This window comes from Oncorhynchus keta, chromosome 12, assembly GCF_023373465.1.
Source record: "Oncorhynchus keta strain PuntledgeMale-10-30-2019 chromosome 12, Oket_V2, whole genome shotgun sequence".
NCBI classification, from domain to species: domain Eukaryota; kingdom Metazoa; phylum Chordata; class Actinopteri; order Salmoniformes; family Salmonidae; genus Oncorhynchus; species Oncorhynchus keta.
Window position 1 is genome coordinate 27517227 of NC_068432.1, and position 143551 is coordinate 27660777.

Sequence of the window (143551 nt, forward strand, 5' to 3'; positions counted from 1 at the left end):
TATATTTTATATATGAGATTCTTCAAAGCAGCCACCATTTGCCTTGATGACAGCTTTGCACACTCTTGACATTCTCTCAACCAGCTTCACCTTGAATGCTTTTCCAGCTGTCTTGAAGGAGTTCCCACATATGCTGAGCACTTGTTGGCTGTTTTTCCTTCACTCTGCAGTCCAACTCATCCCAAACCATCTTAATTGGGTTGAGGTTGGGTGATTGTGGAGAACATGTCATCTGATGCAGCACTCCATCACTCTCTTTCTTGGTCAAATAGCCCTTACACAGCCTGGATGTCAAGGTGTGGGTGTAGCTGGTGCATTGGAAGTCAGGCGCAGGAGAGCAGAGATGAGTGGACAAGGCACTTTACTGAGGCAATGTATGAATAGAACGCAATGGGTCACAAAAGAAATGCCCTCAGAACAAGTGAGGCAGCACTAAGTACAAATAACAAAGTACAAAGCACAGGCTGTCAAAAAGCACGGGTGTAAAATATAACACAATGCAAACCAGCCGGAAGAGTGCCAACCTGACAATAAACAATTACACACACAGACATGGGGGGAACAGAGGGTTAAATACACGACAAGTAATGAGGGAAATGTAAACCAGGTGTGTGGGAAAACAAGACAAAACAAATGGAAAATAAAAGGTGGATTGGCGATGGCTAGAAGACCGGTGACGTCGACCGCCGAACACCGCCCGAACAAGGAGAGGAACCGACTTCGGCGGAAGTCGTGACAGTACCCCCTCTTGACGCACGGCTCCAGCAGCGCGCCGTCACCGGCCCCGGGGACGACCCGGAGGGCGAGGTGCAAGGCGATCCGGACGGAGACGGTGGAACTCCCGCAGCATTGAAGGTTCCAACATGTCCTCCACCGGAACTCAGAATCTCAGGACCCAGCTTCCGGGAGGGCAGGTTTCAGGTCGAGAGCCAGACCCGGTCCCCCGGTGCAAACACCGGGGCCTCTCTCCGGTGACGGTCTGCGCTAGCTTTCTGGCGCAGCACGGCGTGCTGAAGGTGTACATGAGCGGCGTCCCATGTCTCCTCTGCGCGCTGGAACCAGTCGTCCACCACAGGAGCCTCGATCTAACGCTGATGCCAAGGAGCCAGAACCGGATGATACCCTAGTACACACTGGAAGGGGGAAAGGTTAGTGGAGGAGTGGCGGAGTGGCGGAGCGAGTTCTGGGCCATCTCTGCCCAGGGCACGAACACCCCCCCTCCAGCCGGTCCTGGCAATAAGATCTCAGAAACCTATCCACATCCTGGTTAACTCTCTCCACCTGCCTGTTACTCTCAGGGTGAAAACCCGAGGTGAGGCTGATTGAGACACCCAGACGTTTCATGAACGCCCTCCAGACCCTCGACGTGAACTGGAGACCTCGAACAGACACTATGTCCTCAGGTACCCCGTAGTGCCGGAAGTTACGTTATTATATACAGATCTCTGGTGTAAATGGGAAAGTGGGTTTCCAGGGTTAGAGTAGTGCAGAAGTTGTCATATGCTGAGTCAGTGAAGAAAGTAGAGGAAGATGGGTCAAGGTGGGGTAACCTGAGAGGAGTGGTGTGAGTAGTAGATCTGTACCAGTACAGAGGGATAGGCCAACAAGTGATATGTTTCCGTAAGATTGGATTTTTAGCAATGGTTATCAACTGTACTGCTGGGATGGAATGTAAGTTACAGAAAATTGAGGTTGTAGTGGCAGCTGCAGAGAGGTATTTGGATGTGCGAGACTTGACATCAGAAGTTACAGGGTGTGTTAAGTGGTGGTGTCCCATCCTTTCAGGTCGTTGGCCTGAAGTAGGACTAAATACATTTAAATAGTGGAGTAGGGTGATGTTTTTTTGTGAGTGTAGTGTTAGATGGTAGGGTATTTGTAAAAAAAAAAAAATACGCAAAGTATAAGGGAGTTGTACTCCAGTCTAGTAGGTTGCGGTAACGAAACAATTATTGGATGCCAACCGCCGTTAAACCTCATCGAAGAAGAAATAAGAAGGCGCACATCACAGAAGAAGCGAACGAGACCAAAAAGACAACATGAGAACAAGCTGACATAAACGCTCATAACGAAAAATACAAAAAAAATAGATTATGTAATACATGCATTTCGAATATCGCGCATAAACTTACATGTGAAATAATCGATTTAATTCGATATATCGCCCAGCCCTATGGATAGGGTCTAGTCGCGAAAGTGCAGACACGAAACATCGGAACCATTTTGAGAATTGTAAACATTCGTCATTCATGCTTGGCAGTGCTCGTTTTAGCTCAATGGCAGTGGTGGGCTACAAGCTAGTTAACCGAATAATTATAGAAAGACAGTAAAATAAAGACACATTTAAAATCAAATACTTTTTTTGTATTATGAAAGTATCAGCATGGATGCAAAGCAAAAGCTTAAAACGTGCTTGCTTATTATAGAGATAATCATTTAGAGCGAGCCAAGTTACTTCCCACGGAATTTTCACTTTGACCGACCTTTCTTTTTCTTTCCACGACAATCAGTTGAAGTTGTTATGATGTTGGCGTGTCAACGATTTGTGAGTGTTGTGAGGAACTCAAGGACACTATCACGACATGTCACTACTTGGTCTCCGGTTGGAGCAGCATTCAATGCCCAGCAGAGGAAAGTTGATTTGTTTCAGAAGAACGTGGTAAGTCAGCTAACGTTAGCGGTTTGTTTGCGGACCGCCATAATACCAGAGAAGAAGTTAACTAGCTGTATAAAATCCCAACCTATATTAAATGTCCTCATTGTCAAAATCACCCATAATTGTGTTCACTCGAAAAATACTTGCTCTTTTATAAATGTGTAATTTGGGGTTGTTGTAATGATCAGCCTCGAAAACGAAGAGTTGGCCACACAGACTTTTGACATGGCATTGTACGTGCTATATTTGCACAGGGATTATTCGGGGTTCCAGGGTTGAGTACTCCGGCTGGTTTCGAGGTGGCTCAGCAACGAGCGCTCAGGGAAACAGAACAGTTGGTAGAAACAGCCTGCAATAACCCACCAGGCGCCCTGACCGTGGAGACCTTCGATCAACTTTCTGACAGCCTTTGCAAAGTGGCAGATTTGGTAATGGCTCACAGTCACACTCAGAGATCATTGGCATCGTTGTTGTCAAGCCAAACTCCTCCCTGTTGAATATGATACACCCTTGATGTTGTATTTCTTTTCTTGCAGGCAGATTTTGTCAAAGTTGGCCATCCAGACCCTGCCTTTCGGGATGCTGCTGAGAAGGCATGCATAAACATTGGCACAGTAGTAGAAAGGTATGAACCCTCTTCCGTAGTTTCTCTAGTAAAGTATTACATGATGTCAAGTAAAACACTTTTTTAATACATTCTTTCTTTGATGTTTTCTCTTTTTTGCCCTGATAGGCTGAACACTAATGTTGAACTGTGTAGGAGTCTCAAGAACCTACTAGATAACAAAGAGGTTCTGGATTCTTTGGACCCAGATACAAGGCATGTACAATCATCTTCCTGTTTGTATGATGAGTAGCAGTGCATTTTGTCTTTTGCCTGACGACTCAAACTGAATTCTTCCGCTGCTCAATGTTTGCTACATATTTCATTGCAGAGTAGAAACTAATGTCCGTGGGCGTAGTGTTTGGCTGGAGCAAGGAGGTTGGGTAGACAGGCAATCTTGTTTTATTGATATTTCACAACACATTTTGCAGGAGAGTAGCAGAACTGTTCATGTTTGATTTTGAGATCAGTGGCATTCATCTGGATGAATCAAAGGTTAGTGATGTGATATAAATGACATTACTAGCCTATCACTTATACTTCATGGAATATATTTTTAAATCAATAATTGTCATGTACACATTGATTATTAGCCTACTACGCCACATCCTAAGGGAAGTATAACCACAATGTGAGCTTAACCTAAACAGCACCTCTGTTTCAATGTATGAATCTTTTTCCCAGAGAGGGAAGGCGGTGAGCCTCAATGTCAACCTGCTGGATCTGAACAATGAATTTCTAAATGGCACCCACCTGCCCAATAGGATAGAGAAGATGGCCCTGCCAGAACACATCCGACACTGCTTCTCCATAGACGGCAACTCCATCCAGATTGGAGGTCTCCATGCAGATTCTCCTGATGAACTGGTGTGTGTGTGTGTGTGTGTGTGAGCGTGTGCGCGCAACCCAGAGGTTTATCTCTATACATAATTAGTGGTCTTCCAGCTACTGTCCCATGGTAGGATATGGTATTGGGCATGTTTGTTTGCTGTGCAGTAGCCTAGAGATATTATATGCTTGTCCTTTTCTCTTAGGTGCGGGAGGCTGCTTATAAAATCTTTCTCTTCCCGAATTCAAGTCTGCTGCTTTGTCTGGATGACCTGTTGACTTGTAGGAATGAGCTAGCCAAATTAGTGGGCTATGAATCTTTTGCACACAGGGCTTTAAATGGAACTATGGCCAAGACTCCAGGTAAAGTACTCTGGCTGTTTACCTAATTTCTTTGTGCTCTGCTGCTTGGAAGAAATATTTAATTGATTTTATGATTCTTCGAACAGAGAAGTGTGTACTATGCTGTGTTGACCAGTGTGTTTAGTATGTTTTTGTTTTGTAGAGACTGTCATGAAATTCCTTGAATTGCTGACAGACAAACTCTCGGACAGGTATGGTAGGAGTCAGAGAGCCAGACACTGGCATGAACACTGTACAACACATCAATGTTTTGCCCATCTCAAACATACTGTAAGAGTAGCAGATGCTCACACAATGTCCCTATTCCTCAATCCAGAACTGCCAAAGATTTTAACCTGATGAGGGATATGAAGATGAAAATGAACTCAAGAAGCACCGTGAGTCATCTTATAAATGCGTATAAGTAGCTCTCATGGTTCTGACATCCATGTGTAGGAGATCATGACAATCTTTCTGCTGTTTGATGTTTCAATGTTAAAAAAAAAAATCCAAGGTACTCATGCCATGGGACCACTCCTACTTCAGCAGCGCTGTGCGGGCAGAGAGGTAAGATACCTATACAAAGGTATACAGTACTGTAAACCTATGTGTATATTCTAAGTGGAAATAATATAACTTGTCAACAAGGAATCGTTGGGAATCTCCTAAAGAAACTATGGAAAGGTTGACGGGAGTACCTGAGCTTTATTTTCTACTAAAAGGCCTCTAGAGGGGGCTTGTGTATTGCTTAACATTATTTGGGAAACAGTCTGTAATAACATAGCCTTACAAGTGTATGTTTGTGTGTGCAGGTATAAGATCGATCCCAGCCTGTACAGTCCTTACTTCTCCTTAGGGGCCTGCATGGAGGGCCTCAACATGCTGTTCAGCCAGCTGCTGGGAGTCTCCTTCCGGAATGAACAGCCCATGGCAGGAGAGGTGTGGAGTGAAGAAGTCCGCAAGTTGGTGAGAGAACAGTCTCTGTCTGTATGACACTCAACACCAGTTTCTGGGGGCTCCTTTGAGTGAACCAGCAGAAAATGTAATAGTTGCTGCTTGGCTTTTTGTCATTTTAAGGTCCATCGTTTCTTTTGGGGATGGATTTTATTTTAAGCAGTCCTAAATGTCAGTTGGTTCTCTTAACAGGCTGTTGTCCATGAGACCGAGGGTCTTCTGGGATACATCTACTGTGACTTCTTCCAAAGGCCTGACAAACCACACCAGGTAAGACAAGCTGCTGCAGAAATACTGCCTAAATCCTCTGCGAAAGTAAGATACTAATGCTGATCATATCAAGGCTTTCTCTGTGCTCCCAGGATTGCCACTTCACCATCCAAGGGGGGCGTCTTAAGAAGGATGGGGAATACCAACATCCTGTGGTGGTGCTGATGCTGAGCCTGCCCCCTCCCACACGTAGCACCCCAACACTGCTCAACCCCGGCATGATGGAGAACCTGTTCCACGAGATGGGCCACGCCATGCATTCCATGCTGGGACGCACGCGTTACCAACATGTCACAGGTAACCTGAGTCCAGGCCAGAGCCTACTGCTTTAGGAGGGATTTCCCCTGTCTCTCATTATTGCATTGCATATGTTCCGCATTTGCTTAGCAGACACATTTATTTGCTTAGCAGACACATTTAGTGAACTACCATATGATTAATAGGCCTACAGTCTTGTGTTTGTAAGACCTACGATACAGTGCTAGCATGGCATGCTATCGCAAAACATTTTACGACATAGTACAGTTGGTAAACAATCTCTTTTGTGAGAGACTCATCTTCTGACTGGTCTTTTCCAGGAACTAGATGCTCCACTGACTTTGCTGAAGTCCCCTCCATCCTCATGGAGTTCTTTGCCACAGACTATCGGGTGGTAAATCAGTTTGCACGGCACTATCAGACCGGACAGGTGGGCAGCACAAGTTCATACCTGTCCTCTGTAACTTTCCCTCACACACAACACAGTCATTCTTAAGATTATGTCATCTATATGGACTAGCAGTAGTTCTTGAGCTGTTTGTTTACTGCTGTAGTCCACAGATACAGTGGTGTCCTAAGCTGTCCTATCAGACTGTCTGTTATAATAACATAGACTTTGCCCCTTTGGTATGATAATAGTTCTGAGACGCATCACTAGCTCTGCATCAGCTCTGAACCAAATGCTCTCGGCTGCACTTGAACACACGTGGGTTTTGTGTGAAGTCTTTTGTCATGATTTTGAATTGGACTGAAAGTCTGTTGATTAGACAGACTACAAACAGTCAAGCTAATAGCAAACTATTTATTTAGCCAAATACTGAAGATAGCAGAGGTTCACCACACAGAAGACTCGATAGATGGGTGTGTTTTGTTTTTCTCAGAAATATTTTGTTCTATTTCAGCCCCTGCCCAAGAGCATGGTCTCTCGCCTTTGTGAATCCAAGAGAATCTGTGGGGCTGCCGACACTCAGCTTCAGGTATAGCCACAGTGGCAGTTTGTGTCTTTTCAGTACTTACTAAATAAAATTATTGGCGTGTTTATTTTTTCACAGGTTTTTTATGCTGCTTTGGATCAAGTGTATCATGGCAAGCCACAAAATCGGTCAACGACAGACATTCTAAAAAAGATGCAAGAGAAATTCTATGGACTACCTTACGTTCCAAATACTGTAAGTGCCTGATATCTTAGTGAGTCTCATAGTACTGAAACTGTGGACGATGTACTGATCTGTGAATGTCAGATCCTTGGGGGTAAATAGTAATTAGACTATTCTCTCTACCGGATATAAACCATCCGGTTTGTACCCCCCTTACTGTGTGAGAGAGAATTTATATCCACAGAGAAACATAAAACAGAATAGAACAACCCACAGGCTATTTCTTCTCAACTGTAATTTGGACAATGATATTCTCCCTGAATTGGCTTACCACCACAGCTAACCAATATCTACTCCGTGAGTCCATTTTCTATTACATTAGTTTGTTGCCAAATAGCAGAGCTCAGTTTTTCCCTGGGGTATGATAAAAGTAGTTTCCCAAATGTGAAAAGACCAATTTATGTCGGAATGAAAAATTATGCTGTACTTCTGACAGTTTCTGATACTTTTTTTATTTACAGTTGCAAAATGTGGTATTTTAATTTCAGGTGCAATTTAAGTTAGTGCCTGGCCATACAAACCAAACTGCATTTGTTAACTGCAGTGATCATATGGAGCTACTTTCACCCCGGTCTTAGTTTAGAACATGTTTGGAACTGTGACACTCAGCAAGTCTTTTGATAGGTCCTTATCTGTCATTGACTGTGAGAAGCAAAGGGGAGGGTTCCCACTGGATTTGGATTATAACAAGTCACCACACAGACAGCCGGGCTCTTATCATTAAAATAAGACTGCGTAGGAGTTAGAAACAACTGGCCAGAGAGAGAGAATACACAGAAGCAGCATCATTCCGATAGATACTGCACGTCTCACTTATGTTCTGTAGCCAATTTAGTCATCTTCTATAAGGTGGGTGGAACGTAGGAGAGAGGTTTTAAAAAATATTTTCAGATTGACGATGTTGCTTGAATACAAAATATTCAATCGAAAATATGGAAGTGTCTTTCAGTGCTGGGGTTAATTCCACAAATGCAATTCAAATTAAATACCCTCTCTGTAAATTCCATTTAATTCCATTTAAATTCCAGTCCAGTTTTTGAATAAAGAGGTAATTCAATTTCTCTCAATTTCAATGTTATATAAATTCCAATAATACAATTCCCAATCCAACATTATCCCCAACAATTCAACAAATTCAAATTGAATTAAATTCCCTCAGGCTTTCAGGCTGATCATGTCACTGTTCAGACAGCCTAGCTATACTGGAAATATATAAATACAAGTTGAAATGATTTAAAACAAATCCTGCAGCCTATTTTTTATACTAACTACATGAATTCCATTCACTGGAATTTAATTGGAATTCAATATTTGAACATTTCCCAAAGATAAAAACAGCATTAATTCCAAAACTTGAAGATTGTTGAAATTCGAATTGAAGTCAACGTAAATTCTCTACTTAATGTGTGAATTCAAGAACTGAATTGGAATTTCAAATTAAATTGGAATTGACCCCAACCCTGGTGTCTTTAGATAAAGATGGGTAACTGGTATTCTTGTCCCTAGGCCTGGCAGCTGAGATTCAGCCACCTCATTGGGTACGGTGCTAAGTACTACTCATACCTCATGTCGCGTGCCATAGCCTCCATGGTGTGGAGGCAGTGCTTTCAAAAAGACCCCTTCAACAGGTGAGAGAAACACACCTGACCTGACCCCTGACCTGACCCACCTGACCCATGTTGTAAGTTATTTCAAAAGTTATTTAGTCTGCCATGTGAAGTCTCTGTTTGAATTTTTTTATTTCACCTTTATTTAACCAGGTTGGCCAGTTGAGAACAAGTACTCATCTATAACTGCGACCTGGCCAAGATAAAGCAAAGCAGTGCGACACAAACAACACAGTTACACGTGGCATAAACAAACGTGCAGTCAGTAACACAATAAAAATAAATTATATACAGTGTATGCAAATGTAGTAAGATGAGGGAGGTAAGGCAATAAATAGGCCATGGTGGCGAAATAATGACATTTTATCAATTAAACACTGGAGTGATAGATGTGCATTAGATGAATGTGCAGAGATACTGGGGTACAATTAATTGTACAGTTCATTCCAGTAATTGGCAGCAGAGAACTGGAACAGGGGAGTTGGCTTTGGGGATGACCAGTGAAATATACCTGCAAGAGCGTGTGCTACGGGTGGGTGCTGCTATGATGACCAGTGATCTGAGATAAGGCAGGGCTTTACTTACTTACTTTTACTTTACTTTACTACTTTACCTGTGTTTGGCGTCTAATATGAAGCGAGGGCCAGCCAACAAGAGCATACAGGTTGCAGTGGTGGGTAGTAGAGTGGGGCAACAAAAGTATTTAGTCAGCCACCAATTGTGCAAGTTCTCCCACTTAAAAAGATGAGAGACCTGTCATTTTCATCATAGGTACACTTAACTATGACAGACAAAATGAGAAGAAAAAAAATCCAGAAAATCACATTGTAGGATTTTTAATGAATTAATTTGCAAATTATGGTGGAAAATAAGTATTTGGTCAACAACAAAAGTTTATCTCAATACTTTGTTATATACCCTTTGTTGGCAATGACAGTGGTCAAACGTTTTCTGTAAGTCTTCACAAGGTTTTCACACACTGTTGCTCGTATTTTGGCCCATTCCTCCTTGCAGATCTCCTCTAGAGCAGTGATGTTTTGGGGCTGTTGCTGGGCAACATGGACTTTCAACTCCCTCCAAAGATTTTCTATGGAGTTGAGATCTGGAGACTCCAGGACCTTGAAATGCTTCTTACGAAGCCACTCCTTCGTTGCCCCGGTGGTGTGTTTGGGATCATTGTCATGCTGAAAGACCCAGCCACGTTTCATCTTCAATGCCCTTGCTGATGGAAGGAGATTTTCACTCAAAATCTCACGATACATGGCCCCATTCATTCTTTCCTTTACATGGATCAGTCATACTGGTCTCTTTGCAGAAGAACAGCCCCAAAGCATGATGTTTCCACCCCCATGCTTCACAGTAGGTATGGTGTTCTTTGGATGCAACTCAGCATTCTTTGTCCTCCAAACACGACGAGTTGAGTTTTTACCAAAAAGTAATATTTTGGTTTCATCTGACCATATGACATTCTTCCAATCTTCTTCTGGATCATCCAAATGCTCTCTAGCAAACTTCAGACGGGCCTGGACATGTACTGGCTTAAGCAGGGGGACACGTCTGGCACTGCAGAATTTGAGTCCCTGGCGGCGTAGTGTGTTACTGATGGTTGGCTTTGTTACTTTGGTCCCAGCTCTCTGCAGGTCATTCACTAGGTCCCCCCGTGTGGTTCTGGGATTTTTGCTCACCGTTATTGTGATAATTTTGACCCCACGGGGTGAGATCTTGCGTGGAGCCCCAGATCGAGGGAGATTATCAGTGGTCTTGTATGTCTTCCATTTCCTAATAATTGCTCCCACAGTTGGTTTCTTCAAACCAAGCTGCTTACCTATTGCAGATTCAGTCTTCCCAGCCTGGTGCAGGTCTACAATTTTGTTTCTGGTGTACTTTCACAGCTCTTTGGTCTTGGCCATAGTGGCGTTTGGACTGTGACTGTTTGAGGTTGTGGACAGGTGTCTTTTTATACTGATAACAAGTTCAAACAGGTGCCATTAATACAGGTAACGAGTGGAGGACAGAGGAGCCCCTTAAAGAAGAAGTTACAGGTCTGTGAGAGCCAGAAATCTTGCTTGTTTGTAGGTGACCAAATACTTATTTTCCACCATAATTTGCAAATAAATTCATTAAAAATCATACAATGTGATTTTCTGGATTTTTTTTTCTCTCATTTTGTTTGTCATAGTTGAAGTGTACCTATGATGAAAATCTTTTGAAGTGGGAGAACATGCACAATTGGTGGCTGACTAAATATTTTTTTGCCCCACTGTACATGGGGCTTTGGTGACAAAAGGGATGGCACTGTGATAGACTACATCCAATTTGCTGAGTAGAGTGTCGGAGGCTATTTTGTAAATTACATCGTCGAAGATCGGTAAGATACCCTAGTAAAACTGGCTATGTTTGGCAGCATGAGTGAAGGAGGCTTTGTTGCGAGATAGGAAGCCGATTCTAGATTTAATTTTGGATTGGATTTGCTTAATGTGAGTCTGGAAGGAGAGTTTACAGTCTAACCAGACACCTAGGTAGTTGTCCACATATTCTAAGTCAGAACCGTCCAGAGTAGTGATGCTAGACGGGCGGGCGGGCTACGGGCAGCGATCGGTTGAAGAGCATGCATTTAGTTTTACTTGCATTTAAGAGCAGTTGGAGGCCACGGAAGGAGTGTTGTATGGCATTGAAGCTCGTCTGGAGTTTTGTTAACACAGTGTCCAAAGAAGAGCCAGAAGTATACAGAATGGTGTCGTCTGCATAGAGGTGGATCAGAGAATCACCAGCAGCAAGAGCGACATCATTGATGTATACAGAGAAAAGAGTCGGCCCGAGATTTGAACCCTGTGGCACCCCCATAGACTTCCAGAGGTCCGGACAACAGGCCATACGATTTGACACACTGAACTCTATCTGAGAAGTAGTTGCGAGGCAGTCATTTTAGAAACCAAGGCTGTTGGGTCTGCCGATAAGAATGCGGTGATTGACAGAGTTGAAAGCCTTGGCCAGGTCGATGAAGCCGGCTGCACAGTATTGTCTTTTATTGATGGTGGTTATGATATCATTTAGGACCTTGAGCGTGGCTGTGGTGCGCACATGACCAGCTAGGAAACCAGATTGCATAGTGGAGAAGGTACGGTGGGATTTGAAATGGTCAGTGATCTGTTTAATTTGGCTTTCGAAGATTTTACTTTAGGTGGATTCACTCACACTAGTCTGAACATGACAGTGACAAAGAAAATGACCACACACCCACATCACAGATGTCACTGTGACATCAGGGGATTTGTGTTTAGAAATTGAGTATTGTTTTGCCTGGGGTGTTATGTTTTTCTCAGAGCTTTTTTTTTTCTTTCTGCTCTTTGTGTCTCTGTCATGGGGGCTTGTAGAGTGGCAGACTACAGTCAGTGGCAGTGAAAGTACAGCTCAACCCACAGGAAAACCAAGCCAGTACAGTATTCAGACATATCCTTATCTGTCTGACATAAACCCCAATCCTACCTCTCTGCCTCTCTCTCTCTGCCTATTCACCCCCTTCGTTTAATGTCCCCACACAGGGACATGGGAGAGCGATATCGAAGGGAGATGCTAGCTCATGGAGGTAGTAAGGAGCCCATGCTTATGGTGCAAGGTAAGGAGCTCACACTGTCACTATTTTTCTTGGCCGCTACCTTCCTCCCTTTCTTTAGGGTTCTTGCACTATTTTTCTCCTATTAGTTCCTTCCCCAGGTCACCACTCCTGTATGTATAGTACAGTGCCTTCAGAAAGTATTCACAACCCTTGACCACTTTTTTTTGTGTTATAACCTGAATTTGAAATTGATTAAATGTTTTTTTTATTGTCACTGGCCAACAACACACACTATCCCATAATGTCAGTGGAATTATGCCTTTCAAAATGGTAATAAATCAATAAAAAATCTGACATGTCTTGAGTCAGAGTATTCAACCCTTTAATTATGTCAAGCATAAATAACTTCAGGAGTAAAAATGTGCTTAACAAGTCACATAATAAGTTGCATTCAATAATAGTACTTAACATGATATTTGAATGACTACCTCATGTCTATACCCACACATACAATTATCTGTAAGGTTCCTCAGTCGAACACTGAATTTCAAACATGGACCAAAGACCAGGGAGGTTTTCTAATGCCTCGCGAAGGATAACTATTGGTTGTTGGGTAAAAAATAAAAAAAAGCAGACATTGAATATCCCTTTGAACATGAAGTTATTAATTACACTTTTGATGGTGTATCAAAACACCCAGTCACTACAAAGATACTCAATTACCAAAGAGGAAGGAAACTGATCAGGGATTTCACCATGATGACAATGTTGACTTTAAAACAGTTACAGAGTTTAATGGCTGTGACAAGAGAACTGAGGATGGATGAACTTTATAGTTACTCCACAATACTAATCTAATTGACAGAGTGAAAAGAAGGAAGCTTGAAGATAAATACAAATATTCCAAAACATGCATCCTTTTTGCAACAAGACAATAAAGTAATTCTGCAAGAAAATGTGGCAAAGCAACTACATTTTTGTCCTGAATAAAAAGTGTTATGTTTGGGGAAAATCCAATACAAGGCATTACTGAGTACCACTTACCCTTTTTTTTAGCATAGTGGTGCCTGCATCATGTTATGGGTATGCTTGTAATCGTTAAGGACTGGGGAGTTGTTCAGGATAAAAAAGAAACGGAATAGAGCTAAGCACAGGCAAAATCCTAGAGGATTCAGTCTGCTTTCTACCAGACACTGGTAGATAAAATCACCTTTCAGCAAGACGATAACCTAAAACACAAGGCCTAATCTACATGAGTTGATTACCAAGAAGACAGTGAATGTTCCTGAGTAGCTGAGTTAGTTTTGACTTAAATCTACTTGGAAAAACTATGGCAAGACCTGAAACTGTTTGTCTTGCTATGATCAACAACCAATTAGACAGAGCTTCAAGAATGTTTGGTAAGTTTTGCACAATCCAGGTGTGGATAGCTCTTAGAGACTGAGCCAGAAAGACTCACAGCCACGATCACTGCCAAAGGTGCTTCTATAATGTATTGACACAGGTGTGAATACTTATGTAAATTAAATATTTCTTTATTTAATTTTCAATAAATTTGCTAACTTTTCTAAAAATATGTTTTCACTTTGTCATTGTGGGGTATTGTGTGTCGATAGGTGAGAGAGAAAAAAATATTAAATCCATTTTGGTTTCAGGCTGTAAAACAACCAAAATGTGGAATAAGTCAAGGGAGTAGAATACTTTCTGAAGGCACTGTATATTATCAACTTATATCATTTTGGCAAAGCCATCAATGCATAGTTTGTTTTGCAAGTGTATATGCCTGAGGCACGGGCTTTGGCTACTTCAAACTCTTAATTATAGCTGTGTGATGATGGCAGTTGCTTTGCTTTTCCCTGATGCCTCCCAGGTTATCCTGAAACCACCATAAATCTCAAGACGGGAAGCTTTATCTGTGTGTTTAAAGGAAAGATTCACCCATTCCCCAGGAATAGATCGAATCAAATGTTATTTGTCACATACGCCGAATACAACAGGTGTAGACAGTGAAATGCTTACTTTCAAGCCATTAACCAACAATGCAGTTTTAAGAAAATACAACGACAAAAAAACGTAAGAGAATAACAAATGATTGAAGAGCAGCAGTAAATAACAATAGCGGGGCTATATACAGGGGGCACCAGTGTTGAGGTAATATGTACGTGTAGGTGGAGTTATTAGTGACTATGCCTAGATAATCTTTATTTATTTAACTAGGCAAGTCAGTTAAGAACAAATTCTTATTTTCAATGACGGCCTAGGAACAGTGGATTCTGCCTGTTCAGGGGCAGAACGACAGATTTGTACCTTGTCAGCTCGGGGATTTGAACTTGCAACCTTTCGGTTACTAGTCCAACGCTCTAACCACGAGGCTACCCTGCCGCCCCCAGAACACTGGGGGGGGGCAGGCAATGCATAGATAATAACAGAGTAGCAGCAGTGTATGGGGGGGGGCAATGCATTTAGTCTGGGTAGACATTTTATTAGCTTTTCAGGAGTCTTATGGCTCTGGGTAGAAGATATTTAGGAGCCTCTTGGACCTAGACTTGGTGCTCCAGTATTGCTTTCTGTGCGGTAGCAGAGAGAACAGTCTATGGCTAGGGTGGCTGAAGTCTTTGGCGATATTTAGGGCCTTTCTCTGGCGCTTGGTCCCGGTGATGTACTGGGCCGTACGCACTACCCCCTGTAGTGCATTGCGTTTCGGAGGCCGAGCAGTTGCCATACCAGGCAGTGATGCAACCCGTCAGGATGCTCTCGATGGTGCAGCTGTAATACCTTTTGAGGATCCGAGACCCATGCCAAATCTTTTCTGTCTCCAGAGGGAGGTGTTTAGTCCCAGAGTCCTTATCTTATTGATGAGCTTTGAGGGTACCATGGTGTTGAACGCTGAGCTGTAGTCAATGAATAGCGTTCTCAGATAGGTCTTCCTTTTGTCCAGGTGGGAAAGGGCAGTGTGGAGTGCAATAGATATTGCATGATCTGTTGGTGCTGTATGCAAATTGGGATAATGGTTTTGATGTGAGCCATTACCAGCCTTTCAAAGCATTTCATGGCTACAGACGTGTGTGCTACGGGTCGGTAGTCATTTAGGCAGGTTACCTTAGTGTTCTTAGGCACAGGGACTATGGTGGTCTGCTTGAAACATGTTGGTATTACAGACTCCGACAGGGAGAGGTTGAAGAGAGAGCTTTGTACGTGTCTCTGTGTGTGGGGTAAAGGTGGTCTGGAGTGTTTTCCCCTCTGGTTGCACGTTTAACATGCTGAATAATGGGGATCTAGGCCTGGTCGGGTTTCTGTATTATATCCCTCCCACCTGACTCATTGAAGAACTCTTTGTCCAGTTTGAGGTGAGCAATCGCAGTTCTGATATCCAGAAGCTCTTTTCGGTCATAAGAGATGGTAGCAGCACATTATGTACAAAACAAGTTACGAACAACGCGAAAATATATATTTTTAAATAGTATGGTTGGATATTAAGAGCCGATAAGATGGCAGCCTTCCCCTCCGGTGCCATCATGGAACATTGCTCAGAAATGCACAAAAACGATAATGTTCAAAATGGGTGGATATTTCCTTTAATTTGCACACTTAATTCAAAGCCCTATTTATGGTGATACTTTGGAAACTCTCCAGATAGATTTTTACATCCATTTAGCAAATGTTGAAACTAGATGTTATTCCATCCACACACACCCAAAAAGCTAAACCCACTCTCAACATTCCCTGGAGTCACTCAGAATTTTGGCACTGGCTCTTGTTTTTCATAGTCACAGTTGAAAGATGGGCTGAAGTTCATGATTTGTCGGTATTTGAAGAAGATCAAATACATTAATCAATGGCATTACTCTCCCATAGGGCCAAAGTGAGTTGTATATGGCTTTCATTTTCTATTGCTGTGTTAACTCGATCAGGCTCTGAGAGGTGACCTGCATCTCTGGTAATTAACCTCTTAGTAGCTGTCAACATGACATGAGTACAGCCAAAGCTGAGTTGTTACAATACAGAACCAGCACAGATAATCAGCGGTGTATTACAGGCCAATTTGACATGGACCTGGTTGGCTCTAGTTTAATTTCTGTACATATGAATGAACTCAAACACAATGAATCCGGGTTAAAACAATATCAATATTTTCTTTCCCTCAGACAAGTTTCAAATTTGTCATTGAAGTCCTTTATCTAAATCTGTTCCCCTCTCTCCTGGCCTCTTCCATGGTTTGCAGGCATGCTTCAGAGATCCCCTACCCTTGAAGAATTAGTGGACGCTCTAGTAGCTGACCTGGACACAGACTCAGTAACCTGCCGTGATGATTCCTTATGAGCAGATTGTACTTTTGTTTTTTACCTACTGTGAATTATCACGGGAAATTAGGGGCAGGGCCCCTCCCCACTTACCTCATCCTACGCTTAGCGATGTTGAATTTCAAAATTGATATTACTCTGCAGTGGCCTGATGAGTATGAGGGAATGAAAATATGAAGTGTGTGTAATATTGTATTTGACTTGTGATGCATCCTTGTCTCATTGAACCCATAACATCCATGTTGCCAGTGCCAGCCCTATATTGTCTACTATTTTTTTTTTTTGTCATCTGAACAACTAGTGTTCTCTTACTTGGCTATTAATCTCTAGCTACAGGTTTCAGCTATTGAATGAATCACTCTTGAATGCTCTTTTTTTGTGAGATAGACCGCCAGCAGCCTGATTAGTGAAACAAGTGAAAGAGCTGTGGGCCTGTCATTGTTTTGACAGAGAATAAGGGGACGGAGGATGTCTGAAGGACTGCAGATAAATGACAGACTCACTAAAGCAATTACAGCTCCGTGCTGGCCTCTGGAAGAGCTCTGCTGTATTCTCTGGTTTTCCTTCATACTAACGAACACCATTAAAATAATGCTTGACACCCTGCTCGTAACGGCTTCATAACAAAGTATTGAAAAACGGGTACCATCCAACATTTTGAGATGTTTTATTATTTGTTAAACCATTTTTTTCTAAGCAATTGAACTACTATAAAATACAATAGCTCAGAATTTTTTGCTCATCTTTATCAAGGGTGCCAATAATTTGATGAGACTGTAAATTACAAGCTTTTTATAATGTATACATTGTACATATTAACATTTTTTTAAATCCAAGAGAATTAGTTCAATTTAAACTTGCACTATATCAGACATTGGCCCACACATATTTGGTAATGGCAATAACAGAAGCAGAAAATACAAGTTTGAATGGCTTTGAAACCAGAAAGTCACATTTCTGTCAGCAGTTGCAATGTCTTTCACATAACCACAAGTCTGTTATGACAGTCAACATATCAAAGGTTATCCTCATGAAGAAATGGTCTCTGCTTTCAGGCCTACTCAGTACAGTTTAGTGAATCCCAGATCTTTAGTTTAATACAGCATGGGTCCACGTCTTCTCATCAGACACTTCCACATCAGTTTGGTAGAGGTCATGGTTCAGCTCACTGGGCAGTGTGTTCTCTAGTGGTCTTCTCTGTGAGTCCCAGGCAGGATATGTGGCCATACCATTGCTGTTCTCCATGCTGCAAGGTTCCTCAGAGAACTGATAAGGGAAAAGCTTCACTTGACCTTAGGACAGGAAAATGCAGTTTTAGAGATGTTGATGGGACATGTCAAGTGCAGCAATTCAAGTTATGCACTCTTCTCAAATGTGGATTTGGCGCCATGTGCATATTGGTAAAGAATGACATGAAAAGGTTATTTGCAAGCCCAGGCTAACAGAACAACATACCACAAGTTATGCCTGTGCCATTGTAGCAATTTGAGGAGATTTGATGTAGCTGATGGACCTGAATATTCTCAAAGCTGGGGAACTTTGCATCATGGCAGCTACCACCTTGGCATGGCTCTGATTAGTGCAAAAACAAGTGTTTATATCAATACATATTTGGCATGGTATAAATACAGCATATCTGCATTAAACATTGTTTGACATGATTACAATCTTAGTCGACACGAGGGATGAGTGAGAATCTGTGATTCAGGCAGGGTTACCATGAGGTTTCTTCTCCAGCTGTCTTTTGCAGTAGATGGCACAGAAAAGCATTAGGGCCAGTAGGACAGAAGTCAGAGCGATGCAGATGACTACAGCCAGGACAGTGTCCCTGGAGCTTGCCACAACAGACGAAAGGGGCACCAGGTTCACCCTGCTACTGCCTACACAGTAAACATGCATAAACACACACGCATGTGCACAAATATCACTACAGCTGTTTATCCTTGGGTGCAATACAGCACACCCACAAACATGCATTTAATTATAGAACAGTTCTTACCTGGGAATATTGAAGTCATGTTAAAAGGAACCACCAACTTTCATATGTTCTCATGTTCTGAGCAAGGAACTCAAACGTTAGCTTTTTTACATGGCACATATTTCACTTTTACTTCTCCAACACTGTTTTTGCATTATTTAAACCAAATTGAAGATGATTTATTTGAGTCTAAATAGTTTTTTATTGATGTATTATATTATGTTAAACTAAGTGTTCATTCAGTATTGTTGTAATTGTCATTATTACAAAGAAAAAATACATTTTTTTAAAGATCGGCATCGGCATTTTTTGGCCCTCCAATAAGCGGTATCGGCGTTGAAAAATCATAATCGGTCGACCTCTAGTTGTTATGACACCCACTTTCTCAAAGTATTTTTAAGTGTGGGATAATTCAGATTTGTAATTGAGTGTGGGTGCAGTGTGTGTTGGCATGTGTATATTAGGTTTTCAGTAAGGCAGTGAATGCTATCTCATATGTCCTCTTTGGTAGTGGCTTCTCAAATCCAAAGACAGCACATTGAGTCTGGTTGTCTTTGTGTCTCCCCAAATCTTTCCTGCTTTTCAGTTCAGATAAGAGGACAATCCACTGAAACAAATTTACATGCTGATCTTATCATAACACTGTTCTGTGCCAAAACCCTTTGGTTTGATAACCGAACATACCCCTGGGGCATCACCAAACTGAACCACCAGAACAGAGATGTCTAAAAGGTGTCAGGAAATCAAAAACAAGCACCTATTAATTTTTTTCAAGCCTATTTTCTCAAAAAAGTGATTGGAAGTACAAACTACGGTAAGATCCTTCAGTTGGAAGGATATGCAATAACTTACTTGTGCTGGTCTACACTTTGTTTTAGTTTTATAAAAGTCACTATGAATGAAATGCTGCTCCATCACAACTGGAGGCATGTAGTGAGAGGTGGGGAGAAGACACTTGGAGAGCACTGTCACTCTGGGACACATGAACCTATTTGTCTCATAAGAATTTCACATTTCAACTACAATGGACTTCAGATGGACTTCAAATAAGTTTTTGTAATTTCAAAATCATCTAAATATGCCTTTTATGGTATCAAAGTGTGCTTCAATACCAAGAGTATTTTTCCATACCTAACATCTTACAGTAGGTTGTAACATCTGGGAAATGTGTTCTTATTTCAACCCCATTTGACTGCCAAGTTAAACACAAGAGAGAGACGGAAGTTCTACAGCCAGCTAGCTCACACTCCACTACAAAATAGTGGTGGGCATGATTTGATCTTCCAAGAATTTCATTTGAGGCTGGTACATAGTGGATATGTGTGTGCAAACAATCCCAGAAAGATGGTTCAACAGAGACATCAGTAAAGCACATTTCACATGTTCCCTGGAAATATTTTCTTAAATTATTCTAAAAGTGGTACAGTAACATTAAGCGTGCTTATAGTACATGGACTGAAGCCCAATCTTGCCTATGGGGAAAATAAAATGTTATTTGTCACATGCACTGAATATAACAGCCGTAGACTTTTCCCGTGAAATGCTTACTTATGAGCCCTTTCCCAACAGTGCAGTTAAAAAGTAAGAAAAAAATAATTAGTAAATAATAAGAAATAAAAGGAAATAGTAACATAAAATAATAACGAGGCTATATACAAGGAATACCGCTACCGAGTCAATGTGCAGGACTGCGATTACTCACCATGGACTGGCAGAATCCTTTTTTTCCCTTTAACTAGTCTGACGAGGCCGACGCAAACTATACACTGTTTTCTCTGGTACAGGCCCAGATCCCTGTGATTTGCATGGAGAGGAGGCAGAGAAAAAGGGGCCGGAGGGCAGGCTGCCTTCTGAGAATTCATGGGCGATCGAATAAACCCCCACTTCCTTCCATTCTGCAAGCAAACGTGCAATCTTTGGACAATAAAATAGATGACCTACACGGAAGATTAAACTACCAACAGGACATTAAAAATTGTAATATCTTATGCTTCACGGAAACGTGGCTGAACAACCACACTATCAACATGCAGCTGGCTGGTTATATGCTGCACCGGCTGGATAGAACAGCGGCGTCTGGTATTTTTGTAAATAACAGCTGGTGCACGATATCTAAGGAAGTCTCGAGCTATTGTGAGATAGTGTATCATGATAAACTGTAGACCACACAACCTACCAAGAGAGTTTTCATCTGTGTGTTTCGTAGTTGTTTACATACCACCACAGTCAGAGGTTGGCACTAAGACAGCATTGAATGAGCTGTATTCCGCCATAAGCAAACAAGAAAACGCTCACCCAGAGCTCGCCCTTGATGGGGGCTGCCCCAAATGTTTGATGTATTATAATAAAATAATTTATATTTTTATGTTGTATTAATAGAAGGAGAGGGGCTATGGGACCCCTCCTCCTCTACATTTAAAGGCCATAGACTACAGACTAACAATATATATATTCATTGTAAGGTTTTAGAATTGTTCCAATCTTTTCTAAGTCTCTGCCTCTTATAAAGAAACGGGGTCTGTGAAAAAGCATTTCAAAGATAAACAAAGAGCCATGCAGGGGACTAGAAGAGATAAGAGGCTAATCAGACATACCTCTATAAATCAACTTGGGGGAGTGGACATTTACTGCTGAGGCCTTAGAAAACACTGGAACTATTGTATGCATGGGCTTGGTCTGAGGAGTAGCAGGTAATGACGTATGCAGTGACATCACAGGGGGTTGACTACAAGCATGATAAAAGTAACTTGGACTTTTCCTATGGGGCAGAACTCATGAGAGACATTAGTTGTATGTGTGATGTTTGATCTTTGACTTCTGTCTACAGCTGTATTTTGATTCAAATTGTTATGATTTATAAGTGCACATTTTGAGTGTTCCTTATATGTTAAGTAAATAAAATGGAGCACAGAAAAACAGAACCAACACCCTCCATTTGACAGATCTGACCATAATTCTATCTTCCTGCTTACAAGCAAAAATTAAAGCAGGAAGCACCAGTGACTAGATCAATAAAAAAGTTGAAGTCAGATGAAGCAGATGCTAAGCAACAGGACTGTTTTGCTAGCACAGACTGGAATATGTTCCGGGATTCCTCCGGTGGCATTGAGGAGTACACCACATCAGTCATTGGCTTCATCAGTAAGTGCATTGATGACGTCAGTCGTAGCAGAATCAGAATTAGTTAGGTAACATTGATAAATAAGATGTTTTATCTACTTTCATAAATATGCTTATGTGGGTAAAGTCACTTTGGTCCCAGAGAGGGGAGAGGTCAGACTTGTCTTTATATGTGAACGTTTCTTTTAAACCATGTGAAGGGATGATTGAGGGGGAACCAATTATCTCTTGGCTCCACAATGTCTGTGCTAGTCACTCCCTACTTTTCCCATTTGGGGGAAGAGTATGGCAGTGTCTGGAACCATTGTGTGTCCCCTCTGATGTTGCCCGTATCTTGACCTAGAGGCTCACTCTCCTCTGTGAGCTTGTCCAGGAGGGATTGTATTTGAGATGGGAGTATCTGGAATTGACAATTGATATATGCCATTGGATGAGGTAATGTTTTGGCACTATGTTGTACCAAGAACAAGATAAGAACTTTGTTTAGGAGACCAAACTGAACGATAATTTATAGCTAATGCTGTCTGGATATGGGATACTCCTCTCAAGTAAAAGTCTTCCTTTATGCAGTTTTCCTAAGACCTGTGGTTCGTCATTGTGAGTTGGGAGGGGTGGATCTTTGCTATAAAAGATCTCAGTTGCCATTTTGTAAGCACTCTCAGAATTCATTTATAGACACTGAATTGATCTGAGAGTCAAAGGGCTATGGGGAAGCTCATATTATTAAAATATTAAGTTTAAAGTATAACTCTGACTTGTGTGTGGTTTGTAAACTCTCCTTTCACTTAGTAATACAGGAAATTACCATGACATGTCGTACCTACAGTGACCGTGATGTCAAGCAAAGAGGCACTGAGTTTGAAGGTAGGTCGTGAAATACATCCACAGGTACACCTCCAATTGACTCAAATTATGTCAATTAGCCCATCAGAAGACTCAGTTTCACCAGCTCTGTCAGGAGGAATGGGCCAAAATTCACCCAACTTATTGTGGGAAGCTTGTGGAAGGCTACCCGAAACGTTTGACCCAAGTGAAACAATTTAAAGGCAATGCTACCAAATATGAGTGTATGTAAACTTCTGACCCACTGGGAATGTGATGGAAGAAATAAAAGTTTAAATAAATCACTCTACTATTATTCTGACATTTCACATTCTTAAAATAAAGTGGTGATCCTAACTGACCTAAGACAGGGACTTTTTACTGGTATTAAATGTCAGGAATTGTGAAAAACTGAGTTTAAATGTATTTGGCTAATGTGTATGTAAACGTCCGACTTCAACTGTATGTAAAAATGCTGTTCATTGGCTACAGCTCAGCATTCAACACCATGGTACCCTCCAAACTCATCATTAAGCTTGAGACCCAGGGTCTCGACCCCGCCATGTGCAACTGGGTCCTGGACTTCCTGAAGGGCCCAGGTGTTGAAGGTAGGAAACAACATCTCCACTCCGCTGATCCTCAACACTGGGGCCCCACAAGGGTGTGTTCTCAGCACCCTCCTGTACTCCCTGTTCACCCACAACTACGTGGCCATGCACACCTCCATCCATGCACGCCTCCAACTAAATAAAGTTTGCAGATGACACAACAGTGGTAGGCTTATTTACCAACAATGACGAGACAGCCTACAGGGAGGAGGTGAGGGCCCACGGAGTATGGTGTCAGGAAAATAACCTCTCACTCAATGTCAGAAAAACAAAAGAGATGATTGTGGACTTCAGGAAACAGCAAAGGGAGCACCCCCCCTATCCACATTGACGGGACAGCAGTGGAAAAGGTGTAAAGTTTTAAGTTCCTTGGTGTACATATCACCGACAAACTGAAATGGTCCACGCACACAGACAGTGTGGTGAAGAAGGCGCAACATCACCTCTTCAACCTCAGGAGGCTGAAGAAATTTGGCTTGTCACCAAAAACACGCACTAACTTTTACAGGTGCACAATTGAGAGCATCCTGTCGGGCTGTATCACCGCCTGGAATGGCAACTGCACCGCCCACAACCGCAAGGCTCTCCAGAGGGTAGTGCAGTCTGCACAACGCATCACAGGGGGCAAACTACCTGCCCTCCAGGAAACCTACAACATCCGATGTCATTGGAAGGCAAAACATATCATCAAGGACAATAACCACCCGAGCCACTGCCTGTTCACCCCGCTTCCATCCAGAAGGCGAGGTCAGTACAGGTGCATCAAAGCTGGGACAGAGAGATTGAAACTACAGCTTCTATCTCAAGGCCATCAGATTGTTAAACAGCCACCACAAGCACAGAGAGGCGGCTGCCTACCTACAGACTTGATATCATTGGCCACTTTACGAAATGGAACACTAGCCACTTTAATAATGCCACTTCAAGAATGTTTACATATCTCGCATTACTCATTTCATATGTATATAAAGAATACTGTGTCCTTCACTATCCATTCTTTACTATCTATTGCATCTCAGCCACTCTGTCACTGCTCATCCATATATTTTATACTGATATTTTCTCATCCCATTCCTTTACTAGATTGTGTGTATTAGGTTTTGTTGTGGAATTTTTTCAGATATTAGGTTTTGTAGTGAAATTGTTAGATATTACCTGTAAGATACTGCTGCACTGTTGGAACCAGAAGCATAAGCATTTCGCTACACTTGCAATAACATCTGCTAACCATGTGTATGTGACTAATACAATTTGTGTCTGTGTGAGTGTGGCATCAATATGCATGTATGTGAGAGTCTGTAGTGTGTGTGTGAGTGTGCATAGATCATTTGTATTGATGAAAAGGCCTACTCACAGAGAGGCTCATAGGCATGAGGAGGGTCTCCACAGGGTACACAGTCCATGTCCTGAAACCCACTCAGCTTGGTTTTCCTATAGAACCTGTAATACAACAACAGCATGTGATGGAAAATGGAGACACTTCGGAGATAATGGGGAGGATGAGACAGCAGCTGTCCTCACCCGGGCAGACAGTCTCCACACACAGCGTTTCCTGTGGTGGTGCAGTTGGCTCTATGGAGGCGGCTGGTGTGGGCACATGATAGACATGGCTTGCATTTCTGCCCTCCTGCTTCCTCTTTGTAGCGCCCCGGTCTGCAGGGTGCACAGCGAGCACCCACCCCATAGCCAAAACCACATTCCTGAGGGGTTTAACACACACACAGGAGACCCAGTTGATGGTGAGGAGGTGCGGTGGGGGTTGGGAGAAGGAACAGCAAGCAGAGGTCGCTGACAGTGGTTGAGAGAGAAACAGACAACTTGCATAGTAACATTGGTGTAACATGTTTCAAATGTCAACAAAGTATGTAACAGGAAATACATAACATTTTAGTCATTTAGCAGATGCTCTTATCCAGAGCAATTGGGGTTAAGTGCCTTGCTCAGGTTCAGATTGACACATTTTTCACCTAGTCGGCTCAGGGTTTCGAACCAGCGACTTGTATTATTTTATAGGGGAACCTTTCTTACTGGCCCAAAGCTCTTAACCGCTAGTCTACTTGCGGCGCGCAGATTAATTATATTCTTACAACGGCATGACTGGTTGTATCAATAATTTTGACAGGAGGGAATACGTTTGATAGACTACTCACCGTGGATAACTCCTGCCCAGATCCACACTGTCTGCAGGCGACACAGTCCCCGGCTTCATCCCTGTACTCCTGCTCCCTGCATTCTCTATTCTCCACTACAGTTCCATGAACCTGACCAAGAGCATCACTCACAGACTTCAGATACACTACAACAAATGAAAAACTACATCCGTAAATGAAAAACTTTATGCCTTACCATATAGCACAAAATAACCACCTCCAGTAAAAGCGACAGCATCTTCTTTAGCTTCCACTCCATGTTAACTATTTTGTCTTAAAATGTCTGCCAATACCTGGATGGGTAATCAATGAGCTAATATAATACTATTATACCACCCACGCTCATAATAATGCGATTAAACGGTCCATCTTCTGATACAGTACGTCCAATGTTAATTGACATAAGAAGCTAATAAGTACAGTAATATAAGTAGATATCTGGCGGACATGACATATGATGCTACCATAGGCAAGATAAGGCAACAGCGTTTATTCCATAACAGGTTCCTAGAAAATACCGCGCCCCACTCCTAAATACCCAGTCAGAAGTGTAGTTCGCAGACACGGCTATTGGGTAGGCTACTTTTTCAACAAATACTGTTGCCGCCTGCCAGATACTAGCGCATCAAGCTCCCCCTGAACATTATTAACAATCTTCAATCACATATGTACACTGCACGTTCAAAATATCAACCTGTCTTCAGAGCAATGGGTAGGATTTGGAAAATGCATTTGTTTCCCTCCGTTTAGTATGATATATTACCCTACAATAGGTTACGTTATGGATGGAATAGCGGTCGTACAATATCATATAGGACGTATAGTATCATACATGTTATCCGGTTGTACAGCATCATAACCAACATATGTTTACTGTGAAAGGGATGAAAATATCCACAAATATAATTAATGAAACTATTCCCAGACAAAACAGGTAACATAGTTGGTGCCACTAGAATAGAACACCTTGCATGTACATCTTTTAGATATGAAGCTGTGAAAAAAAACTATTAAAATATACAAATGTTGTTTTATTAAAAGTTCTGAACTTTCATATTTTTCTAATATGCACTTTGCATAATTTTCAGGCAAGACATGACTGACTGCACAATGATGATGATGTATGTATAAAGATGATCCCAGGTAAATACAAAATCTCAAGATAATAAATAGAGTGTGGTCTTTTAACAATTGTGACTGTTGTCATGGCAGGTGGAGGTGTGACCAGCTTTGGACAGGTACAGTCTTCCATCAGGACACACACACACTTCATACAACTGCTCCCCAGGACTCCCTTTCTCTCCTTCTCCACTCAGAGGTAACCTGGGCAGCTGCACCCTCTCAGCATCCAGAATCAACTGCAGAAAGAGAGGAAAGTAATATGATGCTATATTCATTATTTGTTTGAGCACATGAACCATAAGACATTCATTTAGTTTTTGCTAACAATAAGAAATATATTTGGAAACATGACAGTGTCCTTATTCCAATGCAAATGAATTAAGTATTGCAATCAGGACACTGAAGTAAAAAGTGTTGCCATGTGTGCTATCCTAGATTTAGTGGTGCCTCTTACCACTCCGTCCATAGAGAGTAGAGAGATGTCCATGCTGGACACGGCCTGGCCGCTGCCGGACACTGCTTTGATGTGGACTCCCTTTGGAGCATCCAGGTGGAGGGACCGGGTGGGGGCCTCTAGCCTGAACACACAGAAAGACAGAGTATACGGTAAAGAATATTAGATAAGAAAATGGACACAAATGGTGCATGCTTTACACTTAGAAGGCTGAATTGGACTTGAATTAAGCCTATAGGTGGCAGAAAATCCACACATTACCAGTTTAGCACATTTATTCAGTCTACATTCAAATGTATTTAGTCATGTTATCAATTCGAATACAGAACATATTTGAATTTCATTTGTTGGAAATCGGCAGAGACTGAAAGAACTGTGGACAAATTCACTGGCCGTTTTCACCGAGCAATATGAGCCAATGACATGAATATTTATGCACACCATCTCCAAGCTGTTGCTATGAGACCCCTTGATCCATCCAAATCAGAAATTAGCTTAATACCTCTTATCTTAATTAAACATGTAAATTGGATTTACATATTTCCACAAAAGCATCTTTACATCGACAGTAAAGCCCCTAAATACATAAGTCCCAATTTATAGGTCTGCCCACTCATGTACACAAAAGAGGAGGTCTCTACTCCCACCCACTGGCAGTACATGGAGTGTGTGGCATTAGGATTACGATTCGCTAAGGCAGGACACTTTGTATGCTGAGGGAGAGAGAGTGAGCAGAGCGCTGTGCATTCTGAGGGCCACACACTGGGGAAACCAAGATGGCGGGAGAGATAACAACGGCACAGGAAACACACGCTGCTCCTAACCCCAGAGCAGGGGACTGTTGTGCCTGTTACGTCTGTGCTGCAGCCTGCACTCCACCACTGCGGACACTGCTGTTGATGGGACATTTATATTGAAGAGAGAAGATGTCTGGGAAATGTTGCCCTGCTGTGTGATACATATGGTGACTGCAAGACAACAAATTATGTTTCATCGTTATGTTGTTTACCGAAGGTGGGATTATTTCTGTCACAGGAAATGGAGACAAAATTATCAAAACTCTAATTTAACAATAGAAGAAAAGCAAAGGCTTCTCTCCCCTATGATCAGATAAAAACTGCCATTAGGTGTCAACATTTTAAAGTTACCTCAAGTCCATGGAATGCTCTGCCCTGACCAGGGATGTCTCTATGGAATGTTCACACTGAGCACCATCAGACCCTGTAGAACACAAATGTAGGAGCACTGCCCTGTTTAGATTATATTCTTATAATAACATCATGTGAATCAGTATGCAGATATTGTATGTATTACCATATCCCTGACAGTTACAGTATATCAGACAAAACTAACAAAGGATGTTTCATGATTAAACAAAGTTGGACTGTCTCTCTGAATAGTGTGAAATGCCCACATACCTGTAATGGTTAGCTTATCCGCTCCAACAACTACCTGTTCTGTACCAGCAGAAAATAACAATTTCCCAGTGCTTGTCATCACCTCAAAATGTTGTCCTACGCTTTCCATGGATTGTGGACCTAAATACAAATAATAAATTATATTACCAAAGTGATTAAAACACAGTAGGCATTTAATTAACACTTAAGTAAATGGATGCACACAGTGGGTTGAGTTCAAATGTTACAAACACATCTACCCACACAGCAATAACTGTGTGTGGAGAGTGTTTTGATTCAGCAGAACAGCTATTTGCTATCTCCACGTACACATACAGTAGGAAGTGGGAGATGTGAGTTAACCCCAATATTTAAAAACACTTAGATTCTGAAATGAAAGGTGCTTCATAAATGGGATCCATTGAGTTGCCTAATGAGGGTCATTACCGAAACACATTTATATTTTACTCAAGTTTACATACACTTAGGTTGGAGTCATTAAAACTTGTTTTTCAACCACTCCAGAAATGACTTGTTAACAAACTATAGTTTTGGCAAGTCGGTTAGGACATCTACTTTGTGCATGACACAAGTCATTTTTCCAACAATTGTTTACAGACAGATTATTTCACTGTATCACAATTCCAGTGGGTGAGAAGTTTACATACACTAAGTTGACTGTGCCTTTAAACAGCTTGGAACATTCCAGAAAATGATGTCATGGCTTTAGAAGCTTCTGATAGGCGAATTGACATCATTTGAGTCAATTGGAGGTGTACCTGTGGATGTATTTCAAGGCCTACCTTCACACTCAGTGCCTCTTTGCTTGACATCATGGCAAAATCAAAAGAAAATCAGCCAAGAACTCAGAAAACAAATGCTCCCAATGCTGACTGTATGTGCTCCCAAATACTGACTGAGTGCATGTTAACTTCTGACCCACTGGGAATGTGATGAAAGAAATAAAAGTTTAAATAAATCGTTCTCTCTACTATTTTGACATTTCACATTGTTAAAATAAAGTGGTGATCCTAACTGACCTAAGAAATGGAATTTTGGCCTCCCGGGTGGCGCAGTGGTTAAGGGCGCTGTACTGCAGCGCCAGCTGTGCCATCAGAGTCCCTGGGTTCGCGCCCAGGCTCTGTCGTAACCGGCCGCGACCGGGACGTCTGTGGGACGACGCACAATTGGCCTAGCATCGTCCGGATTAGGGAGGGCTTAGTCGGTAGGGATGTCCTTGTCTCATCGCGCACCAGCGACTCCTGTGGCGGGCCGGGCGCAGTGCGCGCTAACCAAGGTTGCCAGGTGCGGCTGGCTTCCGGGTTGGATGCGCGCTGTGTTAAGAAGCAGTACGGCTGGTTGGGTTGTGTATCGGAGGACGCATGACTTTCAACCTTCGTCTCTCCCGAGCCCGTACGGGAGTTGTAGCGATGAGACAAGATAGTAGCTACTACAACAATTGGATACCACGAAAAAGGGGTAAAATTCAAAACAACAAAAAAGGGAATTTTTACTAGGATTAAATGTCAGGAATTGTGAAAAACTGAGTTTAAATGTATTTGGCTAAGGCGTTGTCACGAATATTACCGAAGGTGACTCCCCTTCTTGTTCGGGTGGCGCTCGGCGGTCGTCGTCGCCGGTCTACTAGCTATCACCGATCCGTTGTTCTGTGTTCCTTTGTTTTTGTCTGATTGGTAGCACCTGTTTCTTGTTTGGTTGTTAGGGTAGGGTTATATATAGTTTGTTCAGCCCGCTTCTGTTTTGTGCGGGCTTGTTCGTCTGTTCTTTGTTTGAGTGTATTTTGGGTTTTGGGTTTCACGCTGTCCGTTTATATTTCTGTTAATTTGTTTTCCTACTTTTGTTCATGTTATTTATCCGGGACATTAAAGCGTGTTTTTTCCCCACATCTTTTGCTCTCTGCGCCTGACTCCACACCTCCTCACTCATCTGCCATAACAGAAGCCCGCACCACGATATGGAGTCAGCAGGAGCAGCGACCACTCCTCTTCCCACTATGGAGGAGAGAGTCCTTCATCACACGTCCATCCTCCATCGCCTAGGATCAGCGATGGATCAAATGATGGAGAGGATGGATCATTGGGAGAGGAATGTTCTCCCTACTACCCCACCGACCCTCCCACCAGCAACTCTACCATCTCCCCCATCTGGATCCGGTTCCAGCGCTCTGCGCATTACGCCTCCGAGGGAGTACGATGGAGCAGCGACGGGGTGCCAGGGATTCCTGCTTCAACTAGACCTCTACCTGGCCACCGTTCGGCCGGCTCCCTCGGACGAGGATAGAGTGTGGGTCCTCATCACATGCCTTACGGGTAGAGCCCTGGAGTGGGCTAATGCGGTCTGGAACGGGCCCGACTCAGCGAAGGACAATTACCCGGAATGAGAGATTGTTCCATCTCAGACAGGGGACGAGGAGCGCGCAGGACTTCGCGCTGGAGTTCCGGACCTTGGCCGCTGGAGCAGGGTGGAACGACAGGGCCCTGATAGACCATTACAGATGTAGCCTGAGAGAGGACGTCCGCAGGGAGCTGGCCTGTCGGGACACTACACTTAGCCTGGATGGACTGATAGACCTGTCGATCCGGTTGGACCATCTGCTAGCTGCTCGCGGACGTTCTAAAAGGGTCCTGTCAGTTCTACCTCCTGACCCTCATGTTCCTATCCCGATGGAGCTAGGAGGGACCGCATCTAGGGAGATCGGAGGAGGAAGCTCCTCCTGTACCAGTTGTGGCCGGAGAGGGCACACGTCTGGTCCATGCTGGAGGAATTCATCTGGGAATCGAGAAGGCAGGCAGAACACTCCTCGGTCACCCCAGGTGAGTAAGCACCACACTCTCCCAGAGTTTCCTGTTGGTCACATGTTCTTATTAATATGTTTCCTTAATTATTCTCCTTCTCTCCAGCATAAGGCACTGGTAGATTCAGGCGCAGCTGGAAACTTTATGGATCACAGACTCGCTCAGAGGTTGAGGATTCCGTTAGTAAAAGTAGACCCCCCTTTTACCGTGCACTCTTTAGATAGTCAACCATTAGGGTCAGGGCTGGTGAGGAAAGCCACAATTTCGTTGGAGATGATTACGCAGGGGAATCAAAAGGAGCAAATTAGTTTGTTCCTTATCGATTCACCTGCGTTTCCAGTGGTACTGGGAATTCCCTGGCTAGCTATTCATAATCCTACGATTTCGTGGAAACAGGGAACTCTACAGGGGTGGTCTGATGAGTGTTCAGGCAGGTGTGTAGGGGTTTCCACCGTGCGCATTCCAGCTGAGTATGACAATTTGGCTATCATTTTCAGTAAAAAGAAGGCGACCCAATTACCACCCCATAGGCAGGGGGATTGCGTGATAAACCTCCAGGGTAACCCTGCACTCCCTAGGAGTCATGTGTATCCTTTGTCCCAGGAGGAGACGGTGGCTATGGAAACTTATATCACTGAGGCTCTGGGACAGGGGTACATTCGGCCCTCCATGTCACCAGTCTCTTCGAGTTTCTTTTTTGTGAAGAAAAAAGATGGTGGTTTGCGTCCGTGTATTGATTATAGAGGTCTAAATTCCATCACGGTGGGTTTTAGTTACCCACTACCCTATTTGCTACGGCAGTGGAATCATTTCACGGAGCACAGTTCTTCACTAAACTGGATCTCAGGAGTGCTTATAATCTGGTGCGTATTTGGGATGGAGTGGAAAACTGCATTTAGCACTACTTCTGGCCATTATGAGTACCTCGTCATGCCATACGGTTTAAAGAATGCTCCAGCTATATTTCAATCCTTCGTGGATGAGATTCTTAGAGACCTGCACGGACAGGGTGTAGTGGTGTATATTGACGATATTTTGATCTACTCCGCTACACGCACTGCGCATGTATCTCTGGTGCGCAAGGTTCTTAGACGACTGCTGGAGCATGACCTGTATGTGAAGGCGGAGAAATGTGAGTTTTCCAAACAATCAGTTTCCTTCCTGGGTTATCGCATTTCCAGCTCTGGGTTGGTAATGGAGGGTGACTGCGTAAAGGCTGTGCGTAATTGGCCGACTCCGACCACGGTAAAGGAGGTGCAGCGGTTCTTGGGGTTTGCCAATTACTACCGGAGGTTTATCCAGGGTTTTGGTCAGGTAGCTGCCCCTATTACCTCACTGCTGAAGGGGGGGCCGGTGCGTTTACAGTGGTCAGCAGAGGCGGACAGAGCTTTTCATAAGTTGAAGGCAATGTTTACTGAGGCGCCGGTGTTGGCGCATCCGGACCCTTCTTTGGTGTTTGTAGTAGAGGTGGACGCATCCGAGGCTGGGGTTGGAGCGGTGCTCTCACAGCATTCGGGTGCGCCACCGAAGCTCCGCCCCTGTGCCTTTTTTTTTTCTAAGAAACTCGGGCCAGCGGAGCGGAATTATGATGTGGGGGATAGGGAGTTGTTGGCTATGGTTAAGGCCCTGAAGGTGTGGAGACACTGGCTTGAGGGGGCTAAGCACCCTTTCCTTATCTGGACTGACCACCATAACCTGGAGTATATCCGATCAGCTAGGAGACTGAATCCTCGTCAGGCAAGGTGGGCCATGTTTTTCACCAGATTTCGTTTCACTATCTCGTATAGACCAGGTTCCCTCAACACTAAGGCCGACGCGCTGTCAAGACTCTATGACACTGAGGACAGGTCCATCGATCCTACTCCCATCATTCCGGCAGCTAAGCTGGTGGCACCAGTAGTCCCTACAGACTGTGGAAGCTCTTTTCACCCATGTCTTCCGGCACTACGGGGTGCCCGAGGATATAGTTTCTGATCGGGGCCCAAGTTTATCTCCCGTGTTTGGAGGGCATTTATGGAACGTTTGGGGGATCTCGGTCAGCCTGACCTCAGGGTATCACCCGGAAAGTAATGGGCAGGTGGAGAGAGTGAACCAGGAGGTGGGTAGGTTTCTGCGGTCGTATTGCCAGGACCGGCCAGGGGAGTGGGCGAGATATATTCCCTGGGCAGAAATAGCCCATAACTCACTAAGCCACTCCTCTACCAACATGTCACCATTTGAGTGCGTGTTGGGGTACCAGCCAGTCCTGGCACCGTGGCAGCAGAGCCAGACTGAGGCTCCTGCGGTGGAGGAGTGGGTGCAGCGCTCTAAGGAGACCTGGAGGGCTGTCCAAGAGTCATTACGCCAAGCGAGTGTAAGGCAGAAGAAGAGCGCTGACCGTCACCGCAGTGAGGCCCCCGTGTTTGCACCTGGGGACAGGGTCTGGCTCTCGACCCGAAACCTGCCCCTCCGCTTGCCCTGCCGGAAGCTGGGTCCGCAGTGTATAGGGCCATTTAAAGTCCTGAGGAGAATAAACAAGGTTTGTTATAGATTATTACTTCCTTCGTATTATCGTATTAACCCCTCGTTTCATGTGTCTCTTCTCAGGCCGGTGGTAGCTGGTCCCATGCAGGAAGGTGAGGTTCCGGAGGTTCCTCCGCCCCCTCTGGACATCGAGGGGTCCCCGGCGTACAAGATACGAGCTATTCTGGACTCGAGACGCCGGGTGAGGGGCTTGCAGTACCTCGTTGACTGGGAGGGGTACGGTCCGGAGGGGAGGTGCTGGGTTCCGGTGAGGGATATTCTAGATCCATCTATGTTGAGAGAGTTCCATCACCTCCGTCCGGATCGCCCAGCGCCTCGGCCCCCGGGTCGTCCCCGAGGCCAGCGTCGGCGCGCTGCGGGAGCCGATACTTATTACTTATTTCCCTCATTAAAATGCAAACCAATTAATAACATTTTTGACATGTTTTTCTGGATTTTTGTTGTTATTCTGTCTCTCACTGTTCAAATAAACCTACCATTACAATTACAGACGGATAATTTCTTTGTCAGTGGGCAAACGTACAAAATCAGCAGAGGATCAAATACTTTTTTCCCCTCACTGTAGCATGTAAAAATGGTCTGTCCTCGGTTGCAACACTCACTACCCAGTTCAAACGGTCTCTGGGAGCAACACCAGCACAAGAACCGTTCGTCGGGAGCTTCATTAAATGGTTTTCCATGGCCGAGCAGCCGCACACAAGCCTAAGATCACCATGCGCAATGCCAATCATCAGCTGGAGTGGTGTAAAGCGCTCCACCATTGGACTCTGGAGCAGTGAATCACGCTTCACTGTCTGGCTACCTGCCCGAATGCATAGTGCCAACTGTAAAGTTTGGTGGAGGAGGAATAATGGTCTGAGGCTGTTTTTCATGGTTTGAGCTAGGCCCCTTAGTTCCAGCAAAAGGAAATCTTAACGCTACAGCATACATTACAATCAAGATGATTCTGTGCTTCCAACTTTGTGGCAACAGTTTTGAGAAGGCCCTTTCCTGTTTCAGCATGACACTGCCCCGTGCACAAAGCGATACAGAGATCGGTGATGAAGGACTTGACTGGCATGCACAGAGCCCTGACCTCAACCCTATCGAATACCTTTGGGATGAATTGGAACGCTGACTGCGAGCCAGGCCTAATCGCCCAACATCCGTGCCCGACCTCACTAATGCTCTTGTGGCTGAATGGAAGCAAGTCCCCGCAGCAATGTTCCAATATCTAGTGGAAAGCCTTCCCAGAATATTGGAGGCAGTTCTAGCAGCAAAGGGGGGACCAACTTCATATTAATGCCCATGATTTTGGAATGAGATGTTTAACGAGCAGCTGTCCACATACTTTTGGTCATGTAGTGTATAAGAAAGATCAGGAATCTTTATTTTTTGACTTGTATTTAACCCCTTATTTTTGGCACTAAACAGTCTCCATATATACTGTACTTCCATAAATGTTTTCAAATGGTTGACGGCGGACCTTCAGACGAGTCTTGTGTTGCTCTAGGACGCCCACAGGCCCCACAACTGACATGTATGTGTTCGTGAGAGGCATTACCGTGTACCGCGAACTGTTTGGATGCTACAGACAGAAGTTGGCAGATCGGCTGTACCGACATCAGACGAGTCGCAAGATGCTTGTGGGGGTCGTAGAGCATCTTTCCATAGAGGGGTCATAATAGTTTGCGGACGCTACAGACTATTTTGTGAGAAGACCGATTTCTGAGATGTCTCATGGTCTGACAGACACCGCTCTAGCTCTGTCACCTTTCACCGCAGGTGCAGAAGTGCGACATCGGTGAATGCGGTGGACTGAAATGCATCCAATGCAAAAAAACATATCTCTAGCTTAAACTGACAGATGGTTTTTTTGGGGGGGGGGTATTATGCTAATTAGATTTCAGCGGGGGCATGGACATCTACTTTGATAAATACTCACAGGCTATTTATATTAGCCATCAAATGTAGGGATCTAAAGTATTATATATATATATATATATATATATATATATATGAGCCCATAAACTGAGAATAATATATTTCATGTCTCATGTGGAGGCATCCCATCTATGGCATTTTTATTTGAATACATTAAAGCCATCCTTTCTGATTATTCAGAGTTGCACCTAGCTTTTTTGACATCTCCATTTCTCATAAATCTATTTAGCCCAGTAGCTTATCAGTGCCACAGAGAAACGAATAGATACATCAGCATGAGTTCATTATACAGTCATCTATTAAACATCAAAAGTGTGTTTAAAAAATACTAGTTTTGAATTTGATTCCTTAGAAGCATGTTTTGAGTCATATTAGCACTATATATCACATTCGTGTAGCTAGCAAAGATGGACTCTTACCCAGGTTAAGGCTACCTAACACACCTCCTTTTCCATTGCAGGCTTGAAGCGTGACATTCTGGGACTCAGAGTGGATAAGAAGGGAGGTGTCCTGTGAAGCAAGAGAACAGTGTTTGAGTGCAGTGTCACTCTGATCAGAGGGGTATACTACAATTAAATCTAAATCTACTCAGGGTTTTCTAAAACTAGCCAGCTTCAGTTAGCTTCACATTCCAGCTCAGGCTTCATTCATTTACGGTGATACGGCCTGTTCATATGTGTTGCTCTTCGCAGAGCAGCGCAGAACTGTTGTGAAGGATGTTGTCAAGAATGTGGGTTTGTATTTATACAGGACCTTCAGCCCCACCTACCGTCAACCAATCATGTCAATGCGTGGCTATACAGAGTCTCCCGCATTGTTACAAAATGTGTGCGCCGCATGCCAATGCAGTATGGAGCTCAATTTGGCCTCTGCATACCTCTGAAGGCTCCGCAATTGCGCCTCCGACCACATTTTCGGATGAAGCATGAATTGGCTTTAACTAGCTAGTCAAACACCAAACTCTTCATTGAGACAATGCTGAAACGTCAATCCATGGGCGAGTCAGTTCCACACTTTAATTTGTGGCAAAATCAAAATTATAAAAGTTATCTTGCCAATCAAGCAGGCTACGGTGTGACATAGGCTTGTTGAACTGCCGTCTTTATTGTATAACGTATTGTTAATGCTGTCTTTGGTGTGCGTATCAATGCACAACCACCTCCCACCTCAATAAAATAATTTAATAAAAAGTCATACAAAACTTTTACTGTGGATGAAGTTTGAAATGCATCCTGCACTAAATGTGATTGAAATACCTATGTTACTATCTTTTTACACAAAAACATTTGATGAATAAAATATTTAATCCATGGTGAAAGGGATGATGATGCAATCTTTGCAAGGGAATATGATTTCATTGGTCCTCAACTCATGGCTCAGACACTTCATTCAGTATAAGTGGAGTTAGCACTGAGTTAGCCAGAACATTGAGGGGAAACAGGAAGATATGTAAATGTTCAATGTAAAGAACTTGAATTAGTTTACCTGTTTGGAGTGTATCTCTTGGGCGTAGAGAGAGAAGAGGAACTCGGACACTCCATCAAGCCTCACCCGATCTGATGCTATTCTCAGCTGTCCCATTCCTTCCTGAAACAGTCAGGAGGAAATAAACTTTTAATACAAACTCTGTTTTGCCATTCTTGCTCTTGTAATATGCTGATATTCTCCTCCAGAAGAGTTCAAGTTACCTTATCGTACCTCTGAAGTGTTTTGTGAGACTGCCGACATGCCTTGATGGTCTTTAACTAGACAAAGGTGTATAAATGACTTCCCTGTTTTATTATAGATAAACCCCATTTCAAGATAGGCTATCTCATCCAGGATGTCTAGTAATAAGCAACTGCCACTGATAAATACTGAACTGAGCAAACTAGACTGAGCATGTACTCCTTGTGAGTCTCAAAAGTATTTAATTTGATTTCATGCATCCTTCTCCTGGCCACCTACTCAAAATTGTCAGAGGGAACCTCATAGCAGGCGAGAAGAGAAATACTGTTGGAATGCACTCACTGTGTTGAGACAGGTGACCCTGAGGATCCAGATTGTCAGGGCAATGTTGACCAGCAGGGTGGAGAGCAGGAGAAGCACCAGCAGATAGAGGCAGCGCTTCCTCCAGCCATAGACCCCCAGCCTGTGATCATCATTCTGCTCCTCTGTGTCCGGGCCTTCAGCACCCTCTGCTGGTGGGGGGTATTGCTGCAAAACCATCAGCTGAGAAGGACAGTTGTCAGTGCACTGTTGCAGAATAGGCTACCTACAACCTTGGGGAACATAGCATAAACATGGAGCATCACAATTAAAAATGTTCATACAACATGTTATGTGTACAAGTCATACAAGTTTGAAGTAAAGATGCAATAATGTGCTGCTATATGTGTGACCACATTGCATTGAAGTCATGTAATCTGCTGTTGCATTACTTTATTTAGATAAACAATCATTATACAGTACCTTGTTTAGAAACTAATCAGAAAACCGAATGCTTCAAACGTGGTGAGAGTGAAATTATCCTTTTGAGCAGAAGTCCAGTCAATTTGAATCTTGGATGTTTAGAAGTTAATTTCTGGCATCTCTTCAGTATGATGAAATTATTTTTCGAGTGGATATGAGACCCAAAATCCTAAATGTATTTGTGAACTGTACATTTCTCAATCTATACATTGCATGCTTTAAATAACTGATGGGAACAAGATGAGATGGAAATGATAACTTTGCCTCCAAAAGGATGAACAGCACTGAACACTAATGAGATCTTGTTGTGAAGAACCCCTTAAAAAGAAAAACAGGAACAACTCTGCTAAATCTCCCCAGTCAGTTCAGTTCCTGTTCAAAGCATCCTAATGAGCTGTTCAGTATTCCCCCACTGAAACAGGGGAACAATCTATGGGAATAAGTGGTGTGATGGTCAAAAACGAATCTTCCGTAACATAACTTTAAGCGATTGCTGGTTTTTATGTTCATCCACCGACTCATGTTCAGTGGATGTATTACACATTTTTATACCATAGCGACAAAAATAGTTCTCATCTTGAAATAACATATGCTACTTAAAAATAACTTTAATTCATATGACATGCAAGATGCAACATGATAAACAATAGGGCAGAATCTTCAGACTACTAGCTTGTTCCTTAACCAATGACAGACAAATCAATGACAATAAGCATCTCTTACCAAAGTCTCAGAGAGAAAGTTTCCCTCCTTTGCAGAGGCAATGGGACTTTTGTTTGGAGCTCAGACCCATGGACCTGGCATTTACCAGCAAGATGCCATGAATCACGCTCCGAATCGGCACTGACTGAGTGATGCTTAGCATCCCTCCGCATGAGGACTTTCGCTTGCTCTCCTGCATTATATTAGGTACCCACATTTCGCTGCCTGCCTCACTTCTCCATTCTCTTTGTTCAGCCTAAGTTATGGGCTACCTATGGGTATCCATTGGAGGTGAAAAACCATGTCATTATTCTCTGTCCAAAACTTTTTTGCAGAATAGCAGAAAAAAAACCCAGTCAGGTATATGAGATAAAAGAGACATAAAATATACAATATTTCAAGTGATTCTCAGTCTCATTAGAAAATTAAGATGTTTTCAGTACAGCATTCTGCTGAAGGGTTGCTGATATTATTTCAGAATGACCTATAGATTTTTGTAACAATATTAATAATTATTGCATATGATTCATTATGCATGTTGATATTATTCATTAAAACGTGCTGTTGACAAACAATCAGCACCAAGGACAGGTTCTATAATATCATAATTTTTTATAATTCACTCATTCATAATTTCACACTAGAGAAGGATTGTACCTAAATGTTCGCTCAAAGTGGAGATGCTGTGAACGAACATATCCTAAACTGTACGAATGAACACGAGTCATCACGTTTCCTTTCCGCATGCGATTCTGTCTGTCGGTCAGTGCATGCTCTATTCAAACCCTCCTCATTGTAAACAAAAAATACCTCAATGTCTTACCGACTTGACAGACTGCACGACTAGAAAACTCGTCTCTGGCATGTTGGTGTTGGATTTACAGGCGTAAAACCAAATATTCATGGCAAAGAAAGTCGTTTAAAATGAGTGATTGTCTGATACCTACACCAATATTACCTTGTTGCGATAGCGCCAATCCTGAAACTCAGATTGTCGCAAATTCTTAAAGGTGTGACGGTGCCACAGCTGTAGATATTTGGATATAAAAAAGACCCCCGACCCTGTCAACTCAACATCTCTGGACTGGAACTCCACTCCAGAATGAGTGATATGATGCCTTTATGCAATGTTGTGTTAATAATGGGCTGCTTATTCTAAATCCCTATGGGGGCGTTATCACTACAAACATGCCACTCCAGTGCCCCTGGGTGCCATCACGCAAGGACAGGTTTGTTGATTTGGAGTTTACACATCCCAGTGCGCACACATAATTAATTCGGAACTTTAAATCACATTTTGGAAAGTAATTTGCACAGCTGTTTGTTAAGTAAACACACTTTAATGAGCCACTTGAAGACCAATACATGCATTACCAATGTTTTGATTTAGTCCTAAGCCTAAAACAACGAATCTCCCTACAGGTTAAGTTACAATGTTTCACCATTAAAATCACCATGGTATCATGTTAAGGGTTATTGGTACAAGAATCATATCTGCATCATATCATTCTATATCTTGAAAACTTGATTGCTGACTTGCAAAATATTTTGGGACTATCAACAGTGGACTAATAAAACAAATACCCCCAAAATGTCTATACTTTTACAATAAGTAATGTGAAGGGAGGAATTTCATTGCTATGTGGCCTAAACACTAATGGTATATTGTATATACAGTGTGGTGTGAAATTATTGACACCCTTGATAAAGATTTTGATTAACAATATACAGTTCCAGTCAAACGTTTGGATACACAATCTAATTTGTTTTGACTATTTTCTACATTCTAGAATATTAGTGAAGACATCAATACTATGAAATAAGACACATGGAATCCTGTAGTAACCAAAAAAGTGTCAAACAAATCAAAATATATATTTTATATTTGAGGTTCTTCAAAGTAGCCACTCTTTGCCTTTATGACAGCTTTGCACTCGCTTGGCATTCTCTCAACCAGCTATACCTGGAATGCTTTTCCAACAGTCTTGAAGGAGTTCCCACATATGCTGAGCACTTGTTGGATGCTTTTCCTTCACGCTGCGGTCCAACTCATCCCAAACCATCTCAATTGGGTTGAGGTTGGGTGATTGTGGAAGCCAAGTCATCTGATGCAGCTCTCCATCACTCTCCTTCTTTGTCAAATAGCCAACCAGATTTAAAAATGCCCTGGTACTGGGTAAAGTTCATGATGCTGTTTAACGTTAACAAGGGCCCCAGGACCAGTGAATTATTTTTGCCCCATAACATCAAAGATCCACCACCATTTTTACAGTAGGTATGGGGTTGTTTTCTGCTCATGCATTCTCATTTCAACTCTTAAACCACCACTCTTATGGGTAGCCAAAGAGCTCTATTTTCATGTCATCCAACAGATGGTATTGCAAATGGTGTTGGCACTTGGATTGGAACCAGTGTTTTGGTGAGATGACATGAAAATAGAGCTCTTTGGCCACACACACTCTTTGGCCACATAAGAGGGGTGACAGGTAGCCTAATGGTTTAAGAGCATTGGGCCAGTAACTGAAAGGTCACTGGTTCAGATCCCCAAGCCAACTGGGGGAAAAATCTGCCAATTGTCCGTGGGCAAGTTACTTTACCCTCCTGTTAGTCGATCTGTGCCCGGTTTCCCGATATTGATGGAAATTAAGCTTATGAGTGTTTTAATGATGCCTTCTAAAAAATAACTGCAAAAGATGTCAAACCCGTTTCCCAAAACGATACAAGACACTTATACTGCATATACCGACATTTGTTGTTTCTCTAAAATCTGTGATTGTGACACACGGCGCTGCATGATTTACAACTGCCCCATTGACGGGAGTCCTATCCCTAAGTAGTAGGCTAATAGGTAGGTTTACCGATTTCACATGAAATTTGCTTGTGTTTTCCTTTTTTTAAGTATCCTTGCTTCGTTTATTTATAACACAGCAAGCTTTTTAGGCTATTAATATTAATCTATTACATTTTCGGTGGTCACAGAGAGACAGGTATTCATCTTCATTCTATGTTTAGCTGAGATTTTCTGTGTTGAAGTGACGCAGGAGGACAAATGGTGATCTACACACAAGTGGCTCGCTTGTGGCTTTGCTAGCAGCATATAGCAACATGTTGTGCATCAAGAATTCAGCATAGCAAGTTTGTATGACGGTCTGGTTATTAAGTGGGTAAATAGTTGATTACAGCACAGCTTCGCGTTCTTAGGAAACTAGGCAGTATTTAGTTTTTTTAATGTATTATTTCTTGCACTGTTACCCCAGGTAATCGTAAGTTTTGTTACATACAGCCAGGAAGAGCTATTGGATATAAAACCAACGTCAACTTACCAACATTACGACCAGGCATACGACTTACCTGAAGCGCATCCTCTGTTTGGACCACCACCCAGGACAGTGGATCGGATCCCAGTAGGCGACCCAAAACAACGGCACCGCAGACGGAGCGGTCTTCTGGTCAGGCTCCGTAGACGGGCACATCGCTCACCACTCCCGAGTATACTACTCGCCAATGACCAGTCTCTTGACAACAAGGTAGACGAAATTCAAGCAAGGGTTGCCTTCCAGAGAGACATCAGAGATTGTAACATTCTCTGTTTCACGGAAACATGGCTCACTCTGGATAACTTATGAGAGTCGGTACAGCCACCCGGTTTCTTCACGCATTGCGCCGACAGAAACAAACATCTCTCTGTTAATTAAGAAGGGAGGGAGTGTATGCCTTATGATTAACGAGTCGGGGTGTGATCATAACAACATACAGGAACTCAAGTCCTTTAGTTCACCAGACCTAGAATTCCTTACAATCAAATGCTGACCGCATTATCTACCAAGAGAATTCTCTTCGATTATAATCACAGCAGTGTATATCCCCTGCCCCCAAGCAGACACCTCGATGGCTCTGAAAGAACTTCATTGGACTCTATGTAAACTGGAAACCACATTTCCTGAGGTTGCAGTTATTGTAGCTGGGGGGTTTAACAAGGCTAATCTGAAAACAAGGCTCCCTAAATTTTATCAGCATATCAAATGCGCGACCTGGATCATTGCTACTCTAACTTCCGTGACGCATACAAAGCCCTCCCTCGCCCTCCTTTCGACAAATCTGACCACGACTCCATTTTGTTGATCCCAGCCTATAGACAGAAACTAAAACAGGAAACGCCCTTGCTGAGGTCTGTTCAACGCTGGTCTGACCAATCTGATTCCACGCTTCAAGAATGCTTCGATCACGTGGACTGGGATATGTTCCAGATAGCCTCAGACAACAACATTGATGTATACGCTGATTCGGTGAGTGAGTTTATTAGAAAGTGCATCGGTGATGTTATACCCACGGTGAATATTAAAACCTTCCCCAACCAGAAACTGTGAATTGATGGCAGCATTTGCGCAAAACTGAAAGCACAAACCACTGCTTTTAATCATCATGGCAAGGCGACCGGAAACATGACCGAATACAAACAGTGTAGCTATTCCCTCCGCAAGGCAATCAAATAAGCTAAGCGTCAGTATAGAGACAAAGTTGTCGCATTTCAATGGCTCAGACAAGAGGCATATGTGACTGGGTCTACAGTCAATCACGGACACTGACGACTTGCTCCCAGACAAACTAAACAACTTCTTTGCTTGCTTTGAGGACAATACAGTGCCACTGACACAGCCCGCTACCAAAACCTTTGGGCTCTCCTTCACCGCAGCCAACTTGAGTAAAACATTTAAACGTGTTAACCCTCGCAAGGCTGCTGGCCCAGACGGCATCCCTAGCCGGGTCCTCAGAGCATGCGCAGACCAGCTGGCTGGTGTGTTTACGGACATATTCAATCAATACTTATCCCAATCTGCTGTTCCCACAAACTTCAAGAGGGCCACCATTGTTCCTGTTCCCAAGAAAGCTAAGGTAAGTGCTTTGACTCGTCAAGGATCATATCACCTCCACCCTACCTGACACCCTAGACCCACTCCAATTTGCTTACCGCCCCAATAGGTCCACAGACGACGCAATCGCAATCACACTGCACACTGACATAACTAATATGGACGAGGTATACCTATGCGAGGGTCTCAACCCCGCCCTGTGCAACTGGGTCCTGAACTTTGACGGGCCGCCCCCACATGGTGAGGGTAGAAAACAACATCTCCATCCCGCTGATCCTCAACACTGAGGCCCCACAAGGGTGCGTTCTCAGCCCTCTCCTGTACTCCCTGTTCACCCATGACTGCATGGCCATGCACGCCTCCAACTCAATCATCAAGTTTGCTGACGACACTACATTGGTAGGCTTGATTACCACGACGAGATGACCTACACATCGGCATACACATAACAGACAAACTGAAGTGGTCCACCCACACAGACAGCGTGGTGAAGAAAGTGCAACAGCGCCTCTTTAACCTCAGGAGGCTGAAGAAATTTGGCTTGTCACCAAAAACACACAAACATTTACAGATGCACAATCGAGAGCATCCTGTCGGGCGGTATCACCGCCTGGTAGAGCAACTGCTCCACCCACAACCGTAAGGCTCTCTAGAGGGTAGTGAGGTCTGCACAACACATCACCGGGGGCAAACTACCTGCCCTCCAGGACACCTACACCACCTGATGTCACAGGAAGGCAAAAATTATAATCAAGGACAACAACCACCCGAGCTACTGCCTGTTCACCCCGCTATCATCCAGAAGGCGAGGTCAGTACAGGTGCATCAAAGCTGGGGCCGAGAGACTGAAAAACAGCTTCTATCTCAAGGCCATCAGACTTGTCTCAGGATGGTAAGTTGGTGGTTGAAGATATCCCTCTAGTGGTGTGGGGGCTGTGCTTTGGCAAAGTGGGTGGGGTTATATCCTTCCTGTTTGGCCCTGTCCGGGGTTGTCCTCGGATGGGGCCACAGTGTCTCCTGACCCCTCCTGTCTCAGCCTCCAGTATTTATGCTGCAGTAGTTTGTGTCGGGGGGCTGGGGTCAGTTTGTTATATCTGGAGTACTTCTCCTGTCCTATTCGGTGTCCTGTGTGAATCTAAGTGTGCGTTCTCTAATTCTCTCCTTTCTTTCTCTCTCTCGGAGGACTTGAGCCCAAGGACCGTGCCCCAGGACGACCTGACATGATGACTCCTTGCTGTCCCCAGTCCACCTGACTGTGCTGCTGCTCCAGTTTCAACTGTTCTGCCTTATTATTATTCGACCATGCTGGTCATTTATGAACATTTGAACATCTTGGCCATGTTCTGTTATAATCTCCACCCGGCACAGCCAGAAGAGGACTGGCCACCCCACATAGCCTGGTTCCTCTCTAGGTTTCTTCCTAGGTTTTGGCCTTTCTAGGGAGTTTTTCCTAGCCACCGTGCTTCTACACCTGCATTGCTTGCTGTTTGGGGTTTTAGGCTGGGTTTCTGTACAGCACCTTGAGATATCAGCTGATGTACAAAGGGTTATATAAATACATTTGATTTGATTTGTTAAACAGCCATCACTAACATTGAGTGACTGCTGCCAACATACTGACTCAAATCTCTAACCAATGTAATCATTTAAAATTGGATGTAATAAATGTACCACAAGTCACTTTAAACAATGCCACTTTATATAATGTTTACATACCCTACATTACTCATATGTATATATGTACTCTATAACATCTACTGCATCTTGCCTATCCCATTCGGCCATCGCTCATCCATATATTTATATGTACATATTCTTATTCATTCATTTACACTTGTGTGTATAAGGTAGTTGTTGTGAAATTGTTAGATTACTTGTTAGATATTACTGCACGGTCGGAACTAGAAGCACAAGCATTTCGCTACACTCGCATTAACATCTGCTAACCATGTGTATGTGACCAATAAAATTTGATTTGATTTAGTTTAATCAATTCTCCATTTAATGGATTTATTCACAGGTAAATAGTAATATGCTCTAAACCGCTCTGCTGACAAACTTTTTGCCCTGTTTCCAATTGTCAACAAGTAAATAATTTATTTTTTAAACGTTTTATTATTAGCAAACTAGCTACAGAGCTGGCCAACTTTTACATACGATATAGCTAGCTAGATAAGTGAATTAAATATCACCAGCTACCTAACTTCATATTAGCTAGCTATCTTGGTGTATTTATCATTGTAAAAAAACAACTAAATGCATTTAGCTAAAAGCCATGGCGGAGGGTGAAAGAATAGCAACCAACTGTCAAAGTGAGAGAATAGGCTATTCTGCATAGGGCAGGTGCTTTTGTGTAGTTCCTCTCCGAGTAAGCATGCTCATAGATAATAGTAACAATAGTAACATAATGCTCAGTGCTGTATAATTTGAGTATAATGAAGTCTGATTCTCCTGATGTTTTCTGACCTCAGATACAGAGAGCTGTGAAAGCCTGTATGCAGATGAAGAGGTCCCAATAAAGAACAGTGGTTCTCAGACCTGGTCCTGGGAACTCAAAGGGGTGCACATTTTAGTTTTTGCCTCAGCACTACACAGCTGGGTCAAATGATCAACTCATCATCAAGCTTCAAGTGGTATTTATGCATTCATTTGTGATGCTATACTTGAAATGATCCTGCTGTTGTCATGATACACATGCACATGTGTGTGCACATGAATCTATCCCAATGTTATCATGATTTGTTATAAGATATATTATACTTTAGTAATCCACAATGACATGGTGATATAAACGTCTAATAATGACATTATCTTCCATATTCCTACAGACACCTTGCAATTGGAGATTCCTTCAAAATGATTGCCTATAGTTACAAGTTTGGGTGACCAGGGCCATCTGGGACTGTCTCCTGGGAAATTCAGGCGTGTGAAGGCTACCCGTGTCCTGTATGACTTCATAAGAATGGACACGGGGACCAGGAGGGGATCTGCAGCTCGCCACCGTGTCCCAGAGGAGAAGTCTGCTGCTCTGCAGGAGGGGACCTGCAGCTCGCCACCGTGTCCCAGAGGAGAAGTCTGCTGCTCTGCAGGAGGGGACCTGCAGCTCGCCACCGTGTCCCAGAGGAGAAGTCTGCTGCTCTAGAGGAGGGGATCTGCAGCTCACCACCGTGTCCCAGAGGAGAAGTCTGCTGCTCTGCAGGAGGGGACCTGCAGCTCGCCGCCGTGTGCCAGAGGAGAAGTCTGCTGCTCTGCAGAATGTTTCAAGGATGGGGTCCAACAATGCAGCAAGAGAGGCAATCCAATCTTCATCTCCTACTTCTTCGAAGAGGGTGCTGTTCCCTGGCAACACTATAGACTACACTATGCAAAACCAAAGGCTCTTTTAACCTCTTGGGGCTAGGTGGCACTATTTTCATTTTTGGAAAAATAACGTTCCCAAAGTAAATGGGCTATTTCTCAGGACCAGATGCTACAATATGCATATAATTGACAGCTTAGGATAGAAAACACTAAAGTTTCCAAAACTGTAAAAATATTGTCTGTGAGTATAAGAGCAATTCACATTGTAATAACAGTATTCTTCCATTTACTTAGCTATGTTAACTGCAGTTATTCAATTCCCAATTTCTTTCCTTTTGATTTCTACTTCTCAGGTGAGGGTGCTGTTTAGGTAAGGGGGTGATGTCTGTACAAAAACAAAACACTATTTTAAGTCACTCATATTGAAAAACATTTGAACAAATACATGCCCTATAACCCACACTTACACACTCATGTATCAATCTGATCAATGTATTGTGTTGTGCAGTAAGCAGGTTCAGGTGTATAACTGTGGCTCCTTCCACCTTCAAAGAATAGGCAAGAGGGCCTACGCTATATTGCTTATCCTCGTGTGTCTGTGCGTGTTTTTCAGTATAAAGTACTCTGAAGCCACTTAGTGTGGACGCCAGGTGAGGCTACACACACAGATACCTGTTGAACACGGTCTCTTTAACTACCTTATTTTCTCAATAACAGTCTCTCTCCTTCACTTCATCCCTCCCCCGTCTCCCTAAATCCTCTAGGTTATATCAGCTATGTCGGTGAACCCTTCCTGCATCTGAACTGGCTTACATAGAGGGCACAGCAGGACCAGAGGTGAGAGGTCACTTGGTTGGGTCAACAGGAAGTATTATCAATGACATGCTTTACATTGAAATACAGATAGAGATGTAGTAGTCCCAGAGTTAATGATCCAAGGTCAGTTTTGCATTTCACCTCCTAATGGTTATGATGACGGACAGTGTTAGCGAGTTTAAGCCTTTTTTATTCTCTCTCTCTCCATCTGTGTCTCATCTGCAGGTATGTTTTGATGTGAGAGAGGATGCCAACCCCCAGTCCCATCATCGCCACCTCACCCGCTCTTAAGATAAACTTTGGGCCAACTGGGGGCCCAAGGCAGGTTAGGAGACACTAGAGACACTATTATGTAATTGGGATGAACTGATTCATTAATCATATGCTGTCTTCCTTGCTCCTCTGTTCTTACCTCTTTCCCTTTCTGTTACACTCTCACACCTCTCTCCCCACATCTTTCTTCCTCTGTTTTATAATGCACACCAGATGTGCATTGAAGTACAGATTGAACTTGTATTTATAATATTATAATTTTTATAATCCATGTGTTATCTATAACACTTGGATAATGAACTTCTTTCAATAAAGCATTTCACATTCTCTACTGATTGAAATTAAGTCTATCATTTGGTGAAATACTACACCTATCCTGCATCCTCAGATCAGTGCAGATGAAGGAAATTATATATTGATATGAACCCGTTTTTTAGTATTTACATGATGCATAGGAAGTGTAGTTTTGTGTTTCTTAGATTATTTTTCTGTATAGAGCACCAGCCAAGTTCGAACACACCTATAATTTTTACTATTTTCTACATTGTAAAATAGTAGTGAAGACAAACTATGAAATAACACATATGGAATCATGTAGTAACTAAAAAAGTGTTAATATATTTATATTTGAAATTCTTCAAAATAGCCACCCTTTTCCTTGATGACAGCTTTGCACACTCTTGGCATTCTCTCAACCGGCTTCATGATGAATGTTTTTCCAACAGTCTTGAAGGAGTTCCCACATATGCTGAGCACTTGTTGGCTGCTTTTCCTTCACTCTGCGGTCCAACTCATCCCAAACCACCTCAATTGAGTTGAGGTCGGGTGATTGTGGAGACCAGGTCATCTGATGCAGCACCATCACTCTCCGTCTTGGTCAAATAGTCCTAACACAGCCTGGAGGTGTTTTGGGTCATTGTCCTGTTGAAAAACAAATGATAATCCCACTACATGCAAACCAGATGGGATGGCGTTTTGATGCAGAATGCTGTGGTAGCCAAATTCTCAAATTCGGACTCATCAGACCAAAGGACAAATTTCCCACCGATCTAATGTCCATTGCCCGTGTTTCTCGGCCCAAGCAAGTGTCTTCTTATTATTGGTGTCCTTCAGTAGTTGTTTCTTTGCAGCAATTCGACAATGAAGGCCTGATTCACACAGTCTCCCCTGAACAGTTGATCTTGGGATGTGTCTGTTACTTGAACTCTGTAAAGCATTTATTTGGGCTGCAATTTCTGAGGCTCGTAACTCTAAGGAACTTATACTCTGCAGCAGAGGTAACTCTGGGTCTTCCTTTCCTGTGGCGGTCCTCAAGAGAGCCAGTTTCATAGCGCTTGATGGTTTTTGCGACTGCACTTGGAAGAAACTTTCAAAGTTCGTGACATTTTCCAAATTGACCTTCATGTCTTAAAGTAATGATGGACTGTCATTTCTCTTTGCTTATTTGAGCTCTTCTTGCCATAATATGGACTTTGTCTTTTACCAAATAGGGCTATATTCTGTATAACACCCCTACCTTGTCACAACAACTGATTGGCTCACACACATTGAGGAAAGAAATTCCACAAATTAACTTAAGAAGGCACACCTATTAATTGAAATGTATTCCAGGTGACTGACTACCTCATGAAACTGGTTGAGAGAATGCCATCAAGGCTACTTGAAGAATCTCAAATAACATATTTTGATTTAACATTTTAGTTACTACATGATTCCATATGTGCTATTTCATAGTTGATGTCTTCACTATTATTCTACAATATAGATATAGAAAATAGTTTAAATAAAGAAAAACCATTGAATGAATAGGTGTCCAAATGTTTGACTGGTACTGTGTATGAATTTGAAATCTGCCTTTAACTAGTCAAATCATGTTTCTAGTCTATTGCATAGTTACAATGTGCAGACATGCAGACACAGGATCATTCAAAGACTGGAATTTGATACTCCTGGTATTAGATAGGACTGAAAAAGAATGCCTCACAGACATTCATACCTGAACTACACCTTTATTTGCTAAGGTAGAGTACATGATCAGTGGATATATTCAATATACAGGCTACAATGTGGGGATCTCATGCGTGGTAATAACCACATGTATATATATATAACTTGTATCCAGGGCAAAGTTATATTATAGTCTACTCAATCCATAGGCTTCTTTAATTTCATTCAGACCGTTTTGAAGTTGATACAACCGGCTATGATAGCTGAGGTTCATAGCTAATTTCTGAACTAATATTTATAGCAAATGTTTTAGGGTCCATACACAAATCAGCTACATAGCTAGCTACACATCCATACATGTAGTTTTATCCTCCACTGCACAATAAGCAAGAAAATAGTAAGCTAGCTATGTTATTTCAGCTGCATTGCATGGCAAATATCAGCAAGTGAAGATTACAACATTTTACATTCATTTTGCTGTAAATGCTTTAGCTAGCTAGACTCTTTACATCCACTGTTTCAAAAGACCACAGCCTGGTTTGCTGGTTGTTTCAGGAGTCCCTAAAACATTAAAACAACCAGAATTATAATTTCATACTCACCCATAAAGCCAGCTGGCTAATGTTAGCTCGTCAGCTAGCTTGCTAAATAGTGATTTTTGTAAATTTACTCTATGACCAAAAAATATGTATAATAATTCAACAACTTTTTTGAATGATTCATTATGACGTTATATTTACTTCCATCCTAGTATTTTTGTCAGCCATCTTTGCTGAATAAAGTATCCTACCTTGGATTGCATAGAGTCAAATTCATCATGGGAACCACCTGATATGATTGGTCAACGCCCAGTGGTCACCACTGGTGATTTGCATGACGTTGGGAAATGAACTTTTTCACTGCCTCCCATGCCACTTTTGCGCCGCACAATGATCCCCCACCCTCTCCACTTTCCTTCCATTGGAAATTAATGGGAAGCTGTGTTTCACAGCGTGCTAGTGTACACTGGGCATTAGCTGATCTACTAGTGGTCTGAGGCAGGCATTACTATTAAAGGCTGATATCTAATTCATATACACAGAAACAATGTAAAAACAGTACACTACACTTCCAATGCATCAGCAAGTGACTGATGTGGTGTATTCCTCAATGTCATCGGAAGAATCCCGGAACATGTTCCAGTCTGTGATAGCAAAGCAGTCCTGTAGTTTAGCATCTGCTTCATCTGACCATTTTTTTTATAGACCGAGTCACTGGTGCTTCCTGCTTAAATTTGTGCTTGTAAGCAGGAATCAAGAGGATAGAGTTGTGGTCGGATTTACCAAATGGAAAGCTTTGTACACGTCTCTGTGTGTGGAGTACAGGTGATCTAGAATTGTTTTCCTCTGGTTGCACATTTAAGATGTTGATAGAGATTTGGTAGAACTGATTTCAGTTTCCCTGCATTAAAGTCTCCGGCCACCAGGAGCGCCGCCTCTGGGTGAGTGGTTTCCTGTTTGCTTATTTCCTTATACAGCTGACTGAGTGCGGTCTTAGTGCCAGCATCTGTCTGTGGTGGTAAATAAACAGCCACAAATTATAGCTGAGAACTCTCTAGGCAAGTAGTGTGGCCTGCAGTTTATCACAATATTCTCTACTTCAGGCAACCAAAATCTAGAGACTTCCTTAGATTTCGTGCACCAGCTGTTGTTCACAAATATGCACAGACCCCCCCTCATCTTACCGGAGTGTGCTGTTCTACCCTGCCGGTGCAGCGTGTATCCCGCTAGCTGAATATCCATGTCGTCATTCAGCCACCATTCCCATGAAGCATAGGATATTACAGTTTTTGATGTCCTGTTTGTAGGATATTCGTGATCTTACCACGTCTAGTTTATTGTCCAATGTTGCACGATGGCGAGTAATATTGATGTAACGGAAGCTTTCCTAGTTGTCTTCTGCGGGTCCGGACGAGGCATCCGGCTCTTTGTCCTCTGTGTCGCTTCCTTTTGTGAATAATAATAATAATAATAATAATAATAATAATATATGCCATTTAGCAGACGCTTTTATCCAAAGCGACTTACAGTCATGTGTGCATACATTCTACGTATGGGTGGTCCCGGGAATCGAACCCACTACCCTGGCGTTACAAGCGCCATGGTCTACCAACTGAGCTACAGAAGGACAATTGGGATGTCTGCCCTGTGGGGTGTTTGGAGAATATCGTGTGAGTCCTGCTTGCTGCTGTTGAAGAAATCTTTGTCTAATCCGAGGTGAGTGATCGCTGCCCTTATATCCAGAAGCTCTTTTCTTCTGTAAGAAACGGTTGCAGAAACATTTATGTACAAAATAATTTACAAATATCGCAAAAAAACCCACATAATAGCACAATTGGTTAGGAGACCGTAAAACGGCGGCCATCTCATCCAGCACCATTTTGCAATGCTCCGTCACATGTAAATAGTCTAAAACTGGTCAATCTGCACTGATCTGAGGACACAGGATAGGTGTAGTATTTAAATGAGACTTAATTTCAAATCAGAGAATGTGAAACGCTTTACTGAAAGAAGTTCATTATCCAAGTGTTATAAATACATAACGCATTAATTATACATATTATTATTGTAATATTATAAATACAATTTCACTCTGTACTACAATGCACATCTGGTGTCCATAATATAAATATAGGAAGAAAGGAGGTGGGGAGAGAGTAAAAGATAGAAATGGAAAGAGGTAAGAACAGAGGAGCAAGGAAGACAGCATATTAATGAATCACAGCGCTACTAAACTTAAAATTCTCTCAGTTCATCCCAAATACATAAGTGTCTCTAGCAGTGTCTCCTAACCAGCCTTGGGCCCCCAGTTGACCCAAAGTTTATCTTAAGAGTAGGTGAGGTGGCGATGACGGGACTGGGAGTTGGCATCCTCTCTCACATCAAAACAGACAAGACAGATGGAGAGAGTGATAGCATGATTTAGTGCTTTTTTATTCTAACACTGTCAGTCATCATAATAATCAGGAGGTGAAATACAAAACTGACCTTGGATCATTAACTCTGGGACTACTACATCTCTATCTGTATTTCAATGTAAAGCATGTCATTGATAATACTTCCTGTTGACCCAACTAAGTGACCTCTCACCTCTGATAATGCTGTGCCCTCTATGTAGCCAGTTCAGATGCAGGAGGGGTTCACCGACACAGCTGACATAACCTAGAGGATTTAGAGAGAAGAGGGAGGGGGATGAAGTGAAGGAGAGAGACTATTGAGAAAATAAGCTAGTTAAAGATAGTGTTCAACAAGAATCTGTGTGTGTGGCCTCACCTGGTGCCCACATTAAGTGGCTGCAGAGTACTTTATACTGATAAACATGAACAGACACACAAGTACAAATAATATAGCATAGTTATAGAAATAATGACGTACTATTCTCTATGGTTGGTTCTCTTGCCTATTCTTTGAAGGTGGAAGGAGCAACAGTAATACACCTGGACCTGCACAACACAATCCATCAATCAGATTGATACACAAGTGTGTAGGAGTGGGTTATAGGGTGTCTAATTGTTTTGTTTTTTATCTTAAAAAAGAGCCTGTTTTTGTTTTTGTGCAGACATCCATCCCCCTTACCGGAACAGTATCCTCACCTGAGAAATAGAAAAGGAGAGAAACTGGGAATTCAGTAACTGTGGTTGACATAGCTAAGTACATTCAAAAATACTCTTATTGCAATGTGGATGGCTCTTAAAGAGCCTTTGGTTGTGTATAGAGTAGTCTATGGTGTTGCCAGGGAGCAGCACCCTCTTCAAAGAAATAGGTGGTGAAGAGCTCCCACACACGGGAAACATCCTGCAGAGCAGCAGACCTCTCCTCTGGCACACGCCGGCAATCTACAGATCCACTCCTGGTCCTTCTGTATATCCTTATTAAGCTATGCAGGACACAGGTAGCCTTCACATGCCTGAATTCCCCTAGGAGGCAGTCCCATATGACCCTCATCACCCAACCTCACCAAACACAGTAACTGTAGGCAATCAATTTGAAGGAATCTTCAGTTGCATGGTATCTGTAGGAGTAATGGAAGTCATTAGACTTTTCCGTCACCAGGTCATTGTGGATTACTGAAGTATAATAACAAATCATGATAACATTGAATAGATGTGTGTGCACGTGTGGAATGTGACAACAGCAGGATCATATCAAGGATAGCATCACAAATGAAATACCACTTGAAGCTTGATGAGTTGATCATTTGACCTAGCTGTGTAGCGCTGAGGCAAAAACAAAAGGACCAGGACTGAGGACCACTGCGCTTCATTGGGACCTCTTCATCTGCATACAGGCTCTCACAGCTCTCAGTATCTCAGAACAGAAAAGATCACAAGAAACAGACTTTATTATACTCTAATTAGACAGCACTGAATATACTATTATCTCCATCCTCACTTCTAGGGACTGGAACTACACAAAATACCTGCCCTATGCAGAAAAGCCTCCTCTCTCACTTTGACAGTTGGGGCTGCTATTCTTTCACCCTCCTCAATGGCTGTTAGTTAGCTACCTACAAATGCATTTAGAGTTGTTTTTTTACAATGATAAATACATCAATATAGCTAATATGGAATTAGGTCACTGGTGATGTTGGCTAGATAGCTGGTGATGTTGGCTAGATTGCTAGCTAGCTACATTAGCAGCTAATTTGAGTTAACATGCACTGTAGCTAGTTAGAGTTGTGTTTTAAACATTTAAGTCATTTAGCAGACGCTCTTATCCAGAGCGACTTACAAATCGGTGCATTCACCTTATGACATCCAGTGGAACAGCCACTTTACAATAGTGCATCTAAATCTTTTAAGGGGGGTGAGAAGGATTACTTTATCCTATCCTAGGTATTCCTTAAAGAGGTGGGGTTTCAGGTGTCTCCGGAAGGTGGTGATTGACTCCGCTGTCCTGGCGTCGTGAGGGAGTGTGTTCCACCATTGGGTTAAATTAAACCATTAAACTCTTTATAAAGGTTGTAAATAATTTAGGACTCCACTGTATATAAAAAATAAATGTGACTTTAAGTTAGAGGCCACATTCAATAGACGCAAAGCTGGCTAAATGTTCTGTAACCACGGATGTAGCCTACTAAATGTCCAATATGAATCCACATTTGTTCCTACTGAGTGCCAACCACCATCTCTGCAGTGCTATTGAAATGATCACCTAATTTCTTCCTTACCTTCCTTCTCCTCCTTTTCTGCACCTTCACCCTCCTCAGTGCCCCTTGTGTAGATCACCTGTGCTCTGTGCTTGGACACCAGCTTGATCATACATGTGGAAAGCAGATAGGACGAATACGCTGGATAAGAACACACAGCACATTTATGGGAGCACAGAGGCTATTAACAAATTACTTCCAGTGAGCTTCAATCTGCAGATTCATGGAGAAGAACATATCCAATAGATGGGTCACATGTATGCAACTAATATATTGACAAAGCTACATACTGATTAACCAAATTCATTCTTAACTTGGCAATTTGCTATGTTCCAACTCTCTACCCTTTCCCTCAGAATGTGCAATCATTCACTCCCCCCCCAAGTGCTTTTAAAAAATGTGCAGGAGGGTTTTTGACCATATTCCTTACACTGGTCGATTCCTTTAAATATTTGATGTTCAGGAGGAAGAAGGGTAGAGAACAGGACTGAAGCCAGTTTGAGGTATACCTTTAGACAGCAGTTCCTGGATGGCTACCCTGGCGAGACAGCCTCTGACCTTTAGCCTTTCAGATACAATAGTTGGGGTGATGAGTTTGTAGTTGGGCACTTCCTTGAGCAGTTTGTCGTAGGTGGCTTTGCCGAAGAGGACCAGGTTATTGAACGTGTCCCTCACTTATCCTTTGGAACACTTCTACTCGGGACAGAGAAAGAAGATATTAACTACTTATTATACAAGGCCAAATGGTGAGTTATTATAGCAACCTATACCAATAGCTACATTCCCAATGATGTTAAAGTTACATCAAATTGTCACGTTCGTCACATTGATGAGACCAAGGTCGCAGCGTGATAAGCATACATTCTTCTTTTAATTAAGGAAAAACACTAAACAAACAAACAAAGAAACAAACGTGAAGCTATATAACACGAGTGCTGCCAGGCATAGACACATAGACAATAACCCACAAACCCAAAATGGCAACCTAAATAGGATCCCCACTCAGAGACAACGATAAACAGCTGTCTCTGTTTGGGAACCAATTCAGGCCACCATAGACCTACATACAGTGGGGCAAAAAAGTATTTAGTCAGTCACCAATTGTGCAAGTTCTCCCACTTAAAAAGATGAGAGAGGCCTGTAATTTTCATCATAGGTACACTTCAACTATGACAGACAAAATGAGAAAAGAAATCCAGGAAATCACATTGTAAGATTTTTTATTAATTTATTTGCAAATTATGGTGGAAAATAAGTATTTGGTCAATAACAAAAGTTTCTCAATATTTTGTTATATACCCTTTGTTGGAAATGACAGAGGTCAAATGTTTTCTGTAAGTCTTCACAAGGTTTTCACACACTGTTGCTGGTATTTTGGCCTATTCCTCCATGCATATCTCCTCTAGAGCAGTGATGTTTTGGGGCTGTTGCTGGGCAACACGGACTTTCAACTCCCTCCAAAGATTTTCTATGGGGTTGATATCTGGAGACTGGCGAGGCCACTTCAGGACCTTGAAATGCTTCTTACGAAACCACTCCTTCATTGCCCGGGCGGTGTGTTTGGGATCATTGTCATGCTGAAAGACCCAGCCACGTTTCATCTTCAATGCCCTTTCTGATGGAAGGAGGTTTTCACTCAAAATCTCAAGATACATGGCCCCATTCATTCTTTCCTTTACACGGATCAGTCGTCCTGGTCCCTTTGCAGAAAAACAGCCCCAAAGCATGATGTTTCCACCCCCATGCTTCACAGTAGGTATTGTGTTCTTTGGATGCAACTCAGCATTCTTTGGTCCTCCAAACACGACGAGTTGAGTTTTTACCAAAAAGTTATATTTTGTTTTCATCTGACATTCTCCCAATCTTCTTCTGGATCATCCAAATGCTCTTTAGCAAACTTCAGACGGGCCTGGACATGTACTGGCTTAAGCAGGGGGACACGTCTGGGACTGCAGGATTTGAGTCCCTGGCGGCGTAGTGTGTTACTGATGGTAGGCTTTGTTACTTTGGTCCCAGTTCTCTGCAGGTCATTCACTAGGTCCCCCCGTGTGGTTCTGGGATTTTTGCTCACCGTTCTTGTGATCATTTTGACCCCACGGGGTGAGATCTGCGTGGAGCCCCAGATCGAGGGAGATTATCAGTGGTCTTGTATGTCTTCCATTTCCTAATAATTGCTCCCACAGTTGATTTCTTCAAACCAAGCTGCTTACCTATGGCAGATTCAGTCTTCCCAGCCTGGTGCAGGTCTACAATTTAGTTTCTGGTGTCCTTTGACAGCTCTTTGGTCTTTGCCATAGTGGAGTTTGGAGTGTGACTGTTTGAGGTTGTGGACAGGTGTCTTTTATATCGATAACAAACAAGTTCAAACAGGTGCCATTAATACAGGTAACGAGTGGAGGACAGAGGAGCCTCTTAAAGAAGAAGTTACAGGTCTGTGAGAGCCAAAAATCTTGCTTGTTTGTAGGTGACCAAATACTTATTTTCCACCATAATTTGCAAATAAATTCATTAAAAATCATGTGATTTTCTGGATTATTTTTCCGCATTTTGTCTGTCATAGTTGAAGTGTACCTATGATGAAAATTACAGGCCTCTCATCTTTTTATGTGGGAGAACTTGCACAATTGGTGGCTGACTAAATACTTTTTTGACCCACTGTATACCTAGACATACCAAAACCCCATAGAATACAAAAAACCCCTAGACAAGACAAAAACACACATACCACTCTCGACACACCCTGACCTAACCAAAATAAGAAAACTAAGAAAACTAAGGTCAGGGCGTGACACAAATTGTATCTGTGTCAGATGTAGACCTTACCGTGAAATACTTACTTACAAGTCCTTAAGCCCTTAACCAACAATGCAGTTCAGAAAATACAGTTAAGAAAATATTGCCAAAATAACTAAAGTAAAAATAAAACCCTACAAAAACTAATTTAATTTCCCCATAGGCCTTGCCAACGAACCACGGCAGAGTTAGTACCTACCCCAGACACCATTACTATTGCTCTCTATTTGTTGTACTTCTGGGAAACCCCGAGCCGCCGCCTCCTTCTTCTTCGTGTGGTGTTCCAGCAGACGCCTCTTTGTTGCGTATTGCTCCCTTTCACAATTCCGAAAATGCATTGCACATTTGTTCTCAAAAAAAGGGAAATGGGGAATGGGGGAAAAAGAAAATTGCACCACCATTTAACCCTATATATACACATCCACAACACACCTCACCACCCCTTCCCACTACTTTGGCCCTAACAGATCCTACTTCAGGCTGTTGGCCTGGAACCCCTTTTCTCAAAACCCTCTACAGTTCTTCTGCACTAAAATCTCTGACACCCAAAAACTTCCCTGCTGCTGCTACTACCAATTACATTTTCTGAGATTACCTTTTATTATGTCCAGTACAATTAATGACCATAGCAATAAACGCCAAGAAGTCAGCCTTAGCAAAACACAAACAGTTCGGGTCACTCTGTACTGACCTGCTACTCATATGGATCCTCTCAGGCTCCCTTACAATTTGCCCTCCATTCTCTACTTTCCTCACTGCCTCAGCAAATGACACATTCTGCACTACTATCACCCTGGAAACTTGAACCGGTGTCACTCGCACAGGACATTTCTGATCCCCAGCAACATGGCCACCCCCACAATTGAAACACTCCACTTTTTCCACTGAAACTACACTCCTTAGTCCCATGCCCTCCTGCTCATTTCTCAAACCTCCGAATAAAACTCAGAGCTATTGGGCTTGTACGATATTGCAGGCAGCTTTCCATACCTTAAGGGAACATTTTGACATTCGCCATATGGTTAGTGAGCAAGTCCACATCTGTGCAAGCCTAACCTTGACCGTGTGGCATTAACCCGTAACAGTTAAAAGGTGTTTACATCAAACAGTTTAATTACTTCTCTCCCTATAGGAATACATTGCCTGCACCCCTAAATTCAACCTGAAGCCTATGTGGGTTATGAATGCCGTATGAACCTGTCTTCGATGACAATCCATCAGGCCACTATATGAGGTCTACCTGTGTTGATTCTAAGCTTCCTGAAGCAACCGGAAGTGATTCAATTCACCCTAAAAGTGTTTTGATATACATAACCTGCAATTATGAAAATCACTGCATTCAACCCTGTGTAGATCAGTCAATTCTAAACATAAAGACTTAAAACTCAGGATTCTGTAAGAGCCTACCCCAATGAGGACGTGTTCACGTTCAGCTTCGTGTGCCAACCGGAAGTGCCTTAAAATGGTGTCATATGTGCTGTTTCGAAGGGTTAAAAAGGTCAGATCTTTATAAAACTTCATATGTGTGATTGATTAAGCAATCCTCATGAACTGTAAATCAGTAATTTTTCCCAACAGATGTCAAAGGCTCTCGCACACATACACACAGCAAGGATGGAGTGACAAAGTGCGGTGCTTAAAGACACACAGAGCCTGCAATGGCATTTCCATATTCTCAAGGCCGTGCCGAGTTCAACGAGATGCCCCGCTTGACCGTAGCTCACTCTGAGTGCAGTGACCGTGAAACAAGTAGGCCCAAAATTAAGCCTGGCCCTAAATTTAATTTGCTTTTGGGTGACAGTGAGAGAACCGTTAGGGTGAGAAGCACAATTCGACCTCAGGTACGTTCCCGAGGTCCTCCCGATCTGTGCAAACCTTGACCGTGTGGCATTAACCCTTAACAGTAAATCAGGTTTTTTTGATCTCACAGATTACAATGACATCTCTCTTTATAGGAATACATTGCCTGCTCCCCTAAATTTAACCTAGAGCCTGTGGGTTAATATTGCCTTATGAACCTGTCTTCGATGACAATCCATCAGGCCACTATGAGGTTGTGTCGATTCTAAGCTTTCTGAAGGAACCGGAAGTGGTTAAAATCACCCTAAAAGTGTTTTGCCATACTCAACCTGATGTTTGATAGAAATAGTGCATTCAACCCTTAGTAAATCAGTCAGTTCTTAACATAAAGACTTAAAACTCAGGATTCTGTAAAACCATACCCCAATGAGGATGTTTACTTTTAGCTTCCTGTGCCAACCGGAAGTGCCATAATTGGTGTAACAGGGGATGTTTCGAAGGGTTAAAAAAGTCAGATCTTTCCAAAACTTCATATGTGCGATTAGGCAACCCTAATGAACTGTAAATCAGTCATGTCTCCCACAAAATTTCCAAGAAAAACTCACACACACAGCTTGGACAGAGGGACATAGTGTGGTGAGTAGCGACAGAGCCTGCAATAGTTAACTTTGTTCGAACTATTAAAGAACCGTCAGACCTAGAGTTCTGAAACTTTAGAAACCTGTTCTAGAGCTCAGATCGATAGTGCGTGGTGAGTTATGTGGTGAGTTATGAACCGAGAAACAGCCTCGTACATTTGCAATAACTTCAATTAAATTTGACAAAAGTATATTCATACAGTTCTTACACGTGTAACTGACAACAACAAAAAATCAATTTTACTCTTGGGTCTTGACTTGTGTTACATTTGCAATATGAACAATTACAGTGGAGTGCACTCGCCATCTGTTGGATTTTTGCAGTGTAACACTTGGCATTTACCATATGGCATTTGCAATCAACTTTGAATGAAACGACGTCTAATTGAGTGGTATTGGACACCGTGTATATGTTTCGTACGGTGCCAATATGTTCCCAATAATTGTTGTACATTTCAGGGGGGGTTTTCCCTTACATTAGATAGCACAGCCACAAAGTAAAATTGTCTGTATCGTAAAAAATGTATGTAAACAAAAATAATTTAAGGTTAGGTTAAAAAAAATCACATTTTAAGAAGATAAATTGTAGAAATAGCTGGGGTGACTTTGTGGCTGTGGTAACTAGTTTTGACCTTGCAGGTGACTGCTGACTGACTGATCGACAAAGAACCTTGCATCATAAATAACTACTCATTATTATTTGTAGAGAGTCGGACTCATAATACATTACGATGTGATCCTCTCGAATATGAGATAACATACATAGCTTGTGTTCCTGGGATATTGAGTTTCTCGTTGGTACCTCACACTTTCTTCATATCCACCCATATATCACAATTTAGAGAATTTGTGTTGTTGTATACACTGATTAACATCTACGAAGGTTTTTGCACTATGGGACTAATATATATACACTGAACAAAAATCTAAACGCAACATGTAAAGTGTTGGTCGCATGCTCCATGAGCTGAAATAAAAGATCCCAGAAATGTTCCATACCCACAAAAAGCTTATTTCTCTCAAATTTGGTGCACACATTTGTTTACATCCCTGTTCTTGAGCATTTCTCCTTTGCCAATATAATCTATACACCTGACAGGTGTGGCATATCAAGAAGCTGATTAAATAGCATCATTACACAGGTGCAACAGACGCTTCACAAGTCCTCAACTGGCAGCCTCATTAAAATAGTACCCACAAAACACCAGTCTCAACGTCAACAGTGAAGATGCGACTCTGGGATGCTGGCCTTCTTGCCTTCTATTAGGGCCAAAATGAATTTATTTAAATTGACTGCTTTCCTTGTATGAACTGTAACTCAGGAAAAAAAATTAAATTGTTGCATTTATATTTTTGCCCAGTACATATATTTATTAATTTAGTCCCATGCAGAACCAACAAATATGTGCAAAATGTGCCCAATATGGTTACTTCTATTTCTGTGGTAAATGTAACCAACAAGGCACATTGGATTAGAAAACCAGTACGTTATATGATTAATGGTCTGTCCATAACAGGCTTTAGAGTGAAATAAGAACAGGGTGACAATACATTCATTGCTCTTTATTAGTTTTCCTTATCATTTCAATAATTCCAGTTAGACAAATATGCCTGAGTGGCACAGAATAGTGAGATAAATATTTTTCAGTTATAAACTGCTTGTGAAAAGGTCCAATGCAGCCATTTTTATCCAAATATCAAATCATTTCTGGGTACAAGTACCTTTCTGTGATTATTTGTTTACCATTTTAAAACAAACAAAAATAGCTTCTTAGCAAAGAGCAATTTCTCAAGTAAGAATTTAGCTAAGACTGTCTGAGAGGGGAAAACTGTCAATGTAGAGGTTATTAGCCAAGATGTCTGTAACTCTTGGTCTATTAACTAATTTACCGCCTGGTGATAACACCAAGAAGGCCAAAACTCCATTCCACCAAAACAGCTCTTACACAAAAAAATGGCATTATCATAATTTTCACAATTTCACAGTATTACTATAAATAATGGATAAAGAGCTGAGCTGATTGGCCGAAAGACATATTATTGGCAAAAGATCAGAATAAGGCTGCCTGTGTAAACGCAACCATTGGGCGCATTGCTCAGCCCAGGCGTTGCTGATGCATGCCAGATCTTACAGAGCCTGAATAGGTATTTAAAGTATCAGCTAACCACATCATATGTTATAGCAATCTGTCAGTCAATGACAGTCGATGACGTGGAATGAAACCATTGCTTGATGCATGCAACGTCTGAGCAGGGGAATGTAACCATTGGATGTGTTGACACAGACAGCCCAATTCTGATTTTTTATTTCACTAATTGGTATTTTGACCAATCAGATCAGCTATTTTGCCAATAATTGGGCAAAAGATCAGAATTACGCTACCTGTGTATAAACGCAACATTTCATACTTTGGTGAGAATATCAGGATGATGCGAGCCTGGTGTTCCAGCCTCTTTGGCTGCATTTACACAGGCAGCCCATTTCAGATATTTTTCCCCCCAACTAATTGGTCTTTTGACCAATCAAATCAGCTATAAAACAATATCTGATCTATTTCAGAGACTAATTAGTGAAGAAATAAACATCAGAATTGAGCTGCCTGTGTAAATGCAAACATAGAAGAGTTGGCCACAGCTCATACAGTATGGGACCAGGCTCAGAAATCTAATTCTGATATTTTTTCACAAATCAGATCAGCTCTTCTACCAATAATTGGGGAAAAGATCAGAATTAGTATACCTGTGTAAACCCAGCCTCTGTGACCACATTGTCTAATAACAAAACCTGTAGTGACAAAACAGTATCCTGTGACAAACACTTGGACTGTGTGCATACTTTAATGCTTTCAAGACTTCACATTATTAAAGGGATAGTTCGGGAATCGGGATTTTGGCAATCCGGAAATGTCCCAGGTTAGCCCACAGCCAGAAAGTGTTGCATCCGCAACAGCATAGGCTACAGAACTTGGGTGATTCTGAAATTACTATACAGTGGGGCAAAAAAGTATTTAGTCAGCCACCAATTGTGCAAGTTCTCCCACTTAAAAAGATGAGAGAGGCCTGTAATTTTCATCATAGGTACACTTCAACTATGACAGACAAAATCAGAAAAAAAATCCAGAAAATCACATTGTAGCATTTTTTATGAATTTATTTGCAAATTATGGTGGAAAATAAGTATTTGGTCACCTACAAACAAGCAAGATTTCTGGAAAATACTTATTTTCCACCATAATTTGCAAATAAATTCATTAAAAATCCTACAATGTGATTTTCTGGATTTTTTTCTCGCATTTTGTCTGTCATAGTTGAAGTGTACCTATGATGACAATTACAGGCCTCTCATCTTTTTAAGTGGGATAACTTGCACAATTGGTGGCTGACTAAGTACTTTTTTGCCCCACTGTATGTTGAAAAATGTGTAGGGGAAATCAATTTCTGTGTAATAATAACAGTATTTGAAACAACAATAGCGAAAAAAAATTATAGTTAGCCTAAATATTTTTCACCCCCATTGATTATACATTTTTTCACACAGCTACATCACCTTAAGTTAGCAATTTCCTTCAAACTGCACGTAGATACATGAAAATGTTCATCTGACTCTGGGGAAGTAGATAAAGGGCCTCAATGCCAAAATCCTGAACTATCCCTTTTAGGTTGATGCATTTAAATATTTTCATAGACAACTAGCTAAGATCTCTAAACTTTAAAAGTCCATTTAGTAAAGCCAGTATGTCATCAAAAATAGATGTCGTGTTTGTCGTAAAGTATCTATTTTCCTGACTGAACATTATTTTATAAATGAAGAATTAGTGAAAGGGAAATACTACTGTCATCGTCAAACATTACCGTTTTGTGCAAATTTCTATACATACATAGTTTTAATGCTGGCTCATCAATGAAGCATTCGGGATCTTCAAGACATTTGGCATCCACTGAAGGCAATCTATGCAATGGACAGCAGAGTCACTGTGTATCAACAACATGCTTCAAATAATGTTAGTTATTATACCGACTAAATAAGTGGTAAGAGAACAGATTATTCAAAATTTAGGACTTAAGCCTACATGATATACTATACTTTTAGAAGTCATTACTGTGAGTGGATGCCGAAGGTGTAGATTCCATAGGTGCTTAGAACTGTACGGCTTGTGAGGAGTTTGACGGTGTATTAAATGACAAACTAAATTGTAGCAAAGTATCCTTTTAGAAAACATGGTTGCTAACATCTAAAACGTCTCGAGGTGAGATCACTTTGACACAGTGTTGCGTTTCCAGGGATAGGAGGTGTACTTTAGGGGCTATGTAATGTGCAGCCAGTCCAACAACCCTTGCTGTAGAATATTCACCCAGTCACACAGCAGGAACCTGTGCATAGCTCAGGAGATGCAGAGATCAATCAATCCATTTTCTGGGGGATGTGGCCCATTTTGGTGCGAATGTTACGGAACAGAAAGAAGATGACTGTCGTCACGGCAATGGTCACTTCAGCTACCCAGAAGGCCATGTCCCAGCTGTAGTATTTAGCGATGGTGCTGAAGGGGAGTCCCGCAAAGAAAGCCCCAACTGCAACCAATAAAAACACAGCTAGCTTACTGATATGAATGTTTCAGAGAATTGCAGAATTCACGAACCATGCGTTGTCTTTATGAGAATACAGATAAAAAGGAACCAATATAGGAAACTTACCATTGGCCATGAGAGCTACGATGGCATGGGAGGACCCACAATAGTTTGCTGGAGCACTTTCATTGGCTATCACACCAAACAATGCAATGGGTCCATAAGAGGAGAATCCAAACATAGCACCCAGGGAAAGTATCCAGATCTAGATGAGAGAATATGAAACAGAATATAAAACGTAATGAATGTTTTTTCATATACATAATTTAAAATTGGTCTACAACTCAGATAAATATATACTGAACAAAAATATAAAAACGCAACATGCAACAATTTCAAAGATTTTACTGAGTTACAGTTCATATAAGGAAGTCAGTCAATTTAAATCAATTCATTAGGCACTCATCTATGGATTTCACATGAATGGGCTGGGGTGTAGCCATGGGAGCCAGGCCCACCCACTGGGGAGCCAGGGCTAGCCAATCAGTTTATTCCCACAAAAGGGCTTTATCACAGACAGAAATACTCCTCAGTTCCATCAGCTGTCCGTGTTGCTGGTCTAAGACGATCCCGCAGGTAAAAAAGCTGGATGTGGAGGTCCTGGGCTGGCGTGGTTACACGTGGTCTGAAGTAGTGAGGCCGGTTGGATGTACTGCCAAATTCTCTAAAAAACGTTGTAGGTGGCTTATGGTAGAGAAATTAACATTAAATTATCTGGCAACAGTTCTGGTGGAACTGTCAGCATGCCAATTGCACACTCCCTCAAAATTGTGGCATTGTGTTTTGTGACAAAACTGCACATTTTAGAGTGGCCTTTTATTGCCCCCAACACAAGGTTCACCTGTGTAATTATCAAACTATTAGCTTCTTGATATGCCACACCTGTCAGGTGGATGGATTATCTTGGCAAAGGATAAATGCTCAGTAACAGGGATGTAAACAAATTTGTGCATTTTAGAGAAATAAGAGTTTTGTGCATATGGAACACTTCTGGGATCTTTTATTTCAGCTCATGAAAAATGGGACCAACACTTTACATTTTTGTTTCTATTTTTGTTCAGTATAAATATTCCTGTTCTTGCAACCAATATAAATTTTTCAACAGATAGTGTTGCCGATGACTTAGGACATTATGTGATAGAGTATAAACAAAGTAAGCTACAAACACATTTGAGTAAATTCGTTATAATGGCTACCTCTTTCTCTGACAGGCCAATAAGGACAGAGAGAGGATGAAGGGCCACTACCCAGACGGGAGCTTCCTGTGGGAACAGTGATGTGACGAGAAAAGATAAATGGCACAGATTATAGTTTTTTTATACATTATTCTTTAAACGAGGAGTAACAACTGAAAACTTGCAAAATCACCACCATGAAATGACTGAGATTTTAATGGGAATGTTGAATTTAATGTACCTTTAGGGCCTCAGCTGTGATAGTGACACGGAACAGGTATAGGGACAAAAACATGCCAGCCATCATGGAGAGGAGGAGGACATGGCGAGGGTTACCATGGGTACCCAAACCTTGCTGTGGGACAATAAGACAATAAAAACAATGCAGAGTGATGTAAACACTTATTTTGATGTGTGATTGGTGTTGTCACTCACCCTAGCAACAGCCCTGTCAGACAGGAAGCCAGCTGCGAGGCTGCCCACCAGACCTCCAACCTCCAAGGCACTCATGTAGGAACTGCCTTTGGATGACATACAGTACCAATCAAAAGTTTGGACACACATACTCATTCAAGGGTTTTTCTTTATTTTTACTATTATCTTCATTGTAGAATAATAGTGAAGACATCAAAACTATGAAATAACACATATGGAGATTCTTCAAAGTAGTCACCCTTTGCCTTGATGACAGCTTTGCAGACTCTTGGCATTCTCTCAACCAGATTCATGAGGTAGTCACCTGGAATGAATTTCAATTAACTGGTGTCCCTTGTTAATATGTGGAATGTCTTTCCTTGTTAATGCGCCTGAGCCAATCAGTTGTGTTGTGACAATGTAGGAGTGGTATACAGAAGATAGCCCTATTTGGTAAAAGTCCATATTATGGCAAGAACAGCTCAAATAAACAAAGAGAAACAATAGTCCATCACTACTTTAAGACATTAAGTTCAGTCAATCCGGAAGAGTTACCTCTGCTACAGAGGATAACTTCATTAGAGTTACAAGCCTCAGAAATTGCAGCCAAAATAAATGCTTCACAAGGACATCAACAGTTCAGAGGAGACTGTGTGAATCAGGCCTTCATTGTTGAATTGCTGCAAAGAAAACACTACTAAAGGACACCAATAATAAGAAGAGACTTGCTTGGGCCAATAAACACGAGCAAAGGACATTAGACTGGTGGAAATCTGTTCTTTGGTCTGATGAGTCCAAATTTGAGATTTTTGGTTCCAACCACCGTGTCTTTGTGAGACGCAGACTAGCATGGAGGAGGAGGTGTGATGGTGTGTGGGTGCTTCGCTGATGAAGCAGTCAGTGATTTATTTTGAATTCAAGGCACACTGCAGCGATACGCCATCCCATCTGATTTGCGCTTAGTGGGACTGTCATTTGTTTTTCAACAGGACAATGACCTAACACACCTCCAGTCTGTGTAAGGGCTATTTGACCAAATAGAGTAATGGAGTGCTGCATCAGATGACCTGGACTCCACAATCACCCGACCACAACACAAATGAGTTGGACAGCAGAGTGAAGGAAAAGCATCCAACAAGTGCTCAGCATATGTGGGAACTCCTTCAAGACTGTTGGAAAAGCATTCCAGGTGAAGCTGGTTGAGGAAATGCCAAGAGTGTGCAAAGCTGTCATCAAGGCAAAGGGTGGCTACATTGAAGAGTCTCAAAAATATTTGATTTGTTTAACACTTTTTTGGTTACAACATGATTCCATATATATTATTTCATAGTTTTGATTTCTTCACTATTATTCTACAATGTAGAACATTGTAAAAATAAAGAAAAACCCTTGAATGAGTATGTGTCCAAACTTTTGACTGGTACGGTACATGATGTTAGGCAAATACCTAGATATACACTTGTAAATTGTGTGTGTGCGTTACCTATGAGGACAGTCTGGCCCTTATCCTGAATGAGATAGAGCTGGCCCCAGTCAGTGCATGCCGTCTTCACCCCGAACACTACCAGGTAGCCTAGGGACAGCACCCACAGGTATGGAGACAGCAGGAACTCACTCAGAGTACTGTCACAGTTGGCTACTGCAGGATAAAACAAAAAGAAAACATGTTTTTAATGATTATGCTCCAAGTCTGTTGGACAGAGTAACCAGAGCAATACATATGGATATAGCCAAACAAAATGTACACATGGATCTTAAAACACACAAAATCAACAAATGCAAAACAGTCCTCTGTCCTGCGGTAACGGCTTTTTTTCTCCTCACCTCCTTTCTTGGCTGAGGCCTCAATGCTGGGCAGGCCCACGTCTTTGGGTTCGTTCTTTATAAACACCAGGCAGATGACAGAAAAGGATGCACAGATGATGCCTGACATGGACAGGATAGTCCTCCAGTCGTAGTACTGAAGCAATACCATAGCCAGGAGAGGACCCAATCCACCGGCCAGGTTCATGCTGCAGGACAGCACTGCCCACCATGTCCCAAACTGAGACGGCTCAAACCACTGAGAACAGATATGTTGATGGCATGAATATGTAAACTATAGAATGAGAACACTGAGAACAGTAAAATAGATCTGACATCTAGACATGTGGAAAGGCAAGTCAAAACATTTTCACTTTGATACTAAATTTAGACCACTGTGGATACTTATTTTATGGTTTTATCTGTCAATACTGTAACCAGTGTCATCAGTTAACAACCTCTGAAGCTGTGCCGAGTTGTCTAAAGTGATGTAATGTAGCTCAAGCCATAACGCCACGTAAATGGTGACCGCAGCAATTAACAGTAACATAATCAATTTGCCGGCTGACTACTTAAATCCTACCTGCAGGTTGCTTTAATACCATATTGATCCAGAGTGCTAAGCACAGAACCAGCAGTCCACCACTACCCCCTGCACTGTTCAAACAGTCCGGCTGAGGTGCTATCTGCATTGTTCTTTTTCCATTTTTACAAACTCCCCCCCACTTCCCTTCTACACTGGAGGGGAGCCTGCCACCTATTGGTCACCACACACCTCATTCAATGTAATCATTCAGATCACCACCACCTAAAAGGGGTGGGACTAGCCTTTTAAATGCCCCACCACGAGGACCGTGTGCTCTCGTTCTCTGTGGCCGACGTTAGTAAGTAATTTAAACGTGTTAACCCTTGCAAGGCTTCCGGCCCAGAAGGCATCCCAATCCGCGTCCTCAGTGCATGTGCAGACCAACTGGATGTTTACGAACATATTCAATATCTCCATATCCCAGTCTGTTGTACCCACTTGCTTCAGGGTGTTCCTGTACCCAAGAAAGCAAAGGTAACAACTAAATAATGGTTGCCCCGTAGCACTCACTTCTGTCATCATGAAGTGCTTTGAGAGGCTAAGTTAAAGATCATATCACCACCTTATCCGACACCCTAGACCCACTACAATTGGCATACCACCCCAACAGATCAATGGACGACGCAATCGCCATTGATCTGCACACTGCCCTATCCCACTTGGACAAGATAAATGAGAATGCTGTTCCTGTGAAGGGCTTGTAAGTAAGAGTTTCGCTATAAGGTCTACACTTGTTGTATTCGGCGCATGTGACAAATAAACTTCGATTTTATCTACTACAGCTCAGCTTCCAACACCATAGTGGCCTCCAAGCTCATCACTAAGCTTAGAGCCTTGAGTGTCTGAGACACTCCCTGTGCAACTGGGTCCTGGACTTCCTGAAGTGGGCCTACCCCAAGTAGGCAACAACAACTCCGCCATGCTGATCCTCAATACGGGACCCTACAGGGGTGAGTGCGCAGTCCTCTGCTGTACTCCCTGTTCACCAACGGTCTCCAACTCAATCATCAAGTTTGCTGACGACAACAGTGGTAGGCTTGATTACCAACAACGACGAGGCAGCCTACAGGGGAGGGGAGAGCCCTGGTGGAGCGGTGCCAGAAAAATAACCTCTCCCTCAATATCAACAAAACGAAGGAGCCGAGTGTGGATTACAGGCGACAGCAGAGAGAACACGCCCTTATCCACATCGATGGGGCTGCAGTGGAGAGGGTCAATTCAAAAGCATCAAGTTCCTCGGCTTGCACATCACTGACAACCTGACATGGTCCCTTCACACAAACAGTGTTGTGAAGGAGGCTGAAGAAATTTGGCTTCACCCCTAAGACACTTATTAACTTTTACAGATACACCATTGAGAGTATCCTGTTGGGCTGTATCACTGCCTGGTACGGCAATTGCGTCGTCCGCAACCGAAGGACTCTCCAGAAGGTGGTGCGGTGAGCCCAACTCATCACCGGGGATACACTGACAAGTCCAGGACTTCTACAGCACCTGGTGTCAGAGGAAGGCCAAGAAGATCATCAAGGACCTCAGCCAACCGAGCCACAGCCTGTTCACCCTGCTACCATTTAGGAGGCGAGGACAGTAAAGGTGCCTCAGAGCTGGGACCGAGAGAATGATAAACAGCTTCAATCTCCAGGGCATCAGAATGTTAAACAGTCACCACTAGCCGGGCTCCGCCCAGTACCCTGCCTTGAACCTTGTTACTAGCAGGCTACCACCTTGTACTCTACCATGCACCTTTGACACTCCTGCCCTATGTACATAGTCATTGATCACTGGTCACCTTATTAATGTTTACATACTGTTTTACCCACTTTATATGTATATACTGTATTCTGGTGATGGCTAATTCTATATAACTACTACTGTAAACATTTATATTCATACACACCATTATTTTTTACACACACGACCAGTCAAAAGTTTTAGAGCACTCACTCATTCAAGGGTTTCTCTCTCTTTTTACAATAATATTGAAGACATCAAAATTATGAAATAACACCTATGTAATCATGTAGGAACCAAAAAAGTTAATCAAATAAAAATATATTTTATATTTGAGATTATTCAAATAGCCACCCTTTGCATTGATGACAGCTTTGCACACTCTTGGCATTCTCTCAACCAGCTTCATGAGGTAGTCACTTCGAATGCATTTCAATTAACAGGTGTGCCTTGTTAAAAGTTAATTTGTGGAATTTCTTTCCTTCTTAATGCTTTCGAGCCAATCAGTTGTGTTATGACAAGGTAGGGGTGGTATACAGAAGATAGCCCTATTTGGTAAAAGACCAAGTCCATATTATGGCAAGAGCTCAAATAAGCAAAGAGAAATGGCAGTCCATCATTACTTTAAGACATGAAAGTCAGTCAATGCGGAACATTTCAAGAACTTTGAAAGTTTCTTTAAGTGCAGTCGCAAAAACCATCAAGCGCTAAGATGAAACTGGCTCTCATGAGGACCGCCACAGGAAAGGAAGACCCAGAGTTACCTCTGCAGAGGATAAGTTCATTAGAGTTATGAGCCTCAGAAATTGAAGCCCAAATAAATGCTTTACAGAGCTCAAGTAACAGACATCTCTACATCAACTGTTCAGACGAGACTGCGTGAATGGTCAAATTGCTATAAAGAAACCACAACTAAAGGACACCAATAAGAAGAAGAGACTTGCTTGGGCCAAGAAACAAGAGCAATGGACATTAGACAGGTGGAAATCTGTCCTTTGGTCTGACGAGTCCAAATGTTAGATTTTGGGTTCTAACCGCCGTGTCTTTGTGAGACGCGGTGTGGGTGAACGGATGATCTCTGCATGTGTATTTCCTACCGTAAAGCATGGAGGAGGTGTTATGGTGTGGCGGTGCTTTGCTGGTGACACTGTCTGTGATTTATTTAAAATTCAAGGCACACTTAATCAGCATGGCTTCCACAGCATTCTGCAGCGATATGCCATCCCATCTGGTTTGCGCCTAGTGGGACTATCAGTTGTTTTTCAACAGGACAATGACCCAACACACCTCCAGGCTGTGTAAGGGCTATTTGACCAAGAAGGAGAGTGATTGAGTGCTGCATCAGACCTGGACTCCACAATCACCCAACCTCAACTCAATTGAGATGGTTTGGGATGAGTTGGACAGCAGTGTGAAGGAAAAGCAGCCAACAAGTGTACAGCATATGTGGGAACTCCTTCAAGACTGTTGGAAAAGCATTCCAGAATGCTGTGGTACCCATGCTGGTAAAGTGTGCCTTGAATTCTAAATAAATCCCAGACAAGTTCACCAGCAAAGCACCCCCACAGCATCACATCTCCTCCTCCATGCTTCACGGTGGGAACCACACATGCAGAGATCATCCATTCACCTACTCTGCGTCTCACCAAGACACGCCGGTTGGAACCAAAAATCTAACATTTGGACTCATCAGACTAAAGGACAGATTTTCACCAGTCTAATGACCATTGTCCATGTTTCTTGGCATAAGCAGGTCTCTTCTTATTGGTGTCCTTTAGTAGTGGTTTCTTTGCAGCAGTCTCATCTTAACAGTTGAATGTTGAGATGTGTCTGTTACTTGAACTCTGAAATATTTATTTGGGCTGCAATTTCTGAGGCTGGTAACTCTAATGAACTTATCCTCTGCAGCAGAGGTGACTCTGGGTCTTCCTTTCATGAGAGCCAGTCTTTTACCAAATATGTCTATCTTCTGTATACCACCCCTACCTCGTCACAACACAACTGATTGGCTCAAATGCAATAATAAGGAAAGAAATTCGAAAAATGTACTTTTAAGAAGGCACACCTGTTCATTTAAATGCATTCCAGGTGACTACATCATGAAGCTGGTTGAGAGAATGCCAAAAGTGTGCAACCTGTCATCAAGGCAATGGATGGCTACTATGAAGAATCTCAACTATAAAATAACACTTTTTAGGTTACTACATGATTCCATGTGTTATTTCATAGTTTTGATGTCTTCACTATTATTCTACAATGTAAAAATAAAGAAAAACCCTTGAATGAGTATGTGTCCAAACTTTTGACTGGTACTGTTTATAAAATCAAATATGTAATTGCCTTTGAACAGGGTTTGGTAGTAGGTGCCAGGCGCACCAGTTTGAGTGTGTAAAGAACTGCAACACTGCTGGGTTTTTCACATTCAGCAGTTTCCTGTGTATCAAAAATGGTCCAGCACCCAAAGGACATCCAGCCAACTTGACAACTGTGGGAAGCATTGTTGTCAACATGGGCCAGTATCCCTGTGGAACGCTTGAGACACTTTGTAGAGTCCATGCCCTGACGAATTGAGGCTGTTCTGAGGGCAAAAGGGGGGTGCAACTCAATATTAGGACCGTGCTCTTACTGTTTTGTGCAGACTGTCAGTTTTAATTTGAGGGTATTTTCCTCCATTTCGGGTGAACCGTTTAAAAAAAAATACAGCAATTTTTGTACATAGTCCCACCTCCATTTTCTGGGAGTCAAAAGTATTGGGCCCAATTCACTTGTGAATTAATGACATTAAATGTTTGGCATTTGGTCCCATATTCTAAAATGACACAATACATTATTTACCATTACTTTCTATTGGGCACAAAATAATCTGAAACAACCAAAACAAACAGCAAATGCATCCAAAAAGTATGTAGAGTCACAATATATAATCAATCATTGCGTGCTAAGAATATAGACCAAATACTAAACTTTGACTACTTTAATACACATAAGTAAATTTGTCCCAATACTTTTGGATCCGTCTAAAATGAGTGGACTATGTACAAAAAGTACTGTAATTTCTAAACAGTTCACCTGATTTGGATGGAAATACCCTCAAATTAAAGCTGACGGTCTGCACTTCAACCTCAGTCAATGCGTCATTTAAAATCCAAATTGCTGGAGTACAGAGCCAAAACAAAAAAAGTGTCACTGTCCCAATACTTTAGGAGCTCACTGGATTATAATGCATTTACCTGCCTCATTGGGAGCTAATTTGATTGAGCCTGTGTTTATTTCCCAGAGTGCTAATATTGTATATAGATGCTAATGTATAGCTTTAAGTTCTTTCAGTTTGATGTAAGTATGTTGTTTGCAGTTTATTGTCCATGTTAATGGCATATTGTATTAACAATATATTCTTTCTGTATCATCCTAGTGTAACCATCTATATCACCATTTGTATCATCTTACTTGAAGCCTACAAAAGCCAACAAACCTGTTTTTGTAAAAAAGCTACACTCTCCTTGTGTTCTGATAGACACACCCATTGTTAACTCCCACCCATCCCGTGTCTCCTAGAGATGAACGTACTTTTATTCCCCGATCATTGACAGCAGCTTCTTAGGACTCCTGTTGTCTTTTTTTTACCCCCTTTTTTCTCCCCAATTTCGTGGTATCCAATTGTTAGTAGCTACTATCTTGTCTCATCGCTACAAATCCTGTACCGGCTCGGGAGAGACGAAGGTCATGTGTTCTCCGATTCACAACCCAACCAAGCCGCAATGCTTCTTAACACAGCACGCCTCCAACCCGGAAGCCAGCCGCACCAATGTGTCGGAGGAAACACCGTGCACCTGGCAACCTTCGTTAGCATGCACTGCGCCCGGCCCGCCACAGGAGTCGCTGGTGCGCGATGAGACAAGGATATCCCTTCCGGCCAATCCCTCCCTAACCCGGACGACGCTATGCCAATTGTGCCTCACCCCACAGACCTCCCGGTCGCGGCCAGTTACGACAGAGACTGGTCGCGAACCCAGTTTCTGGTGGCCCTTAACCACTGCGCCACCCGGGAGGCCCCCTGTTGTCTTAACTCATTATGAATTTAATTGTATCAGGAAATAAAGGATTGACATGAATGGCTGAGGGTACGGAATGGGGGAAAACACCAATACATTACATTTATATAATCGGTTTATCATTTTTATTTCTCTCACATGTTGAATTCATATAGCACTCAAATCTACGTCAGATATTGTACAAATAGACACAACAGTATAATCTACACTGTAGTTCATTCAAATACATATGACAGAAAACAAGTGTGAAATGTAATAGGAAGGCTGTAGTATATGCTGATTGAGAACAGTATTGCTCAATCTCCATGAAATAGTAATTTCCTTGTGGCCCCTAACTCATGGACATGGCACCATGAGCACTCAGTGTTCCAAGATTACAGTTGGCATAAGCTGTTGTGACTTCATGCCAGAAATCACCATCTCTAGCCCATAAGGTCACTGCTATGTCATGGCAAGGGTTCGAATTCCTGACCACACTTGGGGGAGGTGAGTGACAGGTACACTCTAAAGGCAAAGGGTGAAGCACATTCTCGTCACTATTCTTTTCGAAGGGATCTGTTTCTTGGGTGGGGTGTAAATACCTTCCCAAAATAATAGTGTGCATATTGTAAAGCCAAGTGTTAAAACACAGATGGCTGACGGCGCAAGCCTTCAGGTGTGAGAGTTTCCTTACTTCAGGGATTTCCTGAATGGTTTTCATTATGTATTGATTGTGAATTCACCTCAGTCTATGTTACAGGAGCCTCTCCCTATAGGAGCCACAGTCTTACCTTGCGCAGCACCTTCCCACATGGTGGCCAGCCTAAGCCCTGGCCCAGACCGTTGACAAACCACAGAGCAGAAAACACAGTCACAGTGGAAGACCATGAGAAGATCACGTTGATGCCCCCCACCACCAAGAGGCCAATGGAGAAGAGCCAGCGAGCGCTGATCTGGTCGGACAATACACCACTGATGAACTTACTGATGGCATAGGCCATGGTCTGACTACTGGTGATCAGGCCTAAGAGGACAGGAGAGGAAAACACATTCTTAACAGGACATCAATCACAAGGGATATAGATGGTTCTAAACCTTAGATAGAAGGCCCAAACTGATTTTCTTATGTGGGTCAGTGAATTGACTAAAGATAAATACAATGTCATCTCTATACAGATGTGTGCTTAATAAAAGTTGCTTACAGTGACTGCTGCACATTCTCTCACATAATATTGAATGAATTGACACACAGCATTTCATAGGATGCATGTCACAATAAAGATGAACTACAGTTGAAGTCCGAAGATTACATACAATTAGGTTGGTGTCATTAAAACTTGTTTTTCAGCCACTCCACAAATTGCTTGTTAACAAACTATAGTTTTGGCAAGTCGGTTAGGACATCTATTTTGTGCATGACAAGTCATTTTTCCAACAATTGTTTACAGACAGATTATTTCACTTATAATTCACTGTATCACAATTCCAGTGGGTCAGAAGTTTACATACACTAAGTTGATTGTGCCTTTAAACAGTTTGGAACATTCCAGAAAATGATGTCATGGCTTTAGAAGCTTCTGATAGGCTAATTGACATAATTTGAGTCAATTGGAGGTGTACCTGTGGATGTATTTCAAGGCCTACCTTCAAACTCAGTGCCTTTTTCCTTGACATTATGGGAAGAACAAAATAAATCAGCCAAGACCTCAGAAAAAAAATTGTAGACCACAAGTCTGGTTCATCCTTGGGAGCAATTTCCAAACGCCTGAAGGTACCACGTTCATCTGTACAAACAATAGTACGCAAGTATAAACACCATGGGACCACGCAGCCGAAATATCGCTCAGGAAGGAGACGCATTCTGAATCCTAGAGATGAACGTACTTTGGTGCGAAAAGTGCAAATCAATCCCAGAACAACAGCAAAGGACCTTGTGAAGATGCTGGAGGAAACAGTAAAATGAGTCCTATACTAACATAACGTGAAAGGCCGCTCAGCAAGGAAGAAACCACTGCTCCAAAACCACCATAAGAAAGCCAGACTACGGTTTACAACTACACATGGGGACAAAGATTGCACTTTTTGGAGAAATGTCCTCTGGTCTGACGAAATAAAAATAGAACCGTTTGGCCATAAATTACCATTGATATGTTTGGAGGAAAAAGGGTGAGGCTTGCAAGCCGAAGAACACCATACCAACCGTGAAGCACGGGGGTGGCAGCATCATGTTGTGGGGGTCATTGCTGCAGGAGGGACAGTTGCACATCACAAAATAGATGGCATCATGAGGAAGAAAATGATGTGGCTATATTGAAGCAACATCTCAAGACATCAGTCAGGAAGTTAAAGCTTGGTCGCAAATGGATCTTCCAAATGGACAATGACCTCAAGTATACGTCCAAAGTTGTGGCAAAATGGCTTAAGGACAACAAAGTCAAGGTATTGGTGTGGCCATCACAAAGCCCTGACCTCAATCCTATAGAAAATAAATGGGCAGAACTGAAAAAGCATGTGCGAGCCAGGAGGCCTACCAGCCTAATTCAGTTACACCAGCTCTGTCAGGTGGAATGGGCCAAAATTCCCCCAACTTATTGTGGGAAGCTTGTGGAAGGCTACCCGAAACATTTGACCCAAGTTAATCAATCTAAAGGCAATGCTACAAAACACTAATTGAGTCTGTAAACTTCTGACCCACTGGGAATGTGATGAAAGAAATAAAAGCTGAAATAAATCACTCTAGTATTATTCTGACATTTCACATTCTTAAAATAAAGTGGTGATCCTAACTGACAGGGAATTTTTACTATGATTAAATGTCAGGAATTGTGAAAAACTGAGTTTAAATGTATTTGACTAAGGTGTGTGTAAACTTCCGACTTCAACCGTATATAGCATAAGACTGCTCTTACCCAAGTCATCCTTGTCCAGTTTAATCTCCTCCATCACAGAGGGCATGACAAAAGAGAAGGTCTTCCTGTTGAAGTAGTACAGGGAGTAGCCAGTAAACATGGAGAAGAAGATAACCATACGATAGTATCCATAACCAGTGGCCGCCATGATTCCAGAGGTAATCAGACCAATCTCTTGGAACAAAAATCTAAAGGTTGTAAACTGTTAATTTCCAAGGTAAAAAAATAAATAAAAATACTTTAGATTTGCTCTCTCCAAATGTTGCAAATCACTGTTTTAGTGAATGCTGGCTCTGAAATTCTTTAGCGTTTGTAACAAAACCAATCACATTGCATGATGCCGTTTCCAGTGTATGGGGTTACTGGCCGACTTTCCTTTGGGTAGAGATACCACGCTCATGTTTACTGAGCAACAATTGAGATGTGGCATTGGGTTGACAACACTGATTCAATCTTGCCCAGGTGGATGTGGATGGACATTACAGAAAAGCAGCTATCACCCTGTTACTCTCTGACATAGATGGTGCTTCTACTGTACTACACATTCAGGACTGTCCCTTCTCTTCCAGTCCACCTCTATGAACTTCCAAGCTATTATTTCTCCTGTATGTGGACGTTGCTGTCTGTTCTCTGTCCCAGCTGTCGTTCTTTCTGAGGGGTGGGAATTCCACAGCAGGCCCGGTCTCTGTGGAAGTCCAGGTAGCATCAGAAGACGGGACCCTCACACACAATGCCTAGAAACACAAACCAATACTTCAGAATACACATAGATCAATAATCAACTATTGATTAATCAATGAACAATTAACGTTTGTTTCCACAATACAAAATCAGGCCAGCCAATGCATGATTCATAATGAAATTATGACTAAAGAAACAATGGCAGAAATAAAGCCCGTTTTCAAGACCCTCTCTGGTCAGCTAATCCCCAGTAGGCTACTGTATAATGTTGGGTGATTTAAAGTCTGTTAATCTCGTATCGGACAAACTCTTGAACTTTGACATTGACCACCACCAACACACATTGCCAAAGCATTTCATTGAATCACTCCAGCAATACAATCTAACTTAGATTTAGCTGTTGAGACCCAATGATAGACTATTTAATGCTTTAAAACTCAAGAAATTATCAAAGGCATTGGAGGCTGCTGCAAGGATGGCTCATAATAATGGCTGGAATGGAATGGCATCAAACACATGGAAACCATGTGTTTAATGCATTTGATACCATTCCACTCCCTGCTCCAGCCCTTACCATGAGCCGGTCTGCCCCAATTAAGGCGCAACCAACTTCCTGCGGTCAAAGGAAAAATAACATTTGAAAATATAATTATTCTGGATAGTTTGCATGCAAAGAATAGTTGATTCTAAAATACTGAAGCAAACTCTATTTTCTGTTATTAATACACCAGGGTTAAGTTTGATATAGTGTAGTAGCTAGGAAATAAACATAGAAAATAACTGAATACCAAAACAACACATCCTCAATCATAGTCTTGGAAAAGTGACTAGAGAGCACAGAAATTAACGCATCCACTCTCTCTAGCAAACGCCAACTTCAATGTAGGCCTACATGAGTTCTGACGTTATACTTCATTGAAACACTGTTGCATGACCTCCGTGGACAATATCTTGATAGTTACATTTTATCTACATAACAATTAAGGACATGTTTGGTACCTTGTTTCGACAGGATCCCTCTCGCTGCTTAGGCTAACATACCCACTGAAACAGGAACTGCTGTCTTGCTCTGTGCTCTCATTGGGCAATTGAGCTGACATTCATGGAAGAAGGCGTTCCTACCGGATAGTTTTCTTCTGTACGTAGGTTCAAGGTTGAAGAAACGAACCGACTGCAAAATATAATCCATTGAGTCTGCACTGTCTGGCAGCACGCAGGGGCTGAGAAAAGGTTTACATTATATCCAAAAGAGCTACTACTAAAAATCGCATGCTCACATTTTATTAAACATTTTTTCAGTTTATTAAACATGTCATGATGACATTCTGGAAGATGTATATTCTATAGTATTCCATGATATTTTATCGTATTCTGTTTTCTTTCAATAATAAAATGAAACAACCATATTTGTAACATTATGCTTTACTCACAAAGGTTGGTACATTTCAGCCAATCAATATACATTTGAATCATGATCTGAATATGACTGAGGACATCTAGTGGTCAATGTTGAATTTATCCTGTTGAAAAACAATATCCCACGTATAATAAATACAGTAGTGTAGGCCTACACACACTTAAAGTTAAAAATACATGTTCTTAGCAAAATAGTGTATTTTTAGACATAACTGCAAAGTTCAAGGAGTAGGCCATTCAAGGAGGTGGTATGATGGTGCCCTCTGATGTCATCGGCCTCCACACTCACTTGTTGGAACAAAAGAGAAGCAGGTGTTGCTATGTTATTCAGGAACGTTTCAAGACCTGACCCTCAGAGCCTTCCTTCTATTGACCCGGTTGACTCATCAGTAGGAAAGATTTGTTTCTCTTTTGGTCCATTCAACAGCAGAGCAATACAAACCTTGATTGCCTTATTGGAATGGATTTATTGATAATATCTGTTGGGGAAAAAGTTTGGATGTTGCCACACACATACCTACTTGTTAACAAAATTAAGGAAGTTTCAGTTAAAATTATTCATAAATATTATCCTGCCCACCACTATATGAAGAAGTTTAAGGAAAACATCAACTCAAATTGCTCCTTTTGTAATGACCACCCAGAAACAGTGTTGCATATTTTTTGGCATTGTATTCAGGTAAGAAAACTGTGGCAAGACATCAGTAGGTTTATAATTGAACACATTTATGAAGATTTTACACTATTGTGGCGAGGTGTACTGTTTGGATTCTTTACATACAATAGAAATAAGCTGAAACATTTTTATGTAATTAATTTCATTATTCTTATTCTACACAAATGTACATTTACAAACAGAAAACCAAATTTTCGTACCCTACAAAAATAAATTGAACTGTATTTTAAGATGGTTAAATGCTCTACTGACAAAAAAAAGCTATTATAATTGTAAGTATATGCATGTCCCTTAAGGTCCTTGTGTAATTGTAATGTGATATTGTACCCCCTAGCTCGATTGTCCATTGTTTGTAATCTATGTATGCTTGTGTTCCCTCATGTGCTTTATGTATCGATTTGTTGTTAATAAAAAATAAAAAAGGAACAAAAGAGAAGCAATAGAGACGCCATGTCATCATGAGGATACCTGGACCACCTATTGAGATGTGCTTTTTGTAAATCAGGTGATAAATTAATTTAAAAGGAGACTGGAGTAGGACTATTTGACAAGAGGCCAGAAAGTTTCAATTGCATCAGAAAACAAAAAGTCATACATTAAGTTATTAATTTCTTATAGATCATCTACTGGAGGGAAAACTCTCCATTTGCCCATCAGAAACCCAGAAGGTAAGAGAGACAAGGGGCCTCTCCACCGTGTCTCTATCAAAACACTTCAAAACACAATTATTTTTTAACTGGCCCTGCTCTCCTCACACTATCCTCAGGCCTATAACTGCTCTGTCCTGATCGGGAAAAACTAAGGGGACCGTGTCTGGCGTGCAAACTTCAAAACGATACTTAATTTCCGAATTGGTTAAAATTAGGTTTAGGTTAGGGAAGGGTTAGGCCCGGGTTAAGGTTAGGGTTAAGGGTTTGGTCAAATTAAGAATCACTTTTAGAAATTAAATCAAATCAAATCGCATTAGTCACATGCGTGTAGTAGACCTTACAGTGAAATGCTTACATATGAGCCCCTAACCAACAATGCAGCCATTTGACTAGATGTTCAGGAGTCTTATGGCTTGGGGGTAGAAGCTGTTTAGAAGCCTCTTGGACTTAGACTTGGTGCTCCGGTACCGCTTGCCGTGCAGTAGCAGAGAGAACAGTCTATGACTAGGGTGGCTGTAGTCTTTGATCATTTTTAGGGCCTTCCTCTGACACAGCCTGGTATAGAGGTCCTGGATGGCAGGAAGCTTGGCTCCAGTGACGTACTGGGCCGTTCACACTACCCAATGTAGTGGTGAAGGCCATGTGGCCGAAACATGTCGGTTTAAAAAAAACTTTGTTTCTATTGAACATGCCATACTAATAAAGGCATTTAAATTAATTCTATGAAGAGTGCCTTGGTCCTCCTTTCTTTTTGATGACCCAATGTAGTGCCTTGCGGTCGGAGGCAGAGCAGTTGCCATACCAGGCAGTGATGCAACCAGTCAGGATGCTCTCGATGGTGCAGCAGTAGACCCTTTTGAGGATCTGAGGACCCATGCCAAATCTTTTCAGTTTTCTGAGGGGGAATAGGTTTTGGCGTGCCCTCTTCACGACTGTCTTGCTGTGCTTGGACCATGTTAGATTGTTGGTGATGTGGACACCAAGGAACTTGAAGCTCTCACCCTGTTCCACTGCATCCCTTCGATGAGAATGGGGGTGTTATCGGTCCTCTTTTTCCTGTCGTCCACAATCATCTCCTCTGTCTTGATCACTAGTTAGGCTGTCAAAGGCATGCTGCTGATCAGAAAGTCCCCTTAAAAAAAGTATCTGTCCTGGTTGGTCTTTTGGCTGGTCCCACGGCTGCCCTGCTCTACCTCTGCTTCTAAAGACACTGCTGACGACTGCAGATGGCTATCATGATAATAAATCTAGTATTAATAATAATAATTTGGTGGGTGCTTATATTTGTCCTATTTGGAAATGTGTTTTTTGCATATCCCACGCTCGTCACTAATTACCACATCCGCAAAGTAATAATTATGGCTAAATCTTAATCCTAACATTAAGCACACTGATAAATGTATGCCTAACCCTAACCTTCAATTTCAGACCAAAAAGCTCATTTGAGTTTTTATGAATTTTTACAATAGACATTTTACTTTGTGGCTGTTGTAACTGGTGACACCCTCTGAGTGGGGTTATGGCCAGAGTCAGCCATTATCAAATAAAATAACATTTGATTTGTCACATGCTTCGTAAACAACAGGTGTAGACTAACAGTGAAATGCTTACTTACAGGCACTTCCCAACAATGCAGAGAGAAAGAAAATAACAATGCAGAGATAAAGAAAATAGAGTAATAATAGAAAAGTAATAACACGTAACAATAAAAGTAATAAGAAATTAACAATAATAACTAACAATAACGTGGCTACATACACAGGGTACCAGTCCTGAGTCGATGTGCAGGGGTACGAGGTAATTGAGTTAGATATGTACATATAACTAGGAATACAGTGACTAGGCAACAGGATAGATAATAAACAGTAGCAACAATGTAAGTGATGAGTTCAAACAAAGTTCGTGTAAAAAGGGTCAAGACAGATAGTCCAGGTAGCTATTTGGTTAACTATTTAACTAACTATTTAGCAGTCTTATGGCTTGGGGGTAGAAGCTGTTCAGGGTCCTGTCGGTATTGCTTGCAGTGCAGTGTGCGGTAGCAGAGAGAACAGTCTATGACTTGTGTAGCTGGAAAATGTTTAGGACCTTCCTCTTACACCGCCTGGTATAGAAGTCCTGGATGGCAGGGAGCTCCTCCCCAGTGATGTACTGATCCGCAGGCACTATCCGCTGTAGCGCCATGCGGTCGGATGCTTAAGACTCCAGCCATCCAAGTTATAGACGGTTCTCTCTGTTACCGCACGGCAAGCAGTACCGATCCAGCAAGTCTGGAACCAACAGGACCCTGAACAGCTTCTACCCCCAAACCACAAGACTGCTAAATAGACAGTTAGATATTTAACCAATAACTATTTTCAAATCCAGTTTTATTGGTTGAATACGGGTGCAGCAAAATACTTGTGATCCTACCTCCAACAGTGCAGTAATATCTAACAATACAGAACAATACACATACATCTAAAAGAAAAAGAATGGAATTAAGAAATAGAGAAATATTTGGACAAGCAATGTCGGAGTCCAGACTATAAATATAAATGCACTATATATACAAAAGTATGTGGACTCCCTTTCAAATGAGTGGATTTGGCTATTTCAGCCACACCAGTTGCTGCCAGGTGTATAAATTGAGCACACAGCCATGCAATCTCCATAGACAAACATTGGCAGTAGAATGGCCTTACTGAAGACCTCAGTGACTTTCATGGTGGCACAGTCATAGGATGCCACCAGTTTGTTACATTTCTGCCCTGCTAGAGCTGCCCCGGTCAACTGTAAGTGCTGTTATATTGAAGTGGAAACATCTAGGAGCAACAACAGCTTAACCGCGAAGTGGTAGTCCACCCAAGCTCCCAGAATGGGAGCGCCGAGTGCTCGAAGCGAGTAACAATCTTCTGTCCTTGTTTGCAACACTCACTACCGAGTTCCAAACTGCCTCTGGAAGCAACGTCATCACAAGAACTGTTTGTTGGGAAATTCATGAAATGGGTTTCCATGGCCGAGCAGCCACACATAAGCCTAAGATATCACCATACACAATGCCAAGTGTTGGCTGGAGTGGTGTAAAGCTTGTCGGCATTGGACTCTGGAGCAGTGGAAACACGTTCTCTGGAGTGATGAATCACGCTTCACCATCTGGCAGTCCGACGGACAAATCTTAGTTTGGCGGATGCCAGGAGAACACTACCTGCCCGAATGCATAGTGCCAACTGTAACGTTTGGTGGAGAAGTAATAATGGGCTGGGGTTGTTTTTAATGGTTCGGGCTAGGGCTAGGGCTCTTAGTTCCAGTGAAGGGAAATCTTAATGCTACACCATACAATGACATACTAGACAAGTCTGTGCTTCCAACTTTGTGGCAACAGTTTGGAGAAGGCCCTTTCCTGTTTCAGCATGACAATGCACCTGTTTTTTTATTTTATTTATTTTTTTAACCTTTATTTAACCAGGCAAGTCAGTTAAGAACATATTCTTATTTTCAATGACGGCCTGTGGGTTAACTGCCTGTTCAGGGGCAGAACGACAGATTTGTACCTTGTCAGCTCGGGGGTTTGAACTCGCAACCTTCCGGTTACTAGTCCAACGCTCTAACCACTAGGCTACGCTGCCGCCCCAGTATAGCCTAGTATAGCGTGGCCGCCCTGTGCACAAAGCGAGGTCCATCCATAAATGTTTTGTCGAGATCGGTGTGAAAAAACTTGACTGGCATGCACAGAGCCCTGACCTAAACCACATCGAACTCCTTTGGGATGAATTGAACCGCTGACTGTGAGCCTAATCGCCCAACATCAGTGTCTGACCTCACTAATGCTCTTGTGGCTGAATGCAAGCAAATCCCTGCAGCAATGTTCCAACATCTAGTAGAAAGCCTTCCCAGAAGAGTTGAGGCTGTTATAGCAGTAAAGGGGGACAAACTCCATATTAATGCCCATGATTTTGGAATGAAATGTTCGACTGGCAGGTGTCCACATACTTTTGGTCATATAGTGTACATCAAGTGCCTTCGGAAAGTATTCATACCCCTGACTTATTACACATGTTATGTTACAACCTGAATTCAAAATGGATTAAATATATTTGTTTTCTCAGCCATCTACACATAATATCCCATAATGACAAAGTGAAAATATGTGTTTTTAGAAATGTTTGCAAATGTATTGGAAGTGAAGAAATATCAGAAATATCTCATTTACATCAGTATTTAGAATCACCTTTAGCAACGATTACATCTGTGAGTCTATCTGTGTTCGTCTCTAAGAGCTTTGCACACCTAGATGGTACAATATTTTACCATTATTATTTTCAAAATTATTCAAGTCTAGGACCGATAAAACGTTGGTGCGCGTCGACATATTCCGAACGTAGCCGCCGTGCGTCGTGACGCATTTTGGCCTCGTTACCGCAGTTTCCCTCCTCGTTGTGCAACGAAAAGCCGCAGTTTCGGAAAAATAACATTTCAATCTATTCCAGTTTAGAGACGTCGACCCAATTTACACCCATATTGTGACTGGATCAAAAGACACGTATTGTATTGAACATAATCTTATTTACGGTGAGTTTTAACATTGTCCTTCCATCCCTTTTTCAACTGGGTTACATATCAAGCTAGTTAGCACAACATCACGACTAGCTAGCAATGAATTCTTTAACAGCTAACGTTAGCTAGCTATTTTGGTCGGTTAAAATTGTCAATATATCTAACTATAGTGTTGACTTGAATGACCTAGATACATTTGTTGGATATCAAATATTGTTATCATGTCAGAGAGTTTGCTAACAAGAGCTAGCTAATTAGTGAGCTAGCTAACTGTTAGCCACCGTCAACAGATTTGCGGTTCTGACTCACCAGCGACATTTGCGGATGTTTATAACTAACGTTAGCTAGCAGGTTAAACTGGTCATATCTGGTTTTATCTTGTGCCACGTTGGTGCGATCATTTTCTTAATGTTTTGAGGTGGGCAATTAACTGGCTAAAGACCGTTTTAATATCAGTCTGTAAGTAGTGCGCTAACAGCTAGCTAACTAACGACGTCTGCCAGGCCTTGGTTTAGCGTGATGAGAACACATTCTGGCGCCTATCTGCCTTTCAAACGTAATCTTTAGTTAACAAGCCAACGGAGCGGTGAGCGCTATTTGTTAGCGAAATCTAGCTAAAGTAGTTAAACTATTTCTACATGGACTCTTGGCCTATTGCTCTAAAAAATATATATATCAATGAACTGAGGGACTGGCAGGTAGTGAATGTGCGGACGGTGGTTAACTAACGTTACAGTAGCTGAGTAAGCTAGCTCGCTAACTAGGTTCTCATGAAAGGAATTATATTGGAACCAACGTTAGTCCTGTCTTCTGGAACTTCGCACCGCCAGAACGAATTAACTATACACTGCTTCTCTCAACTCCAGTTCTCAACTAACTTTAATTCGTTTTTGTGTTGCTATGTGTGTTATTATAACTGCTATATAGGCCAGGTTAAGCTAAAAACCAGTTTAACATTTTACAGGCCAATCGGCTGTCTCATAGAAAACCTTAGTTTCCACTGGAAATCCTTTTGTAATGTCAACGTCATTCACGCACTGATGTAAAACAGGTACTGTGTTCAGCCAGAGCCATCTACTGCTCTCTTCTTGGCTACGGGAATACCCATGCCCCAAAATCATACATAGCCAGCTGTATCGAGCTAGCTCTGGTAACTTAGAACATTTATGTGATTCTATAATTGTATTCAGTTACTGTCAAGTATGTTTGTCAGTTATTTTTGTCTGCTGATATAAGCTGAAGTTTGTCATTTTGTGAAATGCTGAGCAGACATATGCAGTCCTGCTAGCAGGAGAAGATGTTCAACAAGTCATTTGGTGCTCCTTTCGGGGGAGGGACCGGAGGATTTGGAACTTCATCCACGTTTGGACAACAAAGTAAGTAACAACAGTGTGCGCAAGTGTAATTTTAATGTATCCCTGACAAGTTGAGTACCTTTATGGTTTCTGCTTGTCTCATCAATGTCTTCACCTCAGCATTCACTCTCAAGTACAGTTCAATTGTTCCGGATTATAAAAGGGGTGGTGTTGACCCTGTGTTTGCAGACACTGGCTTTGGGGCGACGTCAGGTGGCTTCGGGGCCTCAGCATTTGGGGCGACCAACAACACTGGAGGACTCTTTGGTGCGACGCAGAATAAACCAGGTTTGCCACATCTCCCTGATCCTGACTATAACACATTTTAATAACTCAGTACCTGCCTAATCCTGTCGAATATCAGCTCTGTTCTTCTAATTAACGTCCTGTAGTACAGGGGCCAAAGCTGATTTCCTGAATACTTTTTTCACTATAATCTGCTGAGGCCCTATAGCAGTATGGTTTCTGCAACTATCTTCTTGGTTTAGGACCAGGCCAGTTCTCCATTGCAGTGGTTTAGGTGGTTAACTCTGCTGATGGTTCAGGGTGACAGTGTTCTTTATTTGAATGAATAGCCACATAAGAAAGGTGTCTGTGGCATAAGGTCTTTTGTATAACTTTTGCATAACCTACAGATTACATTATGAAATTTCCCACTGTCATTTTAACCACAAAGCTTCATGGGGATTTCCATGTGTCAATATGATAGCACTGATAAAGTATGACGTTGAACATGTTTAAGACTAGCTTTTGTACTGTGACGTATGCCTGAACAGTGAACCTGCATGATCACACTGCCACCCGCAGTAGACAGAGAGCTGACTATGTGCTCTATACATTTATCTATTATTCAATATACAATGGTGAGTGTTTTTTGTGCCCACCGTGATGCTGCTACTGACATGTGGTGGTTGAATATGTGTGTCTAACCCCACCCTGTAATGCTTTACTCTCTCAAAAGTGGTGACAGCCAATCCTCAACAAATCCACACTGGTGCAGGTAGAGGAGGTAAGCATGGGTTGACGCGCGCACACACACGGCCCGCTGTTAAACAGGCGGATGTGCACACACAAAAAGGCTGCGCACCCACAGTCCCTGTTATACTCTTGAAAGGGTTTTCCGTACATGCAAAGTATATACAATATGTAGTATTTGGTTTGGAGCAAAGCCACAGTCTGCATTCTGCTCTTAAAGGGAGTGTGATCATGTAGACAGGTGGCACTGTGTATGGCCCTATTGTCTGTAATATATGTGAGAGTTTGTGGGTTATTTGTGCTGAGTGAGAGGAAAGAAAAAGGTGGGACAAGGGGGATGAAGGCTGCATGTTATTTGAGACAACCTCTCCTTGTGATTAGTGAAATGATTAGGGGCTCCCATAAACTAGTTCAGATGGACCCAAAGGCCCATCTGGCTGGCTTAGTCAGATCATGGATGCACAACTCCAGTTCTAGAGGATCCTCAGTGAACATGAAACCAAACCATTAGCCCGGGTCCTACAAGAATTTGAGTTGAGCACTCCTACAGCTGGCCATAGGGACCTGTGTGTGAGCTGGTTTGAGGTGGTGTGTGTCCCTCCCCAGGTGGCCTGTTTGGTTCCAGTACGTTCAGCCAGCCCGTAACGTCGTCCACCAGTAGCGGCTTTGGGTTTGGCACGGCCAGCGGCACGTCCACTAGCCTGTTCGGCAGCACCAACACGGGCGGCGGTGGAGGACTCTTCTCCCAGCAGAGCAATGCTTTCGGAGCCGCCAAACCAGCCTCCTTTGGCAGTCAGTGTCTATTTTTACTGTCTAGCATTGAGGTTGTTCAAACAGGTTTACCATAGAATTAGTTGTACTATAATGCATTCCCATTCAAAGGAATGTTCCGTGACCAGTGGGACAGTGACCAGTGGATCAGTGGTCATATTGGGTGTACTATGTAGTCCCAGTCGGTATTCACATATTAATAAGGAATTCTCCTCGACCACACCCACAAATTGGGGGAAACCAACTTTCTTTCCTATTGAGCCTCATTGTAAAAGAGGAAACTTCGTTAAAATTGGTTTGTTATACAGAAATATCAAATGACGAAAAGCTGCTGTCAGTGGTGGAAAAATAACTCCATTGTCATACTTGAGTAAAAGTAAAGATACCTTTTTAAAAGAAAATTACTCTAGTAAAAGTGAGGCACTCAGTAAAATACTACTTGAGTAAAAGTATTGGGTTTTAAGTATACTTAAGTATCAAAAGTAAATGGAATTGCTAAAATGTACTTTATCAAAAGTAAAAGTATAAACCATTTAAGTTATTTCCTTATATTTTGCAAACCAGGCGGCACAATTTTCTTATTGCGGATAGCCAGGGGCATATTCCATCACTCAAGACATAATTGACAAATTAAGCATTTGTGTTTAGGGAATCTGCCAGATTAGAGGCAGTAGGGATGACATGGGATGTTCTCTTGATAAGTATGTGAATTGGGCCATTTTCCTGTCAAAATGTAACGAGTACTTTTGGGTGTCAGGGAAAATGTATGGAGTAAAAAGTCAATTTTCTTTAGGAATGTAGTGAAGTAAAAGTTGGCAAAAATATAATGTCAGAACCCCAAAAAATTACTTTAGTACTTTAAAGTATTTTTTACTTAACCTTAACCTGGAACCCTGTTCTGCTAGCGGAACCCCTCGCCAACAGCCAATGAAATTGCAGGGTGCCAAATAAACAGAAATCTCTTAAATCTAACTTCTCAAACGTGCAAGTATTAGGCACCAATTTAAATATAAAATTCTCCTTGATCCAGCCACAGTGTCTGATTTCAAAAATGCTTTACAGCGAAAGCTTCAGAAATTGTTAGGTCACCGCCAACTCACAGAAAAACCCAGCCATTTTTCCAGCCAAAGGAGTCATAAACTGCACAAATAGAGAGAATTAATCACTAACCTTTGATGGTCTTCTTCAGATGACACTAATAGAACTTCATGTTACACCATGTTTTGATCGGTAAAGTTCATATTTATATCCAAAAATCTTATTTTACATTGGTGTGTTGCGTTCAGTGGTTCCAAAACATGCAGTGATATTGCAGAGAGCCACATGAATTCACAGAAATACTCATAATAAATGTGGATGAAAATACAACTATTATACATGGAACTTTAGATTTCTCCTTAATGCAACCGCTGTGTCAGATTTTTTTTTTTTTAACGGAAAAAGCATAATCTGAGAACGGCACTCAGAGCCCAAACCAGCCAGAGAAATATCCGCCATGTTGGGTAGTCAACATTGTTCATAAATAGCAGTATAAATATTCACTTCCCTTTGATCTTCGTCAGAATGTACTCCCAGGAATCGCAGTTTTTCAATAAATGCTTGTTTTTTTCGATAATGTCCATTTATGTTTAATAGCTTATTTTGTTAGGGTGTTTGGTAAACAAATCCAAAAGCGCGACCTGGTCCAGTCGGACGAAACGTTCAAAAAGTTATATTACAGGTCGAAGAAACTTGTCAAACTAAGTATAGAATCAATCTTTAGGCTGTTTTTAATCATAAAATGTCAATACTTTTCCTACCGGAGAATTCGATTGTCTGTAGGAAAGCAATGGAACAAGAGCTACCTCAAGTGAAAGCGCGTGACTGAGAACAAGGCTGTAGGCAGACCCTTTAGTCAAACAGCTCCCATCCGGCTCCCCACATGAGCAGCCTGAAACAACGTTCTGAAGATGGTTGACATCTAGTGGCAGCCTTAGGAAGTGCAAAATAACCCATATCCCACTGTGTATCGATAGGGGTGAGTTCAAAAACGACAAACCTCAGATGTCCCACTTCCTGTTTGGATTTCATCTCAGGGTTTTGCCTGACATATGAGTTATGTTATACTCGCATACATAATTCAAACAGTTTTAGAAACTTCAGAGTGTTTTCTATCCAGTACTGATATTAATATGCATATATTAGCATCTGGGACTGAGTTGGGAGGCAGGTAACTCTGGGCACGCTATTCATTCAAAAGTGAAAATGCTGCCCCCTATCCTAAACAAGTTATGTACTTTACACCACTGGCTACTGTGTTGTTCAATGTACATGTAGCCAGGGCAAAAATCCAGACCTGTAGTTCGCAATGCTCCCACATAGGGAAATGGTGCCTGCAAGAATATCCCTGTGGCTTCAGGCTATTCGGTGTAGGAGAGTGGAAAATGTGGGGACGCTGTGTTCAAGTAGGCTACACTTATTTCACCTTTATTTAACCAGGTAGGCTAGTTGAGAACAAGTTCTCATTTGCAACTGCGATCTGGCCAAGTTGAAGCATAGCAATTCGACACACAACAACAGTTACACATGGAATAAACAAATTACAATCAATAAGACAGTAGAACAAAAGAAAAAGTCTATGTGCAGTGATCTGTGAGCTGCTCTGACAGCTGGTGCTTAAAGCTAGTGAGGGAGATATGAGTCTCCAGCTTCAGAGATGTTTGCAGTTCGTTCCATTCATTGGCAGCAGAGAATTGGAAGGAGAGGTGACCAATCGAAGGAATTTGCTTTGGGGGTGACCAGTGAGATATACCTGCTCGTGCTACGGGTGGGTGCCCGTATGGTGACCAGTGAGCTGAGATAAGATAAGGCGTAGCTATATGTGGAAAACATTTAATCACATGTAAGATATTTAACTTGTTTAGTACAGTTCGATTTAACTCCACTCACTACTTGTAGCTGTAAAAGCAGTTTGTGTTGTTGGTTGGGGCAGGCTTCATGTTCCGGTCGGTAGCGAGCTAGCGCTCACTCGCTCAATTGGCTGCTAGCATCTTAATGAAAAGGTGCATGAGTGAAGCCTCACTATTTGTTTTTTTTAACACTAGGGACCAGGCACTTTTGAAAAGTAATTTACTAAAACAAGCAGACACAATGAAATTGTGTTTGAAAAAGGGCATGTTTTTGCTGTGAGTCCATTGGGTAACCACAGGTTGTTTTCCCCGCTGGTGGGCAGGGTCGCGACGTTCTATCTAATACCGACTGGGTCTATGGAGTGTAAGCTTAGAATTCTGTGCCTTTCTCAGAGTTCCATACATGCAACAATGGCAAATAGAACTGGTTTAGAAAATGTATTTTGTGGTGGCACTCCTATGGCCACTCCAGTGCCTTCTATTTAGCCTGTAAAATTGTAGTAGATAGAGGGTTCTGGTCTGTTGTAGTAATTGTGTGACAGCTGGTGTTCAATGAAATACAATGAGATCATGATGTGTAATACCTTACATTTATTTTCTTTGAATATTTGTTTATCTTTTGATTAGATGCATTTGATGTTGTATATTGCTCATATTTCAGATGATTTTTAGATCACTCATGAGGGGCAGGAGTTATCTTGGTCAGGTCACGTGGTCCTACATCATTATCGATGTCTGGCTAGATCGCTAAGATGTTTTTTTTTTGTCTAGCGTTTGGCACGAGCACGGCCAACACCGGGGGGCTGTTTGGGGCGACCAACTCCAACCCCTTCGGAGGGGCGTCTGCCTCCCTGTTCGGAGCTTCAGGGTTCACCCAGCAAGCCGCTCAGCCAGGCACCACTGTCAAGTTCAACGTGAGTTTGGCCTGACCTAGGCTAGCCCATTACACCTGGGCCAAACTACTGTACTAGGACTCTGTCTAGTGTCATTTATGGAATGTTATTTTATCGAAAAATGTCTGTACTTACTGCTGTATGTCATGCAACAGCTTTCTCTGCAATGTGTACGAGTAATCAGTTTCCAATAAATGTCCTCTTCTGTCCTCCTCAGCCTGCAACAGGAAGTGACACCATGGTGAAAGGGGGTGTGACCACGAGCATTAACACCAAGCACCAGTGCATCACGGCCATGAAGGAGTACGAGAACAAGTCACTGGAGGTGGGTCATTATTATGCAGTTACTTTCAGCTGCCCTCTATCTTTTAGAATAGTTCAAATGAAAGGGAAAGAGACGAGGAGAGGAATCCACTTTAAAGTATTGAATCAAAATCAAGTTGAATTTGTCACATGCGCAGAATTCAACAGATGTAGATTTTACTATGAAATGCTTGCTTACAAGCCCTTCACAACAATGCAGTTAAAAAATATATCTATCTATTTTTTTTTATTGGTAAAAAGGAATAAAATACACAAGAATTAAGCTATGTACAGGGAGTACCGGTACCAGATCACTGTGCAGGGGTACGAGGTATTTCGGGTAGATATGAACATTAATGCAGGGTAACGTGACTTGGCATCAGGATCGATGATAATAATAGGAGTCAAATATAGAACAGAGTAGCCGCAGCATATGAGTGTAAAAGTGTGTTTTTGTTGTATGCGTATGTGGTGATTTTTGTTTAGTTTTTGTGAGTGTCAGTGTAGGGTGTGTTTGGAGCACGTGCAAGATGGGATCAGTGCAGCCCAGGCCTCACTCACCCTCTCTCCTGTGTGGTGTTTGCTATGTGTAGGAGCTGAGGTTGGAGGACTACCAGGCAGGAAGGAAGGGCCCCACTAACCCCATGGCTGCACCAACGGGGGGTCTCTTTGGGGCTGCGGCCGCAGCCACCCCCAGTACGGGGGCTGCAGGGCTGTTTGGCTCCTCGGCCACCAACACAGGCTTTTCCTTCGGCCAGGCCAAAACCAACTTCGGCACCAGTAAGTCACATAGGCCCATAGACTGAGCTCAATAGAAAATATAAATACAAATGTATTATATATTAGTTTTAACTCCCTGTCCCCAGGTACTGGTGGGTTTGGTACAGCCACAGGCAGTCTGTTTGGCCAGCAGCAACAGCCCCAGCAAGCCCAGCAGGCAGCCAGCCTGTTCAAGCCCTTCGGTCAGGCCACAACCACACCCAACACAGGATTCTCCTTCGGCAACACCAGCACCATGGGCCAGCCCCAACAAACCAGCACCATGGTGAGAGCTCACACGTACATGTTAATACACTCAGACGCCTAACATTAGCTCTGTCTGTGTTGTACCGTTCCACTAGAGTAACTCTCTCTCCATCCCAGGGGGGTCTGTTTGGGAGCACCGCGGCGTCCCAGGCAGGGGGGTTGTTTGGAAACGCAGCTCAGACCACACCAGCCACTGGCTTTGGGACAGGCACCGGTCTCTTCGGACAAACCAACACCGCCTTCGGGAACGTCGGCACACAGGTATTAATCGACTCGACTGCGCATGCTTTTACATAGTTGTTTGGTGCAGGCATGGTGGGATGGGTGTGTATTAATCCGCTCTCTGTCCCTAGCAGAGCTTGTTTGGTAATAAGACGGCAGGGTTTGGCGCCACCACCACCAGCGCCTCATCGTTTGGCACAGGCACCGGCCTCTTTGGTAACAAATCCGCCCTCACCCTCGGAACAGGCACCAACCCATCTAACTTTGGTTAGTTGATCATCTGCCCTTATTGGAGTGCACCTGTGTGATAAAGGCTAGTACTTGCAAATCGTCTATCGATAATCATTGGCTATTTAAGTGATCGTGTTTTCTCTGTGTTGTGTGAAGGTTTTGGACCCACTGCTGCTGGCGGAAGCCTCTTTGGGAACAAGACGGCAGCAGGAGGACTGGGGACTGGACTGGGAGCCGGCTTTGGAGCAGGTATGAACAGGAAGAGCGCCATAGGTCTGGGATACAATAATAAAGAAACCAAAAATACTTGAAATATCCATTGTGTAAAGAAAAGCAAAAACAAACACCTGCCCGTTTGGGTGTTTTACCGGGGTCTGTATTGTCGGTCATTAGTAGTCCCCTGTGGATGTTTCTCTTAAGTGTGTTCTGTGTTTGTTAGCGGTGGGCACTGGGCAGATGTCTCTGTTTGGGAATAACAAGACACTGGGTTCCACTCTGGGAACAATAGGAGCGTTTGGACCGCAGGGATTCAGCACAGGAACCAGCACTCTGGGCTTCGGAGCACAACAACAGCCTGTTGGTAAATACCACTTCCATCTACCACCTTTATCTCCTCTGCCCAGTCTCAAGCTGATTGTGAAAGCACATTCTCTAGCACTTTCCTTTAGTACCTAGTCGTATTACTCTTTCAGTGTACTGAAGAAACTGGCTGGATAACATTACACTGTGGTGGAAACTTCCAGTAGCCCTTGAAGGCTAGGTGAAGCTATAATTGTCTCTCTCTCCTCCCAGCGCTGACGGACCCTAACGCGGCGGCGGCCCAGCAGGCAGTGCTGCAGCAGCAGATCAATGCTCTGGCCTACTCCCCCTTTGGTGACTCCCCCCTCTTCAGAAACCCCCTCTCTGACCCCAAAAAGAAGGAGGAGCGTCTAAAGCCCACCAATCCGGCGGCCCAGAAGGCGTTGACCACGCCCACTCACTACAAGCTGACTCCGCGGCCTGCGACACGTGTGCGGCCCAAAGCTCTTACATCTTCGGGCTCCTCCAAGTCTCAGCTGTTTGACGGGCTGGATGATGACGAGCCTTCTCTCACCAATGGAGCCTTCATGCCCAGGTAGGTGGCCGTCTGGAAATTTGCTTGTAGCTAGTTGACATGTTTCTGTTTCAACTGATTTACTGAATTTTTTTTATTTGTATTTTTATTCTTCCTGTTATGGTTTTCTTAGCGAATACTACAACTTGGTTTTCGGGTAGCTTTTTTGCTATTTGCTTCTGTCTGTATTCTGACAGTGATGTTGGTATATGGTATCTGATCTGTGTGTTTCTCTGTGGTGTTGTAAACCAGGAAGAGCATCAAGAAGCTGGTGCTGAAGAACCTGAATGGCAGCAGCCTGTACAGCAGCCCAATCAACAGAGACACAGATGACCTGGCATCTCCACCGGAGTACCCCCTCAACGGGCTCAGGTCAGTCACGCGCCCACACACACCGTCAGTGATATTGATCTGTGTGATGTTTGTTGCTGAACCATGTCTCCCCCACCCCACCTACAGTGCCAGTGTGGACGAGGATGATTATGTGAGGGAGGTGGTGGAGGGAGGGGCTGAGGATGACCTGGAGATCAACAAGTTCTACACGAAGCCCAGCCTGCAGGACACCATCTCAGAGCTCAATGCCCATAGGGTGGGGGCCAGGGGCAGGAATGGCCTGGAGGTGAGCTGATAGAACAGAGTAGACGGATGATGAATATGGTTGTCTCAAGTGACACCCTATTCCCATTAAGGGCACTTCCTTTGGCCATGATTCTCATATAGTGCTCTACTTTTGAGGTTTGACATGAGTGTTCTGATTCCAGGTGAGCAGCGAGGACATATCGCTGGGAGAGGACTCCATACAGGAGGAGCGAGAGGAGGAGGTGCAGGAGGTTCCCCCACACCCTGCAGGTATCGTTCTGTGCCGTGTGGGCTACTATACCATCCCCGCCATGGACGAGCTGGCCAAGATGGTGGACGAGAACGGCGTGTGTGTGGTGGAGAACTTCACCGTGGGCAGAAAAGGTAAATGATTCTCTTGATTGGTCGGGTGGAAACAGCTCTGGGGAAATAATTGGTCTGTAGCTCACTGCTCTGCTCTCTGATTGGGTCTCAGGTTACGGCTCAGTGTTTTTCCATGGCGAGGTGAATGTGACTGGGCTGAACCTGGATGAGATTGTTCACTTCAGACGCAAAGAGGTTATCGTCTACCCCGACGACAAGAACAAGCCTGCGGAGGGGGAGGGGCTCAACAGGTCAGTGACAGGGAAACTTACTACCCTTCACACTGGGGAAAATGTCGTTATCAGTTTCCTTGTAATTTCATCACAGAAGTCATAAACTGATTCAACATATTCTGATAGTGATCACAGCTGAGACGTAACTCAAATTGATGTTCTCTTTCTCATCCTTTACCTCTCACCTCTTTACTACACCATGTTATTTTATACCTCTTTCTCCCTCTCCTCCTTTCCCTCAATCCTCTCCTCTGCCAGGCGAGCGGAGGTGACTCTGGATGGGGTGTGGCCTAATGATAAGACCACTTGTACTCAGATAAAGAACCCTGAGCGTCTGTCTGAGATGAACTACGAGGGCCGTCTGGAGAACGCCTCACGCAAACAGGGAGCCCGCTTCCTTGAGTACCGCCCCGAGACCGGCTCCTGGGTGTTTGAAGTAAGCATGCCTAGACACATACGAAAGGTGTGTCTCCATATCTCCCTTCCAATGTCTGTAACTCATCTCTCTCTGTGTCTGCAGGTGGCCCACTTCTCTAAGTATGGCCTGCAGGACTCTGATGAGGATGAGGAAGTGCCTCTCAAAGTGGACCCCAAGAAGCTGAAGACGGCCACAACACTTCCCCCGGGGCTGCAGCAGCTTCCTCCCTCCCAGCAGCAGGTGGCGCCACAGGCTCAGGTAGACGGAGCAGCACAGCGCGCCCACCCACATTGACAGTCACACCCACTGCTCTCTACATCACCTGGAAGGCCTTAGTCAATATACAACCTAAATATACATGATCTGAATTGAAGCCATTTCCTTTCCACTACCATTACAGCCACATGCAGTGTGTGGGGGTTCTCTGCCTAGATCTCAGCTGTTTCACCACTTCTATAATGGGTTGTATTCAATGGGTTTCTATGGAAAGGTTTTAAGTTTGGTAGTCCTTGATGCAGATGGTCTTGGTGATCTCTGCACCCCAAATAAGGCTGCTAAACATTGATCTGACATCAGTTGGATGGGCTGTTGAGTATAGTGACTGATCAGATGGGACACCCCACATTATCTGTTTATCAGTGGAGGTGTGGGGAAGGCTGGGTTCTCCTCTCCCAGGTTCAGCTGTACCTGAGGTGGTGGAGGCCACAACCCACCCACAGACAGATGGGCAGGGTAGTTTGTCAAAAGTCTGTCAGTCCTGGTTAGTGGTTATGTTCTGCCATTCACAACTGATTCAGGAACATCAACTTCATCTGTGCTCTAAATATAAATGGTCCTCAGCTAAACATCACCCTGGATCAATAGCTATGGCATGAAGTCATCCGTGGTTTGAAAATAAAGTGTTTTAAAGGGATACTTCTGGAATTTTTGTCTGCATGCAAAGACATTAAAATTGTATCCACTAGTTTACCTGAATTTGGAGACTTAGATAAAGGGCCTCATTACCAAAATCCCGAAGTATCCCTTTAAAGGCTGTGTTAAATCGTTTTTTTAGATCAGAAAATCTAACTGGCAATCTTCAGTTCGAACAATAAAGCGCTACCCTGCCACTGATTTGGTAAACAGCTAAGGGATGGGGTGGGAAAAATGTAACCACTCCCAAACACATGGGCAGTGTTATGGATACAGGGACTGACCATCCATGATATTGAAATTGTAGTTTTAACCATGTTTTGAGGCTATACAGTTTGTTTAAATTTACATTGTAAAATGTACATTGTTTAAACAAAGGAGTAACACAAGCTCATATTTTGGGTGGTGATGGTGTATGACAACTATGCTCATGAGGCATCTGTTATATTTTTCAAGAATCAATGCGTTTATATCATTACTTTCAAAGTCTAAAAATGGATGTTCCAACTGCAGATTTCCCCTTTTTAAGGAAATGTTTGAAGTGAAGTCTTAACTCAGAAATAGTTTGTTTGTAAGGTTTTAAGATTTCTTAAATTAAATCTGTATTATATTGTAAAATGTTTGTATTTTGCCAACTTTCCATTGTTATGTTTTAAAATCCAATATAATTTGCCCATGTGGAGTAGTGATTATGGTAACTTCAGAAAACCTCACATTATCATGGTTGTATCTCATAAAAATCTACACAATGTATTTTTGATTATTTGTTATGAATATTAGTTTATCTCTTTGAAATGAGCTTTGAGATGATGACCAAAGATAATGAGTGATGTGTGATAAGCTGCCAGTCCTGCAGAATATATTCAGGGCTAGGTCTTTTTTCTGGTTGAGGGTTTAAGAAGCTACATCTACTCTTGGGGTAATATTGAGTCAAGCTATTCATTATTTTATTATGTAAAACATGCTCCTATATACATCTGTGATATCTTGTCTTTGATCTGATAAAGCTAAGAAATAAATGGATTAAAGATCACACTTTGCTGGTCTGTCTGACTTGTGCTGACCATTTTCATTTATTTACACTAAACTGATGTTGTCTGTGTGTCTCTCTCTTCTTGGTGTGTGTCACCTTACTATGTGTGTTCGGTTGCACTTTCCCTGCTGTGTGTGTATCCTGTGTCCATTCGCTCTGTGTCCAGTCCACGACTGTGCTGGAGCTGCTGAGCCGCATGTCTGAGGCGGACAGTGACATGGCCGACATTACCCAGGATGCCCCAGGGGAGAGCATGTTGGAGGAGGTTGGGGAGAGCGGCATGGGGCAGGATAAGGGCAGTCGGCTGGGTACTGTGACCCCCACAGAACACAACCCTGTCTCTGCATCCAGTCAGATTGCCTCCTCGATGGGAATCAACCCTCACACTCTCCAGGTAAAATACTACTGTACACCCTCACATTCTACCTTTTTGATGAGGCAAATGGAACCCTCAATCACATCATGAAGACAATGTGTTTGTGATGTGTGTTTCTCTGCTCTCAGATCATGAAGGCATCTCTTTTTGCTGAGGATGATGATGGTGACATGTTCCTTGAGCAGGGAGGGATGAAGAGCTCTCTAGACAGGGCCTCCCCTCGCATCCTCCTGCCTGGCACTCAGGGCAGGCCCTCCAGTAAGTGTGACACACAGCCCTAACATTGATTTCTACCCTCACAGTCACCCATCCTTCACTGAGACCCTAACATGTCTTAAATGCTATTATAAACTGGCTTGTTTGAGCCCTGAATGCGGATTGGCTGACAGCTGTGGTATATCAGACCGTATACCACGGGTATGATAAAACATTTAATGCGTCGTGCCTAAGACCAGCCCTTAGCCGTGGTATATTAGCTATATACCACAAACCCCCAAGGTACCTTATTGATATTATAAATGCTCATCGATCTCTCTTGCTCTCTTTCTCTCTCCAGTCGGTGGTCTCTTGCAGACTCGTTTCAGCGGGGCAGGTCTCTTCCCTCAGCTCCCTGACGTGCCCTTTGGAGGAGGCCTTCCCGGGAGGCTGTCCCTGTCTCGGCCGTCCGCGGTGGTTCCTGAGCCCTCGCGGCTCTCCCCCTGGCCCTCGCTGGGGCCCTCTTTCCTGCTGCCAGCCCCAGCGGCAGAGGCCACTGTACGGACGGTGGGGGCTCGACGCCTGGGGGGCCCTGTGGACCCAGAGAACTCAGTCACACTGGGGAAGGTAATGATGACTATACTACTAGTATTTAATTAGTATTTTTCAGGTGTCTTTCTAGACACTTCATCCTACATCATGATACATTTATGATAGTTAAGAGTTTAAATATGTGACAGTACAGTAGACTGAACACACAGGGATACATAGGGTACAGAGGTTCATGGAGAGAACATGGACATTTGTTGGATAATTTCAATGAATCCACTGTAGTTTTCGTATGTGTGAACATAGCTGTACAGTACGGGCAGTTTTAAATCATCTAGACAACGTAATCAACACATTCCCTCCACCCAGGGCCGTCTGCTGATGGATGCAGCTCTGTTCACGGGCCGGTCTTTCCGGGTTGGCTGGGGTCCAGGCTGGACTCTGGTCCACTGTGGAGACAGGCTGAGTGGGGCTGGGGACAAGGAGCAGGACCAGGGAGATGCAGGAGGTTTTGGATTTTTGCCTAAACATGCCAAGAGCAAACGGTGAGTATTAGACAAACACCAGACCACGCATTTACACAATGCTGTAAGAGTGTCAGAATGGGATCCAGACTTACTGTATCAGAGCAGTGGTTATGGGTGGTAGAAACTGAACCCTAAACTCCCCTCTTTCCCCTCCCCATACAGACTCTCAGACAGTCCGTTCAAGGTGGTGATCGAGCAGGTGGTTGGTCTGGAGCCGCGGGACAGTGAGGAGAGCCAGGCGGTGTACCAGCGGCCCCTGGAGATTGGCCTGAAGCACAGCACCATCAGTACAGAGGGGGCCTGCCCCTTCATCCAGCCCCAGAGTGGGGTGGCCGCCTTGCACGAGTACGTAGAGTGGATCACTGACCTCAGCCAGGAGGCTGGTGCCGGAGACGGTAAGCGATGCAACACTCTCATACACACACACACACACACAATGGTAGATGGCTCGCACTTTATTGGTCCTATTCCAAAACTTCCCTGTGATTCTAACATTACCTCTGCTACCTCTGTTTTAATTCTCTCTCCCATTGCTGTCTCAATGAGTTCAGATATAACTTTATGCTATCCTATCTCTCTCTCCCTGTAGGGGTCCTGGCTCACTGGGCTCTGGTGTGGACTCTGTGTGAGGCCCTGTGGGGTCGGCTGGGTACGACAGAGCCAGAGCCTGGTACCAGCGGCTACCTGCAGCAGCTGGAGAGGAGGAGGAGCTTCTCAGCCTGGCTGTCCCACAGCGCCACCCAGAGGATCGAGCAGGAGGTGGGCCTGGGCCATGGGGGAGGACATGTGGAGGCCATCTTCAGCTACCTCACTGGACACCGCATCAGTGACGCCTGCAGGCTGGCTCAGAAGAGTGGTAAGGAGAGGGGGGATTGGAGGGGTGAGAGGTGGGGGAGATCGTCGTTTGAGGGGATTGGTAAGAGAGGAAGGGGAACAGAGATCAGGAAGTAAGAAGATGGGTGGATGAGGGGTGGGACGGTAAAGCCTGCTGCAGACCTGGGGCCTCATTTAGAAATGTTGCCTACACACAGAATATGCCCCAAACTGGCGTTATGTTAGCCTCCCGTGCAATGTACACTGTTTCTAGTGGTTGCAGAATCTATTTATTTTCTTTGCATTCCAAAATTATTTGAAATCTATTTCCGATTTCTTTCATTCCCATGATCATTGCAGAATAAATTCTGCAGCTTTTTGGACTGTGATGGTTTCATACTTGCGAAATAGCCTATAGGCATCCAACAAGTTAGGCTACAATTAGTCCTATCTAATCTCTCATTTAATTCCAGCCACTTCAGTGGTAAATAGATAAACTACTTCAAGTATTTTGCTCTGTGGTCCGATCTGAAGAGCAGTTTAACGGTAGAACAGACAGTTCACCTTTTCCAATGACATTTGTAGGCTACGTCTGAATTCTGTAATGTCAAATTTCTCCAGTAAACAACACATATCGTATCATAGTTCATATTCCCGAAGAAGCTATACAGCAAATGACCATGAGCATATCTTGTTTAATTGGGCTATTATAATTCCAAGTTTTTGCTTTATGCATCCTAAAAGGAGTGTGGTTTATAACATACATATGAACAGACAGTTGATCTTTTGCATTGAAGTGTGTAGACAATCACTGTAAGTGGGCCTACTCCTCTTTTTAATAAATATATTTTTTTAAATCGTTACTCAGAATTTGTGAGCAGTGCTGCATGTTTAGGTTTGGGAGAAAGTAAATACAAAACATTGTATTTACTTCCGTTTACAGGTCCGCAACAATTTGCAGTTGTGTATCAGCAAATGTCAGACACAGCAAATGTTAATGGGGGGGGGGGGAACGACTCTGCCAATACCTCAAGACATTTGATCATGTTTGCCATTGATATTTCCTTTATATACACTGCTCAAAAAAATAAAGGGAACACTTAAACAACACAATGTAACTAAGTCAATCACACTTCTGTGAAATCAAACTGTCCACTTAGGAAGCAACACTGATTGACAATAAATTTCACATGCTGTTGTGCAAATGGAATAGACAACAGGTGGAATTTATAGGCAATTAGCAAGACATCCCCCAACTAAGGAGTGGTTCTGCAGGTGGTGACCACAGACCACTTCTCAGTTCCTATGCTTCCTGGCTGATGTTTTTGTCACTTTTGAATGCTGGCGGTGCTTTCACTCTAGTGGTAGCATGAGATGGAGTCTACAACCCACACAAGTGGCTCAGGTAGTGCAGCTCATCCAGGATGGCACATCAATGCAATCTGTGGCAAGAAGGTTTGCAGTGACTATCAGTGTAGTGTCCAGAGCATGGAGATGCTACCAGGAGTCAGGCCAGTACATCAGGAGACGTGGAGGAGGCCGTAGGAGGGCAACAACCCAGCAGCAGGACCGCTACCTACGCCTTTGTGCAAGGAGGAGCAGGAGGAGCACTGCCAGAGCCCTGCAAAATGACCTCCAGCAGGCCACAAATGTGCATGTGTCTGCTCAAACGGTCAGAAATACTCCATGAGGGTGGTATGAGGGCCCGACGTCCACAGGTGGGGGTTGTGCTTACAGCCCAACACCGTGCAGGACGTTTGGCATTTGCCAGAGAACACCAAGATTGGCAAATTCGCCACTAGCGCCCTGTGCTCTTCACAGATGAAAGCAGGTTCACACTGAGCACATGTGACAGTCTGGAGATGCCATGGAGAACGTTCTGCTGCCTGCAACATCCTCCAGCATGAGCGGTTTGGCGGTGGGTCAGTCATGGTGTGGGGTGGCATTTCTTTGGGGGGCCGCACAGCCCGCCATGTGCTCGCCAGAGGTAGCCTGACTGCCATTAGGTTCCGAGATGAGATCCTCAGACCCCTTGTGAGACCATATGCTGGCGCGGTTGGCCCTGATTCCTACTAATGCAAGACAATGCTAGACCTCATGTGGCTGGAGTGTGTCAGCAGTTCCTGCAAGAGGAAGGCATTGATGCTATGGACTGGCCCGCCCGTTCCCCAGACCTGAATCGAATTGAGCACATCTGGGACATCATGTCTCGCTCCACCCACCAACGTTGCACCACAGACCGTCCAGAAGTTGGCGGATGCTTTAGCCCAGGTCTGGGAGGAGATCCCTCAGGAGACCATCTGCCACCTCATCAGGAGCATGCCCAGGTGTTGTAGGGAGGTCATGCAGGCACGTGGAGGCCACACACACTACTGAGCCTCATTTTGACTTGTTTTAAGGACATTACATCAACGTTGGATCAGCCTGTAGTGTTGTTTTCCACTTTAATTTTGAGTGTGACTCCAAATCCAGACCTCCATGGGCTGATCAATTTGATTTCCATTGATAATTTTTGTGATTGTTGTCAGCACACTTCAACTATCTAAAGAAAAACGTATTTAATAAGAATATTTCATTCATTCAGATTTAGGATGTGTTACTTTAGTGTTCCCTTTATTTTTTTTGAGCAGTGTATATTTACTGTCTTGACCTAATTCCAGTACTTCCAAAGTATACAGCAAATATGGGTGTTGTCTTTACCATAAAAGGTGAATGATGGGCATTATTCAAGCGCAGTTATAATGCTCGTTCAAACATGCACAGTTTTAAAACTGATCTGATTTATAACTGGAAACATGCTGTAACGGTTTTGAATTGAGGTTATTATTTATAGGGGTGCCAGGTAGGTTGTGCCTACCAGAGAAAACATTGGTTTCTCCTTTTAGTTTGGGTGGGAATGAGTCCCATCTGGTCCGTCAAGTCTACACCAATACAAAGGACTTATGTAAAAGTCAGGATGGAAATAAACTTTTCATAAACCCTTGAAACATCGGAAAGAACTTCAAAAACAACTATATTCTTTTGCGTGGGTTGTTTTAACAACATCAATGATTACACACATATAACACAATGAGTTCTGGTTCCTCCAGAAATGTCCTGTACCTCGGGCCTAAAAAGAGTCCAGCCCGTTAAAGGAGTTCAGTGAACTCAAGTGACTTTTGTCACGCAATGTTTGTCCGTTCATTCAGGGTAGCGTAAACACAGTATTAAACATACCATCAATATAACAATTATTTTACCACAGAACTTAAAGCGTATCAACTCTTACTAAGTCCTCAACTACAACTAACTACATAAATCATCACAGTATACCTCACATCAAAACAAATGAAATACCGTATACAAAAAGGTGGTAGTCAGTCGGTCAGTCAGACAATCCAATCCGCCAATAGATCTCCAGCGGAGAAAGGCCACGAAGAACAGAGGTGTAGTCCACGGACGCAAAGAGTGGATCCGATCCTGGGTAAACTCTCTTAGGCTACAAAACACATGTTTAACGGCAACAAAACAAACGGAATAGAGAAGCTTCGGGAACTGAGGGTTGAACACATCCTCATGCACGTCTCATCACAACCCCCCTTTTGCGCAGCTGATGCTGGCTATTTAATTAGGAATTAAAGGGAAAGCGTCCTATTGGAAGGAGCTGCACTGAGACGGTTCAGAAAAATTCAGGGCCGTCACAATGCGTATGGATGATGTGCTCTGACTTCAAAAATCTCTATTGTGAGTGCATTCTCTTTTCAGAAATGGCACATGCAGATTTTTAGTGTGACATTTACGCAGCGGCTATAATAAATAAGGCCCCAGGGGCATCTCACATGAGTTGGGCCAGGCTGTAGGATCTCATTAAGATGTCTTTAACCTGTGTGTGTAGGGGACCACCGCCTCTCCCTGCTGCTGTCCCAGGCGGTGGGCTCTCAGTACGGCCGGGAGCTGCTGGCGCTGCAGCTTGGAGATTGGAACAGAATGCAGACAGACTCATTTCTGCAGGAGGAGAGGCTACGCATCTTCGCCCTGCTCGCCGGGAAACCTGTAAGTAACCGCGTGTGTGCATGCAGCTGTTGCCGTTGTGTTCAGACCACCATTAACTGGGTTATCCTTTGCTATGTTTGTGTGTAGGTTTTGCAATCCACATATTTGTTGTAATATACAGTACCAGTCAAAGGTTTGGACACCTACTCATTCAAGGGTTTTTCTTTATTTCTACTATATCCTACATTGTATAATAATAGTGAAGACATCACAACTATGAAATGACACATGGAGTCATGTAGTAACCAAAAAAGTGTTAAATAAATCAAAATATATTTGAGATTCTTCAAATAGCCACACTTTGCCTTGATGACAGCTTTGTACACTCTTGGCATTTTATCTACCATCTTCACCTGGAATTCTTGTCTAACAGTCTTGAAGGAGTTCCCACATATGCTGAGCACTTGCTGGCTGCTTTTCCTTCACTCTGCGGTCTAACTCATCCCACACCATCGCAATTGGGTTGAGGTCGGGTGATTGTGGAGAACATGTCATCTGATGCAGCATTCCATCACTCTCCTTCTTGGTCAAATTGCCCTTACACAGCCTGGAGGTGTGTTGGGTCATTGTCCGGTTGAAAAACAAATGACAATCCCACTAAGCGCAAACCAGATGGGATGGTGTATCGCTGCAGAATGCTCTGGTAGCCATGCTGGTTAAGTGTGCCTTGAATTTTAAATAAATCAGTGTCCCCAGTGACACACCCCTCATGAAGCTGGTTGAGAGAATGCCAGGAGTGTGCAAAGCTGTCATCAAGGCAAAGGGTGGCTACGTTGAAGAATCTCAAATATAAAATATATATTTGGTTACTACATGATTCTATATGTATTATTTCATAGTTTTGATATCTTTGCTATTAATTTACAATGTAGGTAATAGTAAAAAATCAAAACCCTTGAGTGATTAGGTGTATAAATGTTTGACTAGTACTGTACATTAGTACTAAATGTTTTCTGAGCTGTATGTACTTGTCACTCTAGGTGTGGCAGTCTACAGACTGTGTGGTGAACGTGTGTTCAGAGCTGGACTGGAAGCGTTGCGTGGCGGTTCACCTGTGGTACATGCTTCCTCCCACCGCCTCCATCGCTGACGCCCTGGCCAAGTACGAAGCAGCCTTCCAGGGCTCTGCAGAGGGTCAGAAGTACGCCTGCGCCCCCCTGCCCCCCTACCTTGACCAATCATTCCCGCTGGACATGGAGGAAGAAGAGTCTAAACGGCCACTCTACGACATCTGTTTCCACCTGCTCAAACTATACAGCGACAGGTACTACATTTCCCACAACACACTGCATAGGTTTCTCAAAATAGATTAGAATGAATCCTACATTTCTATTCTCAAGCAGATTTAACAGAATAAAAGTGAAGTACCACAAGAGTGGGGTTTAAATGATAAGCGACACCTCTCCCTTCCAGACACTATAGCCTGCAGGAGTTGTTGGACCCGCTGACGGTGACGTGGGAGCGTCTGGACTACCGTCTGAGCTGGCACCTGTGGTCGGTCCTGCAGGCGCTGCACTACACACACCTGAGCCCCGCCCGACAGGGCCTCATACACACCAGCTACGCTGCCCAGCTGGAGAGCGCTGGCCTCTGGGACATGGCCATCTATGTACTGCTGCACATATCTCAGGACATGTACGTACTGCAACACACACCTTACAACATACACACAGGAAGAGACTTCACACTCAACTTTAACACAAATCATGACGAAGTTTAAATTGAGTAGTCACAGAATGATTTTAGGGTCAGTGCCCTCAGCAGATGCCCAGGTTGGACCGATAGGCTGAACACGGTTTATCATAATCTCACACAAGTGCTACTGTGACCAGCTGGGTTCCAATTCCAACTGTGAATTGTCTGTAATGTGTTATCTCTGTGCTCGGGAGCTAACGGCTGTAATAATCTCAGGCAAGCTTACACATTACGTGAGCAAGCCCTGTTGGGATACTTATAACATGGAAAGTTGTATTAAGTTAAACCTGTTAACATGTCCTCCTCTCCAGGCTCCGTGAGCGTGCGGTGAGGGAGATGCTCCAACTGCACTGCCCTTTGCTGGAGACGGAGGAGTCTGCCCAGAAAGAGCGCTTCCTCACAGAAAGACTACTGATCCCAGAACAGTGGCTCCACCTGGCCAAAGCTACTAGAGCCAGAAGAGAGGCAGACAGACACAGAGAGGCCCTGCACCTGTACAGAGCAGGCCACTGGAACCTCTGCCACAGGCTGGTCATACAACACCTAGCCTCAGGTGTGTATACGCATGCACACACGCATGCATGCACACACACACACACACACACACCTCTAACCCTGTTCAACCTGTATGCGTTTCTCCTGTAGATTGTATCATTAATGATAACCATGAGTACCTGTTGGAGTTCTTGGAGGGGCTGGCTGTTCCAGAGCGCTGTGCTCTGATCCAGGACTGGGACACGGCAGGCAGAGTCTACCTGGACTACATCAGAGTCATACAGACCTTACACGCTATACAGCAGGTACGTCTGTCTGGCGTTATGTTGACTCCATTACAGTTGATTATGTTAGCCAATTAGCTATGCTGCTGATCTTCTGATTATCTATCTATCAGTCTTAGTCATATATCGATGGACAATGGTGGCTATGATCTGGAACACATTGAGGCTGTATGGGTTTTTTAAAATTGAAGGATGTGTGTTTGTGGGTGGGAGGGTGCGTGTGTTGGCGCTGCATGGATAGAAAGTGCTGGAATGCTTCATATTGATGCGTGATGTTTGTATGTAATGGGCCTCTGTCGTTCTCGGTCTCACTCTCTCCGTGTGTGTTCAGATGGATAGTGCTGGTTATAAGCTGGAACGTCTACACACCGAGGTGACATCACTCTGCAGCAGGATAGAGCTCCTCCCCTGCTCCACCGCCAAGGACCGCCTCGCCCAATCAGGTGAGATGGAGCCGTCTGCTCCAATCGGAGGGTAGCTGATCTTTCCTAGGACAGATCTATATACGTAACGTTAATTTTAATGTTCTGCGTTGTCCTGTCTGCCCTAGCCCAGTTTCTAGACCTGAATGGAACTCTGGTCTTATAACATATACCTTACGAGTTATTTGTCGGCCTGCACCTGTTTGTCACTTTTCCCATGTCCGAGCCTATAACTGCTATCAGTAGACAGTTCTGATTAGGAAGTAATTGTTTGCGGTTCCCAAGAATGAATTAAATACAAATCAAAACCAAACATGGATTCCATGTTGTGTTCTAGCTTTGTGTACACACCTGTCTGTCCTAGCTAATCAGCTTCGTAATATGGGCACCATGCTGCCACAGACAGGAAGTAAAATGGAGCGTGTGGGCGCAGACATTGACATTGACATTTTTTACAGGGCACCGCTCAGCGGCGCAAACACATTATTTATCCGAGCAGTCCACCAATCACGGATATACCCTCTAATGGGAAAAATGTCGGTAAATAAGTTGAATGTGGGCTACTGCTAGACTGAGATACAATCTCGGTCTAGAGAAGCCCCTCCCTCTCTCCCACCAGAAGCTGACCTAAACTTCTCCTCTCTCCTGTCTCCAGAGATGGCCAAGCGCGTGGCTAACATCCTGCGTGTGGTGTTGAGTCTGCAGCAGGGTGGTGAGGGTGGCGAGATCCCCTTGTCCCAGCTAGCGCCCCACATCGGCCGTCTGCCCATGCCTGAGGACTATGCCCTCGAGGAGCTCCGCAGCCTCACCCAATCATACCTGAGACAGCTCATTGTCAACTAATGATCTTCCCCCGAACCTTCAGCCCCCCCGCCCAATAGGAATTGAGGTAGTTTGTTGGGAGCCAATGAGAACAGTGGGGGTAGGAGGGGACTACCTGGCACTGTTTAGTAGGACTACTGGGGTTGATTGAGATGGGAGGGGAAGTTTGGTTGAGAAGGCAGCGATGGACTTGCAGTGTATCCCATGCTCCTTTGGAGCTTTGGTTTCTCCTGAAGAAAATGGCACAAGATAATTGGATGAAGCATTCCTGTGTGTGTGTGTGTGTGTGTTTGGAAATGAATGACTTGCAAGTTGTTTTCTTTCATGTTTTTGTATAGCTTTTTTGTACTTAGGAGGCCTGAGATGTGTGTATGGTGTGCATTTAAATATTAAACTGCTGAACCATCCTGATAAGAGCTCTCTTCTCCCAACCTTTGACCCTGTTTAAAGGGACACTCACTCACTGGCTGGTGTTAACGCTGTCATCCTGCAATTCATATTTCCAGTATAAATACTATATGCAAACTACGTGTTTGTTTGACTCCTACATCCCCATGGAAACGGAAACTTTAATTTAGTAAAGATTGTTTACCAGGATTTTGTTAGTGAGCGGAATCGCACTCACCTGATGAACTCTGTGTATACATAGGGAAGATCTATCTAGCTTAAAATGGAGACTCATTTTAGTGATGTAATCTTGTACAAACAGCCTGCTTGAAGTGAACAACTTGTTTTTGCGTACCAAAAGAGAATGTAAAATGAGATTGGACAAACTTCTATTTTTGTATTTTATTTTTGGGGGCTGAAAACCAGAGTGAGTCTATTGGAATGGAGATGGTTAGATTCCATTCTCTATCTCAAATATATGGTTTCCTATTTATATTGTATGGGGGACTACCAGAGCTATGTTTGTTCCTTGGTGTTGCTAGGTTTTTTATTTTTCTTGTAATCAGCCAGAAAGGACAGTTTCTCTGTGGTCCTTGCAAGGAGTTTGATTAAAAATATCATATTTCAAATATAATTTACAATTCCTTGGGGTCCTTGGTCTCAGCTTCACTCACACATCCTCCATTTTCTCAACCTCCATTCCCCCTTACCCCTGGTTTTTCTGTTTTTTGATGTGTGAAACTGATGTATGTAGTTATTGTTTGGTGTGTGTGTGTGTGTTGCCGCAGTATGTTTGGCGGGAGACTGCTCCCCGCGCGCACAGTGCCTTTCACGAGGAGGGTCTCCGGACTTCTGTTACCACCGTTACTGTGCATGATTGTGATGACGGTGATAACGTTTTTATTAAAGTCTGAATAAAATGTTTGTCCTGAATTAATGCATCTGTTCTCCTTTTAGGCTATAGTACAGTATGTCATGTCTATTTTGCATACAGCAGCATCAGCATTTACTTTTGTTTTTAAAGAGGTTCAATGCATTTTTATAATGTTTGATTTAATAAATGTTCCTTGCATACTTTATAACAATGAGCCAGGTTGCTGAGTGGAACCATGCCTGTTAAGAGACTGAATCGAATGTGTTAATTAGGCTACTTGCTGCGTGTCCACAGTACAAGCAGCTTTTGGCTACCATTACATTGAAATCTGACAAGTGGCCACATCTTCTGTTCAATTATTCACATCACCTGCCCTTAATCACTGATGCATTTAAAAAAAAAATGTAACATTTGCCAACTCCTCAGGGTAGGCTAAGCACCATCACCTTGCTCTTCAGAGTTGCTTCAAATTAATGGAGGTCAATTGGGCAATGGCCACTTTCCTTGATGGCACTCTTGTTACAGGAGTCAGTGCCATTCAGATATGATGAATCAATTAAATGTATTTATTAAGTGCTTTTTTTTTTTTACATCAGCTGATGTCAAAGTGCTTATACAGAAACCCAGTCTAAAGCCCCTAAGAGCAAGCAATGCAGATGCAGAAGCACGGTGGCTAGGGAAAACTCCCTAGAAAGGCAGGAACCTAGATAGGAACCAGGCTCTTAGGGGTGGCCAGTCCTCTTCCGACTGTCAGTGGAGATTATAAGAGTAGCCTGCATGGCCATTAAGGCTAGATCGTTCTCCCAAGCTGTTGAAACGTCCATAGATAACCAGCAGGGTCAAATAATAATCAGTGATTATAAAGGGTTAACAGTCAGCTCCTGGAGGTTTCAAACCTATTTAAAGTATCGCATGTACCTTTAAGTGTGCACATTATATACAAGCACGTGTTCTGTTGCAAAATGTTTGTCGCTCACCACAGCGCGGGAGGGAAAAAACGATGCAACTGGACACAGCAGCAGTCCATCCATAATCAGCTCTGTGTGCGCAGCTGTCTCTTCGCGGCGCGTTTCAGTGTTGCGCTAAAATGGATAGATACGGCAAATCATCTTTCAATCGCTTTAGGACGGTATCTCAGACGTAGGTGACTATTCTGCTCCTCTTCTGCCTGCTGGATCAAGCAAAAAGCGGCACATTGTGCCAGTTCAAAGCCATGCATATATGGAGCTTATTTCCTATGTTGCTGTTCATCGGTGTAAGTTTTCTCCCAGGTACGTGCTGTTTGTTGCTTAACAAACTGACAACATGAATTGCATTACAGAGAAGGTTCTGATTGCTTATCCATGGCTTAAATCAGTTTCAAATACGGAATAGACTGAGGGCAAATTTCCTCACTTTAGTCAGTCGGTAGACTCATTTACAGTAAGTAGACTATTTCATGTTTTCCCAGTGTTATAAAATGCCACCTACACTATAGTGACCTAACTGACCTCACATTGAAAATGTGGCAGACGAGCTATGGTCACATTGGATGATGAATTCATGTATAAACTATACCTCACAGATTTATTTACAAGGCAAAGGTGGACAGGATATAATGGCTGGGTTGGTGATTTGGTGATTTCAGGATGAGAATTTAGTGTTTTATCCCACTGGATTGGAAATATGGAGTTAACCTGATATTACTTGATGGGCTACCATGTCATAGTGCCTGACCCTTTTGGTATTATTGCTGGTTTCACTCTCCACAAAGCTGTGGAGATTATGGTGTGTTTCTTAATTAATACCTGATTGCTGTACTCGTGGCAAGCTGTTCCTCATCATTTATTTATCTATCGCTCTCTCTTTTCCATATCATCCCCTGTTACTTTTAACCATCTGGTGCTTAAACCTGCAGTGAGAGTGTGTTCTGACGTGACCACTGGGCTGAAAGAGAAGACACACACACACACACAAAGAGATCAGATCAGATGAGAGAATAACACTGTTGTCTGGACACGTGATATCTGCCACTATCAACAGGTTAATGCTATCATCCCAGTGACCTCTGACCCAGACTCATGCCTGGTCATGCACATACTGACAGGAGACAAGAGAAGATATGAATGAAGGGGAAAAAAGAGAGGAAGAGGCGAACCGAAAAGATGACAGGGTCTGGATTCTATTGGGGACAAGGAGTGGGAGAGGAGACAAGGAGTGGTAAAGGGAAAGGAGAGGGAGCGAGTCGAATAGGACGATGTAGAGGAGGAGAGGGAGGGGACAAGGAGTGGTAAAGGTAGAGGAGAGGAGAGGGAGAGAAGGAGGGGACAAGGAGTGGTAAAGGGAGAGGAGAGGAGAGGGAGTGGACAAGGAGTGGTAAAGGGAGAGGAGAGGAGAGGGAGTGGACAAGGAGTGGTAAAGGAGAGGAGGGAGAGAGGGAGGGGACAAGGAGTGGTAAAGGAGAGGAGGGAGAGAGGGAGGGGACAAGGAGTGGTAAAGGAGAGGAGGGAGAGAGGGAGGGGACAAGGAGTGGTAAAAGGAGAGGAGGGAGAGAGGGAGGGAACAAGGAGTGGTAAAGGGAGAGGAGAGGGAACAAGGAGTGGTAAAGGGAAAGGCGAGGGAGCAAGTCGAATAGGACGAGGTAGATGTAGCGGAGGAGAGGGAGGGGACAAGGAGTGGTAAAGGGAGAGGAGAGAGAGGGAGAGGGGACAAGGAGTGGTAAAGGGAGAGGAGAGAGGGAGGGAGGGAACAAGGAGTGGTAAAGGGAGAGGAGAGGGAGAGGGGACAAGGAGTGGTAAAGGAGAGGAGGGAGAGAGGGAGGGGACAAGGAGTGGTAAAGGAGAGGAGGGAGAGAGGGAGGGGACAAGGAGTGGTAAAAGGAGAGGAGGGAGAGAGGGAGGGAACAAGGAGTGGTAAAGGGAGAGGAGAGGGAGAGGGGACAAGGAGTGGTAAAGGGAAAGGCGAGGGAGCAAGTCGAATAGGACGAGGTAGATGTAGCGGAGGAGAGGGAGGGGACAAGGAGTGGTAAAGGGAGAGGAGAGAGAGGGAGGGAGAGAGGGAGGGGACAAGGAGTGGTAAAGGGAGAAGAGAGAGAGGGAGAGGGGACAAGGAGTGGTAAAGGGAGAGGAGAGAGGGAGGGAGAGAGGGAGGGGACAAGGAGTGGTAAAGGGAGGGAGGTAGGGGACAAGGAGTGGTAAAGGGAGAGGAGAGGGAGCGAGTCGAAGAGGACGAGGTAGATGTAAAGGGGGAGAGCAGCGAGAGAGAGAAAAATAGTGTTGTGTTTACGTGAGAGACCTTTCCTCTGACCTTCTTGTGTGTAAATAATGAGTGTTTACTATTCCCTACAGCGTACACCCAGAGAGAGGCTACAGGGACTTCCTTCACCCTTGTTCATTAATAATGAATCATCAGGACGTCCCTGGGCTCACGCGCGCACTGACACACCCACAGTATGGATCCTAAATAGTTGGCATCTTGTTCTGATTATGTTGTGCATTTTCAATCACTTCACACAGTCAGAGGATAGAATAGAGATATTAGGGTCGGGGTCAAATTCAGTAAAAAGTTAAACAAAATCAAATGTAAAAATTGGCAGTATCACTTTAATGATAAGATGTATGTGACCTAGGATTAAGGTTAGGTTTAAAATTAGGGTTAGTGATTTAAAAAATAATTTGTGGATAGAAAGTGTTTAAATTATATGACCAGATGGTGATGACCCAGAGTTAGTGTAGATGAGGTCTGGGCTTCTGAAACTACCGTTAGAGTTGATGCCATAGTGCTCCCTGCCTTCAAGGAGTGGCTGGTGTGTGTGCGTGTCAGTGTGTGTGTGTGTCCAGATGCTAGAGGAGAGAGGGTACAGTGAAGGGCAAATAATCCCACAATGCCTCTGGCAGGGTAGGAGTACAGGCTTTGACGCTTCACTGCCTCATGGTATGATGGGACAGATAGTACAACCCGGCCCTGTCAGTCTGACAATACACACTCAGACAGTTCTTCTTATTCCAGGACTAGTCTTTATCTATATCTGGGAAACCAGCCAATACTGTGTAATGTCTACTCTTATGTATGTTTTGTTAGGCTCTACAGTAGGACTACATATGTGTGTGCTAGTTGGTACATGCATCTGGGTTTCTCCACGTGTATGTTCCCTCTCATGTCCGTGTGTTATGTGCACTTTGGGCAATACAGTAGGTAGTTAGACAAGTGTCTGCCAGCTGGCATGTGATGGTCCGTTAGCACCAGGGCCCTTAGAAGAGAGAGAGAGAGAGAGAGAGAGAGAGAGAGAGAGAGAGAGAGAGAGAGAGAGAGAGAGAGAGAGAGAGAGAGAGAGAGAGAGAGAGAGAGAGAGAGAGAGAGAGAGAGAGAGAGAGAGAGAGAGAGAGAGAGAGAGAGAGAGAGAGAGAGAGAGAGAGAGAGAGAGAGAGAGAGAGAGAGAGAGAGAGAGAGAGAGAGAGAGAGAGAGAGAGAGAGAGAGAGAGAGAGAGAGAGAGAGAGAGAGAGATTTTAACAAGGCTAATCTGAAAACAAGACTCCCTAAATTTTATCAGCATATCGATTGCGCAACCAGGGGTGGAAAAACCTTGGATCATTGTAACTCTAACTTCCGCGACGCATATAAGGCCCTGCCCCGCCCTCCTTTCGGAAAAGCTGACCACGACTCCATTTTGTTGATCCCTGCCTACAGACAGAAACTAAAACAAGAGGCTCCCACGCTGAGGTCTGTCCAACGCTGGTCCGACCAAGCTGACTCCCACTCCATCACGTGGACTGGGATATGTTCCGTATTGCGTCAGATAACAATATTGACGAATACGCTGATTCGGTGTGCGAGTTCATTAGAACGTGCGTTGAAGATGTCGTTCCCATAGCAACGATTAAAACATTCCCTAACCAGAAACCGTGGATTGATGGCAGCATTCGCGTGAAACTGAAAGCGTGAACCACTGCTTTTAATCAGGGCAAGGTGACTGGTAACATGACCGAATACAAACAGTGCAGCTATTCCCTCCGCAAGGCTATCAAACAAGCTAAGCGTCAGTACAGAGACAAAGTAGAATCTCAATTCAACGGCTCAGACACAAGAGGTATGTGGCAGGGTCTACAGTCAATCACGGACTACAAGAAGAAATCCAGCCCAGTCACGGACCAGGATGTCTTGCTCCCAGGCAGACTAAATAACTTTTTTGCCCGCTTTGAGGACTATACAGTGCAACTGACACGGCCTGCAAAGAAAACATGCGGACTCTCCTTCACTGCAGCCGAGGTGAGTAAGACATTTAAACGCGTTAACCCTCGCAAGGCTGCAGGCCCAGACGGCATCCCCAGCCGCGCCCTCAGAGCATGCGCAGACCAGCTGGCCGGTGTGTTTACGGACATATTCAATCAGTCCCTGTACCAGCCTGCTGTTCCCACATGCTTCAAGAGGGCCACCATTGTTCCTGTTCCCAAGAAAGCTAAGGTAACTGAGCTAAACGACTACCGCCCCGTAGCACTCACTTCCGTCATCATGAAGTGCTTTGAGAGACTAGTCAAGGACCATATCACCTCCACCCTACCTGACACCCTAGACCCACTCCAATTTGCTTACCGCCCAAATAGGTCCACAGACGATGCAATCTCAACCACACTGCACACTGCCCTAACCCATCTGGACAAGAGGAATACCTATGTGAGAATGCTGTTCATCAACTACAGCTCGGCATTCAACACCATAGTACCCTCCAAGCTCGTCATCAAGCTCGAGACCCTGGGTCTCGACCCCGCCCTATGCAACTGGGTACTGGACTTCCTGACGGGCCACCCCCAGGTGGTGAGGGTAGGCAACAACATCTCCACCCCGCTGATCCTCAACACTGGGGCCCCACAAGGGTGCGTTCTGAGCCCTCTCCTGTACTCCCTGTTCACCCACGACTGCGTAGCCACGCACGCCTCCAATTCAATCATCAAGTTTGCGGACGACACAACAGTGGTAGGCTTGATCACCAACAACGACGAGACGGCCTACAGGGAGGAGGTGAGGGCCCTCGGAGTGTGGTGTCAGGAAAATAACCTCACACTCAACGTCAACAAAACTAAGGAGATGATTGTGGACTTCAGGAAACAGCAGAGGGAACACCCCCCTATCCACATCGATGGAACAGTAGTGGAGAGGGTAGCAAGTTTTAAGTTCCTCGGCATACACATCACAGACAAACTGAATTGGTCCACTCACACAGACAGCATCGTGAAGAAGGCGCAGCAGTGCCTCTTCAACCTCAGGAGGCGAAGAAATTCGGCTTGTCACCAAAATCACTCAAACTTCTACAGATGCACAATCGAGAGCATCCTGGCGGGCTGTATCACCGCCTGGTACGGCAACTGCTCCGCCCACAACCGTAAGGCTCTCCAGAGGGTAGTGAGGTCTGCACAACGCATCACCGGGGGCAAACTACCTGCCCTCCAGGACACCTACACCACCCGATGTTACAGGAAGGCCATAAAGATCATCAAGGACATCAACCACCTGAGCCACTGCCTGTTCACCCCCGCTATCATCCAGAAGGCGAGGTCAGTACAGGTGCATAACTGAAAAACAGCTTCTATCTCAAGGCCATCAGACTGTTAAACAGCCACCACTAACATTGAGTGGCTGCTGCCGACACTGACACTGACTCAACTCCAGCCACTTTAATAATGGGAATTGATGGGAAATTATGTAAATATATCACTAGCCACTTTAAACAATGCTACCTTATATAATGTTACGTACCCTACATTATTCATCTCATATGCATACGTATATACTGTACTCTATATCATCGACTGCATCCTTATGTAATACATGTATCACTAGCCACTTTAACTATGCCACTTTGTTTACATACTCATCTCATATGTATATACTGTACTCGATACCATCTACTGTATCTTGCCTATGCTGCTCTGTACCATCACTCATTCATATATCCTTATGTACATATTCTTTATCCCCTTACACTGTGTATAAGACAGTAGTTTTGGAATTGTTAGTTAGATTACTTGTTGGTTATTACTGCATTGTCGGAACTAGAAGCACAAGCATTTCGCTACACTCGCATTAACATCTGCTAACCATGTGTATGTGACAAATAAAATTTGATTTGATTTGAACAATGAGGAGAACAAGGAACTAAAGAACAGATGAGTAAACCTGCTGTTCCATTAGGAGCTGAGAGAGAGAGAGAGAACACATAAGAGGGATAGAAACAATGAGGAGAACGAGGAACTAAAGAACAGATGAGTAAACCTGCTGTTCCATTAGGAGCTGAGAGAGAGAGAGAGAACACATAAGAGGGATAGAAACAATGAGGAGAACGAGGAACTAAAGAACAGATGAGTAAACCTGCTGTTCCATTAGGAGCTGAGAGAGAGAGAGAGAACACATAAGAGGGATAGAAACAATGAGGAGAACGAGGAACTAAAGAACAGATGAGTAAACCTGCTGTTCCATTACATTTACATTTACATTTAAGTCATTTAGCAGACGCTCTTATCCAGAGCGACTTACAGATTGGGAGCTGAGAGAGAGAGAACACATAAGAGCGATAGAAACAATGAGGAGAACGAGGAACTAAAGAACAGATGAGTAAACCTGCTGTTCCATTAGGAGCTGAGAGAGAGAGAGAGTGTGCTGTGGCCCAGTGAATGTAGTAGTGGGACAGCAGCCCTCTGCAGTGTGGCTGCAGCACTTTATACTGGCACAGAGATGGATGCTGAGCTGGACTGAGAGAGAATGGGGCTATGACAGCCAGTGAGCTGCTGATGGGGTGCTGACTGATCTCAGAAGCAGATAAACATGTTAATGGACCACTCTGTGTGCCATACACATTATTACACAGAACAAAAATAGGACAGAACTTATTTGTATTGTCGCCAAACGTTTAGGGTATAAGACCTTCTTCAGTGTGCGTAGGAGGCAATGGCAATCAATGTCACGGCAACAATACAGGCCACACACAGGTGGACATAATTATAGAATCTCAAAGTAAGTTTTATTAGTACATTATTACACACACACACACACACACACACACACACACACACACACACACACACACACACACACACACACACACACACACAGTATTAGAGCAGCAAGCCATTATGCACAATGTGTGAGATGATGAAGAGCATCCAACCATTAAGCACAAACACGTGCACTCACAGTCACTGAGACGGATACAGAGTTTTCTGTATGAGAGGCTAGAACAATGTTTCACTTTTATAGGTGACACAGTCAAGGTAACTTTCATATTCTTATGCTGAGTTTACAGGCTCCCAAGGCAGGACAAGTAAATACTATCTATGAATATAAATAAAATGCCATGAATCAGCAGACTGAAGAAGCTACTCATAGATGTATGATGCCTTGTGACTTGTGGCAACACACACCACACTATATGGATTAGAAAATGATGGAGTAGCTACTCAAGTCCTTAAGAGCACTGCGAAGGAGCCATAATGCCCCTCCTGTACTATTTTAGACTAGATGTATAGGCACCCCATGGTACCAAAAAAATAATTCCCATCTGTGTCACTGATGATGCATCAGTTGGCGTAACGTTTAGGAACTTGATCAAGGACAGCAAGTTCCCTGTATAATGCTGCACCAACTTTACAGACAAAAGATTGTAGTTCAACCCCAATATTGCTGCAATTAGATTGGTCTCATCGTTCCCATTCATTTGGATTTGAGGTATAGAGATTTTTCTGAATGTGTGATTTACACAGAAGATGGTATGGAATAATGAGTGGATTTTAGATCACTTTTGAAGTATGACAACACCTGACAAACATTGATTTAGTGGTGAACTGTCTCTTTAACTTAAGGCAAACAGCCGCATCTGGTCAGCTTTACATGCAACGTAGCTCTACCCAGAGCCAACCTCCAATCCTTAACACTGCTGCTTATTTACTGTGTGACGTGACCAGGGAAACCTGTGGAACCTAGTCATTATGGGCTCGGGGATAGGGGTTGAGGTTATGGGATGAATGCTATGTGATGAGGGGGTAGGTTTACAGTGATGGCCTGGTTCACAGATGTGGTTGGTGCTGTAACCAAGACCTCTTGTTCGTTGACATGCAATCCATGGTGTATGTACAGGATATTACAGAGGCTCTGACATTCACACATGTACAGTACTGCAGATGGGTAATCAGGCCACCAAGTCTTATTCTAACTACATTCTCTTTCTCTCTCTCTCTCCCTCTCCCTCTCTCCCTCTCTCTCTCCCTCCCTCCCTCCTATTCAAAGGGCTTTATTGGCATGGGAAACATATGTTTACATTGCCAGAGCAAATGAAATAGATAATAAACAAAAGTGAAATGAACAATAAAAATGAACAGTATACATTATACTCACAAAAGTTCCAAAGGGATAGAGACATGTAAAATGTCATATTATGGCTATATACAGTGTAGTAACAATCTGCAAATAGTTGAAGTACAAAAGGGAAAATAAACATATGTTCTACACTGTTTGCCCTTTTCCTTGTGGCAACAGGTCACAAATATTGCTGCTGTGCTGGCACACTGTGGTATTTCACCCAATTCTAGTTTGCTCTGTATTTTTGTTAGTCTTTCCAATGTGTCAAGTAATTATATCTTTGTTTTCTCATGATTTGGTTGAGTCTAATTGTGTTACTGTCCTGGGACTCTGTGCTTGTGAACAGAGCCCCAGGACCAGCTTGCTTAGATCATGATTCTCCAGGTTAATCTCTCTGTAGGGGATGGCTTTGTTATGGAAGGTTTGGGAATCACTTCCTTTTAGGTGTTTGTTGAATTTAGTGGATTTTAATGGATTTTTATCATTAGCGGATATCGGCCTAATTCTGCTCTGCATGAATTATTTGGTGTTTTATGTTCTACATGGAGGATTTTCTTGCAGAATTCTGCTTGCAGAGTCTCAATTTGGTGTTTGTCCCACCTCTCTCTCTCTCTCGTTCTCTCTCTCTCTCTCTCTCTCACACATACATACACTGATTTGTTACATGTACAGACACACACACATGCATTGTTTGAGATTGAGTGACAATAATGTTTGGCAGTAGTAAGTGTAGAGGCACTGATTGTGTCTAACTTTCTGCAGTGGTGGTTGTAGTGGCACACAGGGCGTGCCTGTGCTGCGCTGTGCTGTCTACAGTAGGAAGTGAATGGACAGGGATTTAGCCGTTCCAGATGGACACACTATCTCATTTACTGTTTGTAATTAACTTTCCGCTTATCTGCCTCTGTCCCCCTCTCCTTCCCCGTTTCCCCTCTCCTTCCCCGTTCCCCCTCTCCTTCCCCGTTCCCCCTCTCCTTCCCCGTTCCCCCTCTCCTTCCCCGTTCCCCCTCTCTTTCCTTCTCTCTCATATATCCAGCGTTTCTCTTCCGTGCGTTGAGTAATGAACTCCTTCCCTCCATTCCTCCAACCCTTTCTCTCTTTCCTCCCCTCACGCTAAAGTCACCCCTAATCTTTTTGTCCTTTTCACCTCTGTTTACTTCTCCCTGTTAAACTCTCTAACATTTCCCCTTTCTCTGTCTCCATCTCCCTTGTCACTTTCTCTCTCACCCTCGGTCTGTCTCTGTCAAATTGAATTTCTAAATAATAAAAAATTAACATAAGGTTTAGAAACATGAGTGTTGCCATTGTTTGTGTGTTTCTTGCCAAACCAAAATCCAAATATTAAGGGACCACAAGAAGCTGGCCCAAACAGGAACTCTTTCAAGAAAGGCTTGAGAGACTGCAGGTCTTCCCACCAGTTCCATCAATGCAGCGATTAAGGGAGAACATCTGGAGCAGGGCTTCTGCCAGTGACCCTGCAGTTAAAGGGCAACCGCACAAAAGGGCAATACCTTAAATGTGCCTACATATAGGAAGAAGCCTAACCAAAAGATACTGTAACATTATCAAATGTAATGACTGTCGTGAGTCATGCATGGGGGACCAGACAGACATGTAGAGCTAGCTTTGTGATCAGCTTATCAAATGACTGGACATCATTAAGTGGATTCCAAGGTCGCTCTAAGGTTAATTGAGCTAGGATACTGCAGAGCCAATTTTTCCCATTCCTTTGAGAAACTGAGGCTTTGATTTAAACATTGAATAATATAACCCCCCACCACTCTGTCTTTCTCTCTCTCTGTGTGGCAGTGAGTCTTGGTGCTCATGGGAGGTATGCTCAAAAGTTGCTGACTGATTTGTTCGCTAACTACACCAACGCTCTGAGACCAGTGGAGGACACGGACAACATCATCAATGTCACACTGCAGATCACCCTCTCACAGATAATCGACATGGTAAACACACAAACACATGCACAAGGTCACCATGATGACCCCACATCACATGCACACCTCAGCCTCCTCTGATTCTACCATTTCTGTATGTTTTCAGTACCTGTAGTCATTGGACCTGTGTGTTTCAGTAGCTGTTGTCTCTTTACCTGTGTGTGTTTTTCTGCAGGATGAGCGTAACCAGATCCTGACCACGTACCTGTGGATCCGTCAGGTGTGGACGGACGCCTACCTCACTTGGAAGAAGGAGGACTACGATGGTCTTGATACCATCCGTATACCTAGTAGTTATGTATGGAGGCCTGATATTGTCCTATATAACAAGTAGGTCTGGCTGGTATTGAGACACATCGGTTCTCCCTGCACGGGTTTGTTGTCCTCTTCCTCATACTCCTCGTCTTCACCCTCATCGTCAAATGTCTGTTGTGTTGCCATGGACACAAGCTGGACACCCTAAAAGCCGTTACTCATGGGGTGTCCAGGCAACCAGTCTACTTCTGATGCTCATCACAGTGTATTGGAGCAGGACTTTCTTGTTGTTGCACCATGACTAGTGCCAGGGTTTGTCTTGGTCAGGCCACCTGGTCAGGAAAATCTCTTGGCACTTGTTATGATTTATGGCCACCTACAGCCTTTCAAGTTTGTCGTTGCTGCAATGTGCCAATTCAACATTGACAGTGTTTCTAGCCAGAATCAAGTCTTAATCAATAACGCAGTAGACACCAGCCCTGTCCCACCAATGGACCCTGGCCCACAGGTGGGAAACTCTCCAAAAACAACTGTAAAACTGCACACTAGAAAATACAGACAACTGACCTTGACTTCTGTTTATTTTTCATTTTTTAACCTTAAATGGAAAATAAATATAACTAAAGACAAGGTTTGTTGCCTGTCTTTTCTAGTATGCGGTTTTTAAACATGTTTTTGGACACTAGTTGTTCCTACCTAAACCAGCACCCGAACGTAGATGCACAGGGTTTTCTCGGGAAACACTGTATTAGCGGAATAATCCAGCTCTTCATTCTTTCACAGTCTTGTTATGTTTTAATCTCCCTTTGTTGTTATTACAACTGAATCAGTAATCCTTTTACAACAGGCTAGACTTTCTACATCATTTGTCCTGGAAATATCTGGACAAGTCTGAATGTTGTGTGTTACATGAGACTCACAATAATCCCATACCTAAACTAACACTTGACATGTTTAATTACCAAACCCCTGTTGGAGGACGATTGATAGTAGGGGGATGCCACGCAATGCAGATTCAGTTCCTAAGCTTTGATTTCTGAGAAGAATCAAACTTTTAGGGTAATGACTATTAAAGTTCTAAGTCCAGTCCCTGTGATGAAGGTCAGAAGTGTAGTCATATTTCTGAGTGTAGAAGTGGGCTCTGAGAGGTGGGCTCCACCCCTGCTCTCCCCACTCTCCTTGCGCCCCGGCAATCATCTTTCAATCATCCTGCCTGACCGTCATCACATCCTTTGTCTCTCTGTGAGACACTCCATGCCCATCTTCCTTCCCTCCATTTCTGCTCTCTGTCCTTTCCCAGTCACTCCTCTAAAGAGTCTTTAGTGACTTGACGGTATCTATTGTAGATAAGAACACATTTTCTATGCTTTTAATTGCCTTCTTTGTTCACCAATGAATTCCTCACACACTCTGCCTCTTCTCCCTCTCTTCCTTCCTCCCTCCGTCTCTCCTTCTCCCAACATCCCTGTCCTCCTTTTCCCTTCAATCTCCCCTCTCACTCACACACTTTCCCTTCCTCTCGCCTTGCTCTCCTTCTCTCAGTGCTGATGACCAGTTCGCCAGCTCCATGGAGACCAATGTGGTGATCCGTAACGATGGACAGATCATGTGGGACCAGCCGGCCATCACTAAGAGCTCGTGCTCAGTGGATGTGTCCTTCTTCCCGTTCGATGCCCAGCAGTGTCGCCTAACCTTCGGCTCCTGGACACACAATGGCAACCAGATGGACCTGGTCAACGCTCTGGACAGTGCTGACCTGGCCGACTTCGTGGCCAATGTAGAGTGGGAGGTCAGATTTATTAGTTAATTTAGACATTTTTTTATCCTTTATTTATAGCAGTGCTTTTGCTGATATTTGTATGGGCAAAGCCTGATATGTACGTATTCCCTATTTGCACTTTATTGATTGAAAACACTTTTGCATTTATAAGACTGTCTTATCTAGTTGTTTCCATAGTTTCTATTCAACGATGCACAATACATGTATTTTATTTGTTTATTGATTAGGATAGAGAGAGATAGGCGGAGTGTGCTGAAAGAGCATTGGATTGGATTTGAACCCATGCTGGCAGAGGTTCAAAGTATCAGTGTTCTTAAACCGCTAGATCAGCGCAGGCCATTCATTTATATTCTATTCCATGCTATCCTAACTATAGGTTCTGGGCATGCCAGCCAAGAAGAACGTGATCCTGTACGGCTGCTGCTCGGACCCCTACCCAGACATCACCTACACCCTGCACCTGAAACGCAGGGCCTCCTTCTACATCTTTAACCTGCTCATCCCCTGTATGATGATCTCCTTCCTGGCCCCGCTGGGCTTCTACCTGCCAGCTGACTCTGGGGAGAAAGTGTCCCTGGGGGTCACCGTGCTGCTGGCACTGACCGTGTTCCAGCTGCTAGTGGCAGAGAGCATGCCACCCTCGGAGAACGTACCACTCATAGGTGAGAGAAGGGGCGAGAGATGGGCAGAGAGAGAGTGTCATGAGTATAGCAATCAGAGAATATATGGAGAACGTACCACTCATAGATGAGAGAAGGGGCGAGAGATGGGCAGAGAGAGAGTGTCATGAGTATAGCAATCAGAGAATATTTACTCCTCTGGGCTTTTGAGGCCATTTTATCTCCTTCTCCAACACTAACTGAGACTGACTAGCTCTCCTCAGAGACTTTTGTAGGTCTTCTCCCATAAACTCACAGGCAGAGATGCTTAGTAAATATTTAATGGGTCTTACTCAGCACAAGATCCTCATACAGCCTCTCTCTGCTGCTAAATTGAATTGCCTGGCTACTGTATAGATGAGATGTGATACAGAGCAGGGAGACCTTATGAATACAGAAGAAGCATATTTTGTATGTTTATTCCAAATCTTATTGTGAAATAGTATAGGGACAAGCAAAAAGTGCTTATGCATTTTGAATCAACATTGAGATGCAGGCAGAGTAAAACAAAAGTGAAGTAGGAACTTTTGCAATAGGATTTCAATACATTTGTTTTTTACATTTTCAATAAAGAAGGTATCAGCAAAGTGATAAATTGTGTTGGTGTTTGTGGGATAATGTCAATGTAACGGTACAGAGGCCAGTCGATAGTGGCTGTACAGCTAATTTAATGTGCCGCAATCACAACTCGATAACCTAGACTCTGTCTTTCCTCTGTGGAGCAATTATGCTTGTCTGTCTATTTAACACTGTCTAGAAGCCTGAAGGCAGTGATATTATGTAAGTCAATGTACACCATTACATTGAATAATGATGATTATGTTTGAATGTGTGAGAGTTGTTATACATGGAATTGACAGTATTGCTGATCACTATTTCCCCACAGGCAAGTACTACATTGCTACCATGACGATGATCACTGCGTCGACCGCCCTGACCATCTTCATCATGAACATCCATCACTGTGGTCCGGAGGCGCGTCCCGTCCCTGAGTGGGCCCGCCGCTTCATCCTGCACTACCTAGCACGGATCTGCTTTGTCTATGAGGTGGGAGAGAACTGCTTCACCGGCATCCCCAAGAAACGGGCCCCGCCCGAGCTCCCACCTGACCACAATATCAACCCCCAAACCAGAAGTACCAACTGGGATGTGAATGGGGAGTCCTTGGGAGGGAGGGGTGGAGAGGAAGGGGTTGGGGTGGGTGTAAAAACACAGAAAGAGGAGGGGGATAGACTGAATATGAAAAGAGGCTCATACCAAACGTTTGAGCCCAGTTGGTGGAAAGACGACCTGTTTGTGAGTATAGATACTGTAGAGGAGGAGGAGGGAGCAGCAGGAGGTGAGAAAGAAGGAGGAGGAGAGGCAGAAAGAGGCAAAGGTGGAGGAGGAGATAGAGGCTGTGTGGGAGGAGGTGTAGAAAGAAGGAAAGGTTCATTAGGAGGCGCAGAGGCTAGGGTTAGGAGAGAGGTGGTGGTGAGGGCCCAGTGTGTGTGTCAGCAGCAAGCGCTATGCAGGAACATCGAGTACATTGCCAGCTGCTACCACGACCAGCGCTCTACCCAGAGACGTACGGGTGAGTGGAGGAAAGTGGCCAAGGTTATGGACCGACTCTTCATGTGGCTCTTCTTCATCATGGTCTTCCTCATGAGCCTCCTCATCATGGGCAAGGCTGTCTGAGCACGTGCAGAGAAAAAAGGGAGAAGGCTCCGTCCGGGTACAAGTTACCCTTAGGCACAGATCTAGGATCAGATCATACCCTTCCCAAATACTGACCTTAACCATTAAGGGGGATCCCAAAAAGACCTTAGCTCAGTTTCTAATGGCAACTTTATCCTACTCCGAGGGGCAGTAGCGGCCACCTAAACCATTCACAAGTTTACCACAGGAGATACTGTGTATGTGGAAATGTGTTTTTGTACCTAGTATACTAGCTGTTTATGTTCCAAGGCTGTGATGAAGAGGATTAATTGGAGGATAATCTCTTGATACAGTGGTGGGGAACTTGGCAGTTTCTCTGTATCGCCACCATACATATGTTTTCTACGTGGATCTAAAGTATTTGTAGAGGAGACAGGAACACACTTAATCTGTGGAATGGAGCCAAAGCAAATCTTCTGCCACCCTGAGACTGTTATCAACACACACACATGCAAACAATCAATTAAATGTATATATAAAGCCCTGTTTACATCAGCATTTGTCACAAAGTGGTCATACAGAAACCCAGCCTGAGACCCCAAAGGGTAAGCAATGCAGATGTAGAAGCACGGTGTCTAGGTAAAACTACCTAGAAAGGCAAGAACCTAGGAAGAAACTGAGAGAGGTACAGTCCTCTTCTTCACACACACACACACACACACACACACACACACACACACACACACACACACACACACACACACACACACACACACAGTCTTGTACAGCTAACCTTGTAGCGACACACAATTCAGTCCCATTCTAAATCCTATTTTCCTTAAACCTTAACCTAACCCAAAATCCTAACCTTTACACTAACCCTAAAACTAACCCTAGCTCCTAACCTTAACACTAATTCTAACCTCAACCCTAAACCCCCTAGAAATAGCATTTGACCTCGTGGGGACTAACAAACTGTCTCTAATTGGTCAAATTTTGGTTAGTTTACTATTCTTCTTTAACAAGAATAGTTAAACACGTTCACACACACATGCTCTTCTTTTTGTATTAATATAATATAACCGCTCTCTGTCCTTTTACTGTATGTGAAAAATCCAGTACACTCCATATGGACTGTGTCATTGGACAATTGTGTGTTAAGTGTACTTCTCAGGCCTGCCAGTCACTGCATGGGAATCACAGCACTTTATAAGTGCACACTTTCTCTGAGTGCTCACTTGACACTTTTGAAGACTTGATGTGTAAATACAGTAGAGTATGACAATGCTAAAATAATAGGTATGGGCCATGTTTAAGAATAATGTATCTGATGTTTATCACTTGTCTTGTACCATATAGAAGTATCCAAAATACATAGCAGCATATGTGCAACCACGCCATTAAATGTATTGAATATTTCATACTTTTCAAAACCCTCTGACTTTTTCCAATTTGTAAGCCCAGATAAACATTTCAGTGAGCCATGAATGGGAAAGGAATACTGTTATACACTCATCCATTCCAGTTGTGAGGAATAGGACAGGATACATGAAAGAGAACCAGCGTGAAGCTAAATTAGGACATGTAGTAGTGTAATCCAATAACCCTTTAACATCATTAGAGCTTTGTGAATTAATTGGAAAAATAAATGTAATCTCAACTTTAAAACCATTCAGAGAGTCCTGGGTAATCTCCTTTAGACACTAATCCTGCTTACGATGACAACCGTTCACATACACTCCCAAACTACACACACGGTTGAAAACAGGGTTTTCATAGGCTGAATTCAGATGGCGACTCTTTGAACCGGACCGCTTAAAATACTAGTCTATTGACGCACCTGTGCATCAATCTAATTAAAATAATACAAAAATCCCCATCAGATCTGTCAATTTAAGATAGGGATATTCGTTTTTTGAATGGGCTGCTTCTCAATCCACCACATCTGCCTTGGCAGCAAAATGGCGCCGGAGGAGATGGCCGCCGTTTTACGGTCTCCTAACCAATTGTGCTATTATGTGGGTTTTTTCTCGATATTTGTAAATTGTTTTGTACATAATGTTTCCGCAACCGTATTTTACGGAAGAAAATAGCTTCTGGATATCAGGACAGCGATCACTCACCTCAGATTAGACGAAGATTTCTTCAACAACAGCAGCAAGCAGGACTCACATGATATTCTCCAAACACCCCACAGGGCAGACATCCCAATTATTCACAAAAGGAAGCGACACGGAGGACAAAGAGCCGGATGCCTCGTCCGGACCCGCAGAAGACAACTAGGAAAGCTGCCGTTACCGTCAATATTACTCACCAACGTGCAATCATTGGACAATAAACTAGACGTGGTAAGATCACAAATATCCTACCAACAGGACATCAAAAACTGTAATATCCTATGCTTCATGGAATCGTGGCTGAATGACGACATGGATATTCAGCTAGCGGGATACACGCAGCACCGGCAGGATAGAACAGCACACTCCGGTAAGACGGGGGGGGTCTATGCATATTTGTAAACAACAGCTGGTGCACAAAATCTAAGGAAGTCTCTAGATTTTGCTCGCCTGAAGTTGAGTATATTGTGATAAACTGCAGGCCACACTACTTTCCTAGAGAGATCTCAGCTATACTTTTCGTGGCTGTTTATTTACCACCACAGACAGATGCTGGCACTAAGATCGCACTCAGTCAGCTGTATAAGGACATAAGCAAACAGGAAACCTTGAGAGCTGCCGCTCTCTCACCACCAAGGTAAGGATCCTGGGACTAAACACCTCCCTCTGCAACTGGATCCTGGACTTCCTGACAGGCTGCCCTCAGGTGGTGAGGGTAGGTAGCAACACATCTGCCACGCTGATCCTCAACACTGGAGCTCCCCAGGGGTGCGTGCTCAGTCCCCTTCTGTATTTCCTGTTCACCCACGACTGCATGGCCAGGCACGACTCCAACACCATCATTAAGTTTGCTGACGACACAACAGTGGAAGGCCTGATCACCGACAACGACGAGACAGCCTATAGGGAGGAGGTCAGAGACCTGGCCGGGTGGTGCCAGAATAACAACCTATCCCTCAACGTAACCAAGACTAAGGATATTATTGTGGACTACAGGAAAAGGAGCACTGAGCACGTCCCCATTCTCATCAACGGGGCTGTAGTGGAGCAAGTTGAGAGCTTCAAATTCCTTGGTGTCCACATCAACAACAAACTAGATTGGTCCAAACACACTAAGACAGTCGTGAAGAGGGCACGACAAAGCCTATTCCCCCTCAGGAAACTAAAAAGATTTGGTCATGGGTCCTGAGATCCTCAAAAGGTTCTACAGCTGCAACACCGAGAGCATCCTGACCGGTTGCATCACTGCTTGGTACGGCAATTGCTCGGCCTCCGACCGCAAGGCACTTCAGAGAGTAGTGTGTACGGCCCAGTACATCACTGGGGCAAAGCTGCCTGCCATCCAGGACCTCTACACCACGCGGTGTCAGAGGAAGGCCCTAAAAATTGTCAAAGACCCCAGCCACCCCAGTCATAGACTGTTCTCTCTACTACCGCATGGCAAGCGTTACCGGAGTGCCAAGTCTAGGACAAAAAAGCTTCTCAACAGTTTTTACCCCCAAGCCATAAGACTCCTGAACAGGTAACCAAATGGTTACCCAGACTATTTGCATTGTGTACCCCCTCCAACCCCTCTTTTACTCTGCTGCTACTCTCTTTTTATCTTTTATGCATAGTCACTTCAACTAAATCAAATCAAATCAAATTGTATTTGTCACATACACATGGTTAGCAGATGTTAAATGCGAGTGTAGCGAAATGCTTGTGCTTCTAGTTCCGACAATGCAGTGATAACCAACAAGTAATCTAACTAACAATTCCAAAACTACTGTCTTATACACAGTGTAAGGGGATAAGGAACATGTACATAAGGATATATGAATGAGTGATGGTACAGAGCAGCATACAGTAGATGGTATCGAGTACAGTATATACATATGAGATGAGTGTGTAGACAAAGTAAACAAAGTGGCATAGTTAAAGTGGCTAGTGATACATGTGTTACATAAGGATGCAGTCGATGATGTAGAGTACAGTATATACATATGCATATGAGATGAATAATGTAGGGTAAGTAACATTATATAAGGTAGCATTGTTTAAAGTGGCTAGTGATATATTTACATAATTTCCCATCAATTCCCATTATTAAAATGGCTGGAGTTGGGTCAGTGTCAATGACAGTGTGTTGGCAGCAGCCACTCAATGTTAGTGGTGGCTGTTTAACAGTCTGATGGCCTTGAGATAGAAGCTGTTTTTCAATCTCTCGGTCCCAGCTTTGATGCACCTGTACTGACCTCGCCTTCTGGATGATAGCGGGGTGAACAGGCAGTGGTTCGGGTGGTTGATGTCCTTGATGATCTTTATGGCCTTCCTGTAACAACGGGTGGTGTAGGTGTCCTGGAGGGCAGGTAGTTTGCCCCCGGTGATGCGTTGTGCAGTCCTCACTACCCTCTGGAGAGCCTTACGGTTGAGGGCGGAGCAGTTGCCGTACCAGGCGGTGATACAGCCCGCCAGGATGCTCTCGATTGTGCATCTGTAGAAGTTTGTGAGTGCTTTTGGTGACAAGCCGAATTTCTTCAGCCTCCTGAGGTTGAATAGGCGCTGCTGCGCCTTCTTCACGACGCTGTCAGTGTGAGTGGACCAATTCAGTTTGTCTGTGATGTGTATGCCGAGGAACTTAAAACTAGCTACCCTCTCCACTACTGTTCCATCGATGTGGATAGGGGGTGTTCCCTCTGCTGTTTCCTGAAGTCCACAATCATCTCCTTAGTTTTGTTGACGTTGAGTGTGAGGTTATTTTCCTGACACCACACTCCGAGGGCCCTCACCTCCTCCCTGTAGGCCGTCTCGTCGTTGTTGGTAATCAAGCCTACCACTGTTGTGTCGTCCGCAAACTTGATGATTGAGTTGGAGGCGTGCGTGGCCACGCAGTCGTGGGTGAACAGGGAGTACAGGAGAGGGCTCAGAACGCACCCTTGTGGGGCCCCCATGTTGAGGATCAGCGGGGAGGAGATGTTGTTGCCTACCCTCACCACCTGGGGGCGGCCCGTCAGGAAGTCCAGTACCCAGTTGCACAGGGCGGGGTCGAGACCCAGGGTCTCGAGCTTGATGACGAGCTTGGAGGGTACTATGGTGTTGAATGCCGAGCTGTAGTCGATGAACAGCATTCTCACATAGGTATTCCTCTTGTCCAGGTGGGTTAGGACAGTGTGCAGTGTGGTTGAGATTGCATCGTCTGTGGACCTATTTGGGCGGTAAGCAAATTGGAGTGGGTCTAGGGTGTCAGGTAGGGTGGAGGTGATATGGTCCTTGACTAGTCTCTCAAAGCACTTCATGATGACGGAAGTGAGTGCTACGGGCGGTAGTCGTTTAGCTCAGTTACCTTAGCTTTCTTGGGAACAGGAACAATGGTGGCCCTCTTGAAGCATGTGGGAACAGCAGACTGGTATAGGGATTGATTGAATATGTCCGTAAACACACCGGCCAGCTGGTCTGCGCATGCTCTGAGGGCGCGGCTGGGGATGCCGTCTGGGCCTGCAGCCTTGCGAGGGTTAACACGTTTAAATGTCTTACTCACCTCGGCTGCAGTGAAGGAGAGACCGCATGTTTCCGTTGCAGGCCGTGTCAGTGGCACTGTATTGTCCTCAAAGCGGGCAAAAAAGTTATTTAGTCTGCCTGGGAGCAAGACATCCTGGTCCGTGACTGGGCTGGATTTCATCTTGTAGTTAGTGATTGACTGTAGACCCTGCCACATGCCTCTTGTGTCTGAGCCATTGAATTGAGATTCCACTTTGTCTCTGTACTGACGCTTAGCTTGTTTAATAGCCTTGCGGAGGGAATAGCTGCACTGTTTGTATTCAGTCATGTTGCCAGACACCTTGCCCTGATTAAAAGCAGTGGTTCGCGCTTTCAGTTTCACGCGAATGCTGCCATCAATCCACGGTTTCTGGTTAGGGAATGTTTTTATCGTTGCTATGGGAACGACATCTTCGACGCACGTTCTAATGAACTCGCACACCGAATCAGCGTATTCGTCAGTATTCCCATCTGACGCAATACGAAACATGTCCCAGTCCACGTGATGGAAGCAGTCTTGGAGTGTAGAGTCAGCTTGGTCTGACCAGCGTTGGACAGACCTCAGCGTGGGAGCCTCTTGTTTTAATTTCTGCCTGTAGGCAGGGATCAGCAAAATGGAGTCGTGGTCAGCTTTTCCGAAGGGGCGGGGCAGGGCCTTATATGCGTCGCGGAAGTTAGAGTAACAATGATCCAAGGTTTTACCACCCCTGGTTGCGCAATCGATATGCTGATAAAATTTAGGGAGTCTTTTTTCAGATTGGCTTTGTTAAAATCCCCAGCTACAATGAATGCAGCCTCCGGATAAATGTTTTCCAGTTTGCAAAGAGTTAAATAAAGTTCGTTCAGAGCCATCGATGTGTCTGCTTGGGGGATATATACGGCTGTGATTATAATCGAAGAGAATTCTCTTGGAAGATAATGCGGTCTACATTTGATTGTGAGGAATTCTAAATCAGGTGAACAGAAGGATTTGAGTTCCTGTATGTTTCCTTCATCACACCATGTCCCGTTAGTCATGAGGCATACGCCCCCGCCACTCTTCTTACCAGAGAGATGTTTGTTTCTGTCCGCGCGATGCGTGGAGAAACCCGTTGGCTGCACCGCCCTGGATAGCGTCTTCCCAGTAAGCCATGTTTCCGTAAAGCAGAGAACGTTGCAGTCTCTGATGTCCCTCTGGAATGCCACCCTTGCTCGGATTTCATCAACCTTGTTGTCGAGAGACTGGACATTGGCAAGAAGAATACTGGGAAGTGGTGCGCGATGTGCCCCTTTTCAGAGTCTGACCAGAACACCGCCGCGTTTCCCTCTTTTTCGTAGTCGTTTCCTTGGGTCGCTGCAAGCGATCCATTCCGTTGTCCTGTTTGTAAGGCAGAACACAGGATCCGCGTCGCGGAAAACATATTCTTGGTCGTACTGATGGTGAGTTGACGCTGATCTTATATTCAGTAGTTCTTCGCGACTGTATGTAATGAAACCTAAGATGACCTGGGGTACTAATGTAAGAAATAACACGTAAAAAAAACTATACATTCATGTACATACTACCTCAATTGGCCCGACCAACCAGTGCTCCCACACATTGGCTAACCGGGCTATCTGCATTGTGTCCCACCACCCGCCAATCCCTCTCTGTTCATTATATATGCATAGTCACTTTAACGATACCTGTATGTACATACTACCTCAATAAGCCTGACTAACCGGTGTCTGTATATAGCCTTGCTACTCCTTTTTCAAATGTCTTTTTAGTGTTTTATTTCTTTACTTACCTACACACACATACCTTCTTTTTTCCCGCACCATTGGTTAGAGCCTGTAAGTAAGCATTTCACTGTATTCGGCGCACGTGACAAACTTTGATTTGATTTGTTGCCCTTTGCATCAGGGCAACAGTTGCAGATCTACAGCGCTGTTTGTCAGACCAGGAGATGAAAATTGATCTTCTCACAAAATGTCTGTAGTGTCCGAACAGTGGCCTACTAATTAATATGACCCCTCAATGGAAAGAACACGATGGTGTTCTCTGTTTTGCTCTATGACCCCCACAAGTGTCACGGGACTTGTCTGAAGATTTAGATGCACTATTGTAAAGTGGCTGTTCCACTGGATGTCATAAGGTGAATGCACCAATTTGTAAGTCGCTCTGGATAAGAGCGTCTGCTAAATGACTTAAATGTAAATGTAAATGTAAGGTAACCCATACAAATGAATGGAAGTATGGAGGTAGTTTTGTACCAACAAAAATAAGGGGTTAAATACAGTACCTTCAGAAAGTATTGACACCCTTTGACTTTTTCCACATTTTGTTGTGTTCCAGCCTGAATTTAAAATGGATTACATTTAGATTTGTTTTGTCACTGGCCTACACACAATACCACATAATGTCAAAGTGGAATCATGATTTTTGAAATGTTTACAAATTCATTAAAAATGAAAAGCTGAAATGTCTTGAGTCAATAAGTATTCTACCCCTTTGTCATGGCAAGCCTTAATAAATTAAGAAGTAAAACATTTCTAAACAAGACACATAACAAGTTGCATGTACTCACTGTGCAATAATAGTGTTTAACATGATTTTTGAATGACTACCTCATCTTTATACCCCACACAAACAAAATACCAGGGAGGTTTTCCAATGTCTCGCAAAGGGCACCTATTGGTATATGCGTAAAAATAAAAAAGCAGACATTGAATATCCCTTTGAGTATGGGGAAGTTATTAATTACACTTTGGATGGTGTATTAATTCACCTAGTCACTAAAAAGATACAGGCATCCTTCCTAACTCACTTGCCGGGGAGGAAGGAACCCGCTCAACATTGTAGTCACTCCAAAATACTAACCTAGCTGACAGAGTGAAAAGAAGGAAGTCTGTAACGAATACAAACAATTCCAAAACATGCATCCTGTTTGCAACAAAAGTAATTATGCAAAAGAATTTGGCAAAGCAATTAACTTTTTGTCCTGAATACAAAGTGTGTTCGGTGCAAATCCAATACAACACATTACTGAGTACCATTCTCCATATTTTTAAGCATAGTGATGCCTGCTTCATGTTATGGATATGCTTGTAATCATTAAGGACTGGGGAGTTTTTCAGGATAAAGAAGAAACGGAATGGAGCTAAGCACGGGTAAAATCCTAGAGGAACACCTGGTTCAGTCTGCTTTCCACCAGATACTGGGTGATGAATTCACCTTTCAGAAGGACAATATCCTAAAACACATGGCTAAATCTACACTGTAGTTGCTTACCAAGAAGACAGTGAATGTTCCTGAGTGACCAAGTTACAGTTTTGACTTAAATCTGATTGAAAATCTATGACAAGAATTGAAAATGGTTGTCAAGCAATGATCAATATGCAATTTGACAGAGCTTGAATAATTCACGGGTGTGAATACTTATGTAAATGAGATGAGATGTATTTAATTTTCAATACATTTGCACAAAAAATGTTTTTAATTTGTCATTATGGGGTGTTGTGTCTATATTTAATAAATGTTGAATTCAGGCTGTAACATAACAAAATGTGGAATAAGTCAAGGGATATGAATACTTTATGTGGCCAAAAAAACAAGAAAAAATCCTGGGCTTTCTTATAGCTTCTAGATATAGGACAGACATTTCAAAATCTTATTCCATATGATTTATTTGTCTGTCTTTTTTTTGCCATTTACTAATGTGTTATTCAACAAGTTTTTACGGGCTGTAGTAGTAAATGCCAAATTCAACTCTTTTTTTATACCTAAAATTCAAAATCAAATAGCTAAACGATCCATGGTATGGCCATCTTAAAACAATTCCATATGTTAGCTTAGTAGAACCCATCTGTAGACTTTTAGAGGCGTTATTACAGACCACTTGTCACACTCTGATATGTTTCACCTGTCTTTGTGAGTATCTCCACCCCCTCCAGGTGTCGCCCATCTTTCCCATTATCCCCTGTGTATTTATACCTGTGTCTCTGTCTGTTGCCAGTTTGTCAAGTCAACCAGTGTTTTTGTATCTCAGTCCTGCTTTTCCCAGTCTCTCTTTTTCTCACCCTCCTGGTTTTGACCCTTCCTTTCCTGACTCTGAGCCCGCTTGCCTGACCTCTCTGCCTGCCCCTGACCCTGCCTGCCGGCCCCTGACCCTGCCTGCCTGCCCCTGAGCCTGCCTGCCTGTCCCTGACCCTGAGCCTGCCTGCCGGCCTGTACCATTGCCCCACCTCTGGATTATTGACCTCTGCCTAGCCTGAACCTGCCTGCCGTCTGGTACAGTTGCTCTACATCTGGTTTACTGACCCCTGCCTGCCTTGACCTGTCTATTGCCTGCCCCTGACGTTGCCTGCATCTGGGTCTTTCCTTCAAACCTGTTAGTATAAACTGTCAATGATGCAACGCCATCTCTTCCCAAGGAGTCTCCATTTGTAGGCACGAGGAACGGGCGTTGGACATGCTGCTGGAGCAATTCCGTGGGTTGTCTGGGGGGCAGCCTACCATGGTGGTAACCCCACCGCCCCTCAGTAACTTGGCGGTTAGCAGCGCTGCCCCACAGGCCATTCCACCTTCCCGGGGGCCCCGTTTACCTCCCCCGGAACGCTTTAATGGAGAGCCGAGCACCCGTCAGGCATTTGTAGCTCAGTGTGCACTCATTTTTGAACTTCAGCCCTCCTCCTTCCCCTCGGATCACTCCAAGATAGCTTACCTCATCACGCTGATGTCTGGGAGGACTCTAACCTGGGCTACCGCCGTATGGGAACTACAGCCGGCCATGTGTGTGAGTCTGGAGGTGTTTGTTGGGAGAGGTGAGGAAGGTTTTTGATGCCTCATTCCCCGGGAATGAAGCTGCCTGGAAGCTAATCCAGTTCAGGCAGGATACCCACAGAATGGTCGACTATGCGTTGGATTTCCGCATGTTTGGCAGCGGAGAGTGCGTGGAACCAGGAAGCACTGTTTGACATGTTCCTGCACAGTGTCTCGGAGGTGGTTAAGGATGAGCGTGCTGCTCGGGAGTTACCCCCGGATCTTGACTCCCTCATCGCTTTGACCATCTGCGGGAATGACGGATGGAGAGGAAATTCGATTTCGCTCTGTTACTTTCCCCAGTTTCTGTGTTGTTGTGGATTTGTATGTGTGTCTATTTCAGGAAATGGCTTCCTGGATTCCTAAAGCAGCTGATTGGTCGGCCCCATCGCTGATTGGAGCTCTGACCCCTCCGTCTCGTCAGGGGATACAGTTGTTTCTTCAATTACCAACTCCTTCTCCAGCTTGATAAAAGACAGTTTTCCTTCGTCAGAGAGGAGAGCTTGATTTTATGTCCTATGTGGATTGTTGTGGTGGTCAGTGAAAGTTTTTTACATATTATTTTGTAGCCGCTCCTTCAGCGGTATGTGTATGACAATAGGACTTAGTGTTTGTGGTTATTGAAATTTCATACTTAAGAGTATTGGTAAATTATTCTGTGTTTCATTTATTCCCAGGGTGGGAAGGGGAACGCACCTTGGGAGTGTTTAGGCAAGAGGCCTGAGGGCATATAAAAACCGTAGTATTTAATCTGTCTATGCACACTATGTAAGAACTGGGCGGACCACCCCCTGTATTTTGGTTAGTGCACCAGGTGGTGCTATAGGTTAGGTTAGAAGTGGGAAGGCAGGTAAGGTAGGAGAGGGGGGATCTTTAACTTGAACTTTCTTTGCTTTGGTTCCGTCCAGACCCTTTTCCTCAAATTATGGGTGAAGGACGAATAAATTCCCTGTAAACGGTAATATTCTCTGCCTTTGTCATCCTTACCCGCACCTGTAATCACATACCTCTTTCACTCCATGGGGAGTTAAGTGTAGCAGGGTGTCTCGTTCCCTCCTCCAAGAGGCGTGCGTAACACGAGCCTATGAAACTTGCCCAGTAAAAGATCAGACTCACTGGTAGGAGAGAGTACTCTGGTGGGCCATATAGAGAAATGTTCTCCTTTCCTTACCCGCACCCCTTTTCATATCATTATGTTGTGGGAAAACCAGTCCAAATCTCTCCGGGTCCTCATTGACTCTTGGGCCGATGAGAGCTTTTTGGACGCCACACTGGCTTCCGAGCTGAACATCGCTACTCAGCCCCTCTCCATTCCCATGGATGTTAGAGCGCTGGACAGGCGCTCTATAACACCTCCCATAACACCACTCCCATCAACCTACATGTTTCAGGGAATCACAGAGAGACTATTAAATTCGTGCTCATCAAGTCCCCCCAGATTTCTGTGGTGTTGGGATTCTCTTGGCTCCAGCGACACAATTCCCTCATCAACTGGTCTACGGGTGCTATCATGGGCTGCAGTCCGTTCTGCCACTCCCATTGTCTGAAGTCTGCACAACCTGCCCCAAGATGTCTTCCTGGGGGCTCGGATGTTATTCTGGACCTCTCCGCCATTCCTTCTGAGTACCAGGACCTCCGGGAGGTGTTCAGCAAGTCCCGGCCACTTCCCTTACGCCGCACTGCCCCTATTACTACAGGATTGACCTTCTTCCGAGCACCACGCCGCCCCGGGAAGTCTGTACTCTCTGTTGGGACCAGAGACCAAGGCTATGGAGACCTACATTGGGGACTCCCTATCTACAGGATTTATCTGTCCCTCTTCCTCTTCTGCTTGCACAGGTTTCTTCATGGAGAAAAAGGACAAGACCCTGCACCCATGCATTGACTACTGGGGACTCAATGACAATACCGTGAAGAGCCGTTATCCACTACCACTCATTTCCTCGACCTTCAAGCCACTTCAGGGTGCCACTGTTTTCTGCAAGCTGGATCTAGGAAATGCCTACCACCTGGTGCGGATACGAGAGGGGGACGAGTGGAAGACCGCCTCCAACATGGCCAGCGGCCACCTCGAATATCTGGTCATGCCCTTTGGCCTCACCAATGCCCCTGCCGTGTTCCATGCTCTGGTGAATGATGTTCTCCGCGACATGCTGAACTGGTTCCTCTTCGTCTACATTGATGACATCCTCGTCTTCTCCTACTCCCCATAAGAACACGTGCTCCATGTCCGACAGGTTCTCCAATGCGTTCTGGAGAAACAGTTGTTTTTTAAGGTGGAAAAGTGTGAGTTTCATCGCTCCACCATTCCCTTTCTGGGTTACATCATCTCTGCTGAGAGTGTCCAGGGATCCCAATAAGGTGAAAGCGGTGGTGAATTGGCCTCAGCCTACGTCCAGGGTGCAGCTGCAATGCTTCCTGGGGTTCGCCAACTTTAATCACTGCTTTATCTGGAGTTACAGCACACTGGCCTCCCTGGTCTGCACTCAACTCTACCAAAGTTCCGTTCACGTGGTCATCTGCTGCTGACCGGACATTCCAGGACCTTAAATACCGCTTCACCAAATCAAATCAAATTTGATTTGTCACATACACATGGTTAGCAGATATTAATGCCACTGTAGCAAAATGCTTGTGCTTCTAGTTCCGACAATGCAGTAACAACCAATGAGTAATCTAACCTAACAATTTCACAACAGCTACCTTATACACACAAGTGTAAAGGGATGAAGAATATGTACATAAAGATATATGAATGAGCGATGGTACAGAACGGCATAGGCAAGATGCAGTAGATGGTATCGAGTACAGTATATACATATGAGATGAGTAATATAGGGTATGTAAACATTATATTAAGTGGCATTGTTTAAAGTGGCTAGTGATACATTTTTTACATGTTTGGCAGCAGCCACTCCATGTTAGTGGTGGCTGATTAACAGTCTGATGGCCTTGAGATAGAAGCTGTTTTTCAGTCTCTCGGTCCCTGCTTTGATGCACCTGTACTGACCTTGCCTTCTGGATGATAGCGGGGTGAACAGGCAGTGGCTCGGGTGGTTGTTGTCCTTGATGATCTTTATGGTCTTCCTGTGACATCGGGTGGTGTAGGTGTCCTGGAGGGCAGGTAGTTTGCCCCCGGTGATGCGTTGTGCAGACCTCACTACCCTCTGGAGAACCTTACGGTTGTGGGCGGAGCAGTTGCTGTACCAGGAGGTTCATCCCCACTGTTACCCTCCGTTCCTGGTGGAGGACTATGCTTCAGATGTCGGAGTGGGGGCTGTCCTGTCCCAACATTATGCCCTGGACCTTAACCTCTCTGGCACCAGTGGGACGGTAGCGTCCCACCTCGGCAACAGCAAGTGAAATTGCAGGGCGCCAATTTCAAAACAACAGAAATCCCATAATTAAAATTCCTCAAACATTCAAGTATTTTACACCATTTTAAAGAAAATGTATTGTAATTTCAACCACAGTGTCCGATTTCAAAAAGGCTTTACGGCGAAAGCACACCACACGATTATGTTAGGTCAGCGCCTAGTCACAGAAAACCACTCTCAACATCTAGACGAAAAGTTTTAAAAAGTACAATAAAAGTTTGTAGAAACATGTCAAACGATGTTTAAAATCAATCCTCATGTTGTTTTTGTTATAAATAATCAATCATATTTAAACTGGACAAAAGCTTCGTCAATAGAAAAGGAGAAACAACAAATGCGTGCTCCCGATTACTCATGTCTGGAAATTTCCACTGTCCACTCATTGAAAGTGCTGTATCTCCCTCATTTTTCAGAGTAAAAGCCTGAAACAATGACTAAAGACTGGCCACATGTAGAGGAATCCATAGAGATCGTGTACTGGGTCCTAAGTCTTTGTATGGTGGATAGGCTTTCAATGGAAAAACAGCCTTTCAAAATAATAGTACTTCCTGGATGGATTTTCCTCAGGTTTTCGCCTGCCATATCAGTTCTGTTATACTCACAGACATTATGTTAACAGCTTTGGAAACCCTAGAGTGTTTGCTATCCAAATCTACTAATTATATGCATATCCTAGGTTCTGGGCCTGAGTAGCAGGCAGTTTAATTTGGGCACGCTTTTCATCCAAAATTCAGAATGCTGCCCCCGACCCTAGTGAAGTTAAGTTGCATCCCTGCGCCTTCTTCTCCCACCGCCTCAATGCCATGGAGAGGAACTACGATGTGGGGAATCGGGAGCTTCTCATGGTGAAGATGGAGTTGGAGGAATGGAGGCACTGGCTAGAAGGAGTGGAACATCCAGTCATTGTGTGGTCTGACCACCACCAGGTTTGCCTGTTACTCAGGCTCTCGTCGTCCCGACAACGCTTTGGTGGCGTACTATGGTTCCAGAAGTTGCCGTGTTTTTCGCCGCCTGCATGGTCTGTACACAGAACAAGACGCCTCGGCAAACTCCGGCTGGTCTTTTCCAACCGCTGTCCCTTACCGTCCCTGGTCCCATATATCCCTGGATTTTGTCACGGGTCTACCCCGTCTGAGGGCAACACTACCATCCTGGCTGCAGTGGACCTGTTTTCCAAAGCCGCCCACCTCATCCCTCTCCCCAAACTACCCTCGGCCAAGGAGACGGCCAAGCTTATGGTGCAGCACGTCTTCCGGATCCACTGACTCCCAATGGACATGGTCTCTGAACCAGGGTCCGCAGTTCTCGTCCCGGTTATGGAAGGCGTTCTGCACGCTCATCGGGTCATCGGCCAGCCTGTCCTCCGGAATCCACCCCCAGTCCAACGGCCAGTCGGAGCGAGCCAACCAGGACTTAGAGACGACTATTCTCTGCCTTGTCTCTGTCAACCCTACCACCTGGAGTCAGCAACTGGTATGGGTTGAGTACATTCGCAACACCCTTCCTTGCACTGCCACAGGTCTCTCGTGCTTCGAGTGTTCCTTGGGTTATCAGCCTCCACTCTTCCTTGAGCGGAGGAAGTCTGCCCAGATGTTCATCCGCCGCTGTCGCCGTACCTGGAAGAGAGCCCGGGCCACTCTATTGAAAACCACCTCCAGGTATAGGAGACAAGCGGATCACCACCGAACCCCTGCTCCACGCTATCGGCTCGGGCAGAGGGTATGGCTCTACCGTAAACTTTCCCCCCATTTCATCGGCCTGTTCCCCATCTCTAGTCTCTAGAGCCCCACTGCTGTTCGTCTTTTGTTACCCCGTACCCTCGTTATTCACCTTACTTTCCAAATGCCTAGGATTGTGCACATGTCTCACAGCCCTTTGTCTTCTGTTTCCAGGCCCACCCCTCCTCCCCATGTCATTGATAGCCATCCAGCGTACATGATGAGATGCCTCCTGAGTGTTTGACCACGGGGCAGGGGTTTTCAGTACCTGGTTGACTGGGAGAGTTATGGCCTGGGGGAGAGGTGCTGGGTCGCCGCTAGAGACATCCTGGACCCAGCCCTCATCGCCGACTTCCACCACTGTTACCCTGGTCAACCAGGTATGCGACCAGGCAGGACGCATACCTGCCCAGGTAGGATGCCAGGTGGCACCAGGTACTGTCACACCCTGATCTGTTCCACCTGTCTTTGTGATTGTCTCCACCCCACTCCAGGTGTCGCCCATCTTGACCATTATTCCCTGTGTATTTATACCTGTGTTCTCTGTTTGTCTGTTGCCAGTTCATCTTGTTTGTCAAGTCAACCAGTGTTTTTGTGTCTCAGCTCCTGCTTTTCCCAGTGTCTCTTTTTCTCGCCCTCCTGGTTTTGACCCTGCCTGTCCTGTCACTGTTTTTGGTTTTCGACAAATATCAATATTGAAAACTGGGGCTTAATCAGGATGCAGCTTTGCAGAATGATCAGACATAAATGTGTTCTGTAGAACAGTGCCGACCAAAATGTGGCTCACCAGAAGGATCCAGATTTCTGTCTGATCGTTCTGCAAAGCTGCATCCTCCCAAATAAGCACCAGTTTTCACCATCAATATATGTCGGAAACCAAACAAATTGAGAAGTGGTCTAATAATGCCTCTAAAAATGGTATAGCGGTCTAAGGCACTGCATCTCAGTGCTAGAGGCATCACTACAGACCCTGGTTCGATTCCAGGCTGTATCATAACCGGCCATGATTGGTAGTCCCATAGGGCAACGCACAATTGGCCCAGCGTCGTTAGGGTTTGGCCTGGGTAGGTCGTCATTGTAAATAAGAATTTGTTCTTAACTGACTTGCCTCGTTTAAATTAAGGTTCAAAATTAAATACATACAAATAAAAATACCCCGCTTAGTTCATAGAACCGCGATTACTTGAGCAACCTCTGATATCTACTAAATGTGTTTGGAACAAACAGAGCGGTTTGGAGCTTTTTTCCTGGTGTTTTCCTAAACTTTCCAATACCTTACTGATGCATTTCACTCACTTATTGATGCAAATGAAAAATGGTTACACCTTTCCAATATTCAAGTTATTAGCCATATGAACATAAACTTGGTTGCACACCTATTGACCTCACACACTGCATGCTGCAACAGGAAATGGGGTTATGGCAAATCGCTTTCTCACTCTCGTCAGGCTACAGACGGATTAAAACACGACTTGTGTGCAGGGAACTCTATTGAGTGGTCCCTATTCTGTGGTTGTGTGTTGCCCTCCTCATGGCAGACACAATATTCTGCAGAGAGCTACAGTTACCTACAAGTGAACTACCCTTCAGATTAATTCCCCCCACCACATGCAAATAAAGGTACACAGGTTTTAAGATTCACTAAGCATTCCCAAAACTAGTCCTTCCCTTCTAAATCATTATGTCATATATCTTAGATACAGGTCACCATCTCAATAAGTTCTTTAAATCTCCATCTCTCTAATGAAGATCCAATGTTAAATCAGGCTGTCATGGTGTTGAGAGAGGGTCAGTGCTCTTGTAATCTGTTTAACTCTCTGCAGTTCTATTGAATAGGTGTTTTAAATCATCCTGCCACTCTGTGAGAAGGATTTCGACCTTGAGGTGGTTCTCGGCATTTCTTGCTTACTCCTTAACTCTGATTCAGTCTAAGAGGGTGCCAAAGGAGGAAAGAACAGCCATGCTGCACTTCTGCCCTGATTACCACCGCAGCCTGATCCGCTGACTCAGAAACCTGCTCCCTCTCTCGTTCCTTCCTTCCCCCTCTGGTTGTCTGTCTGTCTGCTTCTTTCTACCTCTTTACATATACTTTGCCTTACGTTCTCGCTTTCTTCCAAAACAGACTCTTTCTCCTAATGTAATTATAGCTATATATTTTTTTGTATGTGTAATATACACTACCGTTCAAAAGTTTGGGGTCACTTAGAGATTTCCTT

The 143551-nt window shown here is 43.6% G+C and overlaps 6 protein-coding genes across 18 annotated transcripts; 3 read left to right on the forward strand and 3 right to left on the reverse strand.

Annotated features, from left to right (window-relative positions):
* Nucleotides 1–1995: 1995 nt before the first annotated feature.
* Nucleotides 1996–17131, forward strand: LOC118391200 (mitochondrial intermediate peptidase). 3 transcript variants are annotated; one of them, XR_008060859.1, is made up of 19 exons: nucleotides 1996–2656; nucleotides 2908–3081; nucleotides 3190–3278; nucleotides 3387–3473; nucleotides 3689–3752; nucleotides 3942–4124; nucleotides 4292–4448; nucleotides 4573–4639; nucleotides 4765–4825; nucleotides 4942–4994; nucleotides 5240–5393; nucleotides 5574–5651; nucleotides 5744–5948; nucleotides 6230–6339; nucleotides 6812–6886; nucleotides 6962–7078; nucleotides 8573–8694; nucleotides 8827–12289; nucleotides 16452–16527. XR_008060859.1 is itself a non-coding variant. In XM_035782338.2 (19 exons), exons 1-19 carry the CDS (start codon nucleotides 2519–2521, stop codon nucleotides 16547–16549), a joined length of 2106 nt encoding a protein of 701 aa, XP_035638231.1. In that variant the 5' UTR covers nucleotides 1997–2518; the 3' UTR covers nucleotides 16550–17131. The 3 variants fall into 3 exon arrangements, 2 of the variants coding, with proteins under 2 accessions (XP_035638231.1, XP_035638232.1); XM_035782338.2 differs by having other exon boundaries at nucleotides 1997–2656; nucleotides 12216–12289; nucleotides 16452–17131; XM_035782339.2 differs by having other exon boundaries at nucleotides 1998–2656; nucleotides 4591–4639; nucleotides 12216–12289; nucleotides 16452–17131.
* Nucleotides 17132–17183: 52 nt separating this feature from the next.
* On the reverse strand, nucleotides 17184–25722 carry LOC118391202 (tumor necrosis factor receptor superfamily member 19-like). The gene is made up of 7 exons (XM_035782342.2): nucleotides 25405–25722; nucleotides 25209–25319; nucleotides 24580–24758; nucleotides 24413–24498; nucleotides 18249–18410; nucleotides 17986–18102; nucleotides 17184–17822 (listed from the first exon to the last, which is right to left on the reverse strand). Exons 1-7 carry the CDS (start codon nucleotides 25465–25467, stop codon nucleotides 17620–17622), a joined length of 921 nt encoding a protein of 306 aa, XP_035638235.1. The 5' UTR covers nucleotides 25468–25722; the 3' UTR covers nucleotides 17184–17619.
* Nucleotides 25723–26218: 496 nt separating this feature from the next.
* On the reverse strand, nucleotides 26219–55936 carry LOC118391201 (gamma-sarcoglycan-like). 3 transcript variants are annotated; one of them, XM_052457925.1, is made up of 11 exons: nucleotides 55794–55936; nucleotides 55500–55683; nucleotides 55012–55093; nucleotides 37454–37654; nucleotides 37132–37188; nucleotides 36929–37030; nucleotides 35863–35953; nucleotides 28203–28322; nucleotides 27933–28005; nucleotides 26785–26908; nucleotides 26219–26566 (listed from the first exon to the last, which is right to left on the reverse strand). In XM_052457925.1, the coding sequence occupies exons 4-11, from the start codon at nucleotides 37649–37651 to the stop codon at nucleotides 26393–26395; spliced, it is 939 nt and encodes a 312-aa protein (XP_052313885.1). In that variant the 5' UTR covers nucleotides 37652–37654; nucleotides 55012–55093; nucleotides 55500–55683; nucleotides 55794–55936; the 3' UTR covers nucleotides 26219–26392. The 3 variants fall into 3 exon arrangements, with proteins under 3 accessions (XP_052313885.1, XP_052313884.1, XP_052313886.1); XM_052457924.1 differs by having other exon boundaries at nucleotides 37454–37704; XM_052457926.1 differs by lacking the exon at nucleotides 37132–37188 and having other exon boundaries at nucleotides 26222–26566; nucleotides 37454–37704.
* A 5833-nt stretch (nucleotides 55937–61769) lies between these two features.
* On the reverse strand, nucleotides 61770–79329 carry LOC118391203 (glucose-6-phosphate exchanger SLC37A4-like). Of its 4 annotated transcripts, none has more exons than XM_035782344.2 (10): nucleotides 79177–79329; nucleotides 77497–78230; nucleotides 75379–75611; nucleotides 68261–68498; nucleotides 67920–68075; nucleotides 66458–66543; nucleotides 66264–66377; nucleotides 66044–66109; nucleotides 64914–65052; nucleotides 61770–64790 (listed from the first exon to the last, which is right to left on the reverse strand). In XM_035782344.2, the coding sequence occupies exons 2-10, from the start codon at nucleotides 77642–77644 to the stop codon at nucleotides 64624–64626; spliced, it is 1347 nt and encodes a 448-aa protein (XP_035638237.1). In that variant the 5' UTR covers nucleotides 77645–78230; nucleotides 79177–79329; the 3' UTR covers nucleotides 61770–64623. The 4 variants fall into 4 exon arrangements, with proteins under 4 accessions (XP_035638237.1, XP_035638238.1, XP_035638239.1 ...); XM_035782345.2 differs by lacking the exon at nucleotides 79177–79329 and adding an exon at nucleotides 79070–79173; XM_035782346.2 differs by lacking the exon at nucleotides 79177–79329 and adding an exon at nucleotides 78966–79078.
* Nucleotides 79330–85274: 5945 nt separating this feature from the next.
* Nucleotides 85275–110277, forward strand: LOC118391204 (nuclear pore complex protein Nup98-Nup96-like). 6 transcript variants are annotated; one of them, XM_035782348.2, is made up of 33 exons: nucleotides 85275–85467; nucleotides 86722–86828; nucleotides 86997–87095; nucleotides 87769–87816; nucleotides 88389–88574; nucleotides 92213–92355; nucleotides 92552–92659; nucleotides 93231–93417; nucleotides 93504–93682; nucleotides 93781–93924; nucleotides 94017–94152; nucleotides 94273–94365; nucleotides 94556–94696; nucleotides 94909–95230; nucleotides 95462–95581; nucleotides 95669–95828; nucleotides 95971–96172; nucleotides 96264–96402; nucleotides 96643–96820; nucleotides 96905–97060; nucleotides 98914–99141; nucleotides 99252–99381; nucleotides 99680–99945; nucleotides 100237–100412; nucleotides 100557–100789; nucleotides 100984–101250; nucleotides 105082–105239; nucleotides 106220–106503; nucleotides 106653–106874; nucleotides 107246–107487; nucleotides 107580–107734; nucleotides 108045–108156; nucleotides 108791–110277. In XM_035782348.2, exons 2-33 carry the CDS (start codon nucleotides 86750–86752, stop codon nucleotides 108976–108978), a joined length of 5481 nt encoding a protein of 1826 aa, XP_035638241.1. In that variant the 5' UTR covers nucleotides 85275–85467; nucleotides 86722–86749; the 3' UTR covers nucleotides 108979–110277. The 6 variants fall into 6 exon arrangements, with proteins under 6 accessions (XP_035638241.1, XP_035638246.1, XP_035638242.1 ...); XM_035782353.2 differs by having other exon boundaries at nucleotides 94625–94696; XM_035782349.2 differs by having other exon boundaries at nucleotides 94020–94152.
* Nucleotides 110278–111214: 937 nt separating this feature from the next.
* LOC118391685 (neuronal acetylcholine receptor subunit alpha-10-like) lies at nucleotides 111215–126664 on the forward strand. The gene is made up of 6 exons (XM_035783193.2): nucleotides 111215–111489; nucleotides 121353–121498; nucleotides 121665–121819; nucleotides 123287–123533; nucleotides 123901–124186; nucleotides 125070–126664. Exons 1-6 carry the CDS (start codon nucleotides 111432–111434, stop codon nucleotides 125858–125860), a joined length of 1683 nt encoding a protein of 560 aa, XP_035639086.1. The 5' UTR covers nucleotides 111215–111431; the 3' UTR covers nucleotides 125861–126664.
* Nucleotides 126665–143551: the final 16887 nt, after the last annotated feature.

Excerpts from the sequence above, each read along its gene's own strand:
- LOC118391200 (XM_035782338.2), top strand. The coding sequence starts at position 2,519 with ATGATGTTGGCGTGTCAACGATTTGTGAGTGTTGTGAGGAACTCAAGG. Across the intron at positions 3,474-3,688 it reads TCTTTGGACCCAGATACAAG|GAGAGTAGCAGAACTGTTCA; the intron begins GCATGTACAATC and ends CACATTTTGCAG. Across the intron at positions 4,125-4,291 it reads CAGATTCTCCTGATGAACTG|GTGCGGGAGGCTGCTTATAA; the intron begins GTGTGTGTGTGT and ends CTTTTCTCTTAG.
- LOC118391202 (XM_035782342.2), bottom strand. The coding sequence starts at position 25,467 with ATGGAGTGGAAGCTAAAGAAGATGCTGTCGCTTTTACTGGAGGTGGTT. Across the intron at positions 24,759-25,208 it reads CTGGGCAGGAGTTATCCACG|GAATGTGGTTTTGGCTATGG; the intron begins GTGAGTAGTCTA and ends TAAACCCCTCAG. Across the intron at positions 24,499-24,579 it reads TGTGGAGACTGTCTGCCCGG|GTTCTATAGGAAAACCAAGC; the intron begins GTGAGGACAGCT and ends GTTGTATTACAG.
- LOC118391201 (XM_052457925.1), bottom strand. The coding sequence starts at position 37,651 with ATGGTTTTGCAGCAATACCCCCCACCAGCAGAGGGTGCTGAAGGCCCG. Across the intron at positions 37,031-37,131 it reads CACTTCAGAGGTACGATAAG|GAAGGAATGGGACAGCTGAG; the intron begins GTAACTTGAACT and ends TGACTGTTTCAG. Across the intron at positions 35,954-36,928 it reads AAGAGATACACTCCAAACAG|GACACCTCCCTTCTTATCCA; the intron begins GTAAACTAATTC and ends CTTGCTTCACAG.
- LOC118391203 (XM_035782344.2), bottom strand. The coding sequence starts at position 77,644 with ATGGCGGCCACTGGTTATGGATACTATCGTATGGTTATCTTCTTCTCC. Across the intron at positions 68,499-75,378 it reads GTGGGAAGGTGCTGCGCAAG|TGGTTTGAGCCGTCTCAGTT; the intron begins GTAAGACTGTGG and ends ATCTGTTCTCAG. Across the intron at positions 66,544-67,919 it reads GGGCCAGACTGTCCTCATAG|GCAGTTCCTACATGAGTGCC; the intron begins GTAACGCACACA and ends TGTCATCCAAAG.
- LOC118391204 (XM_035782348.2), top strand. The coding sequence starts at position 86,750 with ATGTTCAACAAGTCATTTGGTGCTCCTTTCGGGGGAGGGACCGGAGGA. Across the intron at positions 94,697-94,908 it reads AGCACAACAACAGCCTGTTG|CGCTGACGGACCCTAACGCG; the intron begins GTAAATACCACT and ends CTCTCCTCCCAG. Across the intron at positions 106,504-106,652 it reads CTCAAACTATACAGCGACAG|ACACTATAGCCTGCAGGAGT; the intron begins GTACTACATTTC and ends TCTCCCTTCCAG.
- LOC118391685 (XM_035783193.2), top strand. The coding sequence starts at position 111,432 with ATGCATATATGGAGCTTATTTCCTATGTTGCTGTTCATCGGTGTAAGT. Across the intron at positions 121,820-123,286 it reads GATATTGTCCTATATAACAA|TGCTGATGACCAGTTCGCCA; the intron begins GTAGGTCTGGCT and ends TCCTTCTCTCAG. Across the intron at positions 124,187-125,069 it reads GGAGAACGTACCACTCATAG|GCAAGTACTACATTGCTACC; the intron begins GTGAGAGAAGGG and ends ATTTCCCCACAG.